Source organism: Syngnathus leptorhynchus, chromosome 19 (assembly GCF_054491065.1).
Source record: "Syngnathus leptorhynchus isolate UIUO chromosome 19, UIUO_Slep, whole genome shotgun sequence".
Classification (NCBI taxonomy): Eukaryota; Metazoa; Chordata; class Actinopteri; order Syngnathiformes; family Syngnathidae; genus Syngnathus; species Syngnathus leptorhynchus.
The window spans coordinates 3,789,559-3,933,737 of NC_141213.1; the positions used below are offsets into that span (position 1 = coordinate 3,789,559).

At 40.7% G+C, this 144,179-nt stretch overlaps 5 protein-coding genes across 13 annotated transcripts; 3 read left to right on the forward strand and 2 right to left on the reverse strand.

Moving 5' to 3' along the window:
* The first annotated feature begins 6,788 nt into the window (after positions 1 to 6,788).
* Positions 6,789 to 43,747, forward strand: nrp1a (neuropilin 1a). Of its 4 annotated transcripts, none has more exons than XM_085938976.1 (18): positions 6,789 to 7,205; positions 8,222 to 8,648; positions 9,236 to 9,410; positions 18,958 to 19,139; positions 24,214 to 24,441; positions 25,290 to 25,445; positions 27,040 to 27,206; positions 31,600 to 31,755; positions 33,367 to 33,511; positions 35,701 to 36,032; positions 36,574 to 36,718; positions 38,325 to 38,435; positions 38,713 to 38,763; positions 39,845 to 39,988; positions 40,121 to 40,398; positions 40,481 to 40,577; positions 40,668 to 40,721; positions 40,957 to 43,747. In XM_085938976.1, exons 2-18 carry the CDS (start codon positions 8,582 to 8,584, stop codon positions 41,241 to 41,243), a joined length of 2,775 nt encoding a protein of 924 aa, XP_085795102.1. In that variant the 5' UTR covers positions 6,789 to 7,205; positions 8,222 to 8,581; the 3' UTR covers positions 41,244 to 43,747. The 4 variants fall into 4 exon arrangements, with proteins under 4 accessions (XP_085795102.1, XP_085795103.1, XP_085795104.1 ...); XM_085938977.1 differs by having other exon boundaries at positions 38,325 to 38,414; XM_085938978.1 differs by lacking the exons at positions 6,789 to 7,205; positions 8,222 to 8,648 and having other exon boundaries at positions 9,259 to 9,867.
* Positions 43,748 to 44,434: 687 nt separating this feature from the next.
* Positions 44,435 to 59,069, forward strand: itgb1a (integrin, beta 1a). Of its 4 annotated transcripts, none has more exons than XM_085939286.1 (16): positions 44,435 to 44,494; positions 51,870 to 51,930; positions 52,247 to 52,332; positions 52,491 to 52,710; positions 52,787 to 52,957; positions 53,033 to 53,271; positions 53,358 to 53,513; positions 53,588 to 53,683; positions 54,134 to 54,223; positions 54,695 to 54,835; positions 54,915 to 55,117; positions 55,190 to 55,428; positions 55,504 to 55,726; positions 56,298 to 56,533; positions 56,621 to 56,787; positions 57,952 to 59,069. In XM_085939286.1, the coding sequence occupies exons 1-16, from the start codon at positions 44,450 to 44,452 to the stop codon at positions 58,015 to 58,017; spliced, it is 2,439 nt and encodes an 812-aa protein (XP_085795412.1). In that variant the 5' UTR covers positions 44,435 to 44,449; the 3' UTR covers positions 58,018 to 59,069. The 4 variants fall into 4 exon arrangements, with proteins under 4 accessions (XP_085795412.1, XP_085795415.1, XP_085795413.1 ...); XM_085939289.1 differs by lacking the exon at positions 57,952 to 59,069 and adding an exon at positions 57,466 to 57,888; XM_085939287.1 differs by lacking the exon at positions 44,435 to 44,494 and adding an exon at positions 46,181 to 46,483.
* Positions 59,070 to 59,474: 405 nt separating this feature from the next.
* On the forward strand, positions 59,475 to 64,187 carry rab18a (RAB18A, member RAS oncogene family). Its single transcript, XM_085939628.1, has 7 exons — positions 59,475 to 59,658; positions 60,299 to 60,354; positions 60,571 to 60,632; positions 60,827 to 60,899; positions 61,546 to 61,664; positions 62,004 to 62,070; positions 62,278 to 64,187. The coding sequence occupies exons 1-7, from the start codon at positions 59,591 to 59,593 to the stop codon at positions 62,445 to 62,447; spliced, it is 615 nt and encodes a 204-aa protein (XP_085795754.1). The 5' UTR covers positions 59,475 to 59,590; the 3' UTR covers positions 62,448 to 64,187.
* A 12,236-nt stretch (positions 64,188 to 76,423) lies between these two features.
* mkxa (mohawk homeobox a) lies at positions 76,424 to 89,449 on the reverse strand. The gene is made up of 7 exons (XM_085939304.1): positions 89,227 to 89,449; positions 88,335 to 88,587; positions 86,256 to 86,415; positions 85,240 to 85,393; positions 83,183 to 83,542; positions 76,880 to 76,913; positions 76,424 to 76,625 (listed from the first exon to the last, which is right to left on the reverse strand). The coding sequence occupies exons 1-7, from the start codon at positions 89,447 to 89,449 to the stop codon at positions 76,424 to 76,426; spliced, it is 1,386 nt and encodes a 461-aa protein (XP_085795430.1).
* A 53-nt stretch (positions 89,450 to 89,502) lies between these two features.
* Positions 89,503 to 113,533, reverse strand: odad2 (outer dynein arm docking complex subunit 2). 3 transcript variants are annotated; one of them, XM_085939529.1, is made up of 24 exons: positions 113,509 to 113,533; positions 113,270 to 113,314; positions 112,912 to 113,127; positions 112,664 to 112,824; positions 112,430 to 112,592; positions 112,228 to 112,334; positions 111,993 to 112,129; positions 111,208 to 111,321; positions 109,410 to 109,507; positions 108,829 to 108,942; positions 108,490 to 108,643; positions 106,796 to 106,942; positions 106,485 to 106,694; positions 105,900 to 106,133; positions 105,710 to 105,820; positions 105,486 to 105,640; positions 102,975 to 103,155; positions 102,836 to 102,897; positions 100,461 to 100,575; positions 98,386 to 98,574; positions 97,990 to 98,211; positions 94,506 to 94,637; positions 94,403 to 94,425; positions 89,503 to 89,538 (listed from the first exon to the last, which is right to left on the reverse strand). In XM_085939529.1, the coding sequence occupies exons 3-22, from the start codon at positions 113,121 to 113,123 to the stop codon at positions 94,515 to 94,517; spliced, it is 3,009 nt and encodes a 1,002-aa protein (XP_085795655.1). In that variant the 5' UTR covers positions 113,124 to 113,127; positions 113,270 to 113,314; positions 113,509 to 113,533; the 3' UTR covers positions 89,503 to 89,538; positions 94,403 to 94,425; positions 94,506 to 94,514. The 3 variants fall into 3 exon arrangements, with proteins under 3 accessions (XP_085795655.1, XP_085795654.1, XP_085795656.1); XM_085939528.1 differs by lacking the exon at positions 89,503 to 89,538 and having other exon boundaries at positions 93,818 to 94,425; XM_085939530.1 differs by lacking the exons at positions 89,503 to 89,538; positions 94,403 to 94,425; positions 94,506 to 94,637 and having other exon boundaries at positions 98,072 to 98,306.
* Positions 113,534 to 144,179: the final 30,646 nt, after the last annotated feature.

Here is a 144,179-nt window from a genome sequence, read left to right on the forward strand (position 1 = left end):
TTTAGGTGTTAACCAAACAATCTAAGGAATGATGCAGCTGACTGGTTACTGTAATGAGAAATTAAATGACTATAATTTATTAATTAAATTGACAAAAAAAATGTATCAAATGAGGTACGGTATGATGTGCATGCACAAACGGCTGATTATTTATTTCTACCGTGGTTTGCCAAAAATTTTGATTGGGAATACACTAATCGACGGTACCTAATGAATATTATTAAACTTTGATGAGGTCGCGGCTTTAGAAAAGGAGCAAACACTGGACTAAAGAGTAATCATTTTTCCTTCAGGAATTTTGTTTTCAAGAACCATGTTCCTGTTTCAAGTGTAAACATTCTGATATGAAGTGGATGTAAACCTTATAATCAGTGCCAGATTTCCTGTCTTTGTGGATTCAAGCTCCCTTCTGGAAAGTGAGACTGCCCCACTTTTCCAAGAGTGAAAAGAATAATCTATCATATCTCACATCTCCTTCTTGTCACTAACTGCCTACTGTCTCTCGTCAATGCGTAACAAACATTCAAATGAGCTCTTTCCCCATCACTTTTGCAAAACTGATTCGTACATCACTGCCGGGCGGCTTGTGATGTTAAATCAATATAAGGGGCTTGTATTTGTACGTGGTTCCGTGGCTACAGAGCTAATGACCCAACAAAACGGATGAAGTGTCTGCTTAGCGGGATGATGGGACAGCGGAGTGAGGAAATAAGGAAACAATGAGGCACCTATCTGAGAAGAGCACTCCGTCTTGTTGTGATGTGACGCTGATTGCAGCCACCATGGATAATGTCTGTTTATACCTTACTTTTTTAGTGAAGGGCCCATTGTGAGGTTGGAGAGACACTGACAGGGTGGACAAATCAGACAAGCATGTCTCCAAATTGGATGCATGCAAGTGAAACTAATTGAGAAGCTCAACAATCTTTGCATGACAATCTTAATTTGTTGTTGTATAACTGGTGGAGTGGTAGAAAGTAGAAAATGCACAAACTGGTTTCTGATCGCTATTAGAGTATTACAAAATTTAAAAAAAAGCTCAATTCAATTATAATGTAATTATAAATCTGACAATGTAACAAAATATCAGAGAGCTGACATACCAGTAATTCAAAATCTGGCATCAGATTGGTATCAGACTCGGGCAAGGCTGGGGGTATTTCACAATTCAGCAGATAGTGTCTGTGTCCAATGGCAAATTAACATAACAGTTAACAAGAATTCAATGTGTTGGAACCAATGTGTGGTTTGTGTTTTGCGCTCTGGCCCATTTTTGAACATTCCCACAAACCTTGTGGCGATTGCACCCAGCCATATGTCTAGTCTGTAGCTTCACAGACACTCCAATCCATTTAGCCTTTTCAAAGGATGGCTACGAGCTTCAAACACTTTATAATTAACCATAAAATATGACTGGAGGAATTGTGGTGAGTTGTATGGGTTTTTTTTTTTCTTTTGTCTGACATCCAAAACGGGCTTCTTGTTGAGTGATGTCATTCATCTTTAGAGCAAATTATAAAACCACGACTAACTAGTGTGGCATCATTTTTATTAAGTAGAAAAGATGTTGACTTTGATGCAGATTTACCAAAATAACTTTTTGGTACCATAGCCCCTTTCGGTCATTTTTTTTCTTCTTCAAATATTGTTGTCCATTCCAGCTCTGCTCGCTCTCTCTAAATTTCTTTGTCGTGCTGTCCGTCTCTATTTGTCTCTATGGACACGTTGCTTTCTCTGAGGGCTGCACTCTGACACAGTGTAAAGAAATAAGTTTGCTCCTGCAGTGACAGCAGCACTTTGCAGTCGGGATAACAGCTCAGGATATTGACAGAGTTGAGGGAAAGGGTCACACTTAGTTGGCAGCAAGGCGGATAGGAAGCTTATTTGTCTAAGGTTACAAAAAATGGCATTAAAAGGCTTCAAATGAAGTGCTTATGTGGTAACCGTCCTCACCTTTTTACCTTTGGAGTCGGAGCGGGCCTACTATTTTGTAAAATTGCCAATTATCGCTATTTTATCACATAGCATTCTTCAACTAGAATAAAAGTGAGAGAATTCCAGTCTGAACATGAACCCAGTTTAAAAGGTTGCCGACCTAAACAAACAATTCCATCCCACATTGTTTTTTTTTTTTTCATAATACAGACAATTATTATTTATATCAATGTTGGATTTGTTGCAGTACAAAGTCACTTGACTACACTTGGGGTAGCCAAGAAAAATCATTCCGGTTAAATAATCAGTGGACACAAGCAGCTCTTTAATGGAGATGCAATCCATGAAAAAAGACTTTGAGTAAAGTGTGCTCATGGAAGAAGGTCAAATTGAATTCATCTTTTCTTTCTTTTGAAAAAACAAAATATTCCGATTGCTCAAAGAGATTCTGAAGAGATGAATAAAACAATTCCAATTATTATAATTGAGGCTCTATTGACATTACATCACTCAAATTATTGCTTGCTATGTTTTTTTATTGCAAAATATCCTTATCGGAATGAAACCCTTTAGAATGCTGAAACTGTAAAAATCTTAAATGACGTAACCGTATGACTCACCCAGAGGACAACAACGTTTCATTCTATTTATTAATAACATTGACAGATCTTGTGATGCCACATTCCACACTGCAACCACACTTCCTTTTTAAAAGTCTTCATCAGACATCCGTTTTTCGTGTGTGCGAATCACATCCTGTTGGCAACCTCGCCTGTGAATAATGAAAGACCAAGTCATTATGTCCAGTAACTTTTGATGCTGTGTGTGTCTGCAGTTGCTCCATGACAACAGTTAGACCTTGTGATACCAAAGAAAAGCGGAGAGGAGAAAAAAAAAAAGACAGAATATAAGACATGGACAAAAAGTACAATTCATGCAAGGACACTGGATTAAAATAGTTTATAAAGTCAGTCGTTGACTGAATGCATGTGGGTAAAAAATGATTGTGTAGCGGTATTATAGGACTCCTCTGGGATTTGTTTCAGAGCTTAGAACGGCACACATAATGTATATCCACCTACACAAACACTCTGACTGATTGAGGTACCGCCCACCCCTCCAGCAAGACTTTGACACAAAAGCCCAGCTTCTCATCTTCCTCGGTCGCCTGTCTCACTGTTTCAGCTAATCTAGGGCATTGCATACATTGTTGGGATTTGCGCTTCTTAATTGCCGGGACTTTGGGCTCTCGATTTCAAACCTGTTTTGATCAGCTGAAGGTGGATTGGCCAGAGGGGAGCTAGCTTGAGCACCTGTTGGGGCAGTTCTTATTATTTAACAAAGCCTAAGGGACAAGATTGGTGATTAGTGCATTTGGTTCATTTTGTTAATTTATTTTTAATTTTATTTCATCGCTTATGACAAATAGAAACATCACAAACCTTGTTGAAAAGCATTTTCACTGTGGAATAATTCAGTCAACATGAAGACCCCGGGGAGCATTTTTTTTTTTTTTTACGTCATTCACCGAGGAGATTTTAGTGGGGTAATCTCTCATGATTTAAGTCAGATGGATTCAGCAGAAATCATATCAGCCTCCCCAGACTGTGAGCTGAGGAGGCAATATCCCAGTGCAATTCTTCAATGACCTACTTTTTTTTTTCTGGCTGGCACTTCCCTCCTGGACCACACACCCCTCCCCTTCATCATCTGGGGTTTCTCCCGATATGTGTTTGTGATGATGAGTAGTGTTCATTATCTCAAACTAAAAAAAAAAAAAAAACGTAAAATTGAGTGAAAAATTTAATTTTCCAAGCAAGGACCCATTCTTGTTTTCCAGAAATGTAATTAAACATCAGAAACAATTGCAAATTGGCTTCTGAAAAAAAAGATTAGCTTGATTAGGTATCGAGGATTCGCTCATTTCCATCAACGGTGTGAAATTGGGGTGCTACAAGAGCAACTTTGAAATGTAGGCCGCGTGCACGCAGCACTATAATGGCGTTGCATGTTCAGCTCGCACGCACATCCCGAGACTGACAGTCGGCCGCCTCATCATTAATTCAGGAGCAGTCTCTCGCACCCTCCTTCTACCCCTGAGAAGCTCTCACTGCTTCCCGGCAACATTATGCATATTTATTCATACATCTTTCCTGCTTGGCTAAATGTCACTGTAAATGTGTCTTCTACCAATGAGACCATTTCTTTGTTTTTGTTTCATTCGCTGTATGCTATCTCCTCTTCTTCTGCCCCCCCCCCTACCCTTTTCTTGAATGAGCAACCCCCACTTGCAAATGTTTCATGTTCTTTAACTATTACCATAATGTGTGTGAACTTCATATGCGCTTTCTTCAGCCCTCTGCTAATTTTCTTGCCAACGCTTCAGCGTAGCATTTTACACCAGAGCTTGATATCACTGAGGGATGTCCCACCTCCCACACAAACATCCTGCTTCGAAAGAATTAAAAGATTTATTTGTGTCCACCATGTCTTCATCCGTAGACAGCGAAAACCTTCCCATCGTGTTTTCTAGTTGTCTCATTTCTACTTTATTATTGTTTTTTTTCTCAGCTTGTACTATAAAACACAAACACACAATACATTCCTCAGATATGACGAAAAAATGGAATTCCCAGTTTATAGCTTTTGTCTCAACGAAGAATTTCTTTGGCTAGCAATAACCGACATCTGCCTTTTTAACTGTGACAACATTTAAGAGCGCGTCAATGTCTTTAACCATGGTTGTCATGAAGGATAGACCGGAATACAGTAATGATGGAAAAAGTCTTAAAATGTCAAGGGCTGCACTTCTAATACATGCTGTAATTCCTTGGAATGAGATGCTCATATAAGGTCCCCAAGGTCTGGAAAGGAGTTTTTTTTTTTCGCCTTTCAGACTTAAGTTTGTCTCATCTGAAAAGAAAGACAGATGTTTACATTGTTAAATAACTGTAAGATGAGTAACATAACTTGTGTAGCTTACTACATCTGCTTCAAAATTATTCACCACATTTAAAATGAGGACAAAAATCGTTGGGCATTCTATCATTGTTACGTCACATGGCGTTAACATTACAACGAAAAATTACATTGCATCTGGCCGAGGCCCAATATTTGATCACTCAAAATAATTACATAAAGACTCGTACAGCAATTTTCACAAAATTTGCTCGGGGAGGTGGAGCACAGGCCAAGGTAGAACCAATAAAACGTTCGGGCAGATTTTTATAAATGGCTTTGGAAGAGGTCTGAGCTGTAAAGAGTGCGCTAGCAGTACATTAATGTTTTCCTTCCATTCAAAACCTTTTTGTAACCTCTCATCCAAAATAGCCCAAAGTATTTAATTGCAAACGGCTTGTTGGGATAAGACTCAAAAAAACAGATTTTTCAATCCAAACTCCAGGTTGGAATGTTCCCTCCTGAGCCAAATAGCTTGAACCTAAAAAGCTTACTTTGAAGAGGGGGGGAAAAAAATGCTAATGAAATCAAATCCACCGCTTTCGGCAGCAATAATAACGTCTGCTTTTTTTTTATACCAAAAGTAATTATTCACCCGGCTCTACAAAAGATTATTGGGGTAATATAAGAAAGAGCAAATCCTTTAAATTGTTCTTTTATTGTTTCTCTCCAATCAAGCCCTCATTTCGGATGACACAGTTAGGCACCCTTGTGAAATGACTATCCACATTATTCCTGATATCCCGAGGACACCAAAGGCAAGAAATGCCTGTCGTCAATTTAACATTTGCTTTATCAGTAAGAATAATTACTACACTTGGGATAGGACTGTAACTCTTGCTCTCTTCGAGGGTGGAAGAAACATTGTACTTGTATCTGCTTTGAATCCAAGGCTTGTATTACACTAAAAGACTTTACTCAATCAAGGCCAACGAGCGAGCGCATATCACAACCGTTCATTCAAGTTGAAAGAAAATGCATGCATGATTTTTTTGCTGCAGAAACATGTTGTGCAATGTGAAATCGGATTAAAACGCATACAGGATGCTTTGTGCTTTAAGTCTGACAACAAGCCTTATTCCACTTAAATGCACTTGTCTGGGAAGCAGCTGTGCTGTCAGTCTTTGAGGCTGAGGGGGCACTGCTAACCACCACCCAGCGCCCCCTATAGGGCACAAGGTTCATAACTACTCAGACCTGCAGCTGGAAACGCTCACTTTGGAGTCAGTAGAACTTGAAGCAAGCTACTTTTTTTTTTTAACTAGATTTGGCCTCCAACCAGAAGGACAAGGCAACAAGTGTAGACGCAGGCACATTTAAATTCCCAATTCACTTTTGTGTTTGTTTTTTTGTCATTGCTTTGTGTCAATTCTCCCGGTGCAGTCGCATTTTTAATAATTTAAAAGGTAATAAAATGGAATTTACGATTTTAAAATTACAATTTGTTATGAATCATTCTGGGAGCTCTCAACATTAAATAATATTATATAAAAAGACCAAGGATGGGGAATATCTTACTTCTCCGAATCTGTTGCATTGTATATTGTAAATCCACAATGAAGACCCCAAGATTAATCATATGACTCCATTTAAGTCTATTTTTTATTTGTAAAAAAAAAAAAAAGTCTAAAGACGAGCCAGATGAAGTAACAGTAAAAGTTAGAATATCTATCAGAAGTCTTTTTCTTCCCACAACTGCAAGAACATTTCCTTTCAAACGTGCCCTTCAAGCTCCTTTGGGTCAGCGCATGAAGTTCAATAAATGCATATCGGACTCAAAGAGAAAAAAAGACAGCTGCGTGAACTCGCGCACCCACACACGCGCGCGCGCGCGTACTCATCCCTCGTAAAAGGGGCGTGCGGGGCTGGCAGGCACTCAAACCTTTGGCGTTTTCCATCAGAGCAGCGGCAGCCGTGTTGCGCGTAAGACACGCGGACGGGAAGAAACTTGCACAATTGGATATATCTGTTGCTTTATGTTATTTAAATCCAACCTAGTGGAACCGTTTTGGCTTTTCCGTGAGACAGAAACGCGGAAGAACGGAGGGAGCGAACAGCAAAAGGCAGCCCCGACAAGCGCGTCTGAATGCGGGGAAGACAGCAAGCAATCTTCGGGCATCGCCTGCGCGTCTTTACGCGGCAGGGAAATCAGCAAAATTGCATTTGTCCCTCGGTATGAAAAAAAAGGGCGGTTGGGGGTGCATTAACTTATTTTAGTTTGTTTTAAAGACCACTTTAAGATTATTTGACGTTCTGAGGGAATCTGTCGGATCGCAGCTTGGAAGTGCACCGATGCACGCTCCTCCATACAGGTGAATATATCATTTATTCATATATGTATTATTGTTATGACGTCAATAAGATGAAGATGTTGTGGTTTTGTGAGCACTTATATGAAGATAGGCTGTTATTTAAAAGAGCCATAGACTGCCAACTTTCCCGATTTTCTAAAGAATCAAATAAATCCAGGAGCATGCTATACAATTCTAAAATGTGTCTTGTTGTGGTATTACTGGCGATTGTACACAATTTAGAAGGTTGATATACATGAATACAAACCGTCTTTGTTCTTAATCGAGCTGCGTGACCCCATAAAAGCAGCCTTGAGTAAAACACCAGTACAATTCTGCTCCTATCGTTTATGCTTGAATTGATTCCCCCTGAATTTAAGAGTGCTATTTTGTATGTCAATGCTGGGGGCAAGGTCCCATTGCCTCATCTTGATAACCACTGTGCGTGCAAAAAAAAAAAAGTCAAAGAATAAACTGTATTGTGCGAGTTTACGCAGAAAGTGACGTTGCAACAAGCGGTGATGGGGTCCAAGTTATCTGAGCGGAATGATCACATTGAAGTTAGACTGTTGAAAAAGAAATAACATTCTCATACTTGATTAATGAGCGCAAATCAATTTGGTGAAAATGTTCCATGAATATTCCTGCTGGAAGGGCTGTTGAAAGACTGCGTCTTTTATTAATGTCTTGCGCCACTGTGGAAGAGAAGACAGGGGGTGAAGAGAGGGTGGCAAAAGCGAGAGATGGTGAGGAGAGAAAGAGAGATAGAGAGAGAGAGGGAGGGAGGCATTCCTTCCACTTAATGGACGACTGCCGCTCTGTCAGCCAGAGCGCAGCTCCGCTTTTACGCATAAAAGGTGCATGGCTCATGCAACACAGCGGGCCAACCTTAACCTCTCATGTAGGTAAAAGGTGGTGGATATTTAAAGAACCTTTTGTGTTCTCAACAAAAAGTTGCTTGTGAGTTTTCAAAAGTGCACAACTAGTTGCCAAACTGCGTGCGCACACCTGTTTAAATGTGTTTGTCTTCTCCACAGCCGAGGATTGCGCCCTGCCAACTCTACGTCTGACTAAAATAAAGGACGCAAAAGGGGAGTGGATCGTTTCTTGAGACATTGCGCATCTTGGCTCCGGTGGTGGGGATATGGCCAACTCCGGGCGAGAAAGCAAAGCGCAGTGGGTTGATGCAAGAGGAAACAGGAGCTGAATGACAGGATGCCAACGACGACCTGAAGTCAAAACGCAGCAGCTTCACTTCAAGTGACTCGTTTTTATTTATTTCTTTTTTTTTTTTTTACTACCGAGATAAGACTGGACATCTTTCCCAGCCATAAAGTGGATGAGTTTGTCTGGGATATTTTTTTTGGCTAATTTTATTTTGGGTTTTCAAAACGAGGATGCATTGTGGATTAGTTTTTGTCCTGTTGATGGGATTCCTCTTGGTGGCCAAGGCTTTCAAAAACGGTAAGTGACATCTGATGTCTATATAAATAATCCTTTTACTCTGCTAATCCCAATATAGAGATATTTAAAGATTAACCCCTTTGGATCCTCACTGATACGCTGGTTCACAAGCACCGCGTGGCTAGAACAAAAGTCAATATTTTTTACAATTTAACTTTATTAATTTAGAAAAATGTAACGCATTAAAGTTAAAAAGTCTGCCTTTTCATATGCTGCAAAATTCACATCAGATACATTCTTAAAAATTTATTAGTCACATAATATTCAACACGTTTACTTAATTTGATGTTTTGAAACATTTTTGCCCTGCGTTTTAATTAATTTCATCTTCCCAATTTTTTCTTTAGCATCACTTTTGCTCGTTACACTTTTGTTTACTTACATTAAAACTAGCCTGATCGCCATGAGAAAAATCTTGAGCACTAAGTTACTAAATAAGATGAATACATTTCTGGAAATATTTTTCTTTTGCATGCCAAAATTATACAAAACTGCTCACTTCCTTTCTAGTCTATAGTTGATCATTAATTTCGTTTGCAAACAATACATGGCTCAATTTTGAATGCTGGTCATTTCCCGTTTTGCAGACAAATGTGGAGGCAACATTCGAATCTCAAACGCCAACTACCTCACATCTCCCGGCTACCCCCAGTCTTACACCTCTTCTCAGCGCTGTACATGGGTGATCTCGGCCCCTGGCCCCCACCAGCGGATCCTCATCAACTTCAATCCACATTTTGACCTGGAGGATCGGGAGTGCAAGTAAGAACTGGTTCTGGAAAGAAAAAAAAAACTTGTATCATTTTATATATCTTATATCTAGATTGCAATTATAAAATATAAGTTACTTCATGCATTCTTACCTCATAAATGCAAATGATAGATGACGAGTAGTTGAAATTTAAGGTCAAAACATAAGTGGAACTGTTTGTCAAAGTGAAGTTGACATAAGTCCTTTTTGTTTAAGCGTCCCCGTTCCTCAATATTGTGCGTGAAACTGCGCCCTCTAGCGATTGATACGACCTCAAGCTTGCACCGCACACAGAAGGTCTCACCCAGCTTTGTGGTTGTGAAATGTCCTCACTTCCTGTCTTTGTGGCTTAGAGGAGCCACGTGGTTTTGGGCTGAGAAAAGTTTTGTATTGTTGTCAGAGTTGGGCAGACAAATCATCACATGAGGGGATTTTTTTTTTTTGCAGCAATGACTCATAGCAAAAACTGTAAGTCTTGACCAAACATTTATTTATTTCCTATCCTCTGAAGTAACAAGTTCCAGTGAAATGTTTGCAAAAAATAGAACATGTTCTCATGTTGGTTTCATACTTCAAGATCTCTGTCAAAATTAAGATGATTAAAAAAAATAAGCAGTCCCACTGAGGAACGTCTCCCAATCTGTTGTCGGATTGATAGTTTGAGCAGATGAAACCAGAGACAGAATCTAATGTGATGAGTCGATGTCATTGTGGGTACCCGGAGGTGCGCCTGAGCTGGGCAGAATGCCTTGCTCTGATTGCCTGTCTATGCATGTGTGTGTGTGTGTGTGTGGTTGGGTGCGTGTGTCGGAGCCTCTGCCCCGCTCTGTCTCAGCTGTTTGTTTACGCTGCAGGGCTCAAGAGAGTAGAGGGCTTTGCTGGATCCTGTTACTGTATCCCCACTCCACCCAAAAACCTGGACCTGCTCTTCCTTTGTTCTTCCCTGAATGGCTCCTGTATCTGTTTACGTTTTTGTTTTGTTTTTAAATCCAAGATTTTAGTCTTTTAACCTATTTAACCTACCTTGATTTATGATTCGGTGTATTTAAGGACTAGATGCTCCACGGTTCTTCTTTGGGGTCGGATTTCAGTTCCAAAGGGACTATAAAACTGTCTAAGGGAGTGGGTGAGGAAGCGACAGGAGGAGTGTGGGGGGATGCCTGCCACAATGATCATGCTAATCAAATTAGCCAGGAATGAATTTCCTGTGTCTCAGCACAGGCAGAGGAAAGAAAAAAAAAGGAGAATCTAGTCTGTGAAGGCTCAAGGATGACAAGAGGGTGGGATTTTGAATCATTCAGGATTTTTTTTTTTTTTACTTCCAGCCACTGATTGTTGACTGTTCAGTGCCAGTTAGTTGAGATTGTACTGGAAAGCCGGGATGTCCTGACCTCAAACTGTTTCTATTTTTAACCAGATGCACTGATGTTTCATTTTTAATGGTTTTATAATGGAGCTGTTTCCATGGATCTTAAGTTTTACTACACATTACGTTCCAGCTTGTGTTTTCACTTCAGTATCAGAAGCCTTTTAGTGATTTAGCCAGGAGTTCATGTTTTGTTCTTTTCACAATATGCCAATTTGTCACATGTGGGTGGATTGTTTTGGGCAATACTGTATTATGATTTTTTTTCAAAGTCCATGTCGCAACACCCTTCGCCAAATCAGCCTTTACAAAATGGACACTGATGAGAGAGAGACAGAATGGCTTTCTTATCTGATTGACTGGCAGAGTGGATGGAGGCGGAGGAGATGTGGGGTGGGTGCTACAGTGCCACGGTTCACTGCACATCCTTTGCAATCTAATTAGTGGGCAAATGGAACACACATGCACCACATGGTCCTCCAACATGGCCGTTATCAGAAAACCAAACAAGAAGCACTCAAAGTGGTGCTGGTTGAAAAAAAAAAAAAAAGTGGTGCATTGGTGTTGTTGTATGCGCTCGATACCCTTGTGGGCTTTGTTTGGGGAAGTGCACGGGCCTGTGTCCTGACGAAGAAGTAGGAAAGCACTTCATCACAAAGATAAGGCGACTAAGTGAGCCCTGCGATTCTGAATGTGGAACGTGTTTACCTTTCACGCACCGTTGTAGACTTTCACAGAGCGTGGTTTAAAGTGAGGGGGGGGGGGGGTGAGCCCGTGCAGAAGAAACCGTTTACAATTCAAACAGGCTCTAAAACGCAATTGATGTAGAAATTCAAATAAACAACTGTTGTTGTTTTTTTTGCAAAGCAATCCTGTTTTTAAGCAATCTGCTAATGTCGAAAGCTTCAATCCTCCATCTGTAGCTGCAGGCTGTTCTCGCCATCTCGCTTCCCAAGGCTGACTCATGGAGGAGAAGAAGCTTTCAATACATATGATCCCGACAGTCCTTATGAATCATTGATAACATCACATTTGCTGACCATTCCGAAAAACATGTCCTGTAAAATCAATGCAAGTCAGCCAGCCAGTCAGTCGGTCTCATATGTTTGATCATGGCTGGGAAAAGGGGACTCGGAGTTTTCGGGATTCCATGGAGAAGAATTCCAAGTAAATTAGACGGTGGGAGCGGTCGAGGGAGGGGGGGGGGTTAGACGAGATATATGGCAGAGTGGTAGTAAGCCAAGTTATTTCAAGAATGCCTTCTCAAGCAGCCTTTTGTGAAGGTAAAAGAAGGAAAGCATCTGCAGAAGCCCCCCTGCCTTCAGGTGGCCGTAGCTCAAAGCTCCAAAAGCATTTCTTTCCTCTAATGAATGGTAGCCTTCCTTTTTACTCCACCCCACCCACTCAGATCTCCTACCGTGTCGCTCCCGTCAAGCCGCTCGGCCTGCTGGGAAGGCAAACAGTCTCTGCTGTGCACCCTTCGCCGGCGGAAAACATCCTGGTTTTTCCAAACCAGGTTTGGACTCCACGCTGGAAAGAGGAGGAGCAGGGTATGACTGGAGCTTGGATCTATTGTTAGCTCTTCCTTTGACATTTGAAAGGCCGCTTACAAAGAGTACCACCTGTTAGTTGGAAGTGAGAGTAAAGGACAGAAGGGTCTTTGGGGTCAGCTCCTCTGTAAATCCTATTAACCTCTCTACCTGAATATCATAGGTGCTACATGTTCAAGGAAGGTGGACAGATAGAACTTTCCGCGCAATTTTAAACTCTCCTACTCCCGCCACCCAAGCAGACTGCGTGGTTATTTATTAACTGTTGTTATGGTGGTGACCTAAAAAAAATATCTTATTTCAAAAACAGAGTAGCATACAATTTTCCTATTTGATATTTTTTTTTACAGACAAAAGCAAACAGAAACCAAATTGAGTATTGTTTTTTTCAAAGGGATGTTTGATAGCAGTCATCAAAACCGATACCAAGCACCAATACCAACAGTACTTTTGTTCCCCCCAAAACTCAGACAGATAATTTTATAGAAAGACCAAATAATAGAGGAAAAAATAAATATAAAAATAGCATTTTTTTTCTTAAAATTACATCAAATTAATGGCAGTTTTCAATTCTTCTTATTAGTCATTTCACAGATATCTTTTGTTCTCTCAAGAATGGCATTAATACCAAAGGAGTCCAAAGCAGAGCTACAATTGACAAAACAAAAGTGTGTTAAGTGGCGACAATTCTCTTAGTGACCCCCCCCCCCAAAAAAAAAGTCCCCAAAATTATGCACCTGGTATTTTGCACACCACAGTCGATGACAATGGAAATCAAATTGCATGTGAAATTACGTCTGAAACGGCTCCCCGTCGTCGGGAAGAGCAATCTACTTTGAATGCTTCTTGTTTGCGCTTCACAACAATTATTCCAAACATGTTTTGTCAACATCTTGATAGCGGACCCATTGCAAAAAATACAGCAGTTAGCTGTTGCAAAAAAATAAAAATAAAAATACAGCTGTATAAATGTTAAGTGCTCACCTTATCAATTAACCAGAGCCAAGAGAAGAGTCTAGCATACAGGAACACGCCGTTGACCTTCACTCCCATTACTTTCTTTCTTCATCACTTTTAAACATAAAAGGTTACTCCCTGGCTAATGAGCAGGATTGAAGTAGAATTCTGCACATGTGCGATAGAAAGCAGTGCGAATGACCGTGGGTGTTTTTTTTTTTTTTTTTTTTAATCTGCCTGTGAAGTCTTTCACCTTGGCTTCGACTTGGAAGGGCAACCTGATTGAAAAGCTTCCTAGCTGTGGCATCTGCCATCCTCCCCGCTGCTCTGTCACCACTTTGATTCATGCACAATCGGACCACAAGCGGGAGGTGAGTCTCCCTACCTCACAGCGGGAAGGAGATGGCCATGTTCAGAAATAAACCCGCCGGATTTTAAGTCTTCCTCACCATGTAGGTTGTTGCAACACATGTTTGCGAGGGATGGAATGTTGCTCAGACATCGTCACACTGTGGATTTTTTTTTTCTTCTTTTTCTCTTTCATCTTGCTCGACTTCTTTCCAGCGCCAGACCGATCCGGGCCGGGATACTGCTCTGTAAATTGTTTCGACATGTTTCTACAAAAAGAACTACGATGAGGAAATTGAATGGATTTTGTATTGAAATGACGGCATTTTATGAACAGTCTGCTTCACTACCGTAGACGGCTATGGACGTCAAAGATCAATTTTGACTGAGCTGGCAGTGAATGAGTGATGTAGATGCATCTGAGGAAAATATATTTTGTTTGCAGTAGGAAGTTAGGCCCCAGACGTCCGAGATCCTCTGGGTGATTTTAGGTAACTGTGTTTTCACACAGCAGGCTTCAAATCGCTGCTGGTTGTCCACCACTCGACGTGGCGTGATTCGGCCACAGGACAAGCAGACAGTGATTGATGGGGCGCTTGCCTGCTGCGCTCTGATTGAGTTGGAGCCACTCACAATGTCTCGCTTTGTTTGCTCTTTGCTTGATCTCGCGTCACTTAAGTGGCTCTTTCTTTTTCATTGCTGCCGCTGTTTTTTTCACAGCTGTGTCTTTTCTGGAGCAGAAATCGGCAATTCATCTGCTTTAAATTGATAAATTAAAATTTGAGAGAACATATTGAAATATTTTGTGATCCTCGACTGAAGTAGACACGGACGCCATATGCTTATTTGAATTTCAAATAGTGTCCAGTTCTTAGTTAGCCACAAATGATGTTAATCAATGACGCATGTCGGCCTCCTTTTTTGTTAAGAACCTGTTTGCTTATTTATTTGATAAAACTATGAATCTTTGATGCTGAGTCAATACTGTCTGACAGGTTGATTCAATGGGTTTTTTTTTATGTTTATATTGGGTTTGTTTCTTTATCACCAGCTCCCTCCAAAAGTCGCTTTCTTTCTAACGGACTCAAAGCCACCCACCCACGACTCGTCTTTTCTCCTTCTTGGCCATTGTGACAGTCGAGAGCAATTTGAACAGCGCCCAACAGCTTTTACCTCGGGTTGACCTGAGTTTCAACTCGCCTCCTCCCCGTCCTCGGCCCACTTTGAATGTCGTCCGCTCCGTGCAGCTCATTACCGCCTTGGCGTCGCTCACTGGTACAAGCAGAAAGTCTCAGATGGATGATCTGATGCTCTTGATCTGTTGCTTTTTCCTCATCTTCTGTGATTTCGGTTGCAGTGTAGATTACGGGCTTTCATTTGAATCGAGTACCGCAATTTTTTTTCCCAAGCATCCTAAATCCCTTGCGACAACTCCCCGTTGATTTTTATGATAATCTAGCATCGTTGCATATTCTTCTATTTAAATTGGATTATCATGCTAGCGTGAATAATCTTGATGCTTTAGAGTTTGGTGATGTTTAATCAAGCATGCACTTGATGTTTCTACGTGACAAGGAGGACGGAAACCTGCTTAACACAGAAATACAGTCTGTAATAGTCTCTTTGTGCCACTTGGCGCCCTTCTTTTGCCCTGTTAGTTTTACCCTTGACCTCAAATCGCTGCCACAGTGGCGGATCATCTGGGTCACGTCACCGACCCCTGAGGAGACCTCTCTCTTTACTCACCTTTGCCTGCTCCTCTCTCCTTTGCAATCAGAGATCCTTTCAAATGTCAAGGTGGGACAAATGGGAGCTATTGCCGCCTGTAATGGCCCACAGAAATGAGGCTCTCGCTCTCACACACACTTCGAGGACTGCAAACCATATTTTTTTTCTTACATTTCGTTATATACTTTGTTAACCTGCACTGAGTCGAGAGAAAAAAAATAGCCTGGAAGTAAACAAACTTCTCGCCAATGTGGACTCATATATCTCAATGAAGGATGATTCTGTATAGTCTATACAAAGTGGGTAGATGTAATAATGGAGTCTAAATCTCCCGAATCATTCAAGTGATTGTTGTCGTCTACAGATCACACGACAGTGTAATTTGGAAAATGAATATATGGAGGCTGGCTACTTCCATCAGTGGTGATGATAATTGCTATTTAGGAAAATGCTTAGGCCGCAAAACCAGAAACATTGGCAGTTAAAAACGTGTCCCAAGCAAGTGTGGCCATATTGAGGGTGTGAAAGCCAAAAAGGACCGTTTGGTTGGGTACAGCTGCGCTTTTGAGGCCAGGGAATTTTTACCCTTTCTTATCTTTCCAACCATCCCTGTGGCAATGGAGTGGTGAGAGACGTAATCACGCCCTTCTTCCCTCACTGACAAGGAACCACTTCTGAAAACACATCGGCTCTGATTGGGGGGGAGGCTGTTTTCTCCTGCTGTGTTGATTTCCACATCCGAATACTTCAACATTGATTATGGTGTGGGCATACAGCAGTGCGATATATATATATATATATATATATATATATATATATATATATATATATATATATATATATATATATATATTATATAAAAAAACAAAATATATATATATATTATATAAAAAAACAAAATATTGTTTATATGGGGTTTTTTTTTTGCTTATATATAATATCCTCATACAGTATTTGGATGTTGACTGCTGAGTTCCTAGATTATATTCCAATGCAAGGAAATCGACTCGGGAGGGTTTTGAGTGAAGGCTAATGAATGTCATATGCAAACTAGATTTACATGGAGGAGGAATGTTGGGAAGAAAGAGCATTCTATTTGAGCCAGGATCAAAACACGGCAAAAAGTACCTCAGCGATCATGGTGTACAAGCGTTAATGATGTTGTGACTGTGCCCCCAGTGACAGTTAGTAAACGTGTGGGCCCAACTTTCTTGACAGCTGACAAAAGCTAATTTTCCTTTTCGAGTCCTTTGGGGCCCTCCCAGACCTGCAAATCAGTTGCTTAGGCTCTTGCCCCTTAGTGTTACCCTGAGATGTTTGAACATGTTGTAGGTGACATGTTTTCATACAGCAGCTTTTCAAAAAGGACAGCTGCAGAAAAAGAAATGTCAAAAGACATGAGACTTGCTCTTAAACTGCAGCCAGGATCCAATTTAGGGGTTCCAATTTGCATCTTTGTGCTTTTCGAGGCTGATTATAAAAAAAAAAGATCAAGTTTTCAGAAACGACTGTTTCAATGGGAAAAAACTGCAGGCGATATAAATGTTCGATTCTCCCGCTGAGCATTTGTTGCCTTCTTTTTGGCTTTGCAAGAAGCTACTAATGTTCTCGTCCGATGCTGGCCAATTGCTTTCGCTGTGTGCCTGGATAAAGAGGGCAGGCTAATACATCTGAGTCACTGAAGCGAAGGTTGTAGAGAATTACTTTCAGCCCCTTTCCCCATCCTAACACCCCTCTCTTTTTTCATTTTAATTTCCCCATTGGATTGACAAACCATTTTCACTATTAACGCTGTGAATGTGTGTGTGTGCCAATATGTGTGTGCGGCTCCAAAGCAGACAAGACAAATAAATAGGTGCAATGTTTCCCCTAATTATATTGTCGTGAGGCATAAGAACACCACCTTCTGCAGTTATATGACGCGACATGACACCACAAAGGGCCTGAGAGACAGAATGCAACTTTAAATTGACAGGTTAGGGCATTCATGACAAGCTAACCCCGAAACTGAGGGGGGCCGTTTGGGACTTAAAACCGGGCTGTGTTTCCTGCGTGATTATAGATAAGAGACTAATACATGACCTCTGTCATTTCTAAAGACTCTCAAGTTTTGAAATAAATCCTCACAGGTGTAATCGGAATGAAAATAGACAGGGGAGGTGTTAAACTGCCCCACCAAGCAATTTTCCTATAATGCCATCCAGATGATAAGTCTAAATGGATTTGCATTAGCGTAGAGATTGTGGAGTCATTGAGGCGGAACTACTGGAGGTCTTGCTGAGAAATCCACTCATCAAGGAGCAATAAAGACATTTTGTCAAATCTTTTTAGTGCACACAGTGGAGCAGGCGCGCAGAAAATAAAAAAATCTATTCTCTCTGGATTCCTATTTTGTCACATTTTCCAGCACCATCTGAGCTGATGATGAAACAGGATGTGACAGATTAAAAATGTAATAAGCATCTTTCCTGGAGGTGTGAGGAGCTAATTTGAATGGTGACAAAAAAAAAAAAAAATCTGAAACAAGCACGCGGCATTAAAATTAATCTGTGCTCCCTTTGTAGCAGAAACAAAAGCTTGGCGAAGAATTCACTATATTGGGAAATCTAAATTAGCGTTCGCTCACTAGACTAGTAAACCTTAAACGAACTTGCAGCACCTGCATCCGCGAAAGTAACAAGCATCATTAACCCAAAATGTTTAGGGAGATTCTTTTAAAAGCAAACTTCCTGACCATGAAACCACATTTCAGGGAGAATAACATTGTAAACACTATGTGCGCCTTGTAATCTTTTTATTGCACTTGATAAAGAAGCTGAAACAAAGTGGTTCTTGTTAAAGTTACACCAGCGAAGCCGTTCTCACAGCTGGTGGGAAACAAAAAGAGCACGCAGAAGTTTTAAGGCAGGAAACAGGAAAAAAGGAATAAAAAAACAAAACACTCAGATGTCTTGGCGGCTTTGAAAAACAGAAAATAGAACTCCTGTCTTGTCAGTTGTAAATCACCTGAAGAGGCGGTAGAATGTTATGCACGCTTTGAGTTGCAGTTGCACTGCACATTTTCACGAGTGCAAAGTAATTCTGCAATAAAGATAAATGCCAACCAACCATCGATCCATCTATACCACTTATCTTCACCAGGGTATACTTGAGTCCATCCCAGCTGACTATTAATATTTCTCAAAGAATAATAACAACAAGCATATTAACATCCCGGAGGCTGTTTGGACCACCTTGGATGATCTGAGTCAATTTCTGCATACGTTACACTCTGTGTGTGTTTGCATTCATGTCTCCTTTTTCCCAGAGTCCAATTTCAAAGCTTATCTGCTTCCAAATCCAGTTCTGACTCAATTAGTCTGCTGTTTCCCCCTCCGGTGCTGGAGATCTAAATTCCATCGGCATGTAATTTTTCGCGCGTGTGCGTTTTTAATAGATTTGGCACCTGCTCTGCAGGTTCAATGCACATGGATGGCAAGACTAGCGGTTTTTGTGTGGGTTTGTGTAGAATAGAATAAAATTATATTATGACCACAAATATGATATTTGCGACGATATCAAAAATATGTTTAGCCATGTAACTCATGGTGGGTCTTTTCTTTTTTTCAGGTATGACTACGTGGAAGTCCGAGATGGCGTGGATGAGAGCGGTCAGTTGGTGGGCAAGTACTGCGGCAAGATCGCCCCATCTCCCGTCGTCTCCGCCGGAAACCAGCTCTTCATTAAGTTTGTCTCCGACTACGAGACCCACGGAGCAGGTTTCTCCATACGATATGAGATCTTCAAGACGGGTAGGCAGAAGCAAAACCTTGTCACTATTGAGAATTTATGATCATGTTAAGCTCTTAAAAAATGGAAGGATCTAGTAAGTCAGATTGTTTGGATAAATGTTTCCACAGATTAAGACTAAGTTGTAATTACAAAATTTTATATTCATGTGTGGGATCTCTGAAGGCTCTCTTTGTAATTTCATGCTTTGTTGGTGATCAAGCAAGGCAGCAAAGCATCAAAATGACATGTTTGCAATATGGCATGCAATATGCTGCATTCCAAACCAATGATTCACATACGCATATGTTCCACAATTGCTCTGCTATTTATTTTGTGTGAAGGCATTATTAGATTTGTCTGAACTTGGTGTCTGCAAGAAAGTGGTTGGTTTTTTTTTTTTTTTGGACCATTGTCAGGTTGGATCTAGTTATTCATTTTCAATGCAACTTCATTTTCATAGTCACGGAGTCTAAAGTCTATCTCAATTGACTAAATGGCAGCCTCCACCCTGTAGCGGTTGCCAGTCAATTGCAGGGTGGTGGTGAACGGGCCATCAAGTGGAAATCGATTCCATGCCAGCTGCACCAATGTCGGATGTCACTCTATTAGAGGCCATATTTTAAGAAACTAAAAAAAAAAAGTGCATATATAGGACTAAATAATAAACATATTGGATACATACCGAGGGGGGCTGCTTCTCTATTTCCAAGAGGGAGGAGGCTTGAAACACATCTGCAAGTGACTACCAGGCAGCCTCCACTTTCATTAATTACCCTTAGCAGAAGTCTACGGGACAGCCCCCGTTGACCTCAAAGACATGATGAACGGTCGGCGAAGGTCTCCTCCTTCATTTTAATCTTGACATACGTGTGCGTGTGTGCAGCAACGCAGCTGGTGGAGCGTGGTTCCATTTACAAGATCAAAGTGACACTCCAGCCCACCAAATGGAAGCTCATCGGCGCTCGCTCGCTCGTACCGCCTGATCCCCCCTTGATAGACCAGTTAAATCCACAACATTCTTCCTTTGATTAGTCTGGTACTTTCCAGTCCCATCTATTATCATAGATTTGAATTTGAAATATGGAAGGGGCCTGGTACTTAAAAAGCTGAGGACATACAAGGACTATTCCATTGAGTGACATTTTTTTTCCCAATCTAATGAAACGGATTTACTCTTCGTAGGTTATACGATTGTTAAATTGACGCGACCGAATTAGCAATCTGTATTAAATATAAAAGACCAATTAAAAAAAAAAGATGGAAAAACAGCACCAACTGCAGATTCTGACGGGACCGCCCGCCCCGTCTACGGAGTTTCACCAAGGAGTTGTTATTTCTCAGTCGACCAAAAGCCTCATTATGCTATGAATAGACTCCATGTTTTGACTACTGCAGAGCAGGGAGCCAAGAATGAGGCCCTGAGATCAATTAAGTGTGCGGTTTCTTTGACGGAGACAGAGAGCCAAGTCGAGCCAGGGATACAAAGCTAGCTGATTAGCGCCGTCTTATCAACAAGCAGAGTATTAGCTGGGAAAACATTGTGTTGGCAAACACATGTAACGTTAATGATGATGCGCAGATGATCTGATAATGAAGGAATTGCCAACTTGTGCGTGCCAGTAAAGAATGCGGGATGTTTATTACTCTATGATTAAAGGCTCAGCCATCACTTGATGTCAAGCTCCGAAACTGGCACCGCCTTTTGTCACGGTTTCATCGCAACCAAAGGTTACGCTGACATTAAACATGCACTCAAAGTAAAATTATGTAAACACACTTCGTAGAGGATTACGTCCCAAAAATATTTACATGAGCTGGTGTACCCATTTCCACTAAAGACTAGGTAAATAAATGTACATAAATATCTGAAATATGCAAACATTGGTACTCCTGGCCTTCATCACGGGAGGCTGGCAAGTGTTTAATTGGAAAAAAACATTTTTTTTGCTGCGCTCTACGGTCGGGTCCTCATCCGTCTCTCAGCCACTCCGATCCAATCCAACCATCTTAATTAGCATGGGCTATTTAGTTTATAGCCTGCAAATTGGCAGCCACACTCCACTGAAAATGGAGAGGAAGTGCCACAGGGTGTAGGAAGTGAAATAATCCTAGACTCACAAACAGAAATTAAGGTTGGGAGATTGTTTTGTGTTTCCTGATGGAATCGGTGGTGACTGAAAGCGGTTTCAAATATCATCAACACAGTCTTGAGCAATCGTGTAAAAAAAATATCTTGGTTAAAATATTCAGCAAATTGTGTGATTTGACCTAAAAAAAATATATATCTTCCATAAAATATTCAGCAAAACATAATTGTTTTCCTCTTGTAGAAGACAAAGCCATTTTGATGGAATCTGCAAGTGTTTCTTAAATGTTAGCATGCTGGCTCGACATATGTTTTCCTTTAGCAGCTTGGCAGTTTGTATAGAGCCACATCAAGGCTGGCTGCGGGCCCATTCAAGTAGGCGAGGTGGCTTCGATACTGCCGTTGAGGACCACCCCTCCACTCCCCCCCCCCCCCCCCCCCACACACACACACACCAACCGCATTCAAGCTCATCATTACTATTACTCAGAATCATGACTAAGTCTTCCGGAGGACCGTCTGACATGACTGCTATCTTTGAACAGAAAAATCGCCTTTATTGCATTTTTTTCTTTTTTTTACACCATAAGCAGTCAAGGTGCTTTTTCCTTGCACACACCTGTAAAAACACACTCAAGGTGTATGCTGGTGTGTGTGTGTGGGGTGGGGCTCAGAAGGGGGCAAATGTAACTTTCATGGACGGCACGCCCAAGTGGCACAGGTCACATCTGGCACTGAGACATGCTGTCATCATACACACGCAAGAACACACAAAGAGACGCTTGCTCGTGGAAATATATATAAATATAGAAAAGACCGTTTGAGGGCAGTCAGGAGCAGACTGCAACATTTTACCTCAAATGCCATCATCCATTATTTGATTGGACCAGGCGGGTGTGACAACGCAGACACTTGAAAGCATTTTAAACATGTCAGAATGAAAATATCTTCAAGCTTCATTCTCCGTCTGTTATTAGTTTTGATTAGCACGGCAGGCTGAAGGAGGGTCCGTACGAAAGGATGATAGAAGTGAAAACGGTTCCAGGAGGTCGGGGAGTGCGAATAGAACATCAACAATTTAGCTGACTATACCTTCTCCTATCGCTCTTGATGCTAATAACTTCTGACCGAAGAGCGTGAGTGATGAACTAATGGAAAGACAGAAGCCTCTTTTTTTTTTTCACTCTTTCCACTGTCCGACGACACGCTTTACAGCTTTGTGTAAACTAAACACAGACATAAGAAGGCACTGTGGAATGTTTTTTTTTTTTTTTTTTCATGGTAGTTACAACACTCAAACGAGACATCTGGAAGGGAGGAATTGCTCCGTTATAGAACATTGAGTTGATGCTCTTTATCTAAAAAAGAACCTTGGACTTGAAAATGTTACTCAAAACACATAAATAATTCTTTGTAGCAAAAATCTTGGCGGGGCTAAAATCTGACATCAATGAAATATTATTTGACAAGCATATTTGGGCCAAATTGCAACAAAATCAGCCTGAGTGACATTTGTTTACTCCCCACACCAACACAGCAGGCTTATTTCAATGGGGAGCTCAAAGAATCCATTACTGCTTGCAATAAATATTGTAGCCATCCCGGTTGGATATTGTCACTCAGCATTATTTCTTTTTCTCCCTGTCATAAAATGTAGTTTGCTTGAAAGCAATATTTGGACGACTGTGGCTGCTTTGTCTCAGATGCGATGACACATGTTAGTGTGCATCTTGTTCGGCGATGAGCTCGGCCTGACTCAGTCCTCACAAATTCCCTTTCTGTTACTTATTTTGACCCTGCGGGTAAATCCCGCCAGGAGACATCGAAACATCTTGGGCGATAAAACAAGCAGACGCTGAGTCAGTTGGGAGCAGGGAGCGTGTACTTGGCTGACAACAGGATATACATTTCCTGCAATGCTGCTTGTCATCACCGATCGCTGTTCACATGGTCTGGGGACTGATGGTGTCGCAGGGAAGAGGTGCTTTCCTTTCCTTGGGGGAGGGGGCGAGGCATAAATGCCAAACAAAGAAAAGCTCACAAAAATTTGAGTCACAACTATTAAAGGAGTCTTTTTTTTTTTACGTTGCTCTAAATAAAACGAGCGTGAGGGTTACTCTGTCGAGCGAAACCGATCAACAAGGTTTTCATGTTTTTACCTACATTCGTGTGATATTTGTCGAGCTAAAACAAACCTTGGCAATAACTAGTGACCCCATCCTTCTCCTCAAAGTATTCCCATTTCAAATATGTGCAAAAAGCTGTGAAATTATCATCACCCACTGTTTTCAAAGGGCACAATTTCACTTCTACTCGAAATGTCAGCTTTCTAAAACGATCCTTGTCGGGGTTTTCAACTTGAATTAAGAGCAGATCGAGATGGTTCTCCATTTAATTTCTCCCCCCCACGAGTAGACAGATTGAAGCCCGCCCGGTATGATGGCTTGAATTTGCGGCCCAGCAAGATGTCTGAGTGTCAAAAGCAGTTTACAGCATTCAGCTACAACAAATGTAGCCTGGTGGTTTACGTCAAGCAGAAAGAAAAAAAAAATCCTTGCAATTATGTTTTTGGTCAACCCCTTCTGCAGGCTGTCAGACGAGCGGGAAAATGATGTTATCCCGGGCACATTTCTGCCACTAATAGCTCCAAATGATTGCACTGGATGACATATGACTGTGTGCTTATGTGAAGCAGGCTCATTGAGAATCTGCATTGGAAGAGAACATCTTCCTCACAAACTTATTCTGTCACTTCTTTAAAACTTTCCTGTGGCTGTCAGCGCCTTTTTTTTTTTTTTTACTGGATTTTAATTTAATGCTAAGACACGGATAATGCATTCCTGCTAAGCCATTGACAGTAAGCACTTTAAAGCGGGAGTAAATATTTTGACATGAAGCTTTGTCAAATGTCGGGTTTGAGTTTCAATATTGATGCTTATTTGTGATGTTTATTTCTTTTTAGAAAATAACAACCGAAAGTTAAATCTTCTTCCTGTTCTTTCTTGCAGGTCCTGAATGCTCCAGGAACTTCACCTCCAATAGCGGTGTCATAAAATCACCGGGCTTTCCAGAAAAGTACCCCAACAACCTGGACTGTACTTTTATGATATTTGCCCCAAGGATGTCAGAGATTATCTTGGAGTTTGAGAGCTTTGAACTGGAACCTGACCCAACGCCTCCAGCTGGCGTGTTCTGCCGTTATGATCGTCTGGAAATCTGGGATGGCTTTCCTGGAGGTGAGCGTTTGTTTTAGTCGCCCTCGGGAGACAATTAAAAAAAATTAAATAAACAACATTCGTCTATTTCAATGCAAATTTTCTTGAATTGTCACAATTGCCCGGAAAGTCAGGTCATATTACATTTTGCCACTAGAGACAGACAAACAAATGTTTTGCGATATTCTAAAGTCTCAGTTTCAGCTCGACATGACATATAAACAAGTCAATCTTGTCAGGGCAAAACCACCTCAGACTGTCACGTTATCACAGCACTGAAGTGTTTTTCTATGTGATAGACAGCCTTGGCTAACAGTAAACAGCTGGAGGATTTTTTTTCTTCTTTTTTTTTTGAGCATCCTGAGGTACCTGCTGGATCACTTGCTCACTAACATGCCATTTTTATGTCCAGCTCAGACTTGAACATGTCTAAAACCGCACATACAAGAAACCATCTTGCGTTTGCGACCGGTTACAAAGATTAATCTGGGCCGTCACGGTGCGCTCCCTAAAATCCCCGGGGCCTGGCCTTTGCCCTTTTTCTCCATCTGATAGACAGGGAGCGCCGTGTTTTGGGATGACAGCCAGCTGCAGGGAGGTTGTACTGACACTCGCCACTGATCACAGCATTAGTAATCACAGATAAGCCACAGGTCTCAGCACACCAACTCGGGTGCATTCTTACAAAGAAGCATGGATCAGAGCGTACTGAGCAAGGTCGTTGCGTTTGTCAGCACCCCCCTGTGCCGCTAACATTTATCACTTTTTTTTTTTTTGTCCCTGGCTCACTGACATGATTTTGTTACATGACCTGTAAAGCTCCAGTCTATCTTTTGCCTGAATTTCCCGTCTTTTATTTTCCAATTCAGTTGGACCGTACATTGGACGGTATTGTGGACAAAACACACCCGGAAGAATCATCTCTTACACTGGCATCCTGGCACTTACAATCAACACGGACAGCGCGATTGCCAAGGAAGGTTTTTCTGCCAACTTCACAGTCATCGAAAGGACCGTTCCAGAGGGTGAGTTGTCGTAAACACACTCAAGAAAAAAAAAAAAAGAATCATCATGATGATTAGATGACATCGAGAAGAAACAGCACTAATTGTGTTTTCTTTGTGGAATGTTTTACAAGTCCTAAATTAACGCACAACATGCCTAGACGTGACCCAAAATGTGGATTCTCCATTTTGTAGACACAGACACACACGTCTGGTGTTTTAACATGCGGCATCGCAGTCACTGCGTTTGACCTCCTGACCCCATTGTACAAAAACGCTCCAACTAAACATTTCATTAAGAAAGACAGGGCAGCTAAGAGTCATAAATCTGTCCAGAGGCTAAAGACCACCCTTAACAAATACATACAAAGTCTGCCTTTGACTAGCACGGGAGATGTCTGACATTCAACAAATCTACTAATCATCTCCAAAGCATTTAGTTTTACCCTGAGGGGGGAACCACAGATTACAAACATTAGAAGAAGCAAGGCATTGTGATGTCATTCTTACCCCCCTTAAGATACTCGAGCTGTTTTTATCACAAATCTAAGCTCAGGCTGACTTTTTCATCATGATAAAATGGTAAAACAGCCGAGTTTATTAGCTGATGGGATGGACCAAGACAGTCCTCCCTTTTCTTTCACAGCAATGTTTGAATGGAAATAGCTGCAAGTCATTGATGAAGGTGATAAGGTGTCAGATCACATTTATCTTATTCGGTGCCTTGTAGGCTGTGATGCTTGACAGCTCACCTGATCAGGTTGTGCCAGTGGTTACAAACAAGCGGCTCTTTGTGTTTCTCAAAGTCAGTCGGCTACACGACTTAACGGATGAAATGTCAGTTTGACAAGACCAGACAGGGAAGAGCGTTTTTGTATTTTTTTATTTTTTTTTACTTGCTCGTCAGGAGTGAGATGCCAACATGCATGATCACATTTCTGTTTTAAGGAAGTTTCGAAAGAATAAATAGTGACCCATGGACCATCCTCTGTTTTGGCTGGCCATTACAATAGTGCCGCCTGTTGAGGTGTCAGCATGTCTGACCTCCCGGGGTTAGCTGAGTCGACCGCAACCTGACCCGGCTGGATCCGTAACCTCCGAGTTTGGTATGTCCGGAAAGGGCTGCCCCATGTCAACACAAAACAACATCAACCATCTCTTGACACGCTCGCCGGGTCGTTTTGATTGCGATTTACAACCCCAAGATACAGATAATAAATTCACCTAAACTCTCCCAAGAGACCAAGTCAAAGCAAAATAATGGCATGTTAAAAGAAATTCCCATAGATGAGGGAAGCAGATTCAGTCCCAAGTGGAAGAAAAAAAAAAGACAAACTTAGCCTGCACTGAATATTTTATGGTGACATTTTTACTTCCTAATGCAGAACACTTCCAACCCGAAGCAAAGAATGAAAACAGAAAGGATTTAGTGAAGCATGTGGAGTTCTTTTCTGGACATCAAGCACTGAGTGCTTGTTATGTGGCATCCTCCTCCCGAGAGATGAGCTCTGAAACTGGGAGACAGCGAAAACAGATGCTCCATCTATTGTGCGGCAGCCAGCACAGCGCTACAGTCTCTCGCCTTCTCATCATTTTGTCAACCTTCCTTTCTCAGACTTTGATTGCGGTGACCCGTTGGGAATGGAATCTGGTGAGATAACATCCGACCAAATCGTGGCCTCATCCCAGTACAACCCCAGCTGGTCCTCGGAGCGTTCCAGACTCAACTACTATGAGAACGCGTGGACCCCCGCACAGGACTCAAACAAGGAATGGATACAGGTAACAAAAGACATCATTAAGAACTACAAATGATTTCACACACCATATTGAATAGAAGCTTTTCCCAGCTTTCTATGGGAATAAATCGAGGAGCCCAAGTGACAGCACAAGCACCTTCGATGACTGAGCCAGAGCACTACCTAGATGCAAATGGGGCGTGTTTGATTTATGATCCAAAGTCCCTTCAGGCCTTGTAAATTCCCAGACTGTTTTTCTTTTCCTGCCATTTTTTTTCCAGCTCTCTCTGCTTCATTGCTGAAAAGTTTGGCCCCAACATATTCCTGAGGGGATGAATAATAGAGCCGACCGCAAGGCAAATATTTACTTGCTGAGAGTTATAAGCAAGCCTTTCCTTTATTATTGTAGTGAAAATATTGTCTTGGGATCCCTTGGTGCTCCTTCAGACTAATTTAATCAGTGAGAGAATGTTTATGTGTGTTGGTGCTGTGTTCTCCCATACATACTTTTTTTTTGTTGTTGTTGGGTACGTTTGGATTTATGGGTGACTGAGCAGGTCTGGAAGGGGCCCACGCTCTCTTGTGGAAGAACACAGCATGAGCTTGAGTGGACCTGGAAGCAAAAATACTTCCTAGTTTCAGCCGCAACTGTTGTTACATTTTCTTCCCACACTAAAATTCGGTCGAGGAATATTCGTCTCCAACCGATGCTTCTTGAGTACTTCGTCCCAACGTGGCTCCTTTCCAGACGAAAGACCTCCGCAACGATTTGTTGTCACTCGAGACTCCCCTTGTTATACAGTATCGATCCTATCGAAAATTTGATTTGGCAGTAAAATGTGGATTTTAAAATGGATGCGCTCTAATGGGCTCGCTCGATTCTCCAATACTAATCGGATCAAAACCCTTCTAATGTCAAAGCAAACCAAAGAGCCAAGTCTGTGGTTACCATGTAATTTATGCCGTCTGAGGAGCGGGTAGCACTTGTGACGGGCACTTTGAGCACGAGCCCAATTATCACAAGTGGTATTAAAAGACTGGAATTTGTCATTCCGCTTTCATTAAGTCGGTCTGCCGTCTACGTAACAAGCTCAGATCCTCTCGAGGCACGTACAAATCATCTCAGTGTACCGTGAGATGCATCACAACCATTCATTATTTATTTCATTATCATTCTCTGGCTGGAGTTTGTGGCAAACTGTTTTATAATTCATGACAGGTGACTTTTTGGTTCCTGGACGTTTCCCCTTTGCCTACTTTTGCTTGTTGTCATTAGTGATGATGATGTTGAGGCTGTTAGATTAATTGGGCAATTTTTTTATTTTATTTTTTGAAACCCTGAAAGAATCTTGGCCACCCAGTGACTCCCCTCCCCCCTCCCAAAAGGAAAAAAATCCTAGCTCCGCCAGTGGATGAAGGTGCTAATCCTTGAAAACAAGCCTTTCTGGTGATTTCTTTTTTTGTTTGTGCTCACTCTCTACCTCTCTCCTTCACTCATCAACTCACTCCTTCCTCATGAAAATTCAGGTCTGCAGAGGAGCATGAAGGTGGGAGATTTGTGTATATTATCCTCCTGTATGTGCCAGTGTGTTCTTTGAAGCCTAAGAGGATGAACAGCAGGAGCCTCTGCAGCAGGTTGAAATGAAAATAAATTAGCCCGTACCTAGGACTCCCCCGGCTTAAGGCCTGATCATCGGCTTTATGAAGTCAGGATAGCGCCAGAAGGAAAACTTGATTAACACTTAGTATTGTCAAGAAAACACCTGCATTTGCACATTGTGGATCAGAGCACGGTGGCCCGGGAACTAAGGGTTCCTCGGGGACCGTAATGGGGGAAATTACTAAGGAGCTGGAAGCATATTAGACAGAAAGGATCTGATGGCCGCAAAGAGTCACTGGAGTGTCTGAATGATTCAATGAAAGCTGGAGCAGGTCGCTGTCAGGCAGCAGCCATTGATTGCATGCACACACAACATGAATAATTAACACCATCTTGGAGAGAGCCCAACTGTCGATACTTAAAAGCCTTTTTATTGAACAACTCACAATGGCATCATTATATACACGAGCATATGCGCCATACAGTAAGCCAGCTTTTTATGCTTTATGAGTCACATCTATAATTTATCATAGTTCCCGTTATTGACTGCAATGTTTATTTTATTCTTATTGGTATTTGTTTATTTTTTAACTGATTGGAGATAATACCAAGCTCATAATTAGTGTCATGGATCTTGAAATAGGACGTTGCCAGACATGACGTAAAGCTCCAGGTTGCCTTTGTTTCCTGTCCAATGATCGTGTCATTGTTTCATAAACATGACTCAGACTTGTAGTCATTCATGGACATGTGTCATGAATGATGAAAACAATGGAGCACTAACTATCATTTGTTTCTTGGTATGGCTTGTTTTCCTGTATCCTGTCTTTGTTAAGTGACTATTGTAGTAAACGGGAGGCTCTTGAGCAGTCAACACTTAATTATAGTCAGAATATCCAAAAAGAAGCAGAAAGAAATTGGATGCTCAAAGTTCATTAAAAAGTATGACTGAAACAAAACGTGTTGTTTCCATGTGAGTTCACGCCCCAAAAAAAACGTATTATCACAAAAAACGATTATGACTGTTTCGGTGAACCCGGAGCAATGTTTTGAATCCAATGGAAGGTCAGACTTTTCTATTTGATCCTTCAAAAGCCATAAAATAGTTCCAGAATTTATGTTCTTTCGATGTCTACCAGCTGGTCTTTGCTGACTTTGAAGGCGCTGCTCTCGTTCCCATTTCTCATGTTGTTGTTTTCAGTAGGGTTTAAATCTCACATATTCACCCATCATGAAGGTTCCCCAACATTGAAGAGGAGGGTTTTTAAAAAAGTATTTGACATTTTTTCCCCCACAGTGCAGACTGCTGGCTTTTTGGCAGCTCAATTATAAGTCAATCAAGCATAGAAAGATATATTGTCAGAGAATTTTGTTGATTTTTTTTTTTCCTAACGCCCATTTTAGCAGTTTTCATGCTGCATTCACGCAACAGTGACTATGCTTAGTGTAAAATATATATCATGTAGCTTGAGTAATAGCTCGACTCTGCACTCCCACAACTGCCAGCACTGTTGACGTATAATTTTACAATTATTGCTCCAAAACATCCCCCACCACCAAAAAAAAAAACGTGATCTGGATTAAAATATTTTTGTATTTACTTGCACGTCATTACACCCGCATGTGAAATGAGTCACGAGTGTGATTCAGCCTTTCAGACGTGCGCTCCAAGTCATTGCCGAATCTTCATTCCGACATCAGTTTCTGCATAAATATCACTTTGCACCGTCCACGAGCTGGAGCAACTGTCGTTAGAACTTTCACTCATTGTTATTTCAGTGCGTTTGTTGTTACTGTGGCCTCTGGGCTATGGAATGCAAGCACCCAGGCAGGCAGTCTTCTCTCCTCTTGACCCATGTAACCTTGGTCTGTTAGCGCAACCACTACCTTGTTGTTCTTCCTCTAACAAGTAGCCATTAATAAATCATGCTTTGCCCATTATCGGGCCCCTACTGTCTGCCAGTCTATATGAAAGTGATCCACCCTAGACCTCACTCTGTCTACGTTCCACATCTTCTGAGCACATCCAGCTCGGTCTTCTCGAAGTGTTCCCAAATGTACTGCTCAGCTTTTTTATTAGCGTCTGAATGTAATTACTCTTCGTTAATATCTGGTCGGCCAATCAAAGTAAAGTGTATATGGCATATACTTAAAAAAACATTTCAGTTTGCACACCAGTGCCACTCAGTTTTGGGGTTTAAGGGGTCATGCCCTGAGATTTTTCTGTATTTTATTCATGGGCTAGTGGATTAACTCTTGCTTGAAAAAGCCGCAATGGTAGAGTTCTACTATAAGCTTAGAATATTATATGTAGCAAGATCTTTAAAAATATGGATGTCCTTGCCACGAAAACAGATGCCAAGTGACTTCTATAAGGGTTTGTGTGGTCTTCCTTTCCTGAAAATCATGGTCGTGGTTGTGATCATGCCTGATGGTTGGCAGACACACACTTGGATTCTTTTTTTAAGTCTGAGGCAGGCCAATTACTAACTTTGCTGAGCATCAGCTCTGAAAACGTAAACATGTGACAAAGATAGAAAGAACAGACATCCACCCACACACACTTTCGCAGTCTATATAGACTTACACCATCAGTGGGTTATACTTCATAAAAACACTATACGAGTCTCTATTTCTTATTGGTCACTTTGGAGTTGATCTGATTGCGCAACTGTGCTTCCTGTTAAAATAAAAATTCAATAAGTTAGTGCCATCCGCATCAGGAAATGATTCACTGATGATTTCATTCACAGATATCGTCACGACATACAATAATTGTAAATATATGACATTATTGTGCCATTAAAGGATTTTCTGTGTTTGTTCCGATTCTCAGGTGGACCTCGGGTTCCTACGATTTGTCTCAGCCATCGGTACACAGGGTGCAGTTTCCCAGGAGACCCACAGGACTTATTTTGTCAAGTCCTACAAAGTCGACGTCAGTTCAAATGGAGAAGACTGGATCACGCTCAAGGAGGGCTCGAAACAAAAGGTTCCTCAAATTTATCAAGCATTCTTTTTTTTTTTTTTATATGACCAATAATGTCCTCTAGCATTTTCCAGATGTCAACAGTCCAATAGTAGCATTGCATCATAAAAGTTTTGGTGATTTCTCTGCAATGGCCAAGTCACAGATAGCAGCAACATTTGGAATATCCCATCTCAAAAAGACCAGCTGATTTGAATTATGGTTTGTTGCATGTTGCCTTTCAATACCACAAAATGGGAAATACCCTGTCATGTATGCTTTAACATACAATTATGCACTCTGCTCAGCGTGGTCACGTAGCCACGTGCGTGTGCTTAAGCGGTCATCTTTTACCGAGGGTGCTCGTAGTAACCGTAGATTTTCCAAGGAATGTCGTTTTTCTTTGTCTCTTGTAAAAGATACAAGCAGTGACAAAAGGCTTGACAAACAACATTTTAGTGGAATGCTTGTTGAGGATGTCATGTTTGAGCAGCTGCTAGAGAAGAGGAAGGGCGGAATGGTATGCTTGACCGGAGTCTGGCTTCCATTGATTACTGATCAGCCGGTCAAACAGAGCATTTTTTTTTTTTTTTCCATCTGGATGCAACCCGCAAAGTGGGTGTCGGCAGGGTCACCGAGGCATGTTTGACGTGTAAATACTTTTGAAAGACTGTGGAAGTGACACTTTCTCACCAGCAACGGGGTAAACCATCAGGTTTGTGCACACACACCACTGAGTTTACTTCCTTTTTTTGTCCTCTCTTAAGTACACTGACCCTTGTGTGTAAAGTGCTGGTTGCAAGGTGCCACAGTAAGACTCAACCAAACTCCCCCCCCCCCCTCCGCTCAACTCTAAAGTGCTTCTGGACAGAATAGGCACCATTTACTGCCCGCTGAGTTTGCAGTTTTGCACTGTAGAAAAAGCAACTTTACACTTAGCAAAGGGGAAGACTGATGACATTTAGACTGAGTTGTTTCGTTGCGAGTCCTTTCCTGGCATGTTTGGAAGTAGACTGCATGTGCTAATGACTCTGCCCTTGCATAGGTCAAGTATTTTTCTGTGTATTTTTTTATCTATCCACCTTGCTCGTCTCTGCTTATCTATAAATTCAGGAGGTTAGTGGATTGTATGGTCACTGGTAATATTCAATTACCCAGAATGAACTCTTTGGCTGGGTGGTCAGGCTTCATAAATGCCGCTAGTAAACTCACTGAATACCCCAAGGCAATACTCTGACATCAGCTGTGCCATTTCTGACCTTTAAAGAAGACACTGCAGTAAAACATTCACAAATCTGGAGTTAGAGCACAGAAAAAGGGACATCTTGGGTCAATTGTGTCCAGATAGTGTTGCGAATACTTCCTCGGGTTTCACAGGACGTAGCCAACATGTGGTGAGCAGGAGATGGGGGAAACTATTTATGAGCCGGCAAAGTTCAGGCCAAAGACTTTTGGGGTCATGTGGATTTTCACTTACTAGTTGAATATTATAGTCATCAGATTAAATATGTAACCATTTTATGTCAAACGTAAATTTTTGTTCCTTTCACTGACCATTTTTTTCTTTATTAATATTACAATGATAAATTATACCGAGTACAGAAAATGATTTTCTTCCCTTTTTCTGACTCTCAGGTTTTCCAAGGTAACACCAATCCAACAGACATTGCCAAGACGATGATGCCCAAACCCACTCTGACGCGCTTCATCCGCATCCGTCCCGTTACCTGGGAAACAGGCATCGCACTGCGCTTTGAAGTGTATGGATGTAAGATATCAGGTGAGCCATTCGTGACCGACCCGCATGCAAACATGCTTTTCTGTTGCTTTTATGACTAAATCTTCAACTAAAAATGTGAAACTCAGAATACTTTTGTTATCATTTATATTTGAAATATGATCGATATGGAAAGTTGCGATAGGTTGGTGAGAGATGGTTGTTTATAACAGTGAAGTAGTAGTTGTTGTGAGATTAGCTATTCATGTGATCTTGTTTTTAGATGTCGCTCATAAAATATAAATGGTGCTAACAGCTGGCAGACAGACGGGTGGGCTTTATATGCTCCGATTCCTCCTGTTGAGCTGGTCTTGGCTTTCTTTTTGGTTAGACTTTTTTTTTTTATGCAGAGCTTTGATTTTGGCCAGAACTCGTCTTGTGTTGGCCTTTTTCTTTTTAAATGTCGCTGTTGTCCGAGTGCCTGGCTTTCATATGTGCTCAGGCACATCTGTGAGACTCCCGTCATCGGTGTTCATGTAAACCACTTGAGGCATATTAAAAACCGTTTTTAGTTACAGGTATCTCGGCTAAAAAGAAGGTTTAGGATTCACTATTTATTGATCTGAGCAACACGAGTGGCTGTTTGTATGATTGCAGAGGGCATTGTGGGTATATCAGTGTTGCAGCTGCGTTGTGTGTTTTTCGGGAACGCAACCAAACCAGAGCAGAGCGGAGTAAACACATCACAGGACTGAAGTCACCACAGGGCCTCTAACATGACGTCAGCACACCCCTGGGTGCTCAGAAGACACTGCCAGCTCGACTGCATTAGTACAGCACATGTGGCGGGATAGGAGCTGGGAGGCTCTTGTGGGCTGTATACAACTATGACTCATTCTTTTTTTTTTTTTATTTGAGGTTAACAATTTCTGATAGCGGAACAGGAACTAAAAATATAGCGTGTTGTGGTAAGATGGGCTTGTTAGTGCATCCTTAGTTTTTATGAGAAGTATTGGAACAACTAGATGGTATTTATTAGAGAAACAAGTCAAACATCAGAAGTGGTCGGGTCTTATCATAAAGTCTTTCTAGTCATTAATATCAAGAATCTCCGCCCACAGTTTATAAATATAACCTCTGTGATGAACCACTGAGGCTCCACCCGAACCCAAAATACAAAACATGAAGCTGTGGATGTCCAGCTGGGCTAACTGTTTGTTCCTCTGGGTGTGCCAGTATGTTACCCGTTCATCTAAACAACTCCAGAAGCCCTAGAAAATGTGAATAAACTTCTCCTATTTGCAATGATTGCTGAGTTTCTATGGAGACCTTTTTTGAGCACATTTCTACCAACAGATTACAGAACTTGAGATTTCTCACGGGTCTTACATAGGAGTTGCTTTAAGATGACCAGAGAAAGTCTGAATGAAGCCTTGTTCTCCAAATCTTACACTGGCTTGTCCCAGATGCAGTTAGGCTGCTTAGTTGTGCTGCAACACAGTGCACACTTTGTCTCTTGCTGACACAGAAAATATATAATAATGTATGGATGTATTCCTCTGTGCTAGTCAGAAGTGTTACAAGTGGCCTCAGCTTCGGCATCTGGGGATATACTGGAGGTCAAATGCATATAGGAGGAGGAGTTTTCCATTACAAGCTACTAAGTGTATTCTTCTTTGTGTCATGTAAATGGGAACGGTATTATGGCATGTGTCACATGAGGGAACTAGATCATTTGCACACAACATGGAACATTTAGTAAAGAAATGTGCCATTCATAATCAGTCACTCTGTGCCATTATTGGAGTTAAGTATAAACTGTGAAAGTTGACCAAAGCTGGTAATCCGTTGTTTGCATAAAATTAAATATACAGTATAAATATGTCAAGAAGAAAGGATGAGTGCATAAAAGAACCCAGCAGATGTCTGCACCTGTGGAGCAGAAGGTAGATGAGTGCAGCAGCGGATGAAACACAAAGTGTTTTTTTTTTTTGTGTGTGTGTGAGATTAAACACGCGTCTGTTGAGGTAGAAGGGAGGCGAGAAATGAAAAGAAAGAGCGCCTCCAGAATGCAAGAAATGGAAGCACCAGTTGAGTGGAGGCTTTTAATTGGCTGCCTGGAGACAAGTGCCTCGGGGTGAGGAAAAAAAAATTAGAATGCATGAGATCTGTAGGCAGGGAAGAGAATAGCATCACAATGAGTGACACCGTTGCATAAAGCTCAATTGTGCCTTTTTGTTTTTCTCTCTTAGAGTACCCATGCTCGGGCATGCTGGGCATGGTATCGGGCTTGATCACCGACAACCAAATCACCGCATCGTCACACACCGACCGGAGCTGGGTCCCAGACAACGCCCGTCTGCTGACGAGCCGGACAGGTTGGACCTTGCTGCCTCAGCCCCAGCCTTTCACCAGGGAATGGTTACAGGTGGATCTGGGAGAAGAGAAAGTGGTCAAGGGATTGATCATTCAGGGAGGAAAGCACCGTGAGAACAAGGTTTTCATGAAGAAGTTCCGACTTGGCCACAGCAATAATGGGTCTGAGTGGAAGATGGTTCTGGACACCAACGGAAACAAGCCAAAGGTGAAGATGACTTACTGTATTTTTCTGTGACTACCATGTATACAAGGCAGCTTGCAGAAAAATAAATAAAAATAGAATAAAAATAAATCAAATAAGAAGTAATTAGTCCTTTCGGCTGCAGTTCCAATCCAAATCCTACCTTGAAGGGCATTGTGTTTGTTCACCAAGCTCATTAGTCCTAATTAAAATGAATGTACTGTTTCCCAGCTTTGTAAGTCTCTCTCGAGTCAATGCGAGCAAGTTTCTGTCATGACTTGAATCAATTGAGGATCAGCGCCAAGAGTTATTCCCACTGCTCTTTCCTTTTAGTATTCCGTACAACTCACGCAGTTCAACTTTCAAAACTTCACCTGAAGAGAGGTTGAAGGGAGAAGGGAGAAAGGGGGGGAAAGGCACCAAGGGAGAAAAGAATATCCATCTCACTGTAGAAAATTAAATTTATTTTCCAGCATGTACTTACATATACCGTATATTAAAAAATGTTAAAAAGTCAAAAAAAGCCACCTTCTGTTGATTTCTTATTTTCATTTTCTTCTGTCAGCTTTTCGAAGGAAACAGCAACTACGACACTCCCGAGTTGAGGACGGTGGAACCACTACTGACCCGCTTCATCCGAATTTACCCGGATAGGGCGACCGCTACTGGAATGGGCCTTCGACTTGAGCTCCTGGGGTGTGATATTGAAGGTAAACAATCCATCAAATGACAGTCATCAGTATCACTTTTATCCAAGCGAGAAAAATATATTCAGCTATGGTGATGACTTCTCTAAAAGCAGTAATGGCATTGCCACCAATAGCGGTAAAGTGCCATTGACAGTGAAACCTTTTTCCCCACTCATGCTAATGACGTTTCCAGCTGTGCTAAGGTTTCTCGGTAATGATGCGTTCACTCATCGTGACCTTATCTTTCCCATCTATACGCATAGATGCACTTGTGACCTGTGTGTTATTTCGCATATTTTGAGTAGATGTTGAAATACGCACAGGTGAGCACATCTGTCATCCCAAACCGATAGCGTGACCACGAGTGGCTTCATGGCTTTGCAACAATCTGAGTTATTTAAAGGTGTGCATGAAGGCTTCGTATTGTTGATCTCACAGCTGTGCAGTTGCTGTTACGTATTCCCACAAGGGACACTTGTCTTGTCTCCCACTTTCATCAAAGCTGCCCTCATTGCTCGTCACTTCTTGGGGGTGGGGGGGGTCGGAAAGATGCCCACCTGGTCCAGCTGGATTGTAGCAGCCTGGCATCCATCAAATTACGCAAGCTCCTGTGCGTTCTTTGTTCTTACCGAGGGCCCCACACATTATCTTTAAAATGAGCTTTTTTTCTTCTCACTGCCACTCTCCAAGCTGATAGCACAGCAACAGCTTAGCAATATAAGAATGCGTAGCAGGCTAGGCCTAAGTGGATTTACATATTGAATTTCAGGGCTGCCCATTTTGTTGTAAGCCTCATTGACTCCCAACAGCAGCTTTAGTCAGATGATAATGCTTGTTTTCAGTTTTAATGCCAAACACGGGAACACACACACACACACACACACACACAGAAGCATAATGTTGGCCAAACCAGAAATATACACACTATAGCATAAATACACCGGTGCACTTTGTGTGTGTGTGTGTGTGTGTGTGTGTGTGTGTGTGTGTGTGTGTGTGTGTGTGTGTGTGTGTGTGTGTGTGTGTGTGTGTGTGTGTGTGTGTGTGTGCATGGACGCACACACAGCCCATAAGCGGCCGAGCTAAATCCTCATTTCACTGAGAGGCTCCCCTGATGCAGCAGTGACCCCATTTCTGACCTTCTCCACCCTGAATCTGACAGGGGCTGATCTACCTCATATTTCATCCAACTGAAGAAGAGAATGCACACACATGCACACACGTACACGACACACATGCGTGGAGTTTACTTCAATTTATCTATGTCTGTCTTTATCTATACTTCCCATCTTCTCTCCTATTCCTCTTTCCTCCTTCTGTAATAGTGAGACCCATTCATTACATTATGTATGTGTATGTGGGACACACACACATGCCGGATTGGTTGTGTAGAAGAACGGATTTGCAGTCATACCCACAACCAAGTGTCACGGGATCATAATGACAAACCAGTGTGGCTGTGTCAATAACCATCTGAAAGCCTGCACAAAGTTTTGAGCTCGGACTATGTCTTTGATTTAACACTATTTATAAACACCTTTACAAAGGTAGATGGGAAAAAAAACAGCAAAAGGGTGTCAAAAAAAACATCAAATCAATGCTGTTGTCTGCATGTTGTTTGCCACAGCTCCCACGGTCCCCCCTCCCACGACTCTTCCGACCTCGTCGCCGTCAGACGAGTGCGACGACGACCAAGCAAACTGCCACAGTGGCACAGGTGATGACTACGATAACACAGGTGCTAACTTCGCCCACATGAGTCTGCAACTAACCCCCCCCCCTTCTCCACCCCCCCTTCATACCTCATTAATTCAAAGCCCCGTTTCCTGCTCGCTTTAGCAGCCCTGACACACATGCATGCACCCATTTGCCTTCTACCAACTCTAACATCACCTGCTATGTAACTCCCACCTCTTTGTTCCTACCCGATGCAAAATATCCATCGCTCACCTTTCCTCAAGTCCTTTAACCACTCATGCTTAATTTCTCGCTAACCCGGTCATGTCTTGTTGCAGGTAGTACAACAATGCCAGAAACCACAACGGCTGCAGCCGATCTCGTCCCAGGTTAGTTCCTAATCACTACGGATTCCGTGATTTAACACCGAATATATTTTCCGCTGATTGTGTTTTGCCACCATGGGCAAATATTTACCTACTCATGGTTTGTTTTGTATTCCGTTTTTATCGTGCCTCATAAAATCTTCCCTCCGCTGATGTATGTGCGTTATTAAAGTTGATGATAAGCCCCTCAGAGTCCCATGCTGAGGCAGGAGGTGTGGATATGTGATGCAAAGATGATTAGCACTGGTGCTTTGCTGCTGGATCAGCATATTCACTAATCACCGGGCTGGCATCAACATGCACACAAAAAGAGGAACACAATGCAATTGCGGTCATCTGAGGAAGGCAAACTTTATATATTGCTTATAGAAGGTTCTATAGATGAGGTGGTAACCAGCTGAGAGCCTGTGCCCTGCTGTGACCTTGACTAATGGACCATTGGGTAGACCATCTCTGAGTCATTGCTGGCTCTGAGTTCCGAGTGTGTGCAAATAGAAATCCATTAAATGGTGAGAATTTGATGAAAACACGATAAAGACCTTCGATAACATCCCAAACATCTTCAGGCATCTTTGTTAATCCAATGTGAACAAAACACCCAGAGCAAGAACACCCACATATTTTCTGGCCTCTATGGAAGGAACCTCTTTCAATGTGTGGCATGTGTTCATGAAGAATGCCATTGTAAGCCATTGAGGCCCCTGCACTGTTACCATAGTTGTCTTCAAACCTCAGGTCCCTGCTCTCATTAAAATCCACAAATCTCTGTGGGTAGCTTCTATTGAATGGAGCTTTCAAATAGACAGCATGCCAGCAACTCATTTGTCCTCTCGTCCCACATCTTTATCCGCATTCTGTGGGATTCGTTCCAATGTGTCAAAGCCAGTAACTTTTTTTTTTTTTGGAAGAGATGATAATACATGTGTATATTATTATAGCAATGCCTTCGGTTAGATGTATACTCCATTAAATGATTATTCTTAATTTTGAGCTGCTGGGCAATGCAAGGACATTTTCCATAGCTATATGCTGCCCTCTTGTGTTTCCGGCAAAATCTAATATATTTGTTTCAATACATTTGCAGATTTTCTTTGGTTCGCCTGCGACTTTGGCTGGGCCAATGACCCATCCTTCTGCAGGTGGACTTCTGAGGATACTGTCTCTCGATGGCAAATCCAGTCTAGCGGAACCCCCACCCTCAACACTGGACCCAATATGGATCATACAGGTACGGATTTTCCAAATGGACCATACAACATATATAAATACTCACCCTTATTTTTGGAAGCACTTTATATTGTGTTCATTGAAAACACCTAATTTAGCATATTATAATGTAACACGTTCTTTTATCCAATAGGTGGCTCAGGAAATTTTATTTACACCTTGGCGACGGGTTTACAAGACACAGAGGTGGCTCGGCTGGTCAGCCCGGAGGTCATCTCCCCCGATTCGGACCTGTGTGTGTCATTCTGGTACCACATGTTCGGGTCACACATTGGTACACTACATATCAAACAGCGCAAACAGACTGTCGACGGACCCGCTGACATCTTGCTGTGGACCGTCAGCGGTCACCAGGGTAACCGCTGGAGGGAAGGTCGTGTTCTCCTGCCACGCACTAATTGGCCCTATCAGGTAAATTCAATTACTTTGCATTTTAAACAAATCAACTTCTCCGGGAGCTTCACTGTTTGTTCTTTTTATCTCTGTGTTCTAGGTGGTGATTGAAGGCTCGGTAGAGAGAAAGAGCTGGGGAGATATTGCCGTGGATGACATTAAGGTTCTTAGTGGACTCACTGCAACAGAATGCAAAGGTGACTTTCCATAGAGAGAATAAAACTAACATTTGTGGAGTGTATATCCATTTTGGACAAAATGTTGAAAACAATTATCTGCTTTAACAGATCCAGATGTACCCACCGAACCAATGCTGCCAGAGGATCACTTTAATGAAATCAGTAAGTTATTTCTGAACTTTTGTTTTTGTGCATAGTGGAACCACTAAGGTGTTGGATACTGATGGGAAATGAAGCTTCAAATTTGCTTCATGAACCAGTTGTATTTTTTGAAGGGTTGATTTAAATAGAGATATTTATTATCCTTTATTTATAATGTATTTATAAAATTATATCTTCTTTATGGTTTCTTATATTTGAGCTCATATGTCTATTTTTTTTCCAATCCCCTCTGCAGTTGAGGAGATCACGGAATATCCCGACTTTGTGGAGACTAACCAGATCAGTGGAGCCGGCAACATGTTAAAGACACTTGACCCTATTCTCATCACCATCATCGCTATGTCCGCCCTGGGCGTTTTCCTGGGCGCCATTTGCGGTGTTGTCCTTTACTGCGCCTGCTCGCATGGCGGCATGTCAGAAAGGAACTTATCAGCCCTGGAAAATTATAACTTTGAACTGGTGGACGGGGTTAAGCTAAAGAAGGACAAACTCAATGTACAGAGCTCATATTCGGAAGCGTGAGGCCCGAAGCGGCTCATTCGTGTGACTATGTAACGTGCACAAGTTGAAGAGCATGCACGGAACTCGCTGTAGCTACATCTTGTGTATTCGTACGAGAAGGCGGACTCTAAGGAGCGCCCGTTACCCTCAGCTTTCCAAATGAGGGACAGATTCAGGAACCGACGGGAGGTTTGAACTAATCTACGCTTTTCTCAGGAGCTGCAGTAAAAAAGAACCTACCAGTAGGGGACACTGTGTACAAAAATAAATACAGGAAAAAAAGAAAAAGATGTACAGATACGTAGATGAAATTTTAATTTTCTATTTTGATTTTCCATTCATTTTTACAATCGGATGCTGGTGTTGAGACCAATTTATTAATAATGTTAAGAGTATTTATCATTTTCTGGAGTTTTTCTTTTTTTTTTTTATTTTAGTTCATGAAGGCGATAAATTTCAAGTTTTGAAATGAAATATCCAAAATGAACCATATCCGGCAAAACTGTCGATTTGCCCACGCTATGGCATACAGGGTGTGCTCATAATTCATAAATCTGATATATGTACCCATTTTAACCTCCCTCACTCCAGAATGAGTCGCATCCTTGGGAATTTATGGTTCTGATAGTGCCTTTAGTACATATCGGATGGTCTCCTCTTTTGAACTGGGTGTTTTTTTGTTTTGTTTTGTTTTGTTTTGTTTTTTTGCTGTACTTGGCTTAATTTATAAGGGCAGAAAACAGGGGCACATGATCATACCTGCAAAACGGTATCTGATCTTTCAATCTATCACATCATAGTGCTTTACTTGTTTGTGTCTGAGAAACCACACACTGTAAATAAGTTTTAATATATTTTATTGTCTTTTTTTAAAAGTGATAAGAAAAAAAATGCCTTTTTTTTTTTCCTCACTGTGTGTCTGTGTGCAAATCACGCGTGTGTGTGTAAATACAATCCCTCTGACTGTTTTGTGGATGGTGCAGTGTTAACGTTTCATTTAACAATACCGTGAAGATGTTAAAGCAATTTCAACATGCATTCAGGCCAATTGTCATCACAACACCCACTTCATTAAAACCACCGATGAATGAATGAGTTTAAAAAAAAAAAAAAAAAACACACACAACAAAAAGGCACACAAAAAAACTCAAGCAATGAACTAATTGCATTATCTTCTGCTCTCATGTAGCTTTGCTCATATTGTTGGTAGAGTCACTAACATACCAAAAAAAATGCAACAATCATTTTTGCTTTACCACTTTTAAATGTCACTGTGGATTGATTGCTCACTGACAGAAAAGCTATCTCGACAATGCAGCTTGTGTGCACTTTGTTACTGATTCCCTCTTGATAGAAATCTATTAAAAGGGGTGAACTGATGAATGGTGCTATACAGTAATTACTTTAAACACACTCACAAAGCAGTAAGCGTCTTATAATAATGTCAGAGGTGATCGGAGTAGAATAGAACATTGGTTGAAATCGGGAATTGGGTATAGCCACCAAATTGACTTTACCTAGCCTCCCTCTATGGCTTTACCAAAGTTTGGTGGTAAAATTAGATGAGGAATGACAGAAATGTAAATGTGTTTTTCTATTAGCATTTCAAGCAACAAGAGGCCCAACATCAGATTGGTGTGAGCTCCCCCCCCCCCAGAGACTCTTGTTTATTTGGAAGTGCGAGGATGAACTTTGGGCAATATTTACAGCATCAGAACACAATATTGCTGCGTGGATTTTACATCACTGCCCCCCCCCCCCAAAAAAAAGATAGTGAGAACTCGAAGGCATACCTACATCTTTTGTAGTTGTGTGATTTGCGTGTTGTACTGTGGTGACGACATTCTCAGTTTGTTCCTTTTAGATTGAAAATGACACGTTGCTCCATCGCTACACATCATAATGTCTGCGCTTTTGTCTCGGAAAACAAAACAAAAAAAAAAACAAGTGTAGCTTCAGCAACATCTGCTGCTCAAATATAGGGGGTAAAGAATACTGTAGCGTGGACTCAAAAGAAACAATGTTGCACTGATAAATATTATATTTGAAAAGCGTATGTGTTTATAGCGAATATTTGCAAAGAAAAACAAACAAAAAAATAAAGTACAAAAAACACATATAGTGATGATATCTTTCATGTTTTTATATATAATTTCAGGTTATCTGACATAATTCTGAAATGTAAAATACCGGGATGTTTTCATTATTGAAAAAAGAATTATAGATTACCCCCTTACATTATAATGGCATATTAACGCCCCACTTTGTACTGTCATTACAATTTTGTGCTTTTTTTTTAATAAAACAAGAAAATACTACTTTTATTTTCAATACTGCTTCTGTAATTTGCTGTTGTAGAAAATAATGAATAAACAGCAACGCCTTAAAAGAGTGTTTTTCAAAATACTGACTTATTAGAAAATGGTGTAAGAAACGGCATTACTTAGAATATGTATTTCAGCAGAGGATTGTTTTGTATGTTTTGCACTCCTTGAAATAAGTTGGAAATAAATTCCTAAGTCTGTGATATGAGGATTTACCGCCACTGGACTGGTCAAAATGATTGCATCATGAAAAGGGCGTATACTTACCACTAATGAGACACTGATGTAAACTTGAGTTGGTTGAGTTGGTTTTCCTGGTAGCCTGTCATTAGTTGAAATCAGCCATTTCCCCCCTAAATTGGTATGGCCTCTTTTGGTGCACAATCACTTGAAGTCATAAATGTCTTAAAATAAATATTGCAATAATATTACTACTATTCACGAGGGTTAGGTGCTTAAACCCAGACAGGTAGCAAAATATAATAATAATAATCACGAAGCAGGCTTTGAAAGGTTTGTAATTCCACATGCATGCTATTATATGGTAGCAAATATTATTTTTTTTTGTCTAAATGAAGCTTCTTAACTCACTTTAAATTGTTTCCGTGGCACATCAGATTGCTTAAAAATTGACTTAATTCATGATACACTACAACACATGACTATGAAATTGTAATAAAATACAGAAATAATTCATCCCATATTTAATTATTAAATGAACAATTTAATCAATGAGATTTAAATGATTTTCTGGTGGATTTCTCAGTTTGGTGTGATGCATTTAGGGTCTTTTTCAATTCTCATTAACAAATAACATTTTGTTTCAACATTTCCTGGTGCATTTATTTATTTAATTTTGGAACTTGCGGTCTTCCATAGGTGGGATGACATGCAGAAGCAGGAATGCACGCATCGGAGTATATGCAATGTGGTCAGGAGGCTTACACGGTAATTGTGTTTTTTATTGTTTGTCATTTGTTTATTTAGTCCGTAGCTTTTATTGCTGGACGGGTGCAGCTCCGCATGGCATTTGCATTATTTTTCTGTTGCTTTCCTTCTGCTCACTGGTGTAATTCATGCTGTTTTGAAGGTGGTTTTGTCTCCTTTATCTGCAGTAACTAACTTTGTCCAAAAGAGAGCGCTACAGATTACAGTATTCAGCAGATAGATACTTAACGACACTATTTGCTCGTTAATTCATCTCGATGGTCTGCAAAATATTTCTTTCCATCCACTTTGAAATTCAACGCACTTTTTAACTTATGATGTATGTTTTGGCGCCTCTTAAAGTTTTTTTTAGCAGAACTTTTTTTATTTCCATCCCCCCCCCCCCAAACTGTTATATTTATTATCAGATGGCGCCTGAGCTGTGATTGTTTTACCAACCTCCTCAGATAACATTTGCCAAATGTCTGGCTTCCTTTTACATCTGATGCATCGCTTCATCACTCATTTGATTTTTATTTTGATATAGAAATACCAGAATTGAAACACAGCCTGATTTTCCTCATTTGTTGCAAAAAAAGTAAGTAAAATAAAGTTTGATTTTCTATTTTTATTTCTAAACAAAAATATAATACAGCACGACACACAAATCAAGAAACGGCTCGTATATGTATTTGCTTTGGATTCCCGGAATTTATCACCTGGTGCATTTCTCTTCCTGACCCGCAGAGGGCGACATACGGTACACTTTTGCAATCTTATGGTCAAATCGGGGAGTCCAAAACAAATATACGCGTCGTTGTATTTTTATTTGTTTCTCACGATATATTCTATTTTTGTTTTAAAATAAAACACAATAATATCAAATCGCTCTTTTACTTAATTTTTCCAGACAACAAATGATAAAAAAAAAAAACATATTTCAATTATGGTATTTGTACATTAAAACAGAAATCAAATAACGGATAATTTTTCTGTTTTTAAAAACTGCTTCTAAACGCACTATCCAATAAACAGAAAGGACACAGACCCAAGCATTCTCTGGTTAAACCCTCCTTGGAGACTAAACAGGATTCAAGGCCCTTCCGGGGATGCTTTGGTTGTTGTTTTTTCAGGGTGAGTCCCTTGCATGTTCTCAAACAAATGACTTTCAAAGTATCATGATACCAAATATAGTATTTGAAGTTTTAATTTATGCAACAAAACAGAAAACAGGACGAGCTATATCTGTTTTTGTTGCACGAATAAACATTTAGAAGCAAATTCAATCAATCTAATTAATAGCACATTCCCATCCAAGTGCCTTTGGCACCAAGGAGGGTCAGTTTTTAATGCTTATTATTTATGCAGTTAATTCCCTAAGTAATGACAAAAGTGCACATAAGTGATGTGATCACTAAAATAAAAAAAATAAAAAGATGAACAGGAACCCCGTTTACACTATATTCAAATTAAAGCACGTTTCGTGCAAAATAACCCAAAGTTTGCCGCTAGAGCGAACCAAAATCTTAAAAGTTGATGACATTTCTTTATTGTGTTTAGATTGGACAGCTTTTCTGGTGAAGTAATAAAGAAACAAAAATGACCAAGAATGATGCCCGAGGTCATTTTATTTTGGTACTTCAACAGGAAAAAGAAAATCTTAATAGGTTCTACGTCATTTCAAGAATAGTGCGTGTCGGGCAGGAGGAGAGAGGAGCGCTTCGTGTCAGCTTCGCCGCTTGTTGCTTTACTAAAAAGACGCACTAACGGATATTATCATTTTACCTTTTGAATTGAATTGAAAACAATTTCTATTTTGGATCGGGATTAAATGGGTGGTAGTGTAAATCTGCGGTGACGTTTTTTATTTTTATTTTTGTTTTGTTTTGGTGGAGAAAGTGATCGGGTGCCAGCGGAGCGGTGTGGAACCGCCGCTGCTGTGGCCGATTGTTTTTAGAGAGGGTTGTTATCTTCTGTGTGCTGCAACAAGATAATCACTTCAACGCAAAGGTAAACAAAATAATCATTTTATAATAATCTTAGGTTGCAGGAAAAAGTATGTAGCTGTTTTTTTTTCACTTATGTTACAATTTTATTTTATTTTCTTCTATAATTGTAACGTTTTTACTTTCTTGGTCGTGGTCCTCTGCTTTATTGTTATTGTCTAATATAGTCTTAAAAAAGTGAGCAAAATGATTTTTTTCCCCATCAGGCTTTAATATAGCCATCCATAACGAGATAGTTTTTTGTGGACAATAATGTGAAAGTGCATCCCCTCTTCACAAATACTCAGTTGAAATGATTCAGGCGTCGCTTAAAAGCAGGGGATGCTTCTGGCTCATAGAAAGTGGTTGAAATATATTATAAATATTTAATAAAATATATTAAACATATTATATCAACCGCATTGGGGTGAATCTGTGCTTTCGGTGTATCACTTTTTAACTTCTGCTCAGTGTATTCATTTTGCGTGGATACAAGCCGAATAATCACCAGACCTCGTCTTCCATAAATGACAGGCTGCATTTTCATTGGATAAAAGCTCCACATGAAGGCGAACACAATGATAAAGACCTTCGAAACAGTCGCTGACTCCGCAGCCACTTTAATCAAGGAAATGGAGGCGGGATGAGAGGAAGGGCAGAGGAAACATCGGGGATGTAAGAATGAGAAATGAGGAGGACAAAAGGGAGTTGGGTCTAGCGAAAAAAAAAAAAGAAGGTAATGCCGTCAGCAAAACGGACGTGACCTCAAGTTGCCATGCAGGGCACAGCTGCCATAGCCCTCTATGACGTTAAACTTGATAAAGGTTCCTCTTAGTCACCAACTAGATGCAATTGGATCTATGTGGTTGAATAAAAATGCTTAACAGCTGCCAGCTAGATGACGCTTAAGGGACCGAGGACTTGTTATCCTCGATTCAGTCCTGTGATTCATGTTTAGCTCTATGTGACAGCCACATACCATCAAAGTGGGAAAACAGCCAGGTCCCCTGCTGATAATCCCAGAAGAACAGTTATGCATTAGGAAGGGGAATCACATGCTTGACCAACAAGTCTTCTTTATGGAAATGCATGGCTAACACATCCTAACTTCCAGTTTCTTAAAGTACATACATTGGCAGTTAGATTGCGGGGTGTGTCTTGGGAGTTGTATTTAACCAACAATTTAGGCCTCTCTGTCTTTCTTCCCCCTTCCACATTTAGTTTGGATGTCTTTGGGTGGTGGCGCCTGCTTCTAAAAACAGAAGAGTAGTGAAAGCCGACCTGCTTGCAAGGGTCTCCTGTGAAAAGCAAGCTAAACTTATTATGTTAGCGGGAAAAAAAAAATTGTAGCAGAATTGTCTGAACTGTGAGAAGGAACGGGAATGTTTATTAGGCTCTCAAGCTCTGCATTTTTCCAAATAAACAGAGACTCTGCCTTGGAGTGTTACATGAAAGATTCAGACCTCTATTGCTTTTATATCTTACATTTTGCCTCAATTCCTTTCTGCAACAATCCAGCTTGATGTAAAATACGACATCGAAACTTGAAGTTCCAAGAGAAAAGAGCGACATTGTTAAAAGTTCCTAAATTGACTCGAAGCAGTGACGTGATAAACAATGCAAACACTGTTCTCCATCTTTTTCAATGGCTCTTTGACACTCAACTCAGCAATGCCCGGTGAGTCACAATCCGATTCTCGCACATATTGTAGATGCAAGAGTCATAAAAAAACAGCAGACATTACCAAATGAGGGACTTGAATCATCAGTGCACAATAATAACCATGACAGCATCCTAATTGGTATGGCAGCTCTAGTTGTCTGTAATTAGACAAAATTAATCCGAAATGAGATTTCCTTCGAGATACTGAAATGCATATTCACTCAGGAACCTCAATCTTGAAAAACAGTCCATTGTAAAGTATTTACTGTTGCCAGTCTACAGAGTTCTCACTCACTTGTGGTTGCGGAAACAGAGGCCTTCTAGGTCAAGCGTCAAACTCGGGGGCCGTAATGAAAGACATCTGCTTGTCATTAATTCGGCACATTCAAGCAGAGGCGACTAACAGCTGGGCTTTTTTTGGGGGGGGAATTAACACTTTTGACGTTGCTATTTGTGCAACACCGGAGCTCTTTATGACGTCTTGGCTACTGTCAGCTGGCTTGTGTTGTGTTCAGGCACGTGTTACGTGTACGGTATAACTATTTTGAGTCGGCGTTAGATAAAGTTTGTCCCTTTGGGGACCGGTAGCTCTGCTGATAAAGTCTAAATCTAGTCGAGGTTTCTGAGTTTTAATACTTCACAGCTGTTTTTTGTCTGACACTGCAGACATGCCGTCATTTTTTATTTATCTTAATGATTTATTTCTCAGAATGGACACACACTTCTTGTTCCTGATCCTAGAAAATAAATATCCAGGCAACTATTTTTTTATTTTATTAATTGATTTAAAAACTGTCAAATGACAACTATGACGTCATGCTCATGTAATGCTTTTTTTTTTGGGGGGGGGGTCATATGTGACTCCTCCAGCAACATAATACAGGCTTCCTGTGTGATCCAGTTGAGTTTCCTGTGTTTCAGCAAAGGAAGGGCCAACTCAACAAAGACGATGCACTTTGTGGAGATTTTAGTGTTTAGCAACTCCTCCTTCTTAAGCTCACAATTGGTCTTTGACTACAGCAGCTCGGGGGCAAACACTTGCCAGGTGGCAGGAACAGGCACAGGAACCCCGTCTCTGATCTTGTTGTAAGTCTTCCACGCTCAGACTCACGCGATGACAACTTTGAGTGTAAGCTCGCCAAAGCAACACATTAGAGGCAGATGAGGATAAACATCTGCATGGCAACCATATTGTCTGCTTTTCTAGTTTTTATCTGATTTGCTAATAATGGCCTAACAAGAAATGGGTGGAAGCTTGGTGCACTTGAGGTCTTTTTGTGACGGTCTACCTTTTTCTTTTAGAGTGATTGCAGATGTCAGGTGAGAAGGATGAGTCAGAAATATCCCCCACTCCCACTGTACAGTTATTTTCAGTCTCGGGATGGAGCCATGAATGGCAATACAGACTTGGAGCAAGTCCCAAGTCTGTGCACAAGTCTCAATTGTTTCTGCCGAACGAGTGAACAAACAGCTTTTGAGTGGAGCCTTAATTTAATTTCAACGAGTGTTGAAAAGTAGCCAAGACAAGTTACATATTATTGATCGCCTAACTAGGAAAAGTCGGTTCAAGTCACGTCTCGCTGCATTGGAGTGTATCTTTAGCCTTTGTCACACACAAGCGGAATGCTAGCTGGCTTCAGGCCAACATTTGTGGCTAAATGTTTTGTGTGAGATGCAGAGCAGAAAATTTAAGCTACTGTTTATATCTGCTGCAGGCCCCAAATGAAGCACAAGCAAGAATAATGCTTTTTCCATCAAGTAATATTATGACGCACACTCCCTCCCACTTAAAACGTGGAAAAATAACACAACCTGATATCTTTCTTACTGAAAAGAAAACATCCACGTCGATTTGATTTGAAGACTTAAACAAAAAAGGAATGACAAGCTGAGTGCCTGGAAAATTTTTGTTGTTCTTTTAAATTCCTTCCCTCCGGGTTCATATTTTCTATTCTAGTCTAGTTCTATCATAAAAATATTCACATTGAATTAGATCAGGCCTCATTTGGGATCTCCAAAGCCGTCAATTTTTATTTTGTGACGCAATTTGTCATTTGAACCAAAATTAAAGGCATCAACATTTTCCTCATTAGTATTATTTAATCACACAGGGCTTCTTTTATGGGAGAGGCGGACACACATTAAGAATCAGATCCTCTTTCATGCTCTCAAAGGACAGCCTGATTCATTGCTTTTGTCCTCCATGAGAGGATCCTCCTGATGGTAATGAGAGGAGGGGGACGGGCAGAGACACCAGAAGAGCCACCAGTTTCATATTCTCCTTCATCTAGGTCATTTGACATCTCTGAGATGACCAAAATGTTCCCTCTTACTAGTTTGAAGGAAAGGGGAAGGGAGCTTTGCTTTTTGGCTTATATTGAGCAAGTGAGCTGTGGATTGGGATGCGGGTAAAGTGAAAGAGGAAGGAAAGAGGAGGGGGGGAAGAGAGTGTGGAATGTCCAAGATATGCCAGACAATTCTGGACAGACCAAAAGAATGATGGAAACCCTCAAAGTACGTTTTTGCTGGTCTGTCCTGCTGTATAAAAATGTGATATTTCTACAAAGCAGCTATTTTAAGACACATTTTGGTGTCATAAATGGCATGATTAGAATACTGTGAACACCGTTTTTAAGAAAACGTCAGGGCTTTCCTGCATTTAGAGTATGTGTTCTTCCCCAGACATGCTAAGGAGGAATGGAAAAGAAGGAAAAACAGGAAAAGGCGGCGCATATTTCCCAACTCCGAGGCTTGACTCAATTCCAAAAGAAAGGATCCCACAGACTTTGCTTGCCTCTGCTGACTTTGCCCTTTCTTCTCCTCAAACATCAGATAGTTGGATTTACAACATTCTAATGTATGGAGGAGGATTTGAATGTTACTCCAGTAGAACATTCCTCTGTGCAGCTGCAAAGCTTCACTGACTTCTGACACATCACGGGTATTCAAATTTGAAGCTGATGGTGAATCCCAGATAGGAATTTTACAAAGTCTTGTTTCTTCTGCTCTTAGAAATGTGATGAACCAGTGAACAGTATTGGGACACTGGCGTACACGCTTGGGGAATGCATCACTTAACACCCTACGCTCAACGTCAGCGCTTTCTTTACCACACTGTAAGGGAATGCAGACTTTTATGGAGCCTCTATGAATAGGCGCTGACTGCCACCGGCCGAAAAATCTTCAGACTCTAATTCGAGACGCCTGCCTGGATTTTTTCTATTCATTTTAGGATACAAATTTCCATTGTTGCTAAACTACGTTTTATGGTTCTATGGTTATCATCGTATTCGGTTATAAAGTCATGAGAGTTGTGTTAAGAGCAATCGATTTGGTTGACCAAAAGAGCTGAGAGGTCAATATGCATTTCTGGAGAAGGACTCTCGGGAGCTCGTGCTATTTACAGGAAAAGGAATTATGGGAAATGGCAGACTGGACTCCATGTAGACCTCCGTGCATGTTTATGTGTGTGTATGCGATTATTCCATATATGTGTGTCGGAATCAAATTAGCTGCCTGTTGCCCTGCGACGGACTGAAAATAGCCAGGCCATCCATCCCCCTCCCCCTTCCCACACACACACCGAAGAGAATTTATCACCACCAGTTAAACCTCAACCGCTTAGAGATTCTATCAGTCTTTTTTTTTCAGGAAGGGGAGGGGCAAAAAAGAGGAGTTTTTGTATATCTACATATTATAAGGTGAATATAGACTAATGCAATATCACATTCCCATTTTTTTTTTCCAGATGGACCTGAAGCTGCTTTTGATATCTACGTTGTTAGGAGTCTTCTGCAATGCTCAGAAAGGTAGATTAGAAAAATATAACATATTCCTATAACTTGTTGTTTTTAGTATCACTGATACTGTAAGACTGCAGTAGAGGTAGCCACTATCCTGATTCATGATGATGTCATTGACCGAAAGTCTACCTCAGCATCATGCAGAAAATAATGGCGGCTGGGTATTCCGATCCCGTCTCCAATTACGATAGAGCCGCAGCGTTCCAGATGAACTGATGTGTAAACGCGAAGGCTTACAGAGCTGCTTACTTTGCAGGGATTGGCCTGCACTCTCTGACACTGCATCCTCTTTGTTTCTTTTTTTTTTCTTCTTTTTATACAGAGGGGAATGAGTGCATCAGTGCAAATGCCAGATACTGTGGAGAGTGCATCCAAGCTGGAGCAAAATGTGGCTGGTGTACAGACCCGGTATGAATCCATTTACTTAAAAGCAACAACACACATTTGGGATGGAATTGCTTCCTTTTTTTCACATCCTCGTGTAAAAGCATTGGCTAGAATGATTTATAGTCACGTGAACGTCTTTTATTATGGATGTAACATTTACTGGCTGTAATTGATTTCAGGACTTTTTAAAACAAGGCGAATCCGTGTCGACCCGATGCGGCGAGCTGCAGTCTTTAAAGAATAGAGGTTGTAGAGATGGGTTGATCGAGAACCCGCGTGGAGTAAAGAGGATCCTCAAAAACAAAGCAGTTACCAACCGAAGAAAAGGAGCGAAGAAACTAAAGCCGGAAGAAATCACGCAGATACAACCTCAGAAGCTCAGTCTCACCCTCAGATCAGGTGAAGAGTTGAAGATGATGTTCTCTGCTTGTTTTGGTGTGAGTATATCATGTAACGTGTGTGTATGTGTGTGTAGGTGAGCCCCAGTCTTTCAACCTAAAGTTCAAGCGGGCAGAAGATTACCCCATCGATTTATACTACCTGATGGACCTTTCATACTCCATGAAAGACGATTTGGAGAACGTCAAGAACTTAGGAACCAGTTTAATGCTAGAAATGTCAAAAATCACATCTGACTTCAGGATAGGTATGGAATTCAATTTTTGGTTTCATCATATAACGATGTCATTCCTAAGTTTAATTACAAAAAAAAATGTCATAGGTTTTGGTTCTTTTGTGGAGAAGACGGTCATGCCATACATCAGCACCACCCCGGCTAAGTTGTTGAACCCGTGCACGGGTGACCAGAACTGCACCAGCCCGTTCAGCTACAAGAACGTCCTGAAGCTCACCAGTGACGGAACAAGGTTCAACACCCTGGTGGGCCAACAGCATATTTCGGGAAACCTGGACTCTCCTGAGGGTGGATTTGATGCCATCATGCAAGTGGCTGTTTGTGGGGTATGCAGGTTTCTTCATGTCTATTTTATGAGACCTTCATCAATCCCATGCACATATTTAATGTATGTATTTTCCTCATCTCTCAGGACCAGATCGGGTGGAGGAACGTGACTCGCCTTCTGGTGTTTTCCACTGACGCTGGATTCCACTTTGCAGGAGATGGCAAGCTCGGCGGCATCGTACTTCCTAATGATGGAAAATGTCATTTGGAGAACAACGCGTACACCATGAGCCACTACTATGTGAGTGTCTGAGTTTTGGGATTTTGGAAATAAGACATGGCCACTCTTCTGAAATGTCTTGATTTTTCTTTCAGGACTATCCCTCCATTGCTCACTTGGTTCAGAAATTGAGCGATAACAACATTCAAACCATATTTGCTGTCACCGAGGAGTTCCAGCCCGTTTATCAAGTTAGTTTTATAAATTCTTTCATGCTGAAAAATTATTTTGAGTGAATTTTAAAAACTGGGATTGATTCCTGCTACTCTTGTTTCTTTGTGTATGTGATGTTCAGTGTAGCTTCCAAGAGTATAAATAAATAAATGGAACAATAAAGTTTTTAAAAATTCCAACTAGGCCAAGACATCTGTTACAAATTAATGGCAGCCTCTCCTTGAATCTTTGATTATTTCCATCTGCTGTGGAGCTGTGATCTAACTGTGATCAAGGTTCTTTCAATGCCTGACCCCACAGAAGCCCTGGTGGGCTTCCGAGCAATAAAAATGTGTAATGCAATAGTGTCCGTCCAAACCATAAAAGAAAACTTTGTAGCGCTCCAGTGCTTATTTAGATTATATGGTATAAATTTTACGGATTTAGAATAAATAACACTGAAATGTGATTTTGTTTTTTGTTCCCAGGAGCTGAAAAATCTAATACCAAAGTCTGCAGTGGGCACGCTCTCTGCTAATTCAAGCAATGTTATCAACCTTATTATTGATGCTTACAATGTAAGTATGTTAGACCAGATAATTCCTTGTGTTTATTTTCCCCACATTTACACCCCACCCAAAAAAACACATATGCCCATATTTGTCAGCTTTTTCTGAAGAATTATTTGGGTTGGTAATTTTTTTAATTTGTTTTGGTGTCCCCCTGGGGCCACCCCATGCCCCCCTAGGAAAAAAAATCTTAGCTCCGCCAGTGGTGTGCCATAAACCACTTTTTAAAGCCTTTTTAATGCAAGGAAAACTTGGAAAAAACAACAACTAATCAAGCCATCATGTGATAATGAACGCTAATTATTATTCATCTGTGATCTAAGGAAATATCCTGAAGACTGGCCTGAAAAAAAAAAATCCCCATGTTACTCAGTGAAGCCATTTGTATAGCCTGCTGTCTAAACAAAACTACCAGATGACATTCCATTGCGAGGGAAAAAAAATCACCATCCATGTTATTATCTCTTCTTTGTTTGACAGTCGCTCTCGTCTGAGGTCATACTGGAGAATAGCAAGCTTCCAGAGGGGGTGACCATTGCTTACACATCCCACTGTAAGAACGGAATAATCACTGAGGGTGAAAATGGACGAAAATGCTCCAATATTTCAATTGGAGATGAGGTAAGTCATTGAAATACGAAAAAATAGAACATGTCATTTTCATGTCATGTTAAGAATATTCCGTTGTTGTTGTTTTCAGGTCACTTTTACCATCAGTGTGACATCAACGGGCTGTCCAAAGCAAGGGAAACCTGAAACTATCAAGATAAAGCCATTGGGATTTACAGAGGAAGTCGAGATTACCCTCAACTTTATCTGTGAGTGCGAATGCCATAAAGAGGGCGTCGCCAATAGCGACAATTGCCACTTTGGGAACGGGACCTATGAATGTGGCGCCTGCAAGTAAGTCAATCCCAGATGGTTCTACAAGATGGAAAATGAGATTAAGGAATTCATATTCCTCCTATTTCCAAGGTGTTATGATGGACGCGTGGGCAGACAGTGTGAATGCAGCAGCAACGACGTGGCCACAGAGGACATGGACCGCACCTGCCGTAAAGACAACGGCACCGACATATGCAGCAATATCGGCGAATGTGTGTGCGGCACGTGCGAGTGCAACAAGAAAGTGAATTCGGAAGAGCGCTACAGCGGACAGTTCTGCGAATGTGATAACTTTAATTGTGACCGATCAGGAAACAAACTGTGCGGAGGTGAGTAACGTAATGGAAATCGCAAAGCAATTCTGTGGGAATCATTCTAAAACTTTTTTCATTTTGATTCCTTAGGGCACGGCCGCTGCGATTGCAGAGTGTGCATATGTGACCCCATGTGGACTGGGAGCGCCTGTGACTGTTCTCTGGATACCAGTACATGTCTGGCAAGCAACAAGCAGATTTGCAACGGCAGAGGGACATGTGATTGCGGCACTTGCAAGTGTACCGACCCGAAATTTCAGGGTCCCACCTGCGAAACGTGCCCTACCTGCCCGGGAGTGTGCACTGAGCACAAGTAAGTTGGACATTTTGGCAAATAATTACCGTATTTTCCGGACTATAAGGCGCACCTAAAAACCAAACATTTTCTCAAAAGCTGATAGTGCGCCTTCATCATCATCATCGGCGGTCACTCGAGACGAGTATGACAGTCTTCTTCTCAGGGTTGTCTACTTGTGGGTCCTCAGGTGGGCGTAGAGCCCGATCCGGGATCCACATATTTTTGTGCAGTATGGGCAGGAGAAAGTGGTGATGGGTTGTGGGTGTGCTGGAGCCTGTTTTTGTCTATAAGTGCGCCTTATAGTCCGGTGCGCCTTATATATGGACCAAATTCTTAAATTTAAACTGACCCGACTATGAATCATGAATCAAAAAGACTATAGATCATTATTTTGTAATTCTAAAGTACTTTTTTGCGTCTGAAGTTGAAATAAAAATGATAAAATGAAGAATGATATGATTTGGATTAAAAATCTGACATGATGTTAATGGTACGCCTTATAGTCCGGTGCGCTTTATAGTCCGAAAAATACGGGTGTAGAAAATTGATCCCAACTAGAATTTGTGATAATCTGCCTTTTTTTTAGGGAGTGCGTCCAGTGTCGGGCATTTGGTACAGGTGAGATGAAGGAAACGTGTGAACGCGACTGCAGCTATTTCAACTTGATCAAAGTGAAGGACAGGGACAAGCTGCCTCAGCCCAACGACGCCTCTTATCCTGTGATGCACTGCAAGGAGAGGGATGCCAACGACTGCTGGTTCTACTACACCTACGCTGTCAACAACAATACAGAAAAGGAGGTCCATGTGGTTGAAACTCTTGGTAAGCAAGAAGCCTATCATCAACTAGGATGTTGAGAAAGCATTTGCTCCTTGATATTTGTTTTGACCTTCCCTTGCTGTGTTTCAGATTGTCCGGCCGGTCCTGACATCATCCCCATCGTGCTGGGTGTCGTCGCAGGCATCGTCCTCATCGGTTTAGCTCTACTGCTCATCTGGAAGCTGCTGACAATCATCCACGATAGAAGAGAGTTTGCCAAATTTGAGAAGGAGAAGATGAACGCCAAGTGGGATACGGTGAGGGTTTGGAAGTACAACAAGCTCAATGAGATATTCAAGGGATACTTTTATGGATTTTGCAGTTCCCTGACTTGTGTTAATACAAAAAACAGGTGTGGGGGAGTATTTGGTGCAAGGTTGTCCTTTTAAATAGTAAATTCACTTGTGATCATGTTAGATGAGCTTTGCAGACTGGTAATATTGCCCACGTTCATTTTCTAAAGTCTTGTGGAGAAACAGATGGTTGACTTTGAACGGCACTCACAACCAAGCGGAAAATGTTGGAGGCTTCATGGACTTTTTAGGGAATGTTATGCGTAGCCGAAGCTTTTTCCGGGGAGTGTCTGCGCCGCCTCCTTTCCCGACTTCCTGCCTGGTGTAGTCATCGGCCAACATCAATATGACAAGATTGCAGCACGACCTAATGGGCTGTAATCAGCCTCCACCTAGTGGTGGAGTAGATAAAATCTTAAATTTATGACACGGGTCCTCTTCGCTACCTTGTGGTGAGATTTGGTACGGTCCTCAATTGATGAGTTGCAGCTCTCCAGCGATGAGGTTTTCAATACCTTCTTATTGTGAACCTTTTTGTGTTATGCACGCCTTTTATGTTTTCATCCTTGCCTTTTCTCTGCATCTTGCAGTTCTATCATTCATCTCTGTTGAAATCTTTCTGTGCTCATTCTCTATCTGTAGCAAGACAACCCCATATACAAGAGTCCTATCAATAAGTTCCAGAATCCAAACTATGGACGTAGAGCTGATGCCCTTTAAGTTCGTATTCTTTCACATTTCCTGCATGTGTTTTTGTGTGTGTGTGTGTGTGTGTGTGTGTGTGTGTGTGTGTGTGTGTGTGTGTGTGCGCGCGCACTGTCTCTCAGTGTCTTCTTTTTTCTCTGTGTTTGCAAAACCACTAAATATTACATGAGCTTGCAAGGGGAAGAGGAATATAATAGTGACAAAGCGAGTGCATGAGTATGCTGTGATACACAGGATTTGAGGATCAAGTGTCATTTCTGGCTACGATTACAAAAAAGGGCGTTTTCTGGTAAGTATTTAAAGAGGTCTTACCTTCAAACAACTCAGAGGCACTGTAAGACTTACAAATCATAAATCTGGGAACTCAAACATGTTTTGTGTTCAAATGATTTATAATTATGATTTTTTTTTTTCAATTCCCAGGGCGAAAATCCCATCTACAAAAGTGCTGTTACGACTGTGGTCAATCCCAAATATGAAGGCAAATGAGGAAGAAGAATTTGACATTTTTGCTGTACGTTCGGCTTCTGAGGAGGATTGTTGTTTCCTATTGTTGCTTGGTCATTACAATGCACATGCGTCTGTATTTTTTATTAACACGTATTTATATGCTTTTGTTGTATTTTAGATGTACAGTATGTGTATATACTTTTCAAATTTCTTAGAAGTTTATGAATCAAAGTTGTTTTTCTATCCTGCCAAAGGTCTGGTACGGGCATTTCATTTCACTTGTTTTACCAGCAGAAGGTGAATGTCATCCAAAATAATTCATGCCCTAGAAATAATCAGCTTCTTAAATGTCACGCTCATCTGCCATCTTGTATGCTATTCCCTCTTGTGTCTTTCTGCACTGACTGTTTGTGGTGTCCTTCTACATATGTGACAAGACGTGAGGTGTTTTGGATGTTTATGTAAATCATCAGCCACAGCAGCACATCATGCCACATTATGTGTATATCTTGAAAAACAAATGCAATAGAAGTTTAGTTGAGAATTTTGGTTCAGTTTTTGTGCTGCAAAAGTGAATAAATATTTGTAAATGTAGTTTGGACTGCAGCTCAGACATAATGAAGTTTTATTGCACTCACGAGATTTTCATATTTTCAAGGAATTACACCATAATATAAATGTTTAAAATCAACAAAACATTTGTATGGTTTGTTGATATGCTATCACAAATGGATTGTATACCACTCGTAAAAATCACATGATGGTGATGTTGAGTCAAAGGATTTATGTTGTTTTTATGAACACTACCAATTATAAAACATCTAATTTACCAATACGACTGACTTATTTATTCTCAGGTTTTTCCTATGTTTTTTTTTGCCAAAAACTCCCAAAAATATCTTCCTTTGTGAACTTCAATGTCAGTCGTATTTTGTTTTGTTTTGCAATAATATTTTATCATTCACCTTAATGCCTCAGAAGCACCACACACGCGCCTTTACAGTATTTTTTTAAGTGCCTTTTATTTCAATCACCATGTTCTCTCCCTTATGCTGTAATGACTTATTTATTAAATAAACTCCCAAAACACTGTTGATGTCTCTTAATTAAGATGGGCAGAATATATGATTGTTTGTGTTGTTGGTGTTTACAATATTTTTTTGATCTATAAATTCTTATGATAAACATCTTCTAATCTTTGCTATGTATCTATAATTTTACGATTAAAGAAAAAAAAATTGATATATTTTGCAGCCCCACTAGTCTAAACACGGTATTTATACGTATTTATATTCCATAAACACAATAGTAATCAGAGCGCTGTGTTGGGCAGAGTAAATTATTTTAAGGAAGATTTTGGAGTTGACTAGTCCTTTAAAGCTTTCAATAAAAATAAATTTATGTATACATCAACATTTATTTCTTCATTGATAAATTGATTCCATATAGAAACCGGAAGCTCAATTAGTATAACAGGATACGATTGGTAACAAACCGCTGTCAAGCTCCGCCCACTCAAAGCGGTAAACAGGAATGCTAGCTGTTAAGAAACATCGTTTGAACGATCGTTTGAGTTGTTCACTATAGACGGACAATTTGCCTATTAAAGGCGATGGAAGACGACATTCTGACAACGTTGAAAATACTAATTATTGGAGAAAGTGGCGTCGGGAAGTCCAGGTTAGTAACCAGGGAGGGTGTTGTTGCAAACGGCTAACGCTGATTAGCAGCAAGCTCGTTGTTGTTTTTTTGGGTTAAAACAAGAGTGTTAAAGTCTGACAGTCTTATCTGCATGAACAATACGAAACCGCTATCACGACTGCGAATTCCCGTAATACAGTTTAATACGATTAGGGTTTTTTTTTTTTGGTAACACGCTAGTTAGCTGACAGATAAGATGGTGACATCATTGCTAGGATGGTTTTCATGAGCCATAAAACCTTCACATTGCAGACTGTGCAAATTGCATTGATGTGTCATAGAATGAGACAAGAAATGATCCAACCTGATGACTAATCATCGGCTACCAAGAACTGCAAACTGTAAATTGTGCGTCATTATCATATTCGTAAGGTTTTGTGAACTTAAGACTTGCTGTCACGAGTTAAGTTGTAGTTAAGAATGAACTTTGTCCTACTGACACCAACATGGCAATGAAGTCATCTTGCAATTGAGCAAGTTAAGCACATAGCAGTCAGTTTAGCAAGACAGTTTTACTGGCATCAATGCTATCTATGTCAGCATCGACTTACGTGTCAAAAAGTGAGTCTGCTGTATTTTTTTTTTATTTCAAGTGTGTTTTTTTGTTTATCCTCTGCAGCCTTCTCCTAAGATTCACAGATGACACATTTGACCCAGAGCAAACAGCCACAATAGGTGAGTAACATAACATTTGATCAAGATAAAACTGAAATAAGTGTAGGATGTAGAATTACAAGGACACAATGATGTCTCTATTGAAACAAAAACCCAAATCCTTTCAAAGATTAAAAAAAAAAAAAACCCTGAAAATATTCTCCAATGACTACTGTTTATCTTGGCTGGCTGGGATTCTTTGATTGATTATTGACTGGTTGCTCTTTCATTTTTCAGGTGTTGACTTCAAAGTAAAGACCATCAGTGTAGATGGCAATAAGGCAAAACTAGCAATATGGGTAAGTACCACAATTCAGTAATCAACAAGAGTATTTAGGGGAAAAAATATGTACTGGAGTTCCAGTCAGGGTCCAGAAGATGGCAGTCATGCAACACGCAGTCCAACTTTGGTCATCCTGGCTTTTTCTGCTATGGTCTTTGCGCTGTTAATTTTTTTCTTTCCAATCAAAAATGACATGGTTTTATTTTGCAGGACACTGCTGGGCAGGAGCGTTTCAGAACGCTTACGCCCAGTTACTATCGCGGCGCACAAGGAGTCATCCTAGGTAAGCAATTCAACCCACCCCAATTCCAACACTGTGATTATGATATAATGAGTGGAAACATTTGAAGTCGTTTTCCCATCTCTGTGTTGTTATTGTTCTTGTTGTTGTTTTTGTGCAAACACTTGCAAAAAATGTATGATGTAACCTCAATATGTGCTGATGTCATTTTAATGTTGGGAAAGTGTGGGCTTGTGCAATGAATATGAAAAACAGTGTATTTGTCTATTTAATTAGTTACTAAACACTTGGATGCGATTCATTCAAGTGTTAGCTGACAACTTCAAAAAAACTACAAAACAAGTGTTGTGTGGATGGAAATCATAAACCAGATTACAACAATAATGCAAACACATTTGTGGCTTTGCCATTCCTCTTTTTGATGTTTGATGAAATGAGTGAAAAATGTGTCAATATATGTACGTATTGCACTTGTGCACTAAACCAATACGGACACTATACAAAATGTGCCTATGCAGTATTCAAAAATCGTCTGAAATGAAGCTTTTATTATTTTTATTTTTTTCAAGAAATGCAACCTTTGCTTGTTTAAAAAAAACAACAGCAACCGATGTCGAGAAATATGTCGTCAACGTGTGAAATTTGTCGGCCTCCAATTGCCTACCTCTGTTTGTTTGATTGGACCCAGTGTACGATGTCACAAGGCGCGAAACTTTTACCAAACTGGAAAACTGGCTCAGTGAACTGGAGACGTACTGTACAAGGAACGATCTTGTGAAAATGCTCGTCGGAAACAAGATAGACAAGGTGAGTTGCCTTTCAGAAAAGGTCACCATTTTATTGACATCATTTTCCACTGTTAGATGTTTGTAACAGTTTTTGATATTTAAATTAACCAAAAATCATCTGTCTTCATTTTTTGTTTGTCATTGATTTACTTTGCGACACCAAAATCCATCCGATTAAGTCATCGTGTAAGGTTAAATTTCGATAGATACAGCTTAATGGACAACTGACCGCTAAATAGAGTATTTAAAATTCATTGTGTTTTGTTCTTTGCAAAAATATGCCCTCTTAAATGCTCACAGTAGTTGACAGCTCCACCCGGCAGACCTCAAATAAGCCATTACTACTTCTTTGTTTCAGGAAAACCACGAACTCGACAGGGCCGAAGGGCTGAAGTTTGCAAGAAAACATTCCATGCTTTTTATAGGTAAGCCAGGAGGATTCCCTCTGAACAGCCACTGGGCACGTCGCAGCAGACTATTACAAGAAGGGAAACTGCTTTTTGGCTCTCTAATACTTTCGGTGGAGGAGTTTTAGTGTCTATTTATAATTCAAACAGCCCCCCCCCCCCCCTGTCCTTTAAAGAGTTGATGTTCTTAGCATTGACTATGATTTTGAACTCTTGTCTTCACAGAGGCCAGTGCAAAAACACGCGATGGCGTTCAGTGTGCATTTGAGGAGCTCGTCGAAAAGATCATCCAGAGTCCGGGATTATGGCAGAGCGATAGCCACGGCCGAGCCGTGCAGCTCACCGACGAGGACGCGGGAGGCGGTGCCTGCGGTGGATACTGCTCGCTGCTTTAGATAACAGGCGCAGGTTTTTTTTCCTGACACACAGGTGTGAATACCCAAAACACTCCAACACAAATCTCTGCTTCCGTCCTCCTCCCCTCACACGTCGTGTTCCCGTGAGCTGAATACCCGGACTGTGGGCTCGGATCATCCACCTCACTTGTATTCACACGGGCGGTACTCTTTGCACATGTTCTTTATAAAGGTGCGCTTGAAATGCAAAAGCCGCTCAGCCTTGATCTCAACGTAGGATGCGTATTATCGGCTTGGAATTTGTGATGAATCGACATTTGTCGGTTTACTTTCTGCAATTGGTGTCGTTTTTCTGCTAAAAAAAGGAAACAAATCGGATCAAAGTGTTTAATGATCTGGTCCTGAAGCAGGAATTATATTGACAAAGTGTATTTTTTGTTGTTGTTATTGTTGAAGCTGTCTTATCTATATCGGTACAGACGATTTGCAATATGGACAAAAGGTTTGGGATACCAGAGCGTACCAGTCCTCTTGATTGGTTGTGGCCGGGGATCTTAAGTCCATCTTCTCCAGTCTCAAGGACCTTATTTTGTGCACTGGAGTTGGTCAAGCTGGAACAGAAATGGACCTCCTCCAAGCACAAATACTGAAACAATATAATAGTTCAAAACATCTTGGTAAAGTGAAAATCACGGTCAAGGAAGCCAGCTGGAATTAATTTCAACGGGCAGGTGTCCCAAGACTTTTGTCCATCGTATATTACACTTTATACAGCACACTTTGTTTATGCAGACGTTCTATAATGCCAAACCATCTTAAAGTCCCGAGCAACACTCTGCTCACGGCTTGGATTTCACTCACACAACTGCCTCATTTACTCCCAATATAATCGACTTAGCAAGTGTTTTGGATTGACATTTTATTCACTTTGATTTTTAAAGCTCGTTTAAAAAAAAAAAATATATATATATATATATACATATACACACACACACACACACACGCAAGTGGATGAGTCAAATGGATTGGCACCAGCAAAAAAGCTTTCCACCCAACACCGTGGTCAATGTGACACTTCAATAGAGGGCGAGACACTCTGGCGCTCGCTCGTTCAGACAGATAATATCAGCGATATCACTCACAGCGCTGCGTTCTGTCATAATGAAGGAAAAGTGTTCAATATCCAGCAAGTGTTGCCTAAATTTGAACAGTCAAAGAAAAAAAAAAAAGAAAAAGGCTGTGCTCTTTGCCCCCACATTGCAAATGGGTTTAACAGCCGTGCTGGGTTTGAATCTGGGAAATGTACGGTAGCTCTGAGTGTCTGATCTTTTAATACAGGGATTGTGAAAGGGACACGAATAGCACACTACATTGTCTAATCACAAATGGGAGATTTTTTTTTTTTTAACCTGCATGTGGAACTGCCTTACCTGTTTTTAGTATGTCAATTTAAATTTAGGTCAAGCTAAAACAGTAATTAGGTTTTAGAATTGTTATCAAACACAAAATGGTTTTAATATTATTATATTAGTGCATACTCTTGTGCTGTCTGCCATTTTATTTCTGTTGAGAAATATTCTTGTGTACATTTTATGTATTTAGCAATTGATAGTATCATTCCTAAGTTGTAAAGCTGAATGTATACATATTAACTACAGACTGCCCCATCTGTTAAACTATTATTTCTCTTTGTATTTGTTTTTTTAAGTGTCATTATTATACATACTTTAAGGCTATGTCAAGATAAAGTTAACGCAATAAACGATAATAAAAATGAAAGCTATATCTCGTTATTTGTATTTGTGGAGATGACCACTCACACTGCTGTCACGGTTACCGTGTTGGAAATGTCGCTGTTAGGTGAGTAGTTTTTCACTCGGCACCCTTCGCATTCCGTTGCCTTTGGGATAAAGATGTGTGTTTGAACAGTGTCGGAGGAAGCCTCAGACCCCAGACGTGTGATCGAACTAAATCATATTTTTTGGCAGACATCTCGGGGAAACAACCACAGTCGTAAGTCATCCTACCAACGCTTTAACCGGGATGTGTATAATTCCTGGTCGATTATGAAAGGCTTAGGCCTGGCAGCGTGAGCGAGGACGCTTGTAGCGTGTTCCTCATCTCCTGCCACAGTGCGGCCCGCCGTCTGGAAATATGTCTCAGTCAAATACTAACTGAGGCCTTCATGTGGTGCGACAGTGTGCTGAGCTGTAAGCGCTGCCATATCCTCGTGCCTACATCGGAAAAACATCAGATAGTACGGAAGGTCCTGAACTGACAGATGCTCACTGATTTGTTTTTTTAATTTGGGGGAGGAGGTGTAGTGACTTTCTTTTAAAAAGATGATTCGCCAACTACTGACTGATCAATTTGATTGAGAGGGCAGAAAGTTTCCTTGTCAAAGTATCCTTGAGCCGTATATCAAAACGCAAATATGGTAAGTTTCATGTAGGCACCACGCCAGTGACGCCTATGCACCATTCACATCAGCGCTGTTGATGTGAAAGATAGACTAAACAGAGTTTGGAACTTTTTTTTTTTACAATGAGAAGTCAAGAGTAACTCTACGGGGAACGCTCGACGGAATACTTTCTGTCCTTCTGTCAGTCTCTTCATGTGTCAAGAAGAAATCCTCCGTTAATAAAGCTTTGTCCTTTTCTGCTCCTCTGCTTTGCCAGTATATCTCTGGCATGTATGGACAAAAAGTCGGACGAACTTCTCTCGGGAGCAGTCAGAGCTGCCATGTGTTAAAATGTTACTAGACATCAGACATCATTTCAGAAGGTGTCGGATTCCCGGGCGTCACTCACAATGTCATGCTCATGGTTAGATGGAGTGCCTTGCTGGCTTTTAAAAGCACGATTGGAAAGATCATCCATTCGTTCTCTGCCATGCATTTAGGAAAGTAATATATTTACCATAAGGAGAGTTTTGTAGATACTCTGGAAATGAAAATCAAATGATCTCTTGAAATGACCTAGCCTGATTTAGGCCGAACTGAAGGTTCAGGTGGTTTTGTTACTGTTGTCCGAAATCTGGCTCTTGTGTCTCTTAGGTTACTTTTAAATGACCAGCAAGTACAAGGGCTTTGGTTTTGTACCATTTTCTTCAAATTTCCCCTGAGTTGGGAGGTCTGATCAATGATTTTGTTAGCATATTGGCCCAGGTAGCAGGGTTCACCGTCTCCTCATCCACAAAACAGCTTTAATAAGAATGGAGCTGGAAACTTCCACCCTAGTTTGCCGTGAACCTTTAGCCTCCATTCCATGTAAGTTAGATCAGCTGTAATTGAGTTTTGCCATATTTTGATATTCAGTCAATCTAATTTAAACCAAAATGGTTATTTTGTAACCTGCTTTTTATTTTTTGAAAACAGTACCCCGTGGACAAGGCCTAAAAGGAAGTAAAGGATGAGGACTTGTCACCCTTTAAAAGAAAACTCCTCTCACAGGAGGGGATGCTTTCATTTTGGCCTCGGGTTACTTTTTGCAATAAACATCTGGGGCAAGGACACACCGGTAACTCAGGAGATGCCTTTTGCTACCAAAGTATAAAGATGAACGCATTGCCTTATCTTATCGATTAATCCCCCCCCACTCCCCTCCGTGACATCTGGTCACACGCATCCTCAGATTCCACGGGAATGCCGTCATTCCGCGTGTCAGGGTACCCATCCGGATCTCTACAACATGGAAACACCAACGGCCGATGTAGTCAGGCCTTCAGCTGCTATAATAAACTAATCACTTTGTATCAACATGGCCTGGGTGTTAGTTTTCCATGAGCCTCAAACATTGTCATTGACTTTACACATGTAGCGCCCTGCCCCCAGTGGAGGGGGGCGGGGGGGGTCCACATTAATAAACTACCTTCTGGTTGAAATGATTGGCATGTATAGAAACAAATTCATTATTTTATGTAAATAATCTACCCTCTGTGTTATAATTGCATGGCTTATTTTTCTTAGCCAAAGCCGATCTTAGCTTTGAGGTCGGACCAGAAAAATTAACTGAAAACCACTAAGACCATGTGACCCTGACAAGAAAGGTCTGGAAGGCTGTAGAAGATCGGCTGGTGGGGATACGCTGAACGCTTCAAAACGTTCTACCACTCACAGCCTTATGCTTTTTAGATGTCAATTTATCTTATTTTGTTACGAAAACCATCTACGGTTGGTTATCTGTGATGTCACTGTAGTGCATGTTTAGGTTAATACGGATCACCTCAGGAAATTTTGAGTATTTTAACAAACTGGACAATTGGATGTGAAAAGTGCAACGCTAAAGTCAAATAAAAGTCCCTGAGGATATTGTCCCCCGGTCACATGATCATATGATGCTTTGTAGTTCTCAACTAATTTGTTTCAACTATCCAGTTTGTTGTGAGTGTTTTATTTCACCGAATAATGTGAGAAAAGAGGCAAGATAAGTGTTTTGTAACGGCAAGACTATTGATGTTAGAACGGGTATTTTTATATATCCTTAAGAGCCCAGACTTCAGTTTGATTGAACATCTCTGCAAAGATGAGAAAACGGCCGTGTACCAAAACTTCCCCTCCAACTTGATGTAGTTTGAAAGAAAGCTGCCCAAAATATGTATTCGTTTTCTTTTTATGGGTAATAACCAGCAGAGTTAAGAATCTAAAAATATGTCTTCCGCAAATGTTTTATTATGGTGACAGTTTTATGATATTTCGTTTCATGTATTTAAATTAGTTTATATTTTTAGTTTCTTTTTTAAACATAATGACACTAAGCCCAGGAGTTATTTTTTCTTGCAAATTATATTTCTTCAACATCCACCCAAAATTCTTATAAGCAAACACTGACAAGATTTAGGGGTAACTACAACAATTGCCTTTGCAACTCAACAAAGTTTAGAATTTCAGAAAAGTACGTTTTCCAGACTAGATTGGACATCGTCTCACTTTCAGCCTGTCGTAAATTTAAGCCAGTTTTGAGAGTATAATACCTGTAAACTGTATTACGGGGTAAGAATGTACGTATATTGTATGTGGTAAAATTAAGCTAAGGTAGTTTTAGTCTGATCTGGGTTTTGCTTTTCTAAGAATTGGAAATGTTGAGCCGTCCCCCCCCCCCCCCCCCCCCCCCCAGTTGAAACTGACACCTTTAGATGCCTTCGAATTCCGAACCAGATGTTTGTAGATGTGGGCAATCTCGTACAGTACTGGGCCAACTATTTTGGCTACACCTCACCCACTTTCTGTTGCAATGTGGCTCATGTTATGACCCCGCTGCGTTTCAGCTTGTCTCGGTCCTCCCCTGTCTTATTTTACACGAGCTCTTGCAAACACTCGCCAATAGTAGACTTGTTATATTAGACCGGGTCATCACCCCCGGCCGCTGTCTTGTGCCTTCCTGGGGCTGCGAACAGATGCTGTTACAGCGGTTCTACTTCAAAACAGTTCAAACTTCAGTTCTTTGCTCATAGATCCCAGAGTGGCCCCTAAATTGGGTTATGATGCGGGATGCCTGAGCTCAGCTTGCCAGCAGGCAATAAAAATAATAATATTATTATTTGAAATAATGTGTTCAAATATTTACATTGATCCAATCCAGCATCAGACAGTAGCGCATGTATGTTTGAGGTAGGTCATGAGATGCCATCCGTCACCTTTGACCCTGGATATCAAGTACTGATTGCTGGCCTTCACAAAGACTTTGAGTTAAAGCAACACAATGTTGTAATTTGACCTGTAGAAAAACAGCTACACGATCATTTTGATTGCACGTTAAATTGTAATACCCAGGCCCCGCCCCCTTGACCAGACGATTATCTTAACCGGGTAATGTGGGGTGTACTTAGTTTTGTATAACAATTTACATACAAGCGATTTCAAATCAAAATGTTTGTGATATGACCTCTCATGAAAGAAGCATTTGAACAACCAAAGCAAAAACTCATCACATTTAAAAATTTGCAAGCCGTGCATTTGGTATCCCGTCCCAACCTAGTCTATATAAAAAAACATCAATAATATCATCTTGAGCATTTCAGAATGAACATTTATCAAATCACATGACTCAAAATATATCTAAAGTGATTTATACTTTGGCATCTTTTTTGGTTTGATGCTTAATTTCTACACTTTTCCAGTCCCGGATTTCAAGTCTGTCTAATCAGAGCGTCTCAACTTTACTGTATAAAACAGCGTTGTCAGTAATAATCCAGACATTAGGCTATATATTTGCATTCCCCTGCAGTTCACACTCAGTAAAGAGACAACACAACTCTCATTTAACATTTTCTTGGTACGGCGAGTGAATAATCGCTTCAAATATTGCCTCCTCTTGACTTTAACGACCAGTACATGAAGACAGATTGTTTGATGCCGTGGCTAGTCGTAGCAGAACAGGATTAGATGTTTCTGTCTTCAAAAGTCAAATGAAAATCACCAACTGACTTCATCAAATTGCAACTCACCCGTGCTTCGATTGCACGTCCAGACGGTTCCATAAGCAACATCTGGAGGAATGAACTGCCGCATTGGCTCAGTATGCCCGTTCGATTCCAGATTTATGGTAACATTGCAGTTTTGGCTCTGGCTGTGTACAAAATGTGAGGCCTGTTTATTTGCTAGCCTTCAAAAGTGGATTTTATACGTCTACACAAAGCTGCCTGTGAGCGTTAAAGCCCCTAAATCTGTCTCACCGACTTGGCCGGCTCGTCTAAATATCACAATACATTGTGCGTTAATGAAATAGATGAAATGTGCGTGTGCATCTGTGTTTAATACAGATCTATGCCATCCTTTTTAAAATACGTCCAGACGCTTTCACCAAGTCTGAACACATGGCTTTACGCGGGACGCTTCATCGATCAAAGGGATTAGAGACCCTGTGCGTTTCACAGATAATGCACATGGCAAAGGCAAGATAAGCAAAACCGGATTCAAGCTCAGTCCGTCAACAATGTAGCTTTGTATTCCCAAACACAAAGCGTTAACATTGAGAGGACGCTGCAGGAATCAACATTCGGCCAAACCGCATTCCTCCGGCAGCTGCCATTTCTTACATCTGCTGTATTGACTTCACTGTTCCGAGGAATTTATTTAGCCCTTCTGTGATGAAATATTACACAGAGCCACCGGGCCCAGCTCTTGTCCATGCCTTATTTGTGATCCCATAGCTGTCATTATGTTATGAGTACTTGCGGCTCCTTGTTTTCCTCAGCAGCATAGCAATAGAAATACTGTAGTTTCTATTTTCGCCGAGCAAAAACATTGTCTTGATCGCAGTGTATATTATTTAGATCCAAATATATGTCTACCTACTTCTCACAATATTAATTATTTGATTTTTACAAGTGGTCAGTTACATCTTGATAATCAACAATCCAATGAAATTTTATAGCAGGCATGTCAATAGTCATCCCTTTGGTCGTATCTGGCCCAGTTTTAGATTTTCTTTTCTGTTTCAGTTGGTCTCAAAATGATTAAATAAATATTCCGGCGCAGAGTTATGTTTTAAACAAGCAGTTAAAAATGTATGGACATGCATCATATAAGTAGTTTGTCGGACAAAATAATTGTAGCATATTTCACTATCTGGATTTTTTTATTGGTTTGTACCCAACACACACATATTTTCCACATAAAGTTGGAATGGGAAAGTAGTAATGAGGTAAAATCATTTAACAATGATGTGACTTCAAACACGTGGAGCAAAGATCGCTTTGCCAACAGATGCAGGCGAAAATGATTAGAATTGAAGAATTTCTCTGCTTAAAGGGCAAGGGCACATCTCAAAGCGATCCAAACATATGAGCTCAGGATTACTTTGGCAAATATTTGTCAAACACTCCAATACGTAGCTACATCCTCATAAGCCAGATCAAACTTATCGGTGCCAAAAGGAAGCCTTTAAGTTAAATGTGTCCAGAGGAGCTGTCTCTGAGCGTTGCGGTATCTTGTGATGGACCGTCACAGTGGAAACCTGATTGTGGTCAGACCAGTCTGTATTTGGATGTCTATTTTGGACGCAAGGGTTGATATGTGTGCCAAATATGACCCTCCATACCATTAGCATCAGCTAGGGTCTGTCATGGAAGGGGTTCAACATATGGGCCTTCGTCTTTTCCCGGGTTAACGCAATTGTAGGTATTTATTGTAGCTTCAAAATGACAACCTAGACCAGGGGTGTCAAAGTCATTTTTTGTCCCGGGCCGCATTGTACTCATAGTTTCCTTCAGAGGGCTGTTATGACCATCAACAAACTGATGAATAACTAAGTTTGAAACCCGAGACGAGTAAAAACTGTTATTTTTAAAAGATCAAAAAAAAATTGCTAGCAATTTGGGTATTTTTTAAAAAGTGAAGACAATTTGTAACGTAAGTTATCACAGATAAAGCACGATTTGTCTTCAGGGGCCACATAAAATGATGTGGCGGGCCGTATCTGGCCCCGGGTCTTGACTTTGACACCTATGACCTAGACCCAAGTAACTCCATTCATAAATACCTTAGAATGGTAAGAATGGATTATTATAATTATTTCTTAAAGTGTGACGAAGGACAGGCAAGCTATACAATATTCCGTAAATGTACACTTCTTGGCGACAAAGGCGCAATATCACTGTCCGTGCAAGAAACTTTGAGAACATCCATCCTATAATCATAGCATATATTTGATTTGATTTTTAAATTGTTCTGCCTCAACCTCTGACAACATCCCATGTGGAGAATTCATGACCAGGAGCAAACAGAATGGACAGCTTTTGATCTATTTATATGTTCAAAGAGTAATATTTTATTTTTCATCAGTCACTTGTTCAAAATGTATTTTTAGATTTACTTTTCTTTATGAAATAGCAGTACAAAAGTTCAATTGTTAATTTTCAAGTACTTACTCCATGTGGAAATATGTCACGATTGTGTATAATTCAGTTAATAAGCCAAATAAAAAAAATCAGTGGAAAGTTGAGAGACTTCCAACAAACAACTAGTGCAAGTCTTAAACACGACACATGTTGTCGTGCACATCTTTGTGTAAAGACATTCAATCACCAGGAAAAGACAAGGAATTTTTTTCTTCCTTGGTCATGCTTCATTTATTGTCCATCCCATTCCCATTAAGAGCTACATGCAAGCAGCGAGAGTAGCTCATCTGTAAGGCCTTTGGAACCGCAGGGTCACGGTTCAAGTTCATCTCCGAACAAAAAGAAATTGCATGCCTGCGTGTGTGTGGTCTGCCTCTGTGTGGTGCGCACCAAAAAATATACACCAGTCTAAAATGAATGTTGCCTTGACGGATACAAATTGGTAAAAAGTTTTTTTTTAAAAAAGCCTAAAGGGACTGCTGAATCAAAACACCCATTAAATTAAATCTTCACAAAAACAATAATCTATTTAGTGAATCTCAATTAATTGATTAATAGAGTATCAAATTAATCAGTGGCTATTTTAATAAACTAGTCATCGTTTTATAATCGAGTCTGAAAAAGTCACAAAGCACAACATTATGTTCTTGTTGCAACATGACACAGGTTTGTTGCTGACCCAAGAAAAACAGTAAAAACCAGCTAAAGCTAAATTTAAATAGCTAAATAAGATAACATACTAACATGCGTGATTAAAAAGTAGCTATAGGTTCCGTTCCATTTAGGTTTTGGAGAAGACATTTTAATGGAAGGTCATACTAACCACTTGCATGGCACTGTACATTTATTGGCTAAATTATAAGAAACAGCTGTCACGATGATCCAGTGCAGTTCTAAACCGGTGCAAACCACAAGACAATAATAACCATATTGTAGAAGGTATCTCATTCAAACTGAACATTGAACATGATACTGTAATGCTTTGTGGGCAAAATGTTTGCTGTCGTACTGAACGTCATTATAAATAGTTTCTAAAATTGATAACAGGGTTTTCAACACTCTGGAAAGGCGGCTTCTGATGGAATTATAAAACGCAAGTGAATAACTTGCCAGATAGTGAGCAAAATAAATGATGCCATTCATCTTCCACGCAATGTATTTTCCACTTTCCACTATATCATGCAAAGTTACAGATTGCCCCTGCAGAAATGATGCTAATTTTTTTAGTGTAATTAATCTACGGTGTAATAATACATGTCTGGCCTTTTGATTATGTCTGCTTTTCACAATAACCATGACCTGATCAATGACCGGCACACATCACCTTTAACAAACATCCATGAAGTTATGGCTTGATCCAAAACAGCTCAAATCCCCCCAAAGTGATTGCAAGACCCGACTACGTTTTTAATCAGTTCATTCTTTCAGGAATCAAACAATTAGCCGCTGCAGTTTTTCTCATATTTGTGTTCAAGGGGGCAGGCATAAGATTTAATGAACACGGCATCCTTCACATCATGATGGCTAATTACTTCAGCATGCCACAGGAGTCATATTTCCTCATCAAATGGGGAATTATTTTCAAGACCTTCTTGTATTTTATTTCGTGGTTCACTTATGGGCCAACTAACCTGCCAAGGTGAAACCTGGAGTCTGTCAAATGGCAGCAAAGCGAGAGTCTTTACTTGTCTCTGATTTGGATGGAAATATGAAACATGAGCTGTAGGAGCATGAAATGCCACTAGTCGTTTTTCAGCGTATAAATATATATATATATATATATATATATATAAGAAAAAAAATCGGATCGGATTATTTCAGGGAGGGCCACGCCGAGGTCCTGATACACAGGAAAACAAGCAGGCCTGCATGTTTGGACTTTTGGCAGTCTCCACTGGCGCGGACTGACAAAAGAACCACAGGATGCAGCGACGTCCAGTTTGTGGCATCTTCTGCTACCAATCTGGGACGGGCTCCTGTCAACATCTGTCCGTCAAATTTTTACAATCTTGTTTTCGTTCTCATGTTCTCTCTGGTCCAAGAAGGTTCATAACTTCTACTCGGGTCAATTGAATCCACCCTAGTAGGACACTTAATGTGCCTTTAGACCCAGACAGTGCACAAAAGCCATCGAGGCTACTGACAGTATCACACAGGATGCTTATCACCACAGGATTTCAAATTACATGTTCAGACTTCCTTAGGTATCCACATCACAACCCCAAACTAAGATTTTTTCATTTCCAAATCCTTTATTTTTGTTTTTTTAACTGCTGCTGCCCTCTTGAACTCGCCTAAGATTGATTAGGATCCAATCCCGGGTTATACAAATAAAGAATGATGCCAAACATGCTTCTGAAGGTAGCAAAAATACACAAGAGATAGTAATGGCAGGGGCTCAAACCACTAATGTGCGGCATGAGGCAGACACAGCTCGCCGCTGTATACATTCGGCTCTGCTTGTCATGATTAGTTTGTTTGGCTCTTAAAAACCGCTGCGCCTTGTGCGTCATAAACAAACATGCCCTATTTTGTGATGGGACACAAATTGTGGCCGGGTGTTAGAATCAAGAGTTCAGTGTCATCATCAACAAAGGAAAAGGTCAATTTAGATAAATGAAATATTCTTCGTTGTTCCTTTTACTGAAAAAAAAAAGGCGACAATTTTCTGACCCTTTACTGCTCCAATGCACACATTTTATATTGAAAAAAAAAAATTCTATAAATAATGAAATTATGATGACCTCGTCTTATTCCATGCGACTAATATTCAGTTGAATGCCAAGCGGTGAATACACAAATCGTAGCTTCTGCCTTCTAGTGGAAGGCCATTGAATTGTTCGGTCTGTAACTGCGTCGCTGGGTTGGATAGATCACCTAATACTGTCGTAAATATTTAATCTTTTTGGACCAATAAAGTGATCACTCGCAGCATTTGCAGTATTATATCATTCGATATTATTTTTCCTTATTGAGCTAAAACAGAACACAAACTCATATGTAATCTTGTGGCAACATCTTTTTCCATGTCATTAAAAATTAAACGAGACAAAATTTCCTTACCAGGAACAAAAGTAATATTTTTTTTTAATTCTGAGGTTTATTCAATGCTTGACCAAGTAAAAACTGTTTGGAAAAGAAATTTTACAAGAAGTAAAAACAATACAATGAGATATGCATTTGGTCATTGGATTGAAAATCCAGTCTCTAGCGAAATGACAAAAGGAGAAACAATTCATATAACTTAACAGTAAAAAAAAAAAAAACTATTGGTCACAAATTTCTTCATTTTTACAAAGTCAGTAAGAATAATTTATAGGCTTTATACACTGTTGTTGCCTTTCATTTCTCATGGGATGCAGCCAAGAGAAAGGCATGTACAGCACCAACGTTTTAGCAGTAGAAACCCTTCTGTTTGTGTCACTTTCAAGGATGCACCGAGAGTGGAATTGAACAAAAAAGAAAAAAAAAAGGCCTACTAGCTCCCTTGTACAATCTCCACCCAGAGAGTGGGTATCGTGTGAGGTGTGAGGGTTGCGGTTAGAAACACAAGGAGCAGCTCATACTGCTACCCTGCAGCTACCCTGTCTGGGTCAGGTGGATAAAAAACACATGTGGCCCCCACTGTGTAAATAGTGCCTTGGGGTTAGCTAGTGTGATTCATCTCATTATACATCCATAAGCGCGATAAGATGAAAAATATAGCGTTCAATTCTTGGACTTTGTGTTGGGGCAAAAAAAAAAAGGCCCAATAAAGGCTTCTGATTAAATGACAATACATGTCTATAAGTGCATCTTTTTTTTTTTTTTAACTGTTTGCACATTCATATGAAAAGGTCCAAAAGTTACTATATGCAGCATCGCTCCCTCTTCTAAATCCTTGGCCGTAATCACAGTCTGGGTTTGTCAAAACAAAATAAAATATAACTGCACAATTTACAAACGAATTTACATTTTGACATGATGGAGTATTAAGGCCACACACAAGACATGGGTCCATAATGACACAGTACCTTGAAGATATACATACACAGTACCTCAAAGATATCTTTAAAAAAAAAAAAAAAAAAAGTCCGCTTTTGCTTCTCCAGTTTGTCAAACTTGAATTTGCAAACATTTTGGTACTTTCTATCAAAGAGTGTCTTCAAATGTCAAAGAAGCCCCTTAATGTGGCAGGCTTATGTGAAAACCAAGTACGGAAGCTTGATCAAAAACACACTGTAACAACCACACATGTATAGATTAGCAATAACAAAATATTTAAACTGAGATACTACTGCAATGCTGCGTACATAAAGACAAACAAAAAAGAAAGACAAGGGGTAAAAAGTCAAATGTTTAAACTTGTCCTCCGGCTTCTTGTAAACAACAATTTGAATGTAATGCTAAACAGCTGAAGATGAAGCAGGGTAGTGGGAGTTGTCGTCTTTTTGATTTTTTCATCCTTCTTGTGAGTACAAAAATGTGAAAAACCAATACTGTCCATTTAAAACACTGATAATAACCACACACAAAAAAATCCCTTTTTCGTCCAGGGGTCATTTGTGAGCGTGACTTGATTTTGGATCCAGCTTTTGCATGTTATGTTCCGATTAGAGGGAGCATCATCACTAATAAAACACAATTCAAGGATGAGATACGTTCCACCGACAAAACACGGTTCAGTTTACAGTCTAATGGAGGACTCCAGTCAAAATATACAGGAAACCATCAAGGAATTACTTCTAGTTATTTTATAACAAAGTGTGTGTATGTATTTGTGTGTGCGGATAATGATTGATGACCTCATTTGGTCTTTCAAGGCACACTTCCACTTCCTGTATCACGACAGTGACTCTAAACATTGGTCAAATAATCTTTCACAAATTCCAAAGAGGCACTACTAGGATCTGAACTTTGCATTGACAAGAGCAAAAGTCACTTTGGCAAAATGCACATTGATCTTAAAAAAATAAGGGGGAAAAAAAAAATCATCCAAATTAAAAAATAAGTTAATATTACAAAAAAAGGTATCTTGTTATAGGAAATACTGCAGTACACTTTTGTATGTCAGCCCAGCGTAAAAGGTCCTATTGAAGACACTTTTAACAAACAAAATATTTATTTGTCCTTTGAAATCGTCTCTTTCGGAATCAAAACAGGAATGTTTGCATAGAGTGAGGAGTCTCAGCTTGCAGCTAATAATTACGCACAAGTGGCACTTTAACAGTCTTGATCTCTGCTATATGGGAAGACTTTTGGATGATGCAGCTGGTGGTTCCAGGGGTGCTGTCCTTCCCCTGCGCCAAGTTGGTCAAGGCCATGGCGGCATTGATCTCCTTCCAGTACGTCTCATCTTTGCCCTTCACCTTCTCCTTGTGTTCTGCTCTGACGCCACCGCTGATGACACGCAAACATGGGCCATGAAGAAAACAGAAACAAAAAGCAGAGGCAGAGATTAAGATAGGGTCAATAAGCACGGTGTCTTTTTTTTTTTTTTTTGCCTTTTTGGCTTTAGGTGATTATTATAATTATATGATAATCTTAATTTGACATTAGAGATAGCTTTATAAGGCACACCGAGAAACTTGAAAGATTTGAAATTTGCCATATAGTCCGAAAAATACGGTAAGCCAAAAGACGTTTGAACTCACTTGTCATATTTACTTGATCCATGCTCTGTAGTTTCTGAAAGAGAAAAAAATAGATGAGTTGATATCATTTTGTGGATAAGAATATTTCTGAAAAAGCCATCAGGAAAGAAAGTAGCTAATCGGATCGAGACTCGTGACTCATAGACTCCATTCTGTAATATTTAGTTCGAAAACAATTCGGCCCCCGCCAATGTAATTGTGAGGAAATCATTTAGCAAAGGACTGAGCGTGAAAGACTTGAGTGGAAATGAAAGAACGCAACGTGAGTCAGCGAGCGCTCTCTTTTTTTTCTCTCTCTCTCCTAAAATGGAAGCAATCATTATCTCATATGTAAATCATTAGCAGGCAATAACGTCGTCATTAGACAATCTAACCAACTTTCTCTTTGGGGCAACTGGTGTGTTTACTTGAATATGCCGTTCAGTAGAAGACGACCAAGTGCGTGTCAGTGTGTGTTCCGCGTTGAGTGACGAGCTCGAGACTCGAGCTTTGTTTTGCTTGCAGTGAGTCTTATGACACACTTTTGGCTTTGAGGAGGCTAAGCATCTGGATGTCCTCGCCAATCGCTTTCTTTAAGCTACCCAAACACACAACTAAGGCACCCGGGAGCCTTTAAGTAGCTCCATCTTGACCAGGTACCCAAAAACGTCCAGACACCAAAACATTCTGCAGAGAGCCAATTTTATTTTTAGTCAAAAACATACCAATGTTTTTCTTTCTCGTAGCTTTGAAACTTTAAGGCTCACGTTTAAGACAAACCTGTCCGGAAACACAACTTCTCGACAAAAGATGAGATGAACGTGGAAGTGTAGAAACCGCAAAATGAAAGTCCCTCAAAGCATTCCAATTAAATCCCCTGGATTGTCCCTGAGGTCCTATCAGTGCTCAGTCTTTATTTGGCTTTATCAGAGAGGCATTTTCCTTTATTGACATTGTTCAGGTCTCTGTGCTCTACGTGTTCACCTCTGCTAGGAAGTTCTGTAACACCCTCTGGATTCAGGTACAGGACATGGACCATTCCGGTAGCTCTCTGCCAAAATAAACGCAAGGCTTCCTGTCAATGTTTGGCTTTATGCTTGGTCGAGAATCAGCACTTCTACAATTCCAAAATATTTTTATGAAAACTCTTTTTCAGCTTCTGTTTTTTTCAATATTATTATTGGGAGTCGGATTGCTTCGATGAGTAACTACTCGGTCGATGTTTGAGGAGAGTGAAGGCATCCTCTTCATTCCATTTCCATCTGTTCTCTCTGCTAGACTGCGGATTGGCAACATTCACCGTCATCACAGCGGTGTAATTATAGGGCCAATGTTCATATGATGTTTATATTCCCCTATGATATATTAGCTCAGTGTTTGGCTCGTCGTTGGCAGCGACGACAGTAGCAAGTAGGTCGACTTCGCTGACATGAAAGACACGCAACATGTGGGGTGAAAATGTGTGTTTGTGTGGGCAGACGCTCGCACCCGGTGTCTTTCCATCCACCTTTTAAAGTGTTTTCACTATGTGTGAGGCAACCACCTGATCCATTCAGAACATCCAGTATGTCAAGCCAAGAAAATTTATGATTCAGACTAACCAATTTGGGTTGAGTGGCTTGTTGTACAGACAATACAAAGTCATATAACAGATGCGCTCGTTTGCTCATTTTCAGTTTCCAACGATCAAACTACCAGCATGAAGAGGAGGCAATCATTGTTGGTCCCTCCATAGTTCTTGGCGAATAAACCAGGAACCTAAAAGAATGGGCTGGTCTAGTTTGATTTCAAGGTTTCATACAAACCAAATACAACAGTGACTGGTGGACTGGGGCACCTGTATTCACTTCTTGTATCCCACAACCATTAAATGTGATATGGCTATTCAAGTTTCCAAAGATATGTTCCTAAAACATCTTCAAGTCAGACACTTTAAAACAATAGCTTTGCCAAAGACCATACGAATCTCCATTAAAAGACTAACAAATATATAGATGTGTATTTTTATTTCAAGTTCAGAGTAGTCTTTGCTTTTGGGCTCCACTGACAATGGGGTTTCACGCAACACCGAACGAGAAAACTAAGAAGTCTGACGGTTTCTGGCATGGGGCTGTTAGTCCAAAAATACTAGCTCACTTAACATCCCTGCGGGGTGATGGTGGGAGGGCATGAAGAAGGCAAAAAGAGAGAGAAAAAAAAACAAAAAACCTCACGAAAATGAAGGGGGAACATAAACCAGAGCTGACAAATTAAAGAGAGGATGAGGTTACACCTGTCCGGTTGAGTGCGCCCCATTATCCTCATTCCCATGTGGCGCTGTTGTTAGCAACAAACAACAATAAACAAGCTCTGCATTACAACCACAAATAAATGTACTAACACATGCTCTTATATTTACAATATGTGGGCAAGCCTCTGGCAAGGTGGTGAGCTCATCGTACTTAAGAAAAATGAAATACCGCCTAAAAAGTTGAGGACTGTATCAAAGATTTTCAAGTGAAGTTTCAACCACTAAAATAGAATTTCAAACTCAACATCCGAAAGAGAGGAAATGAAGTGAACAGATTTCCACTGAAACATCTCATCGGCATTCCGCTCGACTCCAACCTGCAACCGTAGGTCAAGACTTGAACAGATCACGGTGTAATTAGAAAGTCCTTTTGGATGTCTCTGGCAGCCCAAATATGAGTCAGGGGTTACTGTCATCATCGGCCATCGGATGGAAAACGTATTAACCAGTTTTACCGCCTTTGCAATGACGCAACTTTTACCAAAGCCTCATTCAAATTGCTGGACTTGCAGATGTGAATCCTCGGACACAGGTTTTTACTTCAAATCAAAGTGGAAGGAACAGACGCTAGATAACGACATCTCCCGATGCGGTTCTCTGATTTGAAAGCGAGCCACGGTTTTGATTAGGAGGCACGACACCGAGGGACCGTTGATGCCTTTGGGCTCGCTCAAATTCAGCTATTGTTAATGATTTGTATGTTTAACAATGTCAAGAGCGGTCTGTCGCCAACTTTTCTTTATTATTTGTCCTTGTAACACACACTTATGCTGCCCATGTGAATCCATCACTTGCGCCCATTTAGCCAAAGACATTAAACATGGTGCAAATGGTAGCCTTGCACTGTGGGACATTTACAGAGCCATCAAGAAGGATTTAGGAACAGAAGTAAGGAACCAGTCTGAGCAAGATGAAGAAACAAGCTTGTTTCCAGTATTTCAACGCTGCCAAGTTGTCACTGTGTTTACGTGGACCAGTAAACAGAGTGTAATCAGGGCTCCAGTAAATCAACCAGAAGGAGAAGACAAGAGAAGTAAATATATTGTCAAAGCTAGTGTCCTCTTTTTTCTGTGTGGCAAGCCAGACTGCTGCAGGGACGCCACGGACAAACAACAGACTATCATTACCGTGATGAAGAAGATCAGGGTTTATGTCATGTAGCCTGACAACACGAGTCGTACAAAAATGATCAACACAGGAGGTTCAAAAGTAAACAATGAGAGTCACACCGCAATGACTTCACCACAAATGGGAAGTGCTTGGTGATGAAAGGATGAAACTGTTTCATACCAAAGCAGGTACTAATGACTGGCTTTGAGCGTTACTGTCTTTGCGCAAATAGTGGCCAGGAGTGTTTACGTGCGCCACTAAAGGGAGCACTTTGTTTTTATTTGAAGGAGGTGTCTGTTGTTTATAAGGCTGGAGACAAGAAAATATATTCCCTGACTTGTGTTAGATGCAGAAATATGATGTTAGATGCAGAAAATACGATTGTAGACATTGCTCACTACGAAATGGAAAGTTTCCTTCACATCAGACTGCGTTCTCCGAAAGCGATGACCTGATAGTGGGCGTGTCAAGTTGATGATATAAAAATGATCAGTTGGAGTGGCCTCGGTATGAGTTTGGTATAAACAATGTCTGCGTTGGTCAGTCAACATCGCCGCAGGAGTGACGGTTAGAAAGAGGGTCATACCACAATTCTGCCAATTTTTCTTCGTTCCCACTGTTGGATCTGCCACTCCCTCAAGGACACTTTGTTTTTACGTCATTGCGGACAACAATGTTGCGAAGGCTTGACTTGCACTTGGAACACATCTTTGATCCAAAGGCCACTATTAAACCAGTATGATAACGATACGGGAAACCTGCCCCCGGCCACTAACTTCCTCCAGGCATTCACGTCTTTTCCACATCAATGGAGTCACTTGCACTACATTAGCCATCTGGCTACTGTATTCATCAACTCGAGTCCATAAAGTAGTCATTCTCGCCAAATATGCCTTTCTCAACCTTGTGTAATGTGTCTGACCCAGATCACTCAGTCTGCTCTGGCAAGGACTTATTTGGCCAATAATGATCTATACGATACCGGACAGGGCGAAATCTAGTACCGAGCAAGAAGAAAAACATTCAGCCAGATTCCTGCCATTTAATATCCCATTAAAGGGTCATTTGGCATGGACCCCTGGCATGTGGGATGGAATTCTACTGTTCCTTGCCTTCAATGAAATTCCCCAAAGGCTTTGGACTGTAGGTGTGTGTGTTTGGACTGGACGTTGTGTGTGTGCAGCTTGTGAATGGTAGGCGTGTGTGTGTGAGTCATTTTAAGCCAGCAGAAGTTTAGTTTTCCATCGGGGTAAATCTACACCCTCCATCTCTCCCACGTCTGACTGCCCTCTGTAGTCAGAGATAACAATGCGGGTTCACGACACCATTAATGGACTACATTTTTTTTTTTTTTTGCCAACGGCGTGATGGTTGCCAGGGATGCCACTTCCGCCTTGACCAATCACAAGTGATCCGTTGAAAGGAATTCTTGAAGAATGTGCCAAAAGAAACTGATTTTGTTTTTGTCCTCCTCTCCTTTTGTGTCCTTTTACTGACTGAAAATGTAAAACACATTGCGGTGGAATGTTTTCATACGGTATGTCCCCTTTCTGATTTTCCTAAATGGGTGATCAGATCAGAAGTCACCTATCCTCAGGCAACTTTTGTAAAAAAAAAAAAACGACTAAAATATCACAATATGAAGTAGCTAATCCCTATTAGAAACATACTGACAGTCCAATGAAATTGTCCTTGAATTGTATTCCATTTAAAATCAAGTCACGCTTGGTCTCCGAGCCGACTTTCCTCCCTATCTTTCAATCCAAAAGGATTTCTACCATTTTTCACAACAAAACACACACATGCACACATCCTTTCTCTTATAATAAAAAACACATTTGCTCATGTGAGGAACTTTGAACAAAACAAGCTGCTAAAGATCCACTCAATGCTGCAGAATGTGTCCATGTTAACCACAATGTAAAAAAAAAAAAAAAAAAAAAAAGACTATTGGTTACAAAGACTGAATTAAAAAAAAAAATAGTTGCGTGTTTGAAGAAGAACCAGCACAGATGTGGCCTTCATGGTTGAGATGAGCTACAGTGTCAAAGGTCTTTGGAAATGACATTGTAGAGAATGCAACATACTGGATGCTATTATCTTTTCTTTTTTTTTCCCCTCATAGATTCTTAGATTAGTCGGTGAGAAAGATAAAACACGTGGATGGATTATGAATGGAAGCATTATGCTTTCTGCAGACCTTTTAATTCTTTTCTCCAATAAAATAACAAAGCAGGCGAGATGAAGCTTTATCTTGGTCGGTAGATAGTTTTCCATTCTGAAGAAAAATATTTAACAACATTTTATAGGACACTCATAAAACTACTGGAAGATTAAATATTTCTACTACTGATATTTAATGGAGCGTAAGACTTTTTTTTCTTTTGTGACTTTTTGTGCAAGTGATCACATCCATCCAACAACAACTACTCGTTCCCAGTCAACCACAGTTGAGGAATGTAATTCTAAAGAATGATGTCAATTTAAATGAAGATGGGTTAGTTAAGGATCCTTGACTTGATCTCTAGTCACGTTCTAAATAATGCTTCCTGTGACGCACGTACTTTGAAGGATGAAAAGCAGGCCAAACAGTAGTCCTAGGGGAGAGCATGTTCCATACAGCCTTGTTGTGTCTGGCTTGCAACAGCCTGGTCAGAGGAGCTAGCTGGAGGGAATTCCTTGTCTGCTCTGAGTGTGTGCTCCAATGTGTGAACATGTGTGCTACTGGGACTCATAACTGCATTAAGAAAATGGCATTCCTCGACACAGGCGCCGTATCAAATACAACAAGGCAGATGGGATGTGTGTGTGATTAACAGGCTTAGGAATAACATCGCAGCTGCACAAAGTAAAACAAAAGTGTGCAGATGGAGGGGACACAGAGTTAAAGATGGAGAAGGAATGCAAGAAACATGGCTCCTTACCAGCGCGATAAACAAAGTTCGCCTCGGCCTCCGAAGAGGTCGGCGAGAGCAGATCGTCGTCGTACTCGTTGGAGCTGAAGGAGCCCGAGTGGTTCCTCTTGCGAGCGTCCATCACGGCGTTGGCCACCATGACGTGGCGCAGCGAGTCGTTGAGATAGCGGTGCAACAGGCTGCTCTTGTATTTAGGCGGGGACACGTAGTCGTCCGCCAGCGAGGCGGCTTCGTTCGCTGAGCGGAGGCCCGCTCCCATCCCCATGGCCATTCCCATCATGGCGGAGCCCTCCTTTTTAATGACACTCTGGTACATGGGTTTGGTGAGCTCCACGGCGCCGTTCTGGGTCCTCTGAGGGTTGTCGCCATCTGAGACATTCAAGAATTCATGTAGATACTTAAGATTCTTGAAGACTCATGCACAATACGGCCATTATTTATGAATATATCCTGAATATACTATACAGTATATATGTAGTCTGTCTGTGCGTGTGTATGTGTGTGTATATATAGTTTGTTTTTGTCTTAACCCTCCTTCAGAATTTGGCCTTTTCATTCAGATATACCAAAACATGTTTACATTTCTAACTGCTCATTATCACAATATGGAAGCCACTATGTGAACAAACACCAATCTGAAGCGTTTGAAAGTTGAATGCAGAATTTGAGTCACAATTGGAGACATGTAGGTGGATTCATAGAGTCAAAGAGTACATGCAATATGACGTTTGTCTCGGCTTGATGTCACTGGTAATTATTTCTATAATATGTTGTTTTTTTATGATTTTTAATGACACCTTTTGATACCACCGAGGTGACTAATACTTTATGTCATTTTCAAATGTAATTACTAGCCATGTTAATGTTTAAGGGCAGTCTGTGCATGCGCAGAAAATGATGAAAAGCTCAATAAAAATGAACTAATGTTTAATTTCCGTTGGCATTCCACTCCAGAGAATAAAGCAGCAGAGAAATGTGAGAGCCAACCATAATGGATGGGAGATTGATTCCTATCCATTTAAAACACATTGCCCCTCTTATTTCCGTCTGCATAAAGTTTACAGCACTATCCGTGGCACTGCTAAGGTAATCACATTAAATGAGAACTCTGATGAAAGAAGCAGAGGAAGTCGAGAAAAAAAAACAATGTTCTGGCAAATCAGATATCAGAAGGGAAATCAAGATGGATGGTTTTGTAGTTTGAGCAGGTTGGGTGAAGTCTAAGCCAAATTATAATCACAGCTCATGAAGGTACGTTCACGATGCAGACATTCTCAAAGTCTACTTCTATTCTAAAACCATCCAAACAAATGTCGATCTGCCTTTATGATCGCATGGTCGACATCCAAGTCTGGCACCTCCTTAAATAAACCTTGAAACATCTTAAACATTTTCTTTGGGTGTGCAAAAGTAGCTGCGAAACAAGCTCGAAGAGTTCACCAAAGAAGAATGGTCAACGGGTCAACGGGGTCACATCTACCCGTATAAATAACCCCTGGAGCAAAAAAGCATAGACTTTAAAAATAATGGTGGGCCTTTTCGGTGTATGGGTCAAATGTGGGCTAAGGCTGCGGAAAACTTCATAACCATAATGTGACAGGGGGAAGAGTCCGGGAGATATAGCGAGCCACTGGTGGTACAATGGCATGCGGCGGACACAATGCAAACAACATGCGCGCATTCCTTTGCAGCCGCACGCTCGGCCTCGGCCTCTCAAAGGACCTAATTAAAGATTACTCACACCACAGCGCTCTTCCTCTCTGTTCAATCTCTCACTATGCGAGTATACACCGTGTGTATTTTGTTTATGTATTTATCCCCCCGCGCAATGTTTTCTGTCCTGTCAGTGGCTAGCGAGGGGCAATTCTTGCAGCATGTGTTTGCACTAAGTACATAGCTGAAAGAAAGTTAGTCATTCCCAATTGCAGACTGGGCGACGGAGGTTGGCTAAGCAGGGTGTCTTAATAACAACGTTTTACAGCCCACCAGCCTCAGCGACTCTCAGCTAGCCGTGTAGATATACTGTACTCAGAATAGAGATAGTTCGAGCGGAGCGTCCTTCGTACCGTCTGAGCAGCTGTCGTCGCTGCTGACGCTCAGTCTCTCCGCATTGCCTTGAACATACTTGTTATAAAGCTTGATCCGGAGAGCCCAGCTCAGGTCGGGCTGCCTCACCGTGTTCTTAAGCCGCCTCCTGGCATTGGCGAACCAATTGGAAACCTGACAGAGAAATGAAAAGGAGAGTTCGGAAATACAACGTTACTGTCTTAACTGGATACGCATCGACAGTGAAACATAGACTTTATAAAAACGTCTGCTCAGACTTGACAGAGTGAAAGAGGACGGTTACCAAAAGGAATTCCAGACAGTTTCATCTCATATTTTCTGTACCTAACACCTTCCACATGCTGGACGGCCAATAAAAATCAGCTATTATTGATAAATGTTGACTTAGATGGATGTCCTCTATCTTTATTCTGGATTCACTTGGCCTCATTTCAATAAGACATAGATCCAGCGCTGACCTCAAGTTGAGATGGAAAAAAAAGACTCTCGAGCTCGTTCTTCCTTTTACTGGGAGGAAAAAATCATTTGATGTTAGACTAGAATAACTTTTCACACTCAATTGACTTAGTGATTTTGCCACTCTCTTAAATCTCACATTACAACCACTTGTTGCTCTGCAGAATTTGTCATACGAAGGAAATTAAACCGATACACATTGTGATAATCTAAACTACATTATTTATAGAGACGAATATACTATAAATAAAACTAAAATACCATATAAAATGGAAAAAATGAATGTCATCTGCTGGATCTGGTGTACTAATGTAGCCCACTACCAGTGCAAAAAGAAATATTGCAGCAGTTCTAAGAAGGTAGAAATAATATCCACGGGTGCACAAGTGTAATAAAATAAACAGCTCAAGTTGTAAAAACATGTTCTCCTCACAGCCTGTCAGTTCCAAAAACTCAAGTTCACATCTCGCATTTTTTTCCCGAGCTGATTAGACACACACGCGCAGACGCGCGCTCGCACGTGTGCGTGACAAAGACAGAAGGCCGCAGGCAGACCCACCTGAACCAGGGTCATCTGTGAACCCAGAGCCAGAAGAATCTTCTCGGTCTTAGTGGGGTACGGGTTGTCTCTGTGTTTGTACAACCATTGCTTGAGCGGTCGCGCCATGTCCTGCAGGGCCTGACGCTTGTGTCGCACTTTGCTGCCGCCGGGTCGACCCCTGACAGATGGAACATAATGTAGTACAATATGTTTTCCATACAATACATTATAGTCACGAGTAAAGACCGACGAGAACCAATGTCAGGTATCGGTACTCACGACCGGTACTCAATGATAATGATTGAGAAGTTAGAAGAATTGAAAATTGACATTGATTTTAAGCAATTGTAAGGAAAAAATGTGATGTAAAGATTATCAATGATTGCTTCTGTGGAGAAATTGGATGTACTTTTAGTACTGGTGATACCGATACTCAAGAATCATTACTCAAGTAGTATTACTCAAGAATTGAGTACTCGTACTGGTATCAGGGTGGAAAAAAAGTGATTTTGAACATCCCTTGTGATGAGCCACATTAACCTGACACAACCAGAGTTGAAGCAGAAATTTAGCCTTGACAAAGAAAATAATGCTTTGTTTTGATTGACACTGTCTGTCAGAAAGTTATTCACTTGAACAATACATGTATTTTTGTTGTTATAGTTTACAGTAGTGCAGAACTGCACTCCGTCATACTGAATAGTTTATTTTTTCTGGGGTTTGAGCTTTTAAATAAACGGTACCCACCACTGTGAACTAAAACCGCAATAATAAAAATTTTTTTGAATTAACAAAGAACAGGGCAGAATTGTAATACGTCTCATTGTGTCATTTTCAATGTCTATTGTCTTTTCCATGAAAACAATCTGCAGGGCACGTATAGCATCAGATAGCTCTTTAAGACCGATTAGTTTTCCATTTGACATTTATCTCGTACGTCAAACTCAGTTACACACGTGGAGTTAACACTTCAGCTTGATGTAAAAAGTGGTCCAAAGACCATGAAAGGGGGATTAGATGTTTATTTATGAATCAAGTAATGTTTCACAGCTTCCAGGTGGGAGCAGTAGCTTGTATAAAATTGTCAGTCATGACATATAAAGTAAGCATACAATGGGATGGCAATTTTCTCATCCTAAATCTGCAATTAAGCTTAAAGAGGAGTAATTTCACCACCAAAAAGAGCCCATAGAAATGATGACATCATTTTCCATTTCAAAAACTGTCTGTTTTTAGAGAGGCACCTGTACGAGACACAACTTTGGCATTTCAGAAACCTGTAGATGTCAGTATGGTGCAGGACTCTGGGCCCCTCCTTTATCTCCCGAAAAAGCTTGCACATTTTAGTTTAACCTCATTCTGAGGTTGGTGTTCTCCAAATATTTTTCTTGTAATCTAGATTGGAATGAACATCTTTAAAGTACATTTGACTCCCTGTTCTGAACATTGCTTTAAACAACAGCCTCTCTTGCACGTACACACGCGCTGTGACTTTACATCTCTGTTTGGAGGTTACACTTTGAGACACCTGACAAGCACATAAACTCATATCTCTGTCCCTGAAGGTTTCCAGTTCAGGTCACTGAACCCTCATATTTGCTCAATTAAGGAAAAACACCCCAAAAAATACAATAAACAATCTTTTCTTACACCTGTTCCCTGTCACAAAAAATAAATAAAATACTTGGAGAACTAACACATGGCCCCTGTGTGATGGATTAGACCACACAGAAAGTTGAAGGGCAAGTGTATTTATTGGAAGCAGATGGAGAGATCTATGAGACAGCTACCGAATAAGGCTGACCTAGTTATTACACCAGAATTAATTAAATGAACAGCACTGGTCAAAATATTCATATATTAATTCATAAATAATATTACATAGCGGAAAATAAGGTGTTAACGAAGTATGCTTTATAACTTGACCATTTGGATGCGCTCGGTCATGTCTAATTGCGCACACGCATGCAAAGACGCACGAGACAACGTGATTTCAAAAAGTAATCAGGTCATAGTAAGTGTACGTCTCAAATGAACTCAATGTCCCCGTCTTGTCAAAACGCTGAAGAAGAAGAATTCTGTGCGCTCTATCCTTACCCGTTCCGTCTGTGTCTGATGGCCTGGTTGTCCATGATGGCCTGGTTGCTGGACAGAAGGTCCGGATGTTGTCCGTCCATGACTTCCAAGTAATTTCTGCTGCTCATCTCTACCTCGTTGGCCTTCTCCTCAAACAGAACCTGGCCGCTCAGCTTGTTAAACACGATGGCGTTCATCTTTGGCCAGATAGTCCCCGAGTTGCGCAAAAATGAAAATATCCCCTCGGGTGCGTCACAGTGCGCAAGTGGCTTTCCTGTGAAGAACACGCGCGTTTAGTGAGGATGGACTTGCAAAATCCGAAGTAACGCTCTATTAAAATCTCGCACGTCGTTTGCAGGGTTGTGTTTCACTGCCCTTTAAAGTTTGTTTTTACTGTTAACATAAATTCCAGCTTCGTTGATATAAAACTTTGAATTTAAACGGAACTACTGTATTAAATGGTTTGATTCAAGCGCAGCAAACCTTTTTTTTTATCCTTAAAACAAACATCCAACCTAATATTCATTCAACTTAAAAAAAGCAATGTACAGACGATTGATACATCAATAGCAAAAGTGCATGCGCCAAAAGTTGAAACATTAATTTAGTGAAATGTTTTGTCCATGCAACGTGGATTAATTGAGTTGCGCATTTTAAACGACCACTAGACTATTGTGTTTGCATTTATAAATGACCATTATTGCACTTGTTCCACGTAACAACGTGCGCGTAAATTTGCGGGACTCAAACTGTCCAATTAATTGGGTTCAGAAGAAGTTCTCGGCTTTGAATTGCAAATGAATCCCACTCAGGTGTACGGTTATCCTCTTCTGCATCCTAAATTTAAGGCGCAAAAAAAACAAAACAAAAAACATTTGCATGCGTCAGCATCCCAATTGCGTGCTTCATTTACCTGTCACTGGCTCCTCCTGAGTCAGTCCGCAATGTAAAGCAGTAATCCTGTCTCCTCTGGCCCATTCCCCACTCACATGTTCCTCTCTGGAGGTCTTGTGCCCAAAATCGCGGAGCTCCGGCTCCTCTGCAGCTTTATCCGGCAACCTGCGCCGCTCAGCCCGGGACTCTGAATATGTCACCCCGCTCATGTTTCCTCGCACACAAGCTGAGCCTGCGAACATACTGGGGATGGCTTAGGCCGGTTCATGGGCAGGGTCGACGGGCGGGGGGGGGGGGGAGGCTCCGGAGGCGGGAGCGAGGCACCGTGCCGCTGCAAAAAAAAAAAAAAAAAAAGTTAACCGTGACAAGTTCATCTGGTTTAAATACAATGTGACTCAACTCAATTGCACAATCTGATATTGATGTAGTCTTACTTTTTAATTGGGGAAAGTCATCTAGTGATTATAGCACGTCTGCTTCACAACTGCTTTGACATTTATGGCAACTCAGCAATAATTCTTTCAATGAGTTGAAGAGCTCACTTGTAAGAAATGAAAAAAAAATGCATTTATTTACATACCTGACTAGGATATCATTCAAAATCAGCAGGGCGTTTACTATGATTAAAATCATACAATGACCCCCCCTCCAGCTTCCATTTTTTTTCTTGCTTCATGAAAATCGTCATCGTCACGCCGTTCTGAGTCTGACTAATATTCAAGCTATTATTTTCCTCTAATTAGACAAACTGCCCACAGCAAAAGCCACTATCAAATACACGACTGGCGTGTTTTCCTGCAACATCAATTATTCCATCAGGAGCAAACTCAATACAATCTACATTCCCAAATTGTGGATTCAGGCTGTTTATAACCACGCGGTCACTGATTACATCTGATCAACCCTCTCATTGACTTCCATTATAAAACCTGTCACGTGATGTGCTCGTGAGTCATAAGCTCCGAGGTCCTCAGCTGTGTGTTCTTTTGGGGTTTATCCAAGGTAGTGATTCGAAGGAGGTGACTAAGCAGCAAGACCCATATGAAAAGTCGGGGATCTGTGTAATTGCTGTTTATTTGTGTTTATTTTCATTTAACGGGGGAGGTTAACTTTTACTAACGGCAAACATGTTCTCTTCCGAGTTGTCGAGTGGTACAATCACTTTAATTAAGGTCAGAGAGGGTTTATTTCCTTCTCACCTGATGTGAACTTGCGTTACCTGCCATGACCTCCTTGAGAGAGGCCGACCTTTCTTGAAAGGAAGAAACGTTCACCAAATGCCTTTTGTACTTTTGTGTTTCTTACAGAGCTGTAAACCAGAGGTGGGACATCATGAACACCAAAAAATAATATCGTACCAGTGAGATGATGTGTGATGTGACTTCAGAGAAAGCAACGAAGCAAGTGCTGTCTCTCAATTTGAAGGTATTTCAATCCAAATTATTTTTTAAATCTCTTTTCCAAAACGTGCCCCTCAATTAAGGTGATGTTTTTACTCTAGACTTAAATCTGTGTAAACCAAGTTGGAATTATACATTGCAGCACGCAGACTTACTGGGTTAAAAGCCACAGACGTATTTGTTCACTGGTTTGCCTGCCATGGTGGAAAAAGTGACTTGGAAGAAATTTGCGAGGTTGTTTGAAATGACCCAATTACTGTTTTTCAGATGGGGTTAAATAATTTGGGACACAAATTTGCCATTGAAAACGTGCACTGAAAGCAATCAAGAATCAAAACCGAATGTTATTAGACTGGGACTGCTGCCTTAAATTACAGTGTGGCATAATTGCAACTCACAACACCCATTTCTTAAATCTTCCATGCCTGTTGTCTTTCTATTTATGGCTTCCCAAGGGAATAAAAACAAATGACTACTAAAAACACACACGCACACTTTAAAGGGAAAATACCAGTTAACTGATGAATGCACATGTAAATGTTTTCCTTGGAAAAGTGACCCAAGTCTAATTCCGTCAAGCAGAATGTGTTTGCAAAACTAAATAATAATTTGTTATTATGATTATTATTATTATTTCCGACATTGAAGAGCTAGATATGCTTGGTCCCTGCACTACTTGGCCCCCGATAGAAGTGGACTGTTACAGTCACTAATCTTGCCAAAACAGGAAACTTTTTTTTGTGCAAAACTGCAATGGCTGAGGTAACAATATACTGCAACTCATCAAATGTCCTCTCATGTACTGCGACTTTGTAAACAAGAAAACCAAGAGATGCATGCACATTGATGCTCTCTTAAGAAAACTCTTTATGACCAATCAAGCAACAGTCATACTCTGTGAATCTCGTCAAATCAGAGCTTTGTCTCAAATTTCATAATTTCTCCAATTTCATGGTCAGGTGCATTAGAAAAGAAGTTAACATAGCTGACAAGCATATAGAACCTGAGGCCCTTCTTTAACAACAATCAGAAAGAAAAGCTAGCGAGGGTCATTGAAATGCTCCAATTTAAAAGCTGTATTAAATTTTCTGCTGTGATTGAGAGGAACAAATCCATCAAAAGCAGCCATTACATTACACACGTGTACCTAATAATGTGTCCTCATAGTAGAACCGTCCCATCACACCAAAAAGTAATACAATCACTTAAATACATATGTAGCTCTTGTATAATTGAAAAACATCTTGAAAGTCACTCACAAGGCAGTTAAAGTTTAATGTGCAGACCTGCAAACATTGCATTAGGAAAAAAAAGAGATGTAGCTGAGAATATAAACTAGCTAAGGAAATATTTACTGGGTAAATAAATAAAATGAGAAGTGGGACCACTTGTGTCAGATCTTCAGGCAAACATCTAAGTCCAATTTATTCATAGAGCACTTGTCGGTAAAAACATTTTGGACCTGAATGGCATTATCTAGCATCCTTAATTGTGATTATTCCTAAAAAGTGCATTGTTTTTTGCAAGCTGGGTTATAATAGTTTGAGTTTTCATTAGCTTTAGTGTATTTCTTCTCGCAGTATGGTACGCTAACACTTAATGAATGAAAAGTTTATGCCTCGAACCTACAAAAAAAAAAGCTTGACTTTGTACTTAAAGGCCAAATCTGTCATGTTTAGTAGGATAATAACAAACATGACTGAGACCTTAATGGAGATGTTTGTATCCTTGTAAATGTGACCCAGATGCTGCGGTATTTGCTCACTCATTTCTCTATTTATTTATTGTCAAGCTTGCTTGGTATTTACACTGTATGGAAGTGAATGTCAGAATTCATACGTGGCGTGAAAGTCAATTTAAAATACAAAAAAAAAAAAAGCAAGTGGATAGCAGGAGATCTCATTAGGCGCCTTTAGGATTTGCGAGGAAGCGGATGCATGGCCGCTGAGCAAACACGAGGTGAGCGCGACACCAGACGCTCCCACCGCGAAACCTGCTATGGTGCGAGCTCGCTGCAATGATAGAAAGGCTAATACACGGGTGGAGAACAGGAGCTGTGTTCTGCCTCTCTTAACTTGGACGCGGCTCTGAGAAGGCTGTTGTGCGCACGTGTATTTTTTATGGCAATGCAGCGAGACAACATTGCTGCCAACTGCTGTGATCTTATATTAAAAAATGCTTCCTAGCCATTGAAAAGGGAGGGCGGAAAGCTGCTTCAAGTCTATTCATTATTTTTTATTAAAAAAAAGGAAAAATGTGGGAAACCTCCAAAGACGACTTGCTTTACTTGACATATCCAAAGACACCATAGTTGCATCCATCACCACGGGATGAAGGTATGCTCACGTGGTCATCTTGTTTCGCTATGTCCAATCAAAAGGTCGACCCGGAAACGATTCTGCCAGACTTGTGGCTTCCTTCATATTTCCCCCGATCATTTCCACTTTAGATTCCCAGGTGGTGTCAGGCCAATGGTGAGACATGAGGCACAGGGGCGTGGCAGATAGTAGGGCCCTCATTTTCCCCGCACAACATCAACAGGGATATCCCTCCACTATTTCCATGTGAAGCAATGAGAAAACATGGGATGTTGAAAGGTGACCAGGAAGGCCAACGCTGAACGTAATTGCTGCCTATGCTGAAGCGCGGAGGCCTAACCTCTAATTTCCCCTTGAATAATGTCGCAGTGTCGGACAGCGAGCCAGAAAAAGTGGCACTTTCTTTTCTAAGAGGGTTTGCGGCCCAACTAATACTCTCAGCTGTGGCTTGAAGACCAAAAGGCAGACTGTGACATCCTCCCAGCTTTTCCCTTGCGCTCCACAATGTTCAACACACAGTAAAGTGCAACCGTGTTTTATTTCGGCTTGAACGTCAAACATCCCGTCACAGTGTCAACAATATTAGAAACCCCTCCTCTAAATTATTATTAATGACATCATGACTGTTTTCAAAGAACATACAGGGTGGATGAAAAAGTATGGTTTCTTTTAAGCAGTTCCTGATGTTTTGGGTTCCTCCAGCTTCTGACATTTTTGGTGAGGAAGTTGCTTCATTCATGCACTGCCCACCATGCATCATGCTCCTCCACTTGACCCCGTCTAACAGCTGGGAGTGGTTTAAACCTCAGAGAGTGATGGAGTTCTGCTGTTGCCCCTATTTTTGAACACAGCTAATATAAATCTTAAGGGCCAAAGTAGCTTCTGTGGCATCTATGATAAATTGGAATGAAATCAGACTGACAATTTCTCTTGTGCTGGAGTCAAACTCAATATGGGTGGGTCAGTTAACCAAACCAGGGGATTAAAAGATCAGATGAAAAAAAACAACAACACACATTTACAAACACGCATAAACAATAAATTTCTCATTTTATTCATTTCACATTGTGGAGCCTCTAAAATTAAAAACCAATAAGGTAATTCAGAATTCAGGTAAAACTGAATAGAGATTTCCAATTGCAACCCTTAGTTACCAAGTTTGGTGACAAGAAAATCAATAAATAAAGTCCTAGCTTCAATTACGTTTTATTTTTGGAATGTACAGTAAGTAGTCAGTTGTTTTCTACTCAGGTTTTTGTCCATGCTGACCTCAAGGCCTGCCCTGTCTGTGATCTTTTATTTGAGTGAGTCCTTTATTTATTATGTTACTGCTCAGAAGCTCCTTTGTAACCCTCAAACTTCCACACACCCAAACAAGTCATAAATCCGATTGTTTAAACCTTCAGTGTGCTTGGTAAATAATCGTAAAAGCGAAAAATAACAATCAGTTTGATGATGTCATCGTTAAATGAATTACCTCATCCTCATGAGGCAACAGATCTGAAAGATTAAGCACAACAGCAAATAAATACAAGCCCTGAGGTTTTTGGATTTAATCAGAACATTTTATTTATAGCCACCTGCTTCCATTACACGCGTGGTGATTTTTTGGCCCGAGACTGGTTCGGGAAGAGCAGACGAATATTGCGCACGCAGTCGGCGGCGGCGTTGCGGACCTTATCATCATCACAGCCCATGAAGTGGATCAGAGGCTGCAACGAGTACACAAGAGAGAGCTTTGAGCTGGCAGGAAGAACACAGACAAACATTGGACTCATTCGTCTGTAAGAGCAAAACTCAAAAGTCACGCATGAACCGCGTGCACGTGTGTTTTCGCATGTGTGCTGGCACACCATTTCAAGCCGGACATTAAAAAGCTGAGCATGAACCACGTCACTCAGTTTCCTTCTCACAGGTCAGATTTATATCTATCGGACTATTAGTGGCTTGTGTAATGGAACAAGTTATAGATTGTTCTGTGACACGCTCTTGCATTTCTTTCCACAATCTCAAGATTTTGATAGCACAGAAATGAGCAGTTGAGGGGATTTGCTTACTGTTTAGTTTTTGTGTCATGTAGAAACTATCTCGGTATATTTAGATAGAGAAACCAACTCCGAGTGTTATGTTTTGTTTGGGGGGGGGTGAGCTTTCTTTCTTTTGTTTTATCTGGAGGGAAATCACTACATTACGTTTGCGGGTGGTTGCGGGATTGAGTCAAAATAAAAGTCAATGTAAGCATAAATACGACGGAGCTAAATTTATTCAATGTGTGCTTCTTCTTAAATTCCCATTGAGGTTTTCCAAACCACACTTTATTTTCAAAAGGGATATTTACACTGATAATAAAGTGACAACAATACATCCCGATAAATGTTGTTTACTTCGTTTGGTAGAAAACACAGCAAACAGAAGCTTCAACTCACGTCAATGCAGCAGTGTTGGAATTATGTGAAACATTTGCCCTTTTGGTTTTATTGGATTTTTAAATAGCATCCAAAAACACCTCGGTGAGCAAACTCACATCCACAGGCTGGAGAAAACATGCAGCTTGCTAACAAGTCTCTTTTGTGAAAAGAGAGGATGCCTGAGAAGTGCCAGAGGCCGAGATGTTGCCAGCGTTCACTGCGTGTTATTCAGACGCCGCCAAATAAGTTCTCGCAAAGCACGCAGCTCTGCTAAGATAAGCGTGTCTCTCTTTGCAGCCCCCCCCCACACCCCCGTCCTCTCAAACTTGCGCTTCCCCTCCCAGCTGGGATCTCGTAGAATATAAAACAGCGCTTGTTAGATATTCCCCGAGTGTGGCGAACACTTTCCGCTACGTTTGAAATCGGGAATCGTGCTCTTCTGAGGTTGTTGCACTTAACAGAACTCCAGTGACCTCCAAGACGAAAGGGAGAGGAAGTATACACGCTTCGTATAACTCTCTCGGGCCTCCCCTCTAAAGCAGTCTGGGAGGGCTATGCACTCAATTGCACATATTCGATCACACGTGGAGGTGTCACGGTGTTAAGTGTGCTCACGTTTGACCAGCTGCAGGTAGTTCAGACTTCCACTTGCCCAACCTGCCATTTATGGCTCTATCATCTCCCAGCGTTCCTGGGATTCAAGTGTTAGGATACGCAGGGGCCACCAAGTTTAGTTGAGCCCAGTTGGGGAGAGGAAGGAAGTCAAAGTAAACTTTTCCTGCAGTAGAGTTTTGCTACCTTTGGTTTCTAAAGAGGATGGAGCAAGGAGGAGCTTTTAATTAGGAAATTTTGTTGGAAATTTTGATTCTAAATCCAATTTGTCATTTATTCATTTATTTATTGATTTTACTTTTCCCAGTTACCGGCAAATCTTCATTTCTAATGAAAGAGCCAAAAAGTGTCCATGTGAATTTGCGCTTTGAGCAAACAATCCTTTTGGAAGCAATGCAAAGCGTCATCCAAAATCAAGCGCATCCGTATAAAACTGTGAGATACCAAGAGTAGATGTCAAATCAAACGGTGACGGGCAATACATCTCTCTGGCTTCAATTCTCAATGGCAAATCCTTTGAGATGCCCCTGATTTACAATCAGGAGAAAAAAAAACTGGTGCATCTGTGTTAAAAAAGGTGTGTGAAGGACAACAAGTAAATTAAGATGAATGGAAGGACAACATTGGAGCATTTCGGAAGGATTAGAACAACTATGACACAGGCAGCTAATCGATTTTCCAGAGCGAGATGCTTTCTTTAGAATGCCTAATTTCCTTTGCGAGCCTCAGGGTGCTGCTACACACATCATTAAGTGTGCTACAGCATGAACATTACGTTCTCAAAGAAATCCACGCTCATTTGAAATTGTACACTACACGTGGGCGAACATGTTTGGAGAGCTTCTCGGCGGCACAGAAAAACACATTGAAATACTGCTGCAATAACACCAAAGGTGGTCTGTAAATTTACACCAGAACATAAATTAAACACGGACTCCCTCATATCGATAGTCAATAAACTACCGATGATGTTGTTTTTTTGACAAATTCTTTCTACGGGGTGTCTAAATGTCATCGGAGCAGATCATTTTGATGACCGTTGCACGGTGGTGATCGACATGCTCTCAAAGTGGAATGTTTCCCCCGGGGTCGGGCAGGTACGTTGAGACTGAAGCCAGACTCAACAATGAGACTGCCTGTGGTGGCTTTCCACATCTGAGATTAACAACAAATGCAACACCGGGTGCAGTTAAGCTCTTTAAAAGTCCCAAAATACATTATGGAGAGTTGTTGCAATCCTTCACTGCTACATTAATAAGGTCAAATACTGCAGCAGATTACAGTGGGCGGTTTGTCATGCATTCGCACACGCTTCCCGAGATACCGTGGAAACGGGCGCACATACACACACAGAATGATTAAAAAAAATATTGCGTATAATAGAACAGTTCTTTAAGAATTTTACAAATTGGACTTCATTGTTTTGGGAACACCCAATGTTCAGTGACGTAAACCAATTATAGCTAAGTGCTTAACCACTTTGACTGTAACAGCATAAAGTGCACCAATTTTATGAACATGGGAAAAAAACTGCTTTGGTTCAGATATAAATAGTTTTTTTTTTTTAAATTAACAGCGTTGCCGTTTGTAGTTTTCTGTGTCTAAGGCATGCTGGATAAACCTGTACATTAAATTATTTATCTTTTTGCATCACTTCTCTGTCATAGACGAGAAGCTTTAATTTAGCATAGTTTCATCTAATCTGCTCCCAAAAACTTGCTGCATTTTACCCTGATGTCCAGGAAGCGGCCATAGCAACGGTTGCCACCAGCTACAAGCCTTTGACTTGCGCTGTAATGGCATGTAGGCTCTACCAGAGAAATGACACTTTGCACACACTGCCTTGTTTGCTTTAGTTAACTCCCATGATGGTTCGACATTTGAGCCGTGTTTCCTCAGCCGAATAAAAAACACTTTTGTTGCAGGTTCCTCGGTCAAAGGATGTCAAAATAGTCACTGTTTTGGTTTGAAGAATTTTCACACAAATATTTTTCTGTTAATGATAGACTCCCAAAATAATATTCGATAAAATCCTGTGACTGACCTTGACGACTCCTTCGCTGTGCATGATGATGCAATTGTTTGACTCCTTGGACAGCTGGTGGAGGGCCATCACCGTACTGTGACGGACTTTGGTGTCCTGCGACTTTAAGTATTGCGCCAGGTGGGCCAGGACTCCCGCCTCGCCGAAGGCCGCCCTGTTGTTACGCCACGGGCAGCACTGGGCGATAGCTTGAGCCAGGTGGCAACGAAGTAGGTCACCGGGCTGCGTGGAGAACAGGATGCCATCAAAGATCAGTCAAGGGTGCAGAAAGCTGCCTAGCAACAACATCTACAGATGTCTCATTAGTTGGATGGATGCTGTAGAGGATACAAAGCAGCAGCATTTAATGCTTCTGAAATTGTTTCGAGAAGAACACAAACTTTGGAGTGCGCTTACTCGGTCAGTCAGCTTGGCCAGTAGCGAGACCACCTCATAATCGGTCAGAACCGCCAAATTGTACTTGTCTTTGGCGATTTTGGCAATAACGGCGCATATGCTTGCCAGCACGTCGTCATTGTATGACTTGAGCAAATCTATGACCAGCTCCATAGCACCCATCAAGGAGCTCACCATTTCCCCTGCTTCCTAAAGACAAAAAAGTGCTTAGGTTAGATACTTTTATTTGCTTTCCAAGCAATCAGCCTGAAATATTCCACAACTTTTTCAGCACTCTCACCAAATCCGCCACATGGAATTTAAAGCTTAGAGGTGACATTTATAGACCCCTCCTCCCCCCCCTCGGAGAACTGTTGAATTGTGAGAGAAACCTCACAATTCAAATTCATGGCCATGGCAGGTACCGCAAGGGCTTTTTACCCACTTATGGAGCAATGCGTTACCAAACCAAGAGTCTAGTGGGGAGTACTAAAAGAACCACAGCGGAAGAGCTGGCAGGGGCACGGGCTTCAGTAGGGCTTGGCACATCGGGGCACTCTTTTAAAAATACAACTCGCTAGATTGCAGAAGAACAGACCAAAGTGGCCAGGTCTAAATCTAAAAAGCACACAGCCTTCTTCGACATCATGTTGGAGTGCGTCTGTGGCAATGTTTGCTCATCCTCTTTAGCGTGTAGAGAGAGGCTCACAAGTCCTACTAGTTCATTCCAAAGGTGACAGTGGAACTCTTGATGCAACCATTAAATGTATTCTGATCACAATTTAGGATCTCGCTATATAATGAAGTCGTTTGCTTACAAAGTCTATTTTCTCAGTATTGTAAAGTCGTCGTCGTGTCCAGCTATATTAAGTCCCCCCGGGCTTTCTGCTGCGTTTAAAAGCACGGCTTCAGCTCCAGTTGAATTCTGGCCAGGATGCCGTCTATGGCCTCTGTGATGCTTTGCCAGGAGATGAGAAACGTGTGCAGCGAAGGGTAGAAAAAGTTAGGAGTGGGTAATGGAGCTCAAGGCCAGAGAGCTAACCCTTCCATACACACACAGGAAGCTCTCCGTCAGGAATACTGATGACGGCTGGCCGCGAGTCCCAGCGACAGCGGAAGCTCTCACAAGCACCAGCTGCGATGTGACTGGCCCCGAATCTCTTTCATGGCAAGGATGGACCCCCAGATGCTGTATAATGAGACTCTTAAGCAAGATTCAAGTGAAATAGATAAGACGGAGTTTAACAAGCACTTTGTTGTCATGCATTTCAAGTTTCAATCATTCAAAGCTGCATGTGTGGGTTCATCATGAAAATGATATCGCACTGCATGCTGTATCTTGATAACAGATAGCATGTTGAGTCGGGATTTTCAGCGGCAGAATAAGAAGCAACACCACAGGATATTACTTGGGTCTTTTCACCCCGCCCGCTCACCCGCTTCCCACTTCAACAACCTTGGTGTGCCAGAGGAGCTGTTCTGCTTCTTATTAAGCCGTGGTTTGTGTAAGCCCCGTCTGACACCGCCCTGCCCCTTGCTAACGTTAACCTCCCGGCAGCAGGTTGCAGCGAGACAGGCATGGTGATATTTCAAGGCGTTTCTGCATTGAATGCTCAGTTCATTGTGGAACAACAAAAACTATTTAGGCCCAAGGTTGTCTTAAAAGTTGTCGGAGGCTTTGTGGAGAAACGGGATAAAAACTATAAAGTTAACAAAAGTAGAAAATGCCTTACTTTTTGTTGTTGTTTTTCTCGGCCATATGAGGTCAAATCTTGGTTTTACAGAGGATGAATTATAGATGTTGAATATGGAACGGGTGGGGCTGTTTTATTGTTACACAAATCGTAAAGAGACAAAAAACACATTTGCAGAAAATGAAAGAAAAGTGGCGTGGCACGTTTGTTAGATGTATGATATTTTTGGTTCAAACTGACAATACATTAAGCAGATGGGAATCTGCTCTTTGTATTCCAGAATGACGGGAATTGTTCCAGTCAAACATGTAAAGAGAGTAGAAATTAAAAAGCATTTAGTATATTTTCTGGAAACCAGCTGTGTCGTTCTTGTGTAACATTGCTAAAAAACAAATACTCTACCTTTGCATTCTCAATACATGGACAAAGGGCCCAAGCGGCACTGGATTGAACATCTGGGTTAGGATTTTTCAACAAGCTCCATACCCAGCGGATTGCATCAAGATCCTGAATGATCCTTTGGAAGGAAAAACACTCATGTGAGAAAGTAAAAAGACAGAGTGGAATAAGGACAGAAATAATATGCAAATTATGTTGAAAGAAATTTCAGTCAAGATGGAAAAACTGTCCCAAATACAGTACCAGTCAACCCCGAATCCTAACCTAACCCTAAAATAAAAAGAAATGTTTTGGGAATGTCCCAAACAAAGCCCATGCTGTGCATTTCCTAATTTGGAGCTCCAGATAATAAAACACAATGTTGTGATTAAAGAAAAAAATAATTATTTTTATGGTGTGTGCACACTCATGGAATGACCTAATGTAAAGTTTGTTATGCGAATCTAAACACATGCATATGTGTGTATTGTACACACACCAGCCACAACATCAAATTTAGAGCTGTTCCTAATTTATTTTACTCTGGTAGCAACCATAATTGCACTCATTATGGCATAGTACAGTTCTACCCTGCTGCAAACAACAACCAAAATCATAATTATATTGTTTGATCTGAAAAACCTGCTCCATCAACTCAATTCCGAGTTGGGTTGACCAAGTTCGGTCATGTTACCCTAAATCTGCCCGGCTAGCAGCAGGCTCCATAAAAATTGATGAATTTCAGCATCAGCATTTCACCACAACACATTCTCAAGTCCTACTCACTTCCTCCCCGGGCGTAAAACTCACTCAGCTGCTCTGCTTAGTCCAAATCCCACACGACGGAAAAGCTTAGGTCAGAGGTTAACCGACATCTGTGTAAAGTGCTTCATGCACAGATTTATATATAGACACACAGACACATTTTTAGTATGCATTATGTTGGCTTGACTAAAAAAAAAAAAAAAATGTGACTCCCCTTTCCAAATCAAACAGGTCACTTCATATTTTATGGTGCTTGTGTGAAATTTACTCAAACATTAGCCATATTTCATTTTGCATAGTCCAGGTTCAGAATGTAAATAAAAATTAACCAACGCTGTCATAATTACTCAAACATTCAGTTAATTGCGCTATCTCTGTGACTATCAATGAACTCATCAGAGGCGTCCCAAGCACCATCTGTCTTCTCTTTGCACATAAATCAGACTCCAATGATCATAACATCAGATTCCAGTCTGCGGGGCCTCTTAAATCTGCACCAAAAAAAAAAAAAAAAAAAAAAGGAAGCTCCATATCATCGGCCAGAACAGCTCTGTCTGCCTGTGAAGCAGGTATGAAACAGATTAGCATAGAGGTTGCATCTGACATTGATGGATTAGAGGAGGCCACCGCAGACTCTGGAGGTATCAAACAGTGTGTGTTCTCTCTTGTAGCAACACAGGATTCATTGGAGAAAACGCAACTGGAGTTATTCATGGAAAAGCTTGAAAAGGCCTTGAAAAAAAAAAAAAAATCTGGCCTTATGATGGTGATATTTGAGAAAGCAGAAAGCATTTGGGCTGAAATTGGTCTGCAAACTGCTGGACTAACACATCTTAAAATACAATTTAATTAAAAAAACGCAGCTATTGACATATCATTTTGTTTACAGCTATAAAGCCAATTATAAAACGTAATTATACGGTCTGGCCTAAATATATAGTCGGGTTAGGGTTGGAAAAACCGACTCATTTACTTGCTTTAATCTGACATGTTTGTTTTTAATGACTGATATGATAATAATGGCAGTTTTTTAACGATGTGAAAAATTCCCTGCCAGTTTTATTTGAGTCTTAATTCAGAAGTGTCTCGCGGTCTCTTTCGGTCTCGTAAAAGCCAACGAGGCACCCATGGAAGTCCCGTGCTGTTCTCCTGTATCGAGCGTGAGGTTTTTAAATGAAATACTGCATTGGACTGCGGGTCACTGTGCATTCCCAGCCGTGTTGTCTTGGAAATGGGAAGGGCTTTACATGTATTTGTCTTGACAGTGGCCACAAAGTTGCAGTAAAACGCCAGGAATTAAACCAACCGGTATTTAGAGCAGCAGGTAAAATAAGCAAAGCCTAAACAAAACTATGATTAAACCAGGGATCAAAGCAAAATCTATCTGCACAATACAAATTAAAGCCTCATAGCTCTTTAAACATCAACATGTGACAAGTTAATGACACAGTGTTTTATTCTCTTGTCATAGGAACTGAATGACCAATAGTGTAGTCTAAAGTTATTTCCGTGGTGACATGAGTAAGCTACCCCGCATTGTTCTAACAACGGAGCCACATCAAATAGGTACGCTATTGTAATGTCATCATTAACAATGTCAATTCTGTCAAGGGAATTACCCGAGGGAGACTTACGCCATGTTGTCCAGATCTGTGGCGCAGGCCTCCACCACCCTGGTTACATTCACCAGCAGCGCCTGGTGGAAGGACAAGAACTTAGATACACTTAGAAACTAATTTAGAAGAGGCTATAAAAACGCATGGTTGGGCATGCCTCGTTTCGTCCAATCAGGAGCCGAACAAGTGGTTGGAGGCCTCCACATTTACGGATGGCGATCTTGTTTGCGGGCTTTTGTGCAAACTCCGCCAGGGCTCCCACCACATTAACCAGCACCTCTTCGGGCTGATTGTCCAGAAGGGTTATCAGGGTCTCCAGGACTTTTTGCTCTTGAAACCTTTCAAGGATAAAGTAAAGGACAATTTTTTTTTTTAGGGAGGTTCAATCATTTGACTTCCCATTAGTGAGGCGGGTGAGCTGGAGCCTCACCCAGCTGACTTTGGCAGATATGGATTTTCTCCACTCATGTTACCCAAACAATTTTCGAGTACGGAGGTAGCAAGGAAACTTGTCTAGAAGTTTTTTTTTGATTGTGCCTTGTTTCCTGACTGGACTGAGTAGTAAACTAGAGCACGTATTGAAGAGGGATATCATGTGGTGGAAGCAAACTTCCACAAACCCCTGATGTACAGTTAAATTTCACTATCTTTATTCACAGTTACGGTCGCTGGCGTCTTGATGCTTGAAGCTATTGTAGTGTACAAGGCCAAGGTCATTTCGGTTTGGTCAAAGTCCATTGAAGAAGCATAGCCTATTCTTGCAAGAATAAACATTGCTAATGAACAGACAAGCTGCCAAAGCTAACTTGGGTGAAATTCACCTTAAAGATGAGCCAAGTGTGATAAACAGACTTTGATATAATCTTGTAAATTATACGGAAGATCAATTAAGTGATTTTATTTATTTTTTTAACCTAAAATTGGACGCAAAAAAATCTGGATTAGCGAAATTGGCAATCGTAATTTTCCACTGGAGGAGTTCTTTATTGTTTTGTTACACGTGTCGGTTAACACCTCTGTGTGCAGACTGACTGGGTCACATATTGATGCATTCACAAATCTGCACTAAATAATAAAGTTCCCTTTTTTCCACACATCACAAGCAGAGTCCTTTTCCCATTCCCAAACTTGATAAAATTTTGGCCCACGTTGCCCGAGTTTTGGCAGGTTCGTTGAAAATCATAAGCGCGTGGTAGACAATATTGTCTTAAAATAAACACGTTGATGAAACATTAATCAGACAAAATGGCTAACACATGCTTCCTCTTGTCTAAAGTGGGAGTCCCCCAGACTAGTACACTGTCCAGACCGTGGAGGACATCAACGATGTTAAAAAAAAAAAAAAAATCTACGACCTAGGTCTGTTTCCTTTGAGCTTGTACTTGTAAAAAAAAATAAAAAATACAATATGTTGCAAAATAATTTGACAGTAATGACTCGGTCACCTCAGTCCACAAAGCTCCTGCCTGACCTCGACATTTTCAGTAATTCAAATAAGGCAGCGTTGAAGAAAAAAAAAAAAAAGATCCTAAAAATATTTGCTCTGCGCCATGCTGACTTCCTTGCGAAGACGTGACCACATCTGACCCTTCTTTCACACCCAAGTGTCCGCAAAATGAGAGCTCGATTCATATTTGGGTCCTGTGGCACCATCATTAAGATAACTTTGTGACAGTGTGATTTAGTGTGAGGGCAAACAGACACTTTAGTGTTTATACGTTTAAGTGCTACTAAATAAGCTGTACAAGTGATGTTGGGCACCATTTGATTTATTGCTTTTGCTGCTATCAATAGTAGTTATGTGCTATTTTAAAAAGCGGGAACAGATGGCATGTAGCCCGTACTGGCAGTGACTTTTCCAAACTGTCATATTAATCAAAGGCTTGTGCAGTTAACTTGTTTTATATGAATCTAAGTTGCGGTCAGAGAATTTACAATCTGCTTATTTGGAAAGTGTTTTATGAAATGAATGTGTAGCAATAATCAATTAAAAAATATTGCACTCCATAGCTTTATTCTCCATGCCATATATTTTTGTTTAAAGGCGGTTAAAATATAAAATATTTTGTGACGTTTCTGCTTTGCTTAACTTGTGGCAGCTCCACTTCAGGGGGAAGACTTAAATTAGACTTTAAATGTAGGATATCATTCTGTCACGTATGATATATGAAGTGCTGAAAGAAGCATTTAAGAGCGACTCAGCCTTTTTTTTTTCCCCCCCTAAAAAAAAATTCTCTCGTCCATTTCAACTATTCACTCGGGAGGAGGGGAAGGTATTTTCAGATAATCTCACCTCCAAAAAATAAATGTCCTCTTAAGATGGTCATCACATCTCCATCGTGGCTCATTCACTATAATATCTAAAGTCTTAAACTGCTGATATTAACAAGTTTTATAAAGTTGCGAATTTTTGAACAATTGAATATTTACTTCACTGTACCTGGATTTGAGTCTGGGTGCTAAAGACCACAGAACATTTTATGCAGTAAATTACATCATCCAGACACAATAGTAAAGACATCATCATGCAAGTGGAAACAGTGATACATCTACTCCCCCCCCCTCCTCGCTATAAAATTTAAACGCTATGAGATGATGACAATAACGCATGTGTGTGTATGTGTGTACTAGTGGGTGAAAAACAGGGGACGCTATGTCTTAAACTTACACATCCAGGTTCTCCGGGCTTAGGGAACACTTCCAGATAGCTCCAGTGGCGGCAGCCATGAGCGTTTTGTTTTCCGTCTTTCCTAAAAGTGAAACCAGAGCCTGCAAACCACGGCTCTCATTCACTAAGGTGCGGGTCCGCTTGTTTTCTGCACACTGCAATTAGAAACAATATATTTTTGTGTCTAACTGGGAAATGAAAATTGATCATCACACGGATCAAACCTTGAAAATGACATTTGCGCAATGTATCCGTAGTTCGTCATTGTCAATGCTGAGGTTCTGGACCAAGTCTTTGATCATGCCCTCTGTTTGAATGGCATCTTTGCATTTTTCCTGCAGTTACAAAACAATTCCTGGATGTGAAATGATCTTGCTGTCAATATATCGAAGTCTGAGGATAAATGGTAGTCACCTCGTCAGCGCAGTTCTGCAGGATGCCCACCGCTGGTATGAGCATGTTCATCTGAGTAGACTTGAGCAGGCGGCCCAGTAGAGGAACGCCGCCGGCGTTATGGATAGCCTCTTTGTTTTTGGGACTCTTGCTACAGCTCCAAAGTGCCAAAACCCCAAATCGGGCCACCTCGACATCCTTCTCCTGCTTTGGATCTACATTTGCTATATCGGGAGCACAATCCAGCAGCTTCACCTGATCAGAGAAACATAAGAACATCATTCAGTTTCAATCTCTCGTTCCAAATGAGACAGAGCAGGCAAGGCTAGCACTGTCCGGTTCAAAGGTGGTCTCGTCGCATAGCGTGAAAGTAATCTACTCGTTTGAGTGACTCGCACATTAGAACATCTGATTTTGGGTCTGAGGAAAATATACAAGAGTGTAGAGCCTTTAATCACAGGGCGCTTTGTCAACAAACATGAATGCAGGTCAAAGGATGTTGGCGGGATATTCTATCTGATTGGCTTCAACACCCAATCTGGTGTTTGTAAAAAGACTAAGACAGGTAAACCAATATTATGAATGCTTTGATTGATAAATACTCACAAGTTTACTAATCCCGTTGTACTTTCGAACAGTTCTCCTCGCCCGGCGGAAGCTGGTTAGATTAGCGATTGTCTCGGCAGCTAAGGCCTTCACGTCTTTATTCCGTGAGTCCAGGACGTTAACGATGCTTCGCAAGCCTCCGTTGTCGACGATGACTCGGCGGGTTTGAGCGTTGTGGCTGACGTCTCGGAGGATTTGCAGAGATCCAAGCTAATCCAATCACACACAAAAAAAAATCGGTTTTTTTGTAGGTGTCGTGACTTTAATTAAGGTGAGGCACTGTAGCAAGCATTTTGTTGAAAATAACTCACTTGGAGATTAACTTCGTCCAAATGTAGAATGTTTGTGAGGACTTTGAGGCCACCTGAGTCCTGCATGGCCCAATGATACGTCTCATGCGTCAAGTCGTAATCCATCAAGGCGTAGAGAGTCAACAAAGTGGCTGTCTGGTCACCTGCCTGGAATTTAGAATTGCCATCAGTCAAAAGCTGCGTCCCAATTCGTAAGACCTTCGGGAAGTTTATAGAAGTTAGGTTTTAGCGAAATCCTCACCTTCCCTTTCCAGTATCCCCCATAACAACCCCAGCTAAAATGTTTTAATGCCACAGCCTGTTGGCTGTTTGGCTTTGCGGTGGGAGCTGATGGAAATAAATTATTTGCTAACACAAGGCTGCACTCCGACTCTCGTGCCAAGACCAGAAGCCATTAGGTTCTGCTCCAAGAAAGAAAGAACACTATTAGCATTCAAACCCCCAAAACTAATGTGGCTGGGGCATTTGAAATGATAAATATGTTTTGACAGTTACTAAACACTCGTTTATTTTAAACCTGCACCCGAGCGAACAACAACATTTTAACTGAAACATTAAAGAGAACAAAATACAACATGTGGATATATTTTTATCGCCTTACTATTTGGCTTTACTTAAAACTCACGTAATCATAAATCACTCATAACTCTTGAAATGCCTCTTCAATTTTTTCCCCCTTGACATAAAACAAATATACTGATAAATTTTAGCTAACCATTCCTGACTTAAAATTTTGGAAAAGCCATGTCACTGTTTGGCAGTCAAAAAAAAAAAAAGGTAATGTGGGCAAATGAACATAAATTGCATTAAACACAAAACAGAGCATCAGTGTGTGGCTTCGAGAAAGTATGAAACTTCCTGTAGTACAAACTTATGTCTATAATGCACGGGGATAAAGATCAGCCTAAAATAAAACAGATATTTAACTTGGCTTGTGCTCCGTTTTAGCCTCTGACGGTAATATAAAAACGAGGGCTGGACAAAGCCCATAAATAACTGCCTGGTGTGGTTTGAAGACAGATAGATAGCTGGGACGTGTTGCTTCCTACTGCGCACAAGATTGTTGACACAGGAACACACACACAACCCAATAGCTTGCACACCAAAATACAGCTGAAACGTATGAAACCCACTAAAAGTTTTTTTTTTTATTCATTTTCCCCTGTCTGAATCCACTCTTTTCATATCACACCCTTGTATGATCTTTTATTATTATTGTGGGTGTAGTTCTGTATTATTTTTCTTTGGAAACTACATCCTGACAATTTAAATTGTATGACGTCCCCCATTAAAAAAAAAAAAAAAAAAAGCCAAGTAGTCAGAAGGATTCCGAGTCAGTCTGGGTCACCCGCGTTTTTTTTTTTTTTTTTTTCCTCTCTGACACATTAATATTCACCATATGTCCTGTCTGACTTGTCACAGGCACGCTTCGTTTTTCTATATCTGCGGCGTAGGCAAACACTGCCTACAGCTGGTGCCGTTGGACAGCTCTTTCCCCTCTGCTTTGGCTCGCATCGACGACCAAACAAGCTTGTCTCACAAAACGGGAATTCGCCTACAAAGCCAAGCACTTCAATCGTTCGGAAGCGTCGCCTTTAAACTTTGTCTTTCTTTCCTCCTGATCAGCAGTTCAATATGACTAAAATCTCCAAATCTTAAAATCCATCATGAGTGATGCGTTGACATTCCCCTACCCGAAGGTACTTGACCAGTTTCTGGATCTGCCAGTACTCTGAGGGCAGATCTGTGTTTCGTTGACGGCGCACTGGCTGTTCTTCTTCCTCGTAACTTTGATCGCTCTCAGATGAAGTCTCACTAAAAACTTCCCCTGGTTGTAATTGGGACTTACTGAAAAAGGGAGGGGGAAAAAAAAGCAGGAAATATTACTATTTGATCCCTAAAGACCAGACGGTAATGTCAGAAACTTTGAGGGCTACTATCCTGCATGTTTTAAATGTTTCACTCCTCTAATACACCTGATACAAATGCACTAAGCTCTGAAAAAAAATCTGAAAACCAAAAGAGACACTCACATTTTCATCGAGGACAGTTGATCCGCGTATGAGGACTCTGAGAAATGTGACATGTTCTTGCTCCTTGCTTCCTTCTGTGACTCATCAATTTCGGAAGTCTTCGTTTCATCTTCACTGTTAACACAAAAAATAAAGATACTTAGAATTAGAACATATCACCATTGTAACAATAAGATCCAAATAATTATTTCAATATTTATAATTGTAACTCAAACTATATCTAAAAGTTTTACTCTGTCCCCCACCGCTGCTAGTTCAGGGTTTCCTTGGCAACGACAGAACGCTCTCATTATTTCAAACCAGCGTACCATCAAAATGTTTTCAAATCTATTATTTTAAGGTCAAAAACTACATCGTGTTACTTAAAAAAAACATTTCCTATCTGCAGGTCATATCTTTAATTGTGCAGAAAGGCTCTCCATGCTGTGATGGCATTTATTAGTCTTGCTGACTGTGTAGTTCCACTCGCTAACTACCCAAAGCATGTAATGACTCAAAATATCACTTTCCTCTCAGGAGTGTTTTCACCAAGCCGTTCTTTTGAGGACAATTACAATTTGGAAACAGCCGACGGATCTTACCGTTCGGTCGGTTGTGTGGACTTCTTCTCGACCCTTTTTAATGACAGTTGTGTCTGAGCATCCACTAATTTCGGCGTACTCAAAGGTCCTTGGATATTCTTTGTGATGGTTAAAGAAGAAAAACAAGTCAACAAAATCTCTGTTATCGTTTCAATTTTACTTTTACACCATGAAAAGTGGGACTGGCTTGGCACAGACAAAATAATGGCTGTGTGTCATACATTTTCCGTGATTATCGTTGGGGTTAAAAAAAAAAACTTGCATAGATGCCAATAAGACAAATAGGCAGCGCGGTTTTAATCACAGTCACCTGCCTTGCAAAAATAGCGCAGACTGTCGCAGGTTGTTAGGGGCTTAACATTTTAAAGTGTCGAGAAAAAGAATTAAGATGTATTTTAGTCGACTACGTCCACATACAAGCTGGAGCCAAGCATGAACGATCACTTTTCCAAAGACTTGTTTTTGCTTCAACATAAAGTGACCGGCTATTGGAAATATTCAAGTCAGTCCAAGCAAACCACAGAGCCGCAGTCTGACTTTATTCAAACTAATTGACCTTCTTTAATTCCATTATACGTGTAATGGACAAAATCCATGTGCTCTCACAGAAGGGAACGCTCGGATTTCTTTGACATGCCTCAATAAAAAGTCACCAGTACTGCAAGTAAACCAATACATGAAAGCCAGAGACTGACTAACGCCTGCAATCGTCAACCCATTTATAATTAGCCGATATAGTCGTTGACACTTTTTGTCATTTCGTATGTATTCCGTGGTCTTCACAATTAGTGATGTAAATTGTAATCTAAATGGTAGGATCCCTGACAGCCTTTAACAAAAAACAACTGTCAGTGTCTTTTCCTACCACAGACTCCAGCATACAACAGTTGGTATTAATTTTGAGACTTTTTTTTTTTTTAGCTTGCAACGACACAGCATGCCCAATTTCCAATCTTGCTGAGATGTCAAAATGAATCCAAAACACTAAATGAAGAAGGAAAGTCTGCTTCCTTCCCTTTCTGCTTTGTTCATTTGAAGTAATCTACTGTATCTGTCGGTCTTTCCAGTCATCTTTGTGCAAATCAGATTTTCACCGTTTGTGAATGATTATGAATCCGTTGAGGTCCAACGATAGCACGGCTAAACACAATGAGGGAATTGTTAAAAAGTGAAAATTCACAAATGATGATCCGATTTTTCAACAGAGCTGGTGTTGAATATCGAGGTCATTTGTTATCTCATCAAATTACCAAAGCAGGAAGTAGTACGACTGAATAAATCACAGATTTTAATGTCTGGAAGCTTGCCTCACTGTGTGTGTGCATGCGTGGTGTGTGAAGCTGTTTGATGTTGGATCAAATATACGTCATACTGCCAAGCAGACACTAGCTCACCAGTATAGTGCAGCACAGACTAATTACACAATGCACACTGTTTACGTTGTGCATGTGAGTCATACAGTGAGCAAATCAGGGAGGACCTGAAAATAATGATAAAAATAAAAAAAAACAACTGGGACACCTGACCTAGAACAACAGGTCATTTTTATAGGACACTATGGTAAAGTATTGTACTGGCATTATCCTTATTCAAGGTTGTTTTTCTTCAGCTCCAACCTTTAGTCAAGGTGGAAGAACTCATGGACAGTTCCAAATACCAGACAATTTTGGCTCAGAAGTTTCAGATGTCTGCTAGAAAGCTAAAGCTGAAGAGGAATTTCACTTTTCAATAAAAAGTATACATCACAATCACAAAAAGAAAAGAATGAAAAAACATGAGGCGTCTTGCTCCACTGTACCTGTGTATTTCCAGCAAAGAGTTGGGATTTGTTTTTCAGCAGATCAACCAAGCTCTTGAACAAATCACTCGTTTGCTCATAGGCACTTTTGTCCTCCTCGTCATGCTTAACACCCTGCGTGGGGAATAAAAAAAAAACAAAAAAAAAAACACACTTTCATTAATTCCGACTAAACCGCAATCCTAATGCGACCCACATGCCAGTCGGGGAATTGCTCAGAGGCCAAGAAAGCTCAAAGAATCTCCAGGCAGCTGCCGTAGGGAAGTGTAAAGCCATGTTAACCGCTAAATTAGGTTTAAGACACTACCGTATTTTGAGGTTTCATTTGCATCAATGTCACCCGTTCCATGCCAGGCTGATGTTTCTACACACACCCCACCTCTCCACTTTGGCTGAAATATTTCCAGGTGAAGAAACAGACAGGAAACCTCTGACTTGTCAGCAAAGTCAGTGAAAGAGTCAATCTTGCAGTGAGCGTTAAATTGACTTTTAAAATGATTGAAAACAGATTTGAAGGGAGCCAATGTTTGGTATATGGTGGTAGCCATTCAGTTTCCCGATTGCCTCATTTCTCCATATTATGCTAGCTTGCCTAAATAAATTCAATCATATTATTATTATTATTATTATTGGAAACCATTCCAACTATTATTATTATTATTACTATTATTATTATTATTATTATTATTATTATTATTATTATTGTTGGACACTGTTCTGTCTAAGAATATAGCAAAAATATCAGCTTTGATTCCATGGTGTTTTCACCATCTCACTTGTCTCACCATGTTGAGAAAAAATCCAGAACAGCTGCAAGTGATGTAGAGCGTCTCTGTGTCATTGGTCTCGATCACCAGGTAACACATCTCACCTTCTATTTGTCTCCATAAAGGGGCGCTGCATCCATTGGGATGTTCATAGTCTTGAGAGGAGTGAGAAGGACAAAGGCGTTTCAACGATACCGATGGTATTAGTGTTAAGAGCAATTTCAAGCAAGTGGAATATAAAAAAGATGCAAACCTGATGTGTATTGAATCGACTTTAATAAGCTAGTCTCCCCTACACCGCAAAATCCTTGTAAATATTCCACTTCGTTTTCCACAAATGAGGGGTTGAGACGAAACTTTCTGAAAAATGCAAAAAAAAATATGTTTTTAAACTTGCAGCAGATATCTAACAAATGCATTATTTGAGAGAGAGAAAAAATAAATCAAATACCCACTCTGATATTTGTTTGAGCAATTTGCGGCCGATATGTTTCCCCATACTTTGTAAAAGACGTAGCAGCTGGATCTTGAGCTGTGACTCTTTATCCTGTGGCTGTTCTTTGTCAATCGTGCTAGCAGCAGTTGGACCAACAATCTTCACTTCAATCTTTCTGTTTTCTGAACATAAAAGAGGAAATTAGATTGACAGTATATTTGAACTAAAATGCAGGATGCAGTTTATTTCTTACCTTCAATGCAAGCCCGAACTTCATTCAATCTCTTATCATTTTCCATATTCATGATATTGGCCAGCTGGTTGAAGTTACGCACAGAAATAGTCGGAGGAGAGAGCTCTAACGTTGGAATTCCGTGCTCATCTTTTTCCTTGGACTCTACACCGCCTGAGTCACTGAAAGGACAACACAAAATTGCTTTTCTAGTCTTCGGTATAATTGCATTAAGATTAGGAATTAAGTATGATCATAATCAGACTGACTTTAAATCATAATCTGCGTCAAAGTCATTTGCGTCTAAAGTGGTATTCCACTGCAGCGGTTCCTCAAACAAGATCTTTGACTCCTCTGGGTGCAGAGAGCTGAAATCCTCCACGTATAGCATGATCTCTTTCAGCAGGAGCTCATTCAGTGGGATGAAGTCAAGTTTGTCCTCTGAGGACCACTTGGCTGATCTGGTCAATAATGTACCCATTATGCTGGGGACAAAAACAGAAGGAGGGGGGGGGAATATAATTTAATATAATATAATAATAATAAATAATGAACCATTGAGTCCACTACAAATATGTTGCACTTGTACTGGGTGGGTGTAACAAATGTACTCAGGAGCAAGCTTACCTGATATTTGTGAGCAGCCTGTCCCGTTTGGTTGCTAAGAGACAGCTAAACAAAAATGCAAGGTGGGATAACAATATGATAGTTGCCTCATATTTATTACTCTATGTTTAAATTGTAACAATAAAATGCATCCAGTTACATGTTAACATTTGTATTATTGCAAATGTGCAATGCATATGCAGTTTACAAACTCAAGAACTTCATCTTCCACATTTGAAACACAAAGTGCTCAAACGTACCTTTACTTGCAGTCGCGCTTGAAAAACCTCAAGCAAACACTCTTCCTGTTAGTCTAGTCACCATGGTTACTGACGACGCTATTACCGTAATGTTGAGTGAAGATGCGCAACTGGAGTCTGGAGTCAACGCGACTAACTTCATATGACGTCATAAAACTGGCTTTTCCATTGCATTTGTCGAATTATAATGACGCCTGTTCATTAGTAACCATGCTTTCAGACACTTTATGCATTCAAACCGTGCACAATTTATTAATCTAAGCATGATGCATAATAAAATAGTACTTCCCATCTACATACTGAATGATAAAGTGAATTGTGTGCAGAGAGTTTGATACCTCTTGTGCATTTTCTACTTTTGACTTTTATATAGCAGTGTGTTGTTTTTGTGTTTATAATAGTGTTGTTGGTGACTTTCATCTTATTTTTTGTGGAGCACTTGCAGGATTTGTTAACTTGGAGTGTTAATTCCATCTTAAACCCTTTCTCTGTTAAAAAAAAAAGAAGATAATTACCACATTGAAGCCCATTTACTGTTTGTCAAAACACTAAATGAAATAATTCCCTTTTTTTTCTTCCTGCAAAGTCAAACAGATTTGGATGTTACTAAGCTCAAAGGCTTAATTCAACATAATAAACACAAGTGCTCCTGTGATGTTTACATGTTGAGTCCATGATTAAACAGAACCGTAACACAGAGGACACTAGCTTCCCTTTCTAGGGAATATCCTGATTGCATCCGCTCACAAACTTCCACAACAGACCATTAACCATAAGAATAAACATCCCCATAGGCCAAAAGGATGTGTGCTACTGTTCCCTTCCTTCTAGCCAGATTCCAATTCACTATTTTTTTTCAGCTTTTCTCGCAGACATCTATGAGGAAATATTTTTAAGACTGTGTTCAGATTATGTCCAATCATAGATGCTTGCCAAATATATATATATTTTTAACAAAAAGTTACATTTAAAAAAAACAACTTTATTCTGGTTCAATGAGTTTGTGTCGATAAAACATGATATTGCTAAATTTATATTCTTTTTTGCAAGAATAAACTAGCTTGAAGCTCTCATGGTTATGAACCGGCAATTATGGCTTTCAAATACACCGGAGTGTATGTATTTCAAATTACACTCATTTACTGCCAGGACTTTCTTTGGAGTGGACGGATGCCTGTCAAATATAGAGGACTTAAGAGATTTAGGACCCAGGAGCCATTGAGGAAAAACCATGACAGTGTCTCTATATGACATGAAACTGTTATTTCAGTTTTTTTGCATTGAAGCTCTACACTGCTGATTTTGCATGTATTTTTACAAGGAGTGTGATGTAAGTCTATTTTTAAGTCATGCTGACTAAAGGTTTAAAGATGCATTTGAAATGTGCTGGGTGAAAGAAAAGGTCTCATTGCTGATATTAGTTTCACTTATATTGGACGGCATTACTGATTCTGAAGGTCACTGCTGTTTCCATTTGTTAGATAAAGATTGATGATTGTCTTGTCAGTTAATTTTATCCCAGAATTTCTGAGGTTTATTTTTGCTTGACTTTTATATTCTTATTCTTCTCGCTAATGATTGGTTTGCATCTTCAAGAGTAACCTCAGTGCCTCTGTTTAAGAAGTCTGCACTCCTGCCCTCTGGAGGTTTTGGATGAAGTCAGATTTTTTTTTCCAACAAATTTGAGAAACACATTTATCTAACAGATAAGACTTCTAGCACACTTTTGAGCAGACATGATTCAGTCTATGACGTAGCCTCAGCTCCCACTCCTCATCTTGCGATAACAGCTGGTTCTACTTTTTCAAACATTTAGCACCATTAAAAAAAATACATCTTTCCCCCCATGTTGCTTTCCTCCTTCCTTCACCCCCTTGCTCATCTGTCTCCCTTGCTTCACCTCCACTAGTGTAATTATTTTGGGGGTCTGAGAGACTTTCCACATTTGGCAGTGTCTCGTTCGGTTAAACCCGAGGAGCTGTAACAAAAGTTGACTTTTGCATTTTAACCTCTCTCCGGGAAGACATCAGGAGCTTTTTGTTCCCCTGTCGGAAGACGAAGGTGGGGTTGGGGTGAGAAAGGAGTGGGCAAATGGGGCAGAATGGAGGACAGCGGCTCTGTTTTTGGAATCGGAGCGATAACAAGTGATCAAACACATGGGTGCTTCTAAGGGAGTAAGATGAAGATAGCTGTTGAGTGGAAAAGCGGAGAAAGTAAGATTGAGTGGTCGATTCAGGAGGGACTTGGTGCTGGCCTCGTCATTTGAGGAGGTGCACCTTGAAACCTTTAAGTTGGTGCCACTCCAACGTCTGTTCTCCCATTCCGATAAAACAGGAGAACCAGGGAGTAAAAAACATTTTAATGTCTGGTATCATCACTCTCAAATTTCCGATGTTTCCAAGAATTTGATTTTCACTGCAACTTGCGGACGGAGGAAAGCCCCAAAGGTGATGGTGTCAACATAGACTGGCCGGGACAAATGACAAGAAGGCCCAAACAGTAGCAACCCCAAAGGAAAATGACAATTGCTAAATAATATCCTTCTTTGACATGGATGAATTTGAGCAATGAAATTTCTCAATAGGATTCGTTTAACTCGCCAGCGCAACATCTGCAATGTAATTATAAAGCCCGGCAGACTAATCAGTCTGTCTGCACGGACGGCGGGCTTTTTGCTTCAGCTTTCTAGGCGGGTTCCTCCCCGGAGAACTACAAAGTCGACATTGTGCCAGACAGCTGAGCAGACTATAAACCTGTGGGCATTTCCCTTCTTCTCAGATGGATCCAGTTTGGAGTTGATCCTTTCTCTCTCGAGCCACTATCTGGCCATGAAGCAACCCTAGTGGCTCATCACTCATTAGAATCTTTTGTCTGGAGCCAAATTCAAACAGCTTTCGAAGTCCTCACAGTCTGACTCCGCCCCCCCCGCGTCAACACCTGCTAACATACTGTTTGAGCCAGAAGCTTCCTGTGACCGTCCGACTAAAAAACCCCCAGCACGTCTCGCTGCTTGTCAAATGCGTCCCTATTAGCCACCATTTCTTCATGACCTTGTGCTACATTTCCTCCGAAACACTTCAGATATCCCAAAGTCATCACCCTTGAGTGTTAAGCTAACTGTTATTAGTTGGCAAAGGTGAACCACTTTACAGTTTGTTTGTCTTGGGCCCCGCCACATGGTTTCTTTCTTGTGACTCACCGCCACCTTGACAGTTTAATGTGTTGCGTGGACATTTGCACAGATCTGTCCTCTATCCGGCTCCTCTGATCTTAGCGTTCCCGTCTGGTCAATATGTAATATACCAACATCCTGATGTGACCTCGTGAGGGGGACTCGTCTCAGCGGAAAGTCAGCTCACTTCTTGTTCATGAGTCATGTGGACCAAATGGAATCTTTTTTCCTCTTGATTTTGTTTGTTTTGTTCCATCCCGTATGGGCTCTCATCGCACATCCCAGGTGGGAAATGCGGGTTGAACTCGTGCTTGATTAGAAACATAAACAGCCACAGCACGTTTACACCTCATATTTAGACCGACCACTACTATATTTAAAAAAAAAAAAAAAAAGAGACTGACAGTGTGTCAAAACATGGTTTGCAGGGTATGTAGGTTCATGGGCCAGGTCTTGGGGAGGCCAGGTCTAACGGATACATCTGCCACTGTCATGGTCAGGTTCCAGACCCCTGTCAGCCCCCCTATGGCGTTGATCTTGATTTTCCAGAAGCTCCTCCACCGAACGTGTCAAGATGTTTCCCAGAACATACCAAACATAAAGTGACACCGACACGTACAAAGACCCTCTCGTAAGATAAATATTCCTCGAGGGCTTCGTGTGAGAGCGTTGTTGAACTTTTCGGTGTCCTTATAACCAAAAGATTTTCATGATTCAATTAATTGAAAGGAGGGGATGCTGTCATTTTTGTTTTATGACAAATCCTATTTTATGGAACCTTTTATGGTCAACCACATTCCGTTGCAGGTCGCGTCAATCTCTGATTTGTTCATATTTCAAAACAATTTTTTTCTCCATTGGAAATAATGATGGTATAAATAATCAGTTTCAGAGTATAGATCGATTCATCATTAAACTTGTTAATAACAAGACTTATGACATTATGACATTTGCCAAGTCACATCGAGTTCTGCTGACTTTTTTTTTTCCCCCCCATTAAGGTAAATAAATTCTATTTGATCAGGGCGAAAAATAATGGCAAAAATCCTGAATATTTGAGTTCCTCATGAGACCATGGTGTGCTATTTCATAATTGTAACACATCACTCACAGAGTGTAGTTGCAGTCACAGAAGCAGTTATTAGGCGCCACACTTGGCACCGAAGTTGAAAATGAAAAATAATTGAATCCTAGTCATTTTTTCTTGGCCGCCATCAACTTCTATGACTCTCCCTGTGAATAAATTGGCTAGTCGGTTGGTTACCTTGAGGTTCAGCACTCGATTCCCTGCAGTGCAGCGGCTGCCACATGGAAGTAACTTTAGTGGACTAAATATTAGCGACCAGTGACCTGGGCCTTCTTGTAATCCACTTACTGTCATTAGCCACTGGGTCAGCAGGGACGCTGCTGCTGCTGGACTCTCAGAGCCCTGCTGGACATACGACTACATTCCATTTCAATGGCGTATGGCTCGATGATGGAGAAACAATGTTTTGCTACTTACATTCGCATGTGTTGGATGTGAAGTTGCACAAAGATGTTCCAATGGAAGACCCGATGGAAACCTATCATAGCGAGAGGTTTTCAAAACCATTCAAAGGAGACATTTTTCTATCGTCTGCGGTCGACACTGATTTGAAACCCCTGGGACTGAGTTTCCGAACGTTTAACTGTGACAGTTGAAAGCGGGCATATTAATTGAGATGGCTTTGACAGAGGCAAAAAAAAAAAAAAAAGATCAGAAAGTAGGGTGTGGTTAAATTTAATTTCAAATGAAACAACTATATTGCATTTTTACCATTCCCACAACTTGCTCTTGAGACTCCGCCCATTTTTCTTCCATCGTCATCACTTTAGGCTTGAGTCACTGCAATAAATGTATAAACATAACAAAAATCGTCCAAAAGAACGATTCATGAGACCAAGCCGGATAATAACACAAGTAACATAAAACGCTAGCATCTGCAACTAAGGTTTAGCTTTACTTAACATAAATCTTCAAATACAGAAGGCATTACGTTGGACTAGTTGAGTCTTTGGAATGAAAGCAAAATAGGCAGACTGTGCGCTTTGATTTGATGAACGTTAGTATCCATGTCTGAGCTGGAGAAGCCATTGCTGAGCTTCACTCACGCCAGCTTGCGTTTTCAGAATAACACGTCGAATAATAAAGAGGAAGAAGGAGATTTGTTATCTCAAATTTGTCATAGCACACAATAAAGAAAACAGGAAAAGACAAATAACAGAATATAAATGGTTTCTTTCCCCATCCAGCCTAAGTGAGTGTTTTTACCTTTTCCTGACCTTCTCTTCAACTTCCTTCTCACTGAGTTCACCAAATTTACCCCCCCCCCCACACACAATCCACACAGCCATCAAAGTGAGCACTGTGGAAAGGGGAAATGTGAAGGTTAGACAACTCGAGTTGGTCGACTGATGAGCTGTGGAGGGGGTGGTGGATTTTTTTGGAGCTTCATCAAACAAGCTGCTCTATACTCTAGTGGACAATTCAAGAGCCTGTACGACTGCTCCTTGCATCTCGTATTGGTTCAAGGATTCTCCAAAAAGCACTTGATCAACTAAAATATAATATTGATTTGAGGATCAACATTTTTCTGTTATTGTTCCAATTGAATGCAGATGGCCCATATGCGTGAAGACAGTCGGGAATTTACTGTACTTCTTTCCAGCACGGCCATTTACAAGATGAACGGTGGCAGCTCTGTTTACCTAAATGTGCTTTTTTGACTGAGCCACTGTGGGGCAGTTGATAGACGGACCTGGTGGGGTTTCTCTAAAATTCAAACTTAGTCAAGTGCAACTTGAGTGACACTCAAGGCTAACAAAGTGAGAAACATGACTTTTGAACATTTTTCTTCGACATGTTCAAATACTAGCTCGGCAGTATAAATGTAGATAGGATTTTGCAACTGGGGGGCACAGGAACCAAGTTTATATACACAAAATTCATTTTATGGATGTTGGTGCACAATATTATATTTTCATTTATATTATGTTTTCCTGATTTCATAGACAAATAGAAATTCAGATACACAAGAGCTATAAGACTCTTCTGAGAACGACAGGATGATGGGGTGAGACTAAAAAGATGACAGGGACGAGAAGGAAGTTTGTTAGCCTGTAGAGGAAACTGATCCGCTGTGGGACAATAATTTTGTCATATGGACAAAATGTCGTCCACTGACGACAATAAATGGTAACCATGTTTTGGTGTGTCTGCGTTACATATATGCTGACATACATTAAATTTTCCGAACGTCAAGTGAAATCTAACACAATAGGCTCATCTGATTTTGTGTAGTTAAAGTTATCAGAAACATCTTTACTGGCCAAGGATATTAAAAACACACAAGGAAGTTCATGATAATCAGACAAAATTGCTCAAGTAGTCGAGCTCTTGTAGGCTTCAATTAAGATCTGGAAACTCGAATGCTGAAATCTGCAAAGGCGTTCTTCAAAATAGTAGAATCACCCACTGTGCCAGAACAACACTGCCCAGCAATCACCTTTGAGCTCTTTGCAGAAAATCGACTCTATCCAGCTCCAGCTCAAACAATCCCGCTCAAGTCACACCGTGTTTTTGAAACAATGAGACTACTGTTCCTCAGCCTATTATCATAAAAGCAGACTTGGGTTTTTGTGTGTGTGAGTGAAACACAGAATCAAATACAGAGATATTCCAAACAACTCGCCCGGCATGAGTTTCTCTTTCAAAACTAAAATAATGTTCCTTGGCCTATTTTCTGGGAACGGGTCTAAATTGTGCCTTCATTATAAAAAGCCAAATATTGCCTTAATAGTTTCTTAGTGATATTCCTTTCTTCTTACCCATCATACGTTATGACGTCCCACTAGGTGTCAGGTCATCCCCACTGTGTTACAGACCTAACACTCAGCCTCAGAGCAAGCATGGGGTGAGCCTGCATGGCTGGGAAAACCATCAACCAGCAACAACCTTTCTTCCCTTAGCTGTCAATTCACAGCAGCAGTGAACAAGAGTTAATTAGTTTCATGTGGATGGCCGCTGGGCTGGGAGTAAGGTGTGTAAGGTCTGACCTTATCACCCACATACTAGACATGAGGTGCAGATAGTATTTCTGTTCATTCTGTATTTGGCCGTGAAGTTCTTTGTTGTTTTTTTTTTCCAAAAATCACCTCAAGGACTAAAATGAATCCAGTGCTTTATAACTTCAAAATGTGTTATTCATATGACAGTAATGTACTGTAGCAAAATAAATTTGAGCTAATACAGCCCGGCAAATGAAACCCAAAACCTAATATGTACTGGATATAAATATACGAAGTTACAGATAGTGAAAATGCCAAAGGGAGCAAAAAAAACCTGCAGCAAGTGGTGGAGAGAAATCATTTCTGCCACTCACGCAAGGCTGCAAGTCCGTTAGAGTCAATTTTAGTCTCGTGTCATAGTAATTCCCTAAGTACTGGTTTAACTTGAGAGGTGAGATGGAAAAAGAAGGTAAGTGTTGAGCTGAGAAGATTGCATGGAACATCTCGATAATATTCCCCCTACAAATTAGCATTTGAACCCATGTACTTTGGAAGTAACTTTGAATTTGCGTCATACCGGACAAAGAAAACCCATCAGATAGGCGATTTACAAAAATCCTACAAATCTTCAAGATTATGCTTTTTAACCGCTGACAGATCTGGAGATAGTATTCCTTCACAAATGGAAAAAACAGACATTTAGGCCCAGCTTGTTTTTATATGATCTCGGACATTTACCCTTTCAATCAATAACACCTGTCAGCTCTACTATGTCCCTGAATGCCGAAATTTCGACTATCTGTTGGGATTTTTGCCCAAAGACTGACTGGTCACAAGCAAACTTCTTTGTGTCATGAATACAAAGTAAGCAGCATGAGCACTTTTTGGAAGTAGCGGAAGGAATTTCAAGTTAATGGCATGCATGCCGTGTTAAGTTCAGTCCGTCAAGTGTGACTGGCACAACATGTGAAAGCTGAGTTTTATGAGAATTGGTCATGTAAGAAGATTTTACTGTGGTTGGTATACAGCTTGAAAATAATTTAAGGGAACACAGAAGCCTGTTTATAACTCTTACAACTTTCTGCTCCGCTTATTATACATGGATTTTTCTTTCAAGGCATGTCACGGGGAGCTTTGAGAGGACGGATTGTAGTATGACGGAGTTTGTTTTGACTCCGTTTTTCTTTTTATACCAGAGTGTGCTTTGTTCCTGTCATGTAAGCAAAGATCCAGATTTTAATATCTTTCATCATCTGACATACACACCACGCCATGTCTGAAATATACAGCTGCTCCTTTGACACCGTATCACGCAACACTACATGTAGGATTCCTACCATTAAAGTGGACGTCAACCCAAAAATGTTTTTTGTTATTCTATTTTCTGGGCAGGCCAACTAGTTGAAACAGTGTTCAGAATGTTTCATTCATCCATCTCAGGGGTTGGCCATTTTTTCCTCTTGTTGACTGAAAATGACATCACAGTTATCAGGTCTCAGGTCACAACCAATCACGGCTCAGCTTCAGAAAACCGGGATTGTACATTTTGCTGCTTAACTGTTATACCACAAACGCAATATTAATCAGATTACTGTTTTTAGACTAGTGGGGGCACATATAACATATTGTAAAGAAATTGAAGCACTTCCTGCGCTTGCTTCAATACTCTATAGATTTTATTATTTTTTTTTTTTTACAAACACTCCCAAACTGTATTTCTCCTTCTTTATTTGTGCAAGCGCACCTTTTAAAGACATCAATCATTCTCATGGCTGTTACAACATCTATTTAGGCCTGTTGGCCACGTGCATTATGTCACATATGTGGCCAAATGCAGAAAGTGTGCTGAAGGAGAAGAGGAAGCAGAGGCAGGAGACCTTGGGGGCCAGCGTCTGGAGATCCGTTAGCAATGCAAGGCCCGGTCCTGTCAGCACCAACTCACACTGAGTTACACAGACGCTCGAACGCGCAACTGCAGGGAGTCTGTGTTTGAACAGTAGCTACAAGTGCAGGACGGCTCCCACAGCTGCTATTCCGGTTAAAAAGTCGGATGCGCCCATAACAAACAAGTAAATAAAACTTCCGACTTTGACAATAAAGACCTGAAACAAAAACACAAGGAGACCGACGGGTTTGTCAAAATAGATATTGAAATATTGAAAACTATTCAACCAACAAAAGTGACTGAAAATAACAGTACATTTACTCCCAATTGTAATGACTTATTGGCATTTTCCTTATGTTTCTTAGAATGATGGTATGAGCTCCCCAAACTCAATAAAAGAGTCATGCTTTTAGGCTTAATTTAAAACAACAGCAAGTGTTAAACACATCCATGTGTCCGTTGGCAGCAAACATACAAAAGGAGAAGATGAGACAGTTTCCGAGTCGCTTTGCTTTCAATGAGAGCCAAGATTGTATCTGGCGTATATTCAACACCCTATTGCAGATCACATTTAGGAACTTTTATTATTATTATATTATAGATGTACTGTAACTGGCCTTTTGGAAAAACAGGCTCAGTAATTGGAAATGAATGGCATTTTAATGTCAGACATTTTAAGGTCACATACAAAGCTAGGCGAGTGGTATAATAACCAAAGCCCAAATTCTTATTATTTGCTATGTTTATTGAAATCAATCCATTTTCTTTTGCACTTGTGCTCATTAGAGTTGGAGGTTAGGGCAGATAAAGGCAAATAGAAATTCTGGTTCCTACTGCCTGGCGACTTGCCAAAAAACTTGAAGTCTGCCCAAAGAGTTAAGGAGACTGCAACTATCAAGCACATAATCATTTACAAAAAAAAACAAAAAAACACAGCTAAGAAGAAAGAATTCAAAAGAAAAATGGTTTAAATGATGAATGGGATCTGCAGCAGATGCTCATCGTATGCTGGAAATGAATAACCTCGACTGGTCAAACTGAAGTGCTTCATGTCAAAGGTCAAGCCTTTCCTCTCAAACTTGACATGACTTGATCTATCACTAATGATCTCTAGTGAGAGCAGACATGGTGCGTTGCAGACAAGATCTTTTTTTTTTTTGAAGACATGACAAGGTCAACATTTCATTGATTCTAATGTCATTGCGGAAAAAGAGTAGATGTACAGTAAATAATAGAATGAATAATGGCCACTGTCCTTTAAACTACTTCATGTTTAGTCACAGGTAAAGCTGGTGTATAGGTATGTTTGGTGTTCAAACATCCAACAATTGAAAAAAAATTATGTTCGGCGTCACATTGGTGGAAGAATAGCTGTGGGGAAAAAAAAATAAACACAATCCACCCAATAAAGGAATTGCTATCTCAGATCGTATTTAATGATTTATTTTGGATTTAAAAATGACATACTAAGAGATAATGTTAGTTTGACCCAATTGCTATGTGACAAAATAATAAACCTTACAAAGGAACATTTTTTGTCAGATGGATTTCCCATCCCATTCCCAAAGGGGAAAACTGAGGAAGAAAGATGACAGCAAAGGCAGAGTCGTGGCCATTAATTCAACTGTGACCTCCTTCCAATATTTAATCATCAAGACTGGCTTCTAAATCTTTGGCTTCCGTGAATGTATTATTGATGGACACAAACAATTGGCAACCTTGGCAAGTTATTCATTTGACGTCTTCGATATCGGGCTTACGTTCTGTGTAGCCGCTTTATGTCTAAAATGGTAGAATTATTTCTATTAATTATATCGGATAAGTGCACCAACGGCTACAATCGGCTTTTACAGCGACATTAGCATATATGTCGGCCAAGGTTGTGAGGCTTTTACGGTGACAAAATCCATCAGACAGGCAGTCATAAAATGTCTGGGAAAGTACTCATAATTGCCTCTGCTGATTTTAATATGATGGAATGTATCATTCTCACAGCTGTTTATTGACTATTTTATATCATCTTAAGTCATCGGTGTCCTTTAAATGACAGAACAAGAAATCCATAAAAATGGCTTTTGGATTTTGTTTGGAGACAGGCAGCATTTTGTCTGAATTGAAAATTCTTTACATTCCTGGCGTTCTGTGCTAGCACTACTATGGAATCTTTTTTTTTTGTTTTTTTATATATTTCCTTACAACAAATAATGAGTTCACTCAATGATCTGGGAGAGTGTTTGCCAGCCAGGCACCACTTGGGGAAAATATTGTTTATACAAGCCTCAATGTATTTGCACGTGCCACTAAGCAGATATAACGTTACACTAGATCATTAGAGGCGACTTTCTTCCACCGTGAGTAAAGCTCAGGCTTATGTTGTCTATGCCATTCATCCTTGGGTTTATCTTCTCATTTGGCACCTGCCCCCCCCCCTCCCCACACCCAAGAAGCATTACCTTTAGCATACAAGGAAAATATGATCTTCAAAGAATCATTTGAGTTTGTTTAAAAAGGTGGAATAATGAAAACAATTCCATTTCTTTGTATTTAGCAGCTATGTTCATTGACTTGGCTTCTTCCAAGGACACATTTATGTTTTTTTAAAAAAAATGCACGTGTGCACCTGTCTTCAGATACAGCCGCTTATATCGAGTATGTATCCTTTACAGGCAAACTTAAACGTACATAACCTTGGCATCCATTTGACAACAGATATAGAGATTTTCTGGATTATAAAGTCTGATGAATGATAGGGAAAACACAATCTCCTGGTGCATATTTTTCAAATGCGACCGATTATTGCTCCGTTAACATGTTGGAGAGAAACTCGAGTCTGAGCGATGCTCCCCAGATAAATCTGATTGGATGGCATCATGGGACAATTTTTTTTTAATCCATTCAGGATGTGCTTTCTTCTCATCACTTGGCTCGAGGAGCATCTCCGAGCACAGGAATCCGCTTGCTTCCAAGTCATACTCCAAGCACATTTTTTGGGCAATTGATGTTACAGACATTGCATCACTGAGATATGAAGAGAAAAACTACCAGAACCCCAAGCACAACAAATGCTTATCCAATCCCAGTACTTTTTTTTATTTTTTTATTTCCCAATGCAACCTCAGTAGCATTACAAAAGCATCTGTAGGTTCTAGGGTTTCAAACTGTTAGAAGCGGGCCAACTTTAAATCATAAAACCACATCCAACAGGCTGAAAAGCCATGCAGCGAGTACTCGCTTAGCGAAGATGTTATTATAACTCAAGTTTTTTTTTTTTCTACTCGTTCTCTCATTTCAGTTAAATCTCAGCTGGAATACAGAAATCGTGCTCACCCGCAATACTGCTGGATGTTGTCTCGGTTGCATACGGGGTAAAGGAGAGGCTGTGGTTATTGAACTCATGGATCGGGGACATTGAGGGTAAGTCTTATCGGATTGGGTAACTCAATTGTCACTGCCATGTCCACATCAGTGATGTCGGACATCTCCTAAAAAAATATACCAAATAAGCTGTCCCTTGAACCCAAAATCCCTCCAAGGCCAATTCAAGCCACAGCGGAGACAGACTAAGAATAACCATTACATTCTCCAATTTGTGTCAATGCCTGCCAGTGCCCAGTTAAACTTAGGTTAGGTTCTGTGAGGAGTTTGAGAAAATTTTATGACGATACTTCAATCCTTGCCCATGTTGCAATTTGAAGCAGACACAATTCTAAGAGTGGTTATCATATTTCAGCCATTGGCTGACAGTAACTTTTTGTTGGGTGGATGCAGGTCATCTGTAAGGTCTCATGAATTTGGTTGGCAAAAATAAATGCTAGTTGAGGTTCCTTTGAGCTAAGAACCAAGACGACTTTTATTCTAATCCTAATTCAAATCCTATCAGCAATTTAAAACAATAATCCAAAAAATAGTTTCATCACCAAAAAAATCCATCAAAGAAAGTAACATGAGCAAGCATTGAACTAATACTCTGACGAGAGCATTGCCAAGATCAATATTGTGTTATCAAGAGGGCCACCCCCTCCTCAATCATCGCCTCTATTCTTGGCATGGCAACCAAAGGGGTCTCAGCGGTATGCTTTGATTAGACTAGTTTATTACCCCGAGGCCGAACTTGATTCGGCCCTTTCCGAGCTGTCCCTCCGAGCCTCTTTGGATTAAACTGCCACTGCTCCACAGGCTTACATCCACAACTGAATCTAACCCTTGCACTGTTTCTGTCTACATTTATTCAAAGCCCATTTATATTCATTTTACTTATCCAATGGATTTTTAGTGTGGGAATGTAAATCCTGGTCCATAGTTTGGCTTTAGCTGCAGGTGCTTCTACTCAACCAGCAGGTAAACAAGCTGATTCCTTTTTGGAAAATGTGTCTACAATGACGAGATGGGAGACGGCGTAAAGTTAAATGTAACTGGTGTAACAAAATAGTGCAGTGCTGCAGTATGTGTGCGTAGGCAGTTGTCCATTCCTCACTTTTGTCGTTTGTCACTTCCTGCTGTCCGTTATCAACAGTACGTTGTCTGTTCTTTGATATGTACCACAGGAAACAATATACATCATGCTTGTCAGCTCGGAGAAATCCATACTTGCAGGACTGCAACTGGTCTTGGCAAAGCAAATTTTCAGGATACACTGTTTAGTCAATAGAAAGGGAAAAAAGGGGGAAAAAAGCACAATAAGACTTTTTCATGACAACATGGGGGTAATCAAAAGACAAGAGACAACAACTTAATTCTTTTAAATTTGGAGTAGTGACTAAAAATGAGGGATGGTGAGTGGAAGTGGTTTGAATCTGATTGTTTAAAAATGAGGTGTTACACTCCTGTGTACACGTGGGTTTTACCGTTGAGTCTACTGCTTGGACGGTGCCAAAGAACCGCATCTGCACGAGCCTCCCGAGTTCTGTGTTACGTATCAAGTGTGGCCGCCCAAGCGCACACTGATTTGCGATTTTCCATCCACTTGTTGTCCAAAATGGATCTGTATCAGGGCTATCGTTTTTGTGTCATTAGTCATTTCAGGCCAGACACTGTGCGGGAATTTGAAGTAGGAGAAATTTGGCAGTGTTGTTATATATATATAAAAAATGACAGATAATACAGGGAGGTATGCAGTACAGGTTATTTCAGTTGGAATAGTTTCCAAACAGATATTGATCCTGCAAACAAGTGAGGTAACTTTGGTACAGCATGCACAATTTTACAGGTTGTCTTTCTTTGCACAAAGAAGAAAGACTCCTAGCGAGACAAGTGTTCAGTTTGAGAACAGAGATGGGTGTCCCAGATTCCTGGATAAGTGGAAGAACGTTTTAGCCATCATGAAAGAGTGCTATTTTGGCCTAGAAATTGAGCTGAAACAGAGGCGACGTATTTGAACGGTGGACACAAGGCAGAGCTTGTCACAAAAGACAATGCTTACCAATAAAAGATATTTTCCATCAAGTTCAATCTGTTTAGCCACAATAACCCTAATCGCACGATTGGATTAATTCAATATGGTTACCGAGTGACCAGTAGTGAAAACAACAGTGAGCAGACTACTTGTGTCTTCCTGAAATAAACTCGGCCACTAGGATGGCTTCGGTGAACTAGAGAGGGTAATTACAATTTTATAGGATTTTTGGAAGCTAATAATTATGATTTGATAAGTCGAATCTATCAATTGGTATGTCTGGTTATTTGTTTGTCTTTCTACTGTTATGTTTTCTATCTTCTGCCGGATGGATTATTGCTCACGCAGATCCATTTTTCTGATCTTGCTTCAAGGTCAGAGGTTCAGATACCACATGTGTAGGTTGCAAGCATAAAACCATTCCTTCGTGTTATTCTCATTATCCAAAAAGAATATTTCAGCGCTAGAAAACGAACGGTGCCTCACTACTGATGGCAACAGAAGGAGAAATAAAACACTTATGGGACCAAAGGAGCCTCTGGTTTGTGCCACTTTGCCATCGTCATTAGCATGTCATCCTAGTTGTTTTCACAACCTATTCAACACCTAATGGTTTTCCTCCTAGATAATGGTTTCCTCAAGGCCTTGTGATTGGCGCAGAGACGGAAACGAGCAAAGACATCAGCAAAAGACACTGGTGTGCTTTGCAGACGTTTGTGCTCCTAATAGAATAATTGGTCTAACTTGAGAGGTTGGAGAAATCAGTGGAACGGGTTAAAGTGAGGGCAAGGTACCGACAGAGCCTCGTATCAGGGTTACCCCATCACGTGAGTTAAAGCAGCTACATAATCCGTAATTATTTGACATTTTAACATTTCTCTCCGCTTTTTATCGTTTCATTAACAGTTGACCGATACCCAGTTGCATATTTGTATTGTTTCCGCTGGGCTCTCCAGTGGCAGCTTTAAGGTAAACTGAATAACAGATGCAGAATTGAAGACAGACTCTGTAATGACAACGGGCCGTCTCGAGACGTGCTCCGCATACGTAGCAGGAATGCTCACATATGGTGTGAAGATACACTACACATTCAAGAACACTGCTTTGATAATTTTTATTGCAAGTGGCTATGGTGAATATAGAGCTAGACATTTGGAATACAAACAAGAACAGCTTGGGTCATGAACCCAGTTCTTTTGGAAAGCCACTGGGCCATTTTATTACTGCACTTTAGGTCGGGGGTTTTTTTCACCAGAAAGAAAAACAAACCTTGTTATCAGTGGACGCATTTACCAACTTATTTTCCTTTTGACACCTCACAACTCTCTACAAGGAGCTTTTTAAAAGCTCATCTCAACATGTGATTTACATCTGACTTAATGCATTACAACATGCGGGGAGGACATGTCGGTAAGCCAAAAAAGGGGAAGGTTGGGGGATTTATGAAGGGAGGGAAGATTATGTTGATCATAATCTGGCAAGAAGCAGTCTGAACTCAGAATAGATATGGTAGCCAAATGTCTGCTATGAAAAAAGAAACTCAAATGCAGTGGCAAAGGGAGATTTAAAAAGCAAAAAGATAGATGGCCATTATTATTTTAGGATAAGTAAATGAATGTGTTTTCAAAACGGAAAAAAAGTTAAACTGTCAGACATCTCCGTGGATATCTATAAATTTGTCTATAAAGATTTTCATATCATAAATGTTAATAGATCCCAAACTACAACAAGGGAGGACATGACGTACAAAAAGTCGAAACCATGACAATAGAAATTACAGTGTGTAAATGATAGTTCTTCAAAATTATACTGCACAGAGAAAATAGTATGCTCATATATAATCATAAATATGAGAACTATATAAAAAAAACAGCAAAAGTGTTCTCACAAGAGTCGACCTCTCTTGGAGGGCTGACAAATGTTTTGGAAGAACTGCAAAGCAGCAGGGGTCCAACTTTGACTTTGTGAACTTGCCATCGACGTCCCCCGTGGGCATCTAGCGATACATAAATACTAATGAGAAGTTGTTGCTTTGTTCAAAAAAATGTATATACTCCTTTCCTAATTGCCCTCATGGGATTAATAAAATATTGTGAATGGCTGGCGACCATTTTAGGGGGTAGACCCGAGTGAGGACAAGCGGTAGGCTGCAGAAAATGAATGTATGGCTTCATGAAATACAGCTATACTTATCTACTGTATATATATCTATTCTAAACTCATCAAAATCAAATCCCATCTGATATTTTAAAATTTACAACCAATTATAGAACCTCAAAAGAACCTAATTACAATTACTACGCCTCCTGAATTTGCCGTGCTATTTTAGCAATTACAAATGAGACGCCACTTAAACAGCAAGTGGCTCCATTCTAAAATTTTCTTTGAAAAGGAGAAGCAAAATATATACCAGGAGAGATTCTGGGACCGATTCCCGTTGTTAAAGCAGTTCCAAGATACAAGAACAAAAAAAAAAAAAAAAGGCTTCAAAAAGCAAATCACATGGGGTGGCGGGCAGAGAGATGAATACACACAAACCCTCAGTCCAAAGGAGGCGAGAATAGTTTATCTTGGATTGCGGCGGGCTGTCTCGTTGTGGTCAGCTAGTCGAAGAATCAGTTCCATATGTAGCTAATGCTCACTGCTTTATTCTTGCATTGCTTATACATTGAGTGATAATATTGGTCGGGTTTTGAATACAAGTGCTTAATCTTTATATTAACACTCCCATCCACTGGGTTCAATATTATGTCCCAAAACTTTTGAAAATGGGCTGTACGTGACAACTCGTATTGTTATTTTAGCTCATCACACATTTTGGTGCTTCCTATGTGTGGCCTTTCTTGAAAAGAGTAGCGGAACATCAAATCTCCTCGTCTTACCTCATCCAATACCACAACTAAAGCCTCTCTATGACTCCGAAGCCGCAAGCAAAATTAAGCACGGCGCTCCATTTGGCTTGTGGCGCATAACGACCAGCTCAAAACATCACCCTATGAACTCTGCTTAACACTGTGGCATTTGACAAACACGTTCCTTCCCTTTAAATTGAGAGCGACAAGGCAAAACAAACGCAAGCGGCACGGGCAACGACGCCGACGTGTTTTGACATGATGTCACTTAACAGCAAAAGTGTAACGACGACAATAAACTCGTGGCGACTGCTGTGTTGACCACTATGTATAGAGGTATAAATACTAGTGTAGTGGAAACACATGTTGGCATTCTTCACACCAGATGTCGACCATGGAAAAACCAAATACAAAGTGGTTACGGGCCTCCTGGACATTAAATTACAATTATGTCCAATCATATCTGGTGTTGGGAGTGTGTCATTTCATTTTACCTTACTGTGATGGCATAGCAACCTTCCACCCATTGCTCATTAACTGCCCCCCCCCAAAAAAAAGGAAAATTAGATATGGGTTTGGGATCCTTGCATACTTCCTTCTTGTTATAAAGAATCAGCAGAACACCATTGGTGAAATGATGACTTCTGTATTGTGCATTGAAATGAACTTTCTAACTAGATGATGCAATGCAGTCGCCACAAAAGGACCTGCTGCATGCATTTCCATCTGTTTGATGAAATGAGTTCTGATTGCAACTAATAAAAGTAAATCACCTCCCCTTCACTTTCCTCATAGCTCAACTCCCGCTCGCACCGAACCAGGCTCTGGTTTCCCGTTTTTATTTCCTTAACCCTGGACTTGACCTTCTGCTAGTAATTAACAAGTATACTGAGAAAAAGGAAAATTGTGGGTCATTATTATGATAATTACAGTGAGCCGGAGGGATTCCAGGAGAGTCTGCCAGGTAATGTAACGCAGACGTCCTTGCGACACAGCAGCTTACGTCCATTTGTCTTCTAGCACCAAGCTTAATGTTAAAGCAAACTATTAACCAGCTGCTATGAACACCCACTTAAGAAGCCACTTCAACCTTCTGAAGTGTCGGCGAATACAAGTGTGTAAATCTGTTCGTAATGTCTGACCAAGGTGTGTCTATTACTTTCCATACTGTTCCCATGAATCATCATGTAAAGTGAGCCGAGTCATCCTCCGCTGGCTAAAAGCGTGACCGAGCCAGGCGCGCAGTCCAGCATAAACAAAGTGCATGCAAAGAGACTGTTGTGTCATGGAGAGAGGTCTATCTCTGTTGAGAGATTGTTTAGTGTTTTCCTTGTAGTTATCCTGAGAAACGAAAACAGCACTTTCACGTGTCACTTTTCATTTACAAAGTGGGTTAGGAAGCAGGGCCGGCTGAGACGCACCGGCCCAACGGGAAACAATGCCCACATTCAGCAACGGACCCTCGGGCTTTTCCCAACGCTGAGTGGAAAAGAGCAGAGGTGTGTATCTGCCGTAATGATGGAAGGAAGACATTTTGTTTCAGAGGGATGTAAGATTAGGACCTGGGAAATGTGTTTATAAAAGCAGGATATGAGTAGCATAGAGTCCAATTTGAGTATGACGTGAAAAGATCGCCAAAGACATAGCGGAGGGGAAGTTACAAGCATAAAGGTAGCAAGTACGATAAACAACATTGCACAGCTCAGCTCTCTGTTGCTCCATCTTCTGCAATGTTCCCATTTCACCAAGGTCTAATCCATCAAGCAAAAGATGTATTGCTTTGAAAGCAAGAGTTGATCTATAAAACACAAACATGTGTGCTGCCTGCTTTAATCTCATTAGCTGCTCTCTGGTTGTGTCATTACCTTCCTCTCGTGCTTTCCACACTCTGATGTAAACAGGCAACATAGACATTATGCATAGTATATATATCTGGCACGCCAAAATATCATGTCGTGTAATTCGATTCATCCAAACAGGACAGTCTGCAACCTGTAAGTGTTTGCGTGTAAAGACTTCCAGTCAAATGGAATGAGAGAAGCAGTGATTCAACTGCCCTAATTGTGTCAGAGAGGGAGCTAGCGAGCCTGCTCGCCACAGATGAGAAAAGCATGGCATGTCAAATTGCCAATAGTTCATTCCAATGACGGCCATTCATGGAAAAAAGTACTCCAAGTTCATCACAAACCGTATCGATCAAAAGACTTTCCTGTCTTTTCACAATTATCATCTCCCTCATTAAGAAAATCCACAGACATCAATCATCCACTTGGACTTTTTACAATAATAACGCTGGCTATGTCATCTGCAACTGCCATAGCTCGGAACTAATGTTATTTGTAGGTCTATAATGGCTAATCCAGCCGATCCGCCGGTATCCAGCGCGAGTGCTTTGTTGAATGAAATTAGCCGGAGCCATGCAAGGCAACGTGTACGATGGCATCGATTTTGAATCGCACACACAATCGACTTTAAGTGCATTGATTGTCTATTACATTTACGAACGTAGCGGGCCAGAACCACTCAGCCTTCAGTCCAAAATGACCAGCGCCATTGGCATCCTTTAAATAGCACGGTAGCACACTTCTGGTGCGGTTTCAATGTCACAAATGCAAGAATTGACGATATTTCTTCATTAAAAGACCATCAAAGTACATGACTGATTACTTTCCAGTACTTGAATGTTTTTATTTCAGAAAAACCGAGACACACATGCCTTTGCTTTTTTTGTCTGGAACATGAGAATCAATGTAGATAAAAATACAGTTTCTGGAATGTTAGGACTGACTATTTAAGAATCACTTTTTGCAACGTTAGCCTGTAGCTCACAGTGGAGTCTTGGAACACAGACACAGAACCTTTACAGAGGCTGAGCGACCTTCACATTGAATTTCTAAGAAGAAATAATGGAAATGGTATGAAGCCATTGAAGGAGTTTTTTTTTAAAGTTGCAATTTTTCCTTTGTGTTAAACTTATAAGAATGTTTAGTTAATGGGAAAAGAAAAGTAACTTTCAGATATTTATTGAATGATGCAAACAGTGAAACACACAAAATCAAATTAGAACACTAGACTAGGCCAAAAATCACGTCCAGACGCCCACGCAAAGGCCAAGCAGCAATGGTAGTGATGTGAGCCAACATCCTAAAGGCACACAAAGAACACTACGACTTGTTGTGTTTCAGCTTCTCCCACAGTAAATTTACATTTTTTATTTGTATTTGTAAACAATACATTACTATCGTTCTTCATTAAAGACATGTCACCCAAAAAAATTGGGTGGACTGATTTTCCCTCTTCATTTTAATTGGGATTATTGATTTGAAAGCCGAAAAATAAAATTAAGTCATTTCAGCAAAAAAAAATAAACTAGCATGGTGAATGAATAGCTGATAGCAAAAGCAGATGAAAAAAGGAGAGTTGGAGCACAAAACATTGCGTGCTATGAAGAGGACTTTATAAGATGAACTGAGTGGAAGAATTCCAACAGTGACGAGAGCACGGACCAAGCAGGTCACATTGAACGCGTCAACACCCGATGCACAAAACAAATGTGAAAACGGCAAGGCACATGCGGCATGCATCGACAAATCTGCTATTAACATCGACGTCACTGAGCTCTGAGAACAACCAAATGAGAGGAACAGAGCCAGCCACAATGGGTTTGACAGCCTATAATGTTCTCACATCAGATCAGCGGTCAAGCTGAGACTGTGGGCACTGTCCTCTACTCACAAATATCAAGTTTAAATGAATCAAATTTGTATTCACATTGAGACTAACACATTTGTGCAAAACAATCTGAAATCTCGGGTTTCGAGTGTTCTCAGGAGCTAAAGCAATCTGTGAAAATGAAAATTGTTGCACTCAGGCGGATACGAATCACACGGTGGCTTCACGTTATGGTCGCAAACGTCAGACTCTAAAGAAGTGCCCGCAACGGGGTATGCGAAGGGCAACAAGAATTCCTCTAAGCCACTTTATGGAATTCACGCAACCCTATACGGCACATGTCGGAGGAAGGAACTCCAAATGGTTTAGGTGTGTACCAATTTCCCCGGGGTGTGGTGAGAAGAGTGTACCGGCCTGGAGCCAAGGTGGTGGTCAGGGTGAAAACCACAAAGTGAAAATAAAGGCAACAGGGACCGAGACATGAAAGATGGGCGGGGCCTCAGCACACAACAAAGTGAGGTGATGAAAGATGGAGTCTCGCGGACTTGACTGGTGGAGTGTTCACCTCAAATTAAGATCCACACAAAGAAAAAAGGCAAAACTAGGAATGGTGCGGGGAGTTCATGGAGATGATCAGATGCCGATGACTGCCGGTGATGCATCTCAAGATTGCCGTTTTTAAAGACATGTTACAATGAAAGAGAAACAGAGGCCAGGATAGAAAAGGAAGTCATTTGCAGACACCAAGCCTAGACTGTCTGAAAATACTCATGGCCAAGTTCAGAGTAAGTGTGTCTGGTTTTGGTGCGCTTACAACTTCAAGGTTGTGGGCTGGCTTTACACAGGCGAGAGCCTCAAAAGCATGTATGGTAATGGCTCTGGTATGGATACCACAGTAGATTATCAGATATACACTTTTTTTTTTTTTGAACAACAGTAAATGGAAGATTTCATCAAGAAGCAATCACTTTGATCGCTGCACATTGATTGATAGATTTTGAAATTGACTCTAAAAAGTAAAGATTTGAGTCACTCAAGAGAGCTACCAAGCTCCATCCTCGGGCACCACTTACAAGAGTACTTGTAGAAGGGAAAACCTTTTCCAATACTGATGCTTTCCAGGGCAAGCTGGAGATCAGAGAAAAGATGTTCTGCGCTGTTTATTGGCATGCTCAGCGTAATGAAGTTCTCAGACACCTCAAATATTTCACAAGTTAACAAGTAGACATGGAAAAAAAATGACATGGGGCGCAGACAAGAATGATGCCATTGAGACGTTCATTTTTCAAAGTATTTAACAACTCCGTGGCCGGAGAGAGATGCAGCTGGACGCGTGGGGCTTTTTCCGTGGTTGAAAAAGGGGTGGGGGGGTGAGTAAAAAACCATCTTCCACTACACGTGCCAGACAAAAGTGGAGAGAAAGAAAGGAACAACAGAAGGATACGGCGAGAAAAGGGAGGAGTGTGTGTTTCATGGCACGAGAGCGCACTGTCGTCCATCGTTCAAGATGTTAACCGGGAGCAGATGAGAGCAGGAGACAAACTCACAATTCGTGCTCACACATACAAATAAATTCAATTTATATAATTTGGTGAAATTAGAAAACTAAATTATGAAGCTATACCAGCCGTTTTAATTATTGACGACCCATTTATTATACAACAAATGTAAAAGTGCTTCCGCGGTGAAGAATTATTGAGCAGCAGTCTAAGCATTCCAGTTTCAACCTTTCCTCCCCCTACCCAGCGACTTACTGCTTCCACTGAACCCACTGAACATTATCCATCAGGCCTAACATCCTGACCTCTCATCGATGACACTTCCTTAAATTTGACATTGCTCCCCCATAGCCACGGCTAACAACCCGTAACCGAACCGCGGTTAATTCCTTGTACAAATGTTCTCGGAAGTCGCTATAACGTATATGCTAATAGATAACATATGGGATGTGCTCTGGTAGCTGACCAGGTACAGCAACATATCTTCCCAATAAATATTATTGTTAAAAGGGGATTACGCAATCGGAAATGAAACCACCCTTGTTTTCAAGCATCCATTGCCGTAAGAGCCCACATATGTTCGTGTTCATCAGAGATAATAGGGATCTTAGAAAAACAGATCACTGTGCTTGACTAAATAAACCAACTCGTACATTCCTGGCATCGACCTCTAATTTAAAGGCCTCCAGCTCCGCCACCAATGTGCTCGTTTTTCAGTCTGCGGCGCTGGATCAGCAGGTAACTGCTTTCCTTCGGCTGTGAGCATTCAGATTCTGAAGTGCCACAACACTGTTTGAGTCTTGAACTTCAGCGCACATTAGTCAAAGTCCAAAATATTCTTCTGGATCTTCCACTTCCCACCATAAGAGCTGACGGAAACAGTTGGGCATAATAATCGCCACTTTAATCACTGTCGATATTAGTCTTGTTGAAGGGGTGGATAATATGCTCAAAAGTTGTTTATTCACGTGCGAGGAAAGGAAAAAGGTTGCGGCGGAGAGGTCAGACTAAAAGAATGGAACCAAGTGGGTTTTTAAAGACCTGATTGATATCCCCGCCATCGGAATGGACCGTTTGAGATCTAATTAAGAGTGATAGAGTTTCTGTCACACAGAGATGACATTCAAAAGCAAAAGTCATCTGCTTGTGTTTTGAAACCCTTGCCTTGTTATTTACATTGGCTTTGGTTGCAAAGGTAAACGTTACCAAAAAGTTAGCCAAACAAGGAGTGAAAAAACACTAAGGGCCTGATTTACTAAGATTTGGAACTTTGTTTTGGTTATTTATGTCCGTAAATCTCTTTGTATGCAGCTGTGGTTGTTTTTAAAGTTCTCCATAAGTAAAGTTGACCAATGGTGGATGTTCTAAGTGAGCTGGAGTCCATCCATGATTAATGTCCGGTACTTCTAAGACAAGTTGCTCTGTCGTAAAGCTTAGACCATGCTACTCAGTCTGTACTTTGATTGATGACTGTTTCTTTGGATATATGTATTGTGAGTGTACAGAGAAGAAGGGTTAACTGTCCTGTAGACAAAGATCTGTCTGTACTCAGCTTGGATCAAGGGCTAATGTTGACTACAGAAGCAGGGGCCAAGGGAAAACACACACTGAAGTGTGTGTGCGCGTTCGTAGGCGGTAGCAAGACTTCAAAAATGACACGCACATCCCCCCATCGGGTGGGATCATAGCTACATGTTAAGATTGCCATACATGAGCTCATACTGATAGGTATCGTAGTCATACTATGTACACAGACTTCAGTCACGGGAACAGCATGTTGTATTGGAGCGACATGAAGAGAAAAAAAAAAATCTGAGCATGGTTGAGCTATGAATACAGTAAATATAACAGCTTTTTGACGAAAGGCAAAAGTGTGTAGAGATATGTGAAATATAATTCGTAATATTGCACAAGACATATTATATAAGCAAATAAGCTTTTTTGACGTTAAGATAGTGCTAGATTTATGTTGAGGCTTAAAGTTTTATTAACATAACATAATTTGAGCAGTATGATTCAGTGTCCTCCTTTATGTGGTCGGGCAGATGTTGACAGAGGCAGATAAATGTATTTGACTAAAGACGCTGGTGGTAGGGGAATAAGGGACCAGAGGTTCATCAGAGCTAGAGACTCGTGGTGGATGAAGGGGGGTTGAGTTTAGAACCACCAGTGGGAGACCCCGAAAAGTCACAACAATCAAGGCACTGCATCTGAAGTCGATTACATCACGTCATCAAATACAATTGAACTTCAAGGAATATGGTGAACATTAAGAAACAGAAGTAACAGTAATACGAAAAGAACGGAACACAGTGAGTCACGACGACACGGCGGCGGACTCTTTAGTCAGTTAACAACTTTGACCTGCTACAACATCATCCGTCATTTCAACGCTGTGATGTTTTAAAGCACGGGAGGGTGGGAAGCAGGCAAAGAAAGACACAGAGCAGTCCCCCATGTTGCCTTCTTAATGCATCTTGTTCCATATCTCAACACAGTTGACAGATGGGAGTTATCCGACGATGTATCACGTCTTTGCTGTGTTTTGCTCGCCCCCAAAGCATCACATTTTCCACTCTGTCTGTGAGCTATTAAAACATCTTAACAGTGGCAGACTGATATTAAAAACATGCGGGACAAACTAAGCTAATAAATAAATACCCCAAAATTGAGCCAAAATTGAGCATCTCCAATACATTCCAGCTATTCATACTTTCCTTTCTCTTCTCAATGTTATTGTAAAATCGTCCTCCTCATTCAGGCAATTTTGAAATAGTTGGAGGCAGCTCAGCAGTATTCATGACCATTTTATTTGAAGAGAATTTCATATCAGTCACAATGTTCATTGTGTCTCGTTGTCTTGAAGGCAGTGTTGACTTGAGCTGTTGCAGTCACCTGCTGTGTGAGTGCAGGCAGGGGCAGGGCGGAGGTGCAATGTCATTTTATGTTAGGCAATAAATTGGCCTTCCATTAGCTGCAACCCGAGACCAAAATACATTTCATCCAAGTCTTCAACCTCAACTACAATAGTGGTCATTTCGAGTGGCGGGCGGCTTGAAAAACAATCCTCCTTAGAAATACTCTGCGACGTAGCGAGAGGCTTTGATACGCCGTCTCTGGGCTTTGTCCTGTTACCCGATAATCCCGGAGAGACGGTTTGCGGGGCATTTAGCAGGAAGTATAAATTTGGAAGTCTATCATTTGAAAAGAAGCGTAAGAATGAAAATCTCAGCACGAGATGAAGGTTGAACAGGCGACGTAGGTTGTTGCCATTAAGAGCCGCAAGAGAAGCCATGTTGTCCTTTTCTGTCCAAATCCAAGTCCAAGTAGGGTATGACCAACATTTTATAGTCCATATTATTTGGAAGTTTTTATGTCTTTCATCCGAGTATCATAAACTTACACCTCTCTCTCTCTTCTCTTTCTGCGGCTTGAGATTTCAAACAAAGACACACAGCAGTAAATCGCCCCCCCCCCTCTCCCTTCTTTGCTACCATGCCAGGTTTTCACATGGGGTTTACACAGGTGTGGGTGTACTAACATGTGGATGTGAACCGGCCCCAAGCATGCCCATGTGCACCGTTCAGACACCGGATGATACGACCCCCCCCCGCCCCTCCCCTCCAGATCTTCTGTATCAGTCTGTATCCGGCTCTGATAAGCGACATCTCATCTGGTTTATTACCTGTGCTCATCCTTGCAGATTTGTTTTTTCAATTATCAGATCCATGGTTAGATGTTTAGGTCTGAAGAGACATGCATGGCCGGTCGTCAAGGTAGTGGGTGGACTGAGAAGACAAAAGTCACACGGTGGAAGTTGAGGGATTGCGCGTCAACATTTAAACGTTATATTTTACTGTACATTTACGGCCTTAACATATTTTTGTGGCTTTTGAGACGTTACTGACTGACCTCTGTAAACTGATTCTTATATTTGCAGTAAGAAAACAAAGCAGTTTCACTTTTGACGCTACATACACAATATTAAAGCTACTTAAGAATCAAGATAATGTGTCTCCTCTAATGTTTCAGCTCTCTTAGGCACTAAAGCAACAATTCAGATGTTCCACCAGACATTTGATATATCCCAGCGGCCTGGTGATGATTCCAAACCACTTCAACAGTCAAGTCAAATTGGCTCAACATTTCCTTATCAGCCTCAATACGTTGCACAATGTTGACATACAACGTCAGAGCTCTGGAGAATTACAGGAAATGGAAAATAGACCCGACTGGTGTCAAGTGTACTCGTTTATGCGCAAAAACACATCATTACATCAAAATTGATAAGTGATGGAGAATTGGAATGATTTATACACAAGACCACATGGTCTCGGACGTCGTCGTACACTTGCTTCAGCCTAGGACAAAAACAAAAAAAAACACTTGATTCATCCCTTTTGTGATTTAAGAGCAGCTGTGCAGGAATGCAATGACATCCTTACAGGCTGCTGTCAAGTCTCATCACAGAACAGACAGGGACAACCGGCAAGGCTATAGGTCTGAATGATAGCTGGGCTTTGAGCCGAAAGCTTGGGTTTGATGTCCCAGTAAGCATTCCAGAACAATGGTAGTGGGAGGCCATCTGGCTGAGAGAAGAAGACACACACACACACACACACGGTTTGAAAATAAAAGTCATCCTATCTTTGGCTAGTTTTGCCTATTCGTCTTCACAGCACCCCTCAAGTTCCATCTTTTGGATGTTTTCTTTATTTCAGTAAAGTTTGAGGACTCTGCAATGCAATGCTAGCAATGGGCCTGGGAGAAACAGGAACTTGCACAAGAGTGGCCAGAGATGAAGATAAACACTAGACTGAGCGTGAAGTGGCGCTGACATAGGATTCCGACAAGGATTTCGCTCCTGCCTTTATGTTGTATGTTTTATGGCATCAAATTTAAAACTGCCAGTCGATAGAGATTCTTGGAAAATGTCATCATTTGTTTAATTTCACATATCCCTGACAAATTTCAATAGTTACTCTCTACTATTCATGAAATAGTAAAAACTCCACCCCAGTGCTCCAGTACTTTTCTTTCAATAACATATGGGTGTAAAAGGACAGGCAGGCAATCCTGGTTAGTTCATCTTTGTAAGAAACAAATGAGAACATACCATGTGGCACATCTGCTTTGCTAGTTGGAGTTCCACTCAGCTTACTTCGAAACTGTGGAATTTATCTGGTGCACAATGAGTAACATTTTAAATTACTTGTATTTACAGTTCACGGCACTTTCCAAGAGCGGTTCCATGGTGGAGTAATGTATTTTGAATTTATTTCTCCACTCTTTTTGTTGCATAAAAAGTTCTTTGTCCTCTAGGTGAGCGAGAAGTGCTCCTGGAACGTACAGTAGAAATGGCCTTGTGGAACTAAAATTATGAGGGAAAAAAAAAACTGCATGAGCCACAGCCAATTTGTGTTTAGTCTTAATCAGACCATGACTTCAGGAAGCAAAACCATATCAAAAACTGGAATACTGATGACACTGTGTTTTTTATTTAAAAAAAAAAAAAGTGCATTTTAAGGATTTGAGGATAAATAATTTATTTTTTTAAATATGGAACTTTGTTATGAGTTGACAAGAAAAACATGCTACAACAAAGAAGTATGTGTTCTGTCTCCACAAGGCCTCCGTGCATTTTGTTTGTTTCTTGAAATACACCGCAGACTTAAAATACACACAGCGCTATGAGGAAATATGTGAAACACAACATCAATCATAATCCTCCTCGAATACAATTCGGATGAATCAGATTGCATTCAGAAAATTTGAATTGTCAAAACAACAAAAGCAATGTAAGTTGATCAACAGGGTGCAAATGTAGGATTTACCTAGAATGCCATTGAGTCATTCAGTTTAGTAGCAAATGTCAGCCAGCTAGTCTGAAAATGAGCTCATTCATTAAAAAAAAAAAAAAAAATTCCATTAAAGCACAAGTGTTGGATGCAGCACCTTTAAAAGCTGTGTGACGATTTTGGCAAGGCCACGTCGTAATTGCAGCGTAACCACGCAGTGCCAAGCCTATTAGCAACTAACAGGAGCGGACAGGAAAACTGACTAACCACAAAATGAGTGATCTTGGGGTCTGGGTAAAGGCCTGCTGACAGAAACTTGGTCTTTGAGTAGAGTCCCACCTGAGGCAGGTGGAAATTGAATATTGGATTAGATTTCCTGTGGGGTTTTGTAGTACGGGAACTTGGCAGGATAAGAGCGAATGCAGTGGAAGCTGCATAAAGAACATTAGGGCAAATTTCTTTTAATTAAATTGTGTCGTTTAAATTCCAATGGGCCCGAGTTTGAGTCATGCAGTCACAGTACCGACAGAAAAATTGTATTTGAACATATTGGCTTCATCTCTGCGACATAATCGGATTACGAGAAGTCAACGGCTGCTAACGTTGTGATGAATTCAAATGATTGGAGACAGACACAAAAGAAGTCTGGTTCAAATCTTCAAGCAAGTCTGAGGTCGCCTTTCCCTTTAGTCTGTCATTCTGTCCGGGACACTTCCATTGCACTTGCTGTCAGATTACCAAGCTATTTGTGCTTGATGTGTCTATTTTTCCTGTGGAGTGGAATGGTCTGTGTATTAAAAGTGATTCTTTAGAGAATTTGTGGTGAGACATTTGAGGAAGGAGATGACAAATGTTTTAATAATGATGTGCCACTGATGGTAGCCATGTTTGTCTAAATGTGTATGCGCATGTCTTTGCAGTAAGGTGAGATGGTTGTTGTATACTCTTGTGGATTTGCCAGTCGCTCCAATTGGCTCACAATGCGACAGGCTGCCTCGTGTCTCTGTATCAAATCAAAACGAGAGGAAATGTTGTTCTGCTTGTTTGGACCAGGGCACCCCTATTTATGGCACCAGCAATAACAGAGGCTCAAGAAACTAATATAGTGATATTGTCCATTATCATGACTTCTGTCATAAAAATCGTATTTTGAGGTCATTAGTGATTTAAAAAAAAAATCTGTGTGGGTTGAATTTAATTGAATTCCAAGTAAAAAAAATGGCTTTAAATTAATCAATTGATTGTCAAAGCAACAGTTGATTATTTTGAAAATCGATTACTTGTCCATTAATAGTGAATTAACTCACTGACAATGTCTGTCCGCTAAACAGGTGTCAAACTAAACAGCCAAGGTTAGTTTTTACCGATCTGCCTTGTTCTAAAAATGTGAGTGAGCCGTTCTGGGAAAAAATTGTACTTGTGTTACACAGATTTTTTTTTTTCACATCCACATCGCATAAGTATATCCAAGAGCAAATACATGCTCTGCCCTTCGAGATTAGCCGGGTGCAATTAGGGTGGTGCACAGGCGAGGCCCAAGGATCACTCTCAAATGCTTTTCTATGCAGCACAGAAACACGATGCCACCATCATTAGAATCATTCTATCTGCCCAACAGTTTTCTTTATGGGGCCAGCAAGAACACGATCCTAAACATGCATCTACCATAAGCATCATTATCCATGTTCAAAATGTTTCCTTGGCCTTTCATAACATCCCGAGCATCAAATGAAAGCTGTCAGGTTTCCTCAGTTCCAGCTTTGACTTGAAAAAGTCAAGTATACCATAAGTTAAACGCTTACACACAAAACACTCCATCCTGAATAAACAAAATATGTGGACACTATTACCGTTAAGGGAGGGGCTGAAAAATTATATATATTTTCTTTCTTTCTCTCTCTCTTTCAATCGCTTTGGTGCTAGAAATATTTCATCCAAAAACAAACCACCAAAGTAGAATATATATTAGAAAAAGTACACAAAAACATAGTTCGGTCATTGAAAGAACATTTCAGTTTATTGATTAATGATTATTTTTTTCACCGAAAAATAAACAAATTTTAATGTATATTTACTGTACAAATGATGAGCAAACAATGTGATTTACATCAGGAAGCGGAGGAGGTTGGCTACACATTGCGTAGATTCCCATGTGAAGACGAGGCCAGACAGACAAACTGTGTTTTTTTCATCATCTTTGTCTGTCTGCAAACAAATAAAAATATCAGGTGTGTTCATCTCAGCATTCAAGCTTCCTCGGCCAAAGATTCCGCAGCTCCTAACATAGATCGAAAAAATATCTAGCAGGTGCTAGATTGAATAATGACATTTTCATGAAGCATCATCAAGATCCAGCGGCCTTTTTGCTACTT

Coding starts and splice junctions, on each gene's coding strand:
- nrp1a (XM_085938976.1), top strand. CDS start 8,582: ATGCATTGTGGATTAGTTTTTGTCCTGTTGATGGGATTCCTCTTGGTG. Junction 27,207..31,599: donor CAAACAAGGAATGGATACAG/GTAACAAAAGAC, acceptor TCCGATTCTCAG/GTGGACCTCGGGTTCCTACG. Junction 40,578..40,667: donor CACTGCAACAGAATGCAAAG/GTGACTTTCCAT, acceptor CTGCTTTAACAG/ATCCAGATGTACCCACCGAA.
- odad2 (XM_085939529.1), bottom strand. CDS start 113,123: ATGGGTACATTATTGACCAGATCAGCCAAGTGGTCCTCAGAGGACAAA. Junction 108,943..109,409: donor TCCACACAACCGACCGAACG/GTAAGATCCGTC, acceptor TTGTGTTAACAG/TGAAGATGAAACGAAGACTT. Junction 98,575..100,460: donor CATGTATTGAGAATGCAAAG/GTAGAGTATTTG, acceptor TTTTGTCTTTAG/GAAGCAGGGGAAATGGTGAG.
- mkxa (XM_085939304.1), bottom strand. CDS start 89,449: ATGTTCGCAGGCTCAGCTTGTGTGCGAGGAAACATGAGCGGGGTGACA. Junction 85,394..86,255: donor CACAGATGACCCTGGTTCAG/GTGGGTCTGCCT, acceptor TTTCTCTGTCAG/GTTTCCAATTGGTTCGCCAA. Junction 76,914..83,182: donor GAACTTTGTTTATCGCGCTG/GTAAGGAGCCAT, acceptor TTTCTCTTTCAG/AAACTACAGAGCATGGATCA.
- itgb1a (XM_085939289.1), top strand. CDS start 44,450: ATGCACGCATCGGAGTATATGCAATGTGGTCAGGAGGCTTACACG. Junction 52,711..52,786: donor CAGTCTCACCCTCAGATCAG/GTGAAGAGTTGA, acceptor ATGTGTGTGTAG/GTGAGCCCCAGTCTTTCAAC. Junction 55,429..55,503: donor AGGAAACAAACTGTGCGGAG/GTGAGTAACGTA, acceptor TTGATTCCTTAG/GGCACGGCCGCTGCGATTGC.
- rab18a (XM_085939628.1), top strand. CDS start 59,591: ATGGAAGACGACATTCTGACAACGTTGAAAATACTAATTATTGGAGAA. Junction 59,659..60,298: donor AGTGGCGTCGGGAAGTCCAG/GTTAGTAACCAG, acceptor TATCCTCTGCAG/CCTTCTCCTAAGATTCACAG. Junction 61,665..62,003: donor TCGGAAACAAGATAGACAAG/GTGAGTTGCCTT, acceptor TCTTTGTTTCAG/GAAAACCACGAACTCGACAG.